At 47.8% G+C, this 144,179-nt stretch overlaps 1 protein-coding gene across 1 annotated transcript; it reads left to right on the plus strand.

Moving 5' to 3' along the window:
* Positions 1 to 32,474: 32,474 nt before the first annotated feature.
* On the plus strand, positions 32,475 to 80,216 carry LOC144823100 (dispanin subfamily A member 2b-like). The gene is made up of 2 exons (XM_078681278.1): positions 32,475 to 32,838; positions 78,655 to 80,216. The coding sequence occupies exons 1-2, from the start codon at positions 32,605 to 32,607 to the stop codon at positions 78,805 to 78,807; spliced, it is 387 nt and encodes a 128-aa protein (XP_078537404.1). The 5' UTR covers positions 32,475 to 32,604; the 3' UTR covers positions 78,808 to 80,216.
* The last annotated feature ends 63,963 nt before the right edge of the window (positions 80,217 to 144,179 follow it).

Consider the following 144,179-nt stretch of genomic DNA (forward strand, 5'->3'; position numbering starts at 1 on the left):
CCATGGGTGGCAGATCCTTCTCCTTCCTGGCTGCCAAGACCTGGAACTCACTCCCCACCCACCTCCGCCTTAATCAGAATCACATCTCCTTCAGAAAAGAACTGAAAACATGGCTATTCGACAAACAATGAACCCCTCCCTCTAGCGCCTTGAGACCCTCTGGGTGAGTAGTGCGCTTTATAAATGCCTGAACTTGAACTTGAACTATTTTATTCAGGAATCTATCTTGACAGGTATTTGTGTCTGTGGGCCAGATCAACCATTTTTTCCAATCAGGATGTGTTCTGTTTTGGTTTAAAATATGGGATACGTCTATCTCAACATCTGTAGTGCTATTACTGTCAGGTGTTGGTTTTGGAATAGACGGTTTGTTTTAGTCTTTAATTTTGGCTAGGCCAAGACAGGTAGTCTGTTGAATTGTGTCATTCAAGAATATAATTTGTTCCGGGATCATGCAGGCTCTAAATAAGGAATCTGTACCTTGCACTTGGCAATCTTTTGTACCCCAGATTGTTTTCGTTTCAATGTTATTGTTCCAGAAATCAAAACCGAATGTATTCATTTTGTCAAAAAATGATTCTGAATAGATTAATTTTGTATTTGTAAGCATGGTTTTCATTCCTGTCTTATTTAATAATTTGAAATAAAAAGTTTCTGCATTGCTTGTGTTAAACCCTGAGAAGTATGAAAATTTATCATAAAATATTTTTGAACTGCCTTTTGGTGGAGTTGCACAATGTTCCCATTGGTTATAATTAAAAACATTTCTAGGTTGAGCAGATTTATGCAGATAATGGTTTCCATAGTGGTTGTAACAGTACATCTGGTCATAATTAGATGAACCCTGTAAATAATCATGTTCTGTAAATTTAGCTGACATCACTAGATCTGACATCATATCATTAATACTTTCAAAGTCCCAAACATCAGTGAATGTGCTCGATTTTACAAAGTCACTTAATGAAACCATAAATTGATGAGGATACTTCAAGAGCTCGACCGGGCCATAGATTTCGTAATCAGTTCTGTCCCATGCTACCCCACCGGGTATAGGATTGGCTGTGAAGTTTACTGAAGAAAGTTCTCTTTTCTCGATGTGTGAAGACTTGTGTGGTTTTAGGACCAAGTTGATATTCTGACTTGCTGTGTTCATTGTAACATATTTTCCCTCAATGAAATGTCCCAAGCATAGTACCATGATGAGCCAAAGTATGAGGACAAATACACCTAGTGCCACCCAAAATTCAATCCATGGAGAAATCAGATAGGTTTCTTTTAGTTGATGAAAGAGTTCCTTCGCTTTGTCTTTAAAAGTCTTTGATTTTGTCGGCTGTTCCTCAGGTTCGCTCGGATCCTCGGAAAAATCATCGGAGTTGATGAAGTAGCCTGATGCTGTTCTGTCAATTGTTTCAATTGCTTCTGGATTCCTTTTTGTTTTTGGAATTCTCTTTGTTTCATTAGCGTAGTCTGTGGTTACATCGTGTAGACTGGTGTTTCTTGATGTAAGATTTTGATTTGGGTTTCAAGAGGTTTAAGTTCCATGGCTCTGTTGCATAGTCCTTGTTGATTCACTGTAGGTTTATCAAATGTGATTAGTCTCTCAGTTTGAACCTCTGTGTTTGTAGCAAACTTTGGTGTTCTGCTACTTCTTGGGAGTCCACTTGGCCTACTACTTGTTATCGGCCACATGATTGTGGTTTAACCAGGTCGATGGATACAACTCGGTTCTCCTTTTTACCAGCAAGGGGCGGTAGTACAACTGATCTTGTTCCGTTGATAGCTAAGACAGGTACTGCTTTTCTGTAAGAAGGCCCAAATTCCTTCTTCACCGCGATTTTCTCTCTGACCAGATCCCCGATTTTTGGAATCCAGACAGGCCTTGCTGGGACAGGTGGTTTCTCTTCAGTGGTTGTTGGCTGTTGTTTCAACTTTATGTTGCTCAGGTCTTTTCTTGTTTCATTTAAGTCCTGTAAAATAGCCAAACGATCTTTGATATCAAAGCATTTTTCTTTAACCACTGAAGTTTGACTATCGAGGTCCTGGATTAACATTCTAGTCCCAAACAATAGTTCCTACGGACTGAGACCTTCTAGAGAATTTCTTGGCAGATTATTCAGACTACGTTGGACACTTATTAAATGTTTGACCCACCCAGCCCCCGAACCTAATACCTTTGCCGTTATAGATTGCTCTATGCCTCGGTTTTTTCTTTCCACCATCCCGTTTCCCTCAGGAAGGAAGTGATAAGAGTCCCGCAATGCAATGCCCATGCTGGCCATTGCCTCCCCCCAAGCTCGAGCTTAGAAGCAGGACACTGGTCAGAATGTAGCATGCCAATTGTGTATATGCCGTTTTAGACTCGCGAATCTTTTTATAACAGTTCTGGCGTCAGCCGAGAGCTGGGGTCTATATTTTAAGTGAAGCTAGTCTCTATATGTTAATATGACGCATTTATTTATAGTGGGTATTTTTATATTTTATTGCTTAATTCCAATTTTGAGCGAAACGCCAGGGCAATACACCGTCTCGGTCGCCACTGCGATCTCTGTTGCAGTCTGGGCAGTTTTTTGCAAATATGTGATGTTGCAGGCTCATTCCTGGCCACCAGTATATTGATTGTAATTCTTCCAGAGAATCTTTAAGCTTGAGGTGTCTAAGACCCTCACCCATATGTGCGTCTGCTATTAACAAGACTCTCCTGTTCGTGTTTGGAATTACTCTATCCCCCACTCCAGGGATTTGAGCAAAAGGAACGGAGTTTGCATCGATTATGTATGTATAATTGAGTGGATAGGTGATGGGTAGCGCTGAGCAGTCGCCTTTTTATGACGTTTTCACCGCCAGCATTGTTTCCCCGTCAATGTATTTTTCCGAACGCTTTTTCGTAGCTACGGAAGCCGATTTAGTTGCTTCCGCTGTGGCTGTCTCAGCCAATGAATTCCCTGAAACGTGAACGCCATCACGTTCATGACTCAGTGAATGTATCACGTGAGTCTTTGGTAGCTCTTTCTGTAAAAGAACTACTTGTTCCCAAAGCGATTTTTGCTTAATTGTGGCACCTGTGTCATCTTTGTAACCGTTTTGAACCCATTTCTGCAAGTCGTTATTGTATGATTTGACGCAGTAATATGAATCGCACACTATTAGTGTCGGGAATTCGCGATCCGCATTATCCAGCGCCATTTTTAACGCTATTATTTCAGTTTGTTGTTCTGAATTATTTTCCACTGAATGTGTTTTAGTTACCAGAGGTCTCAATTTACCTCCGCGCCACACATATTTAACAATTTCGCATGTGGCATTATAGGGATGTTTTCCCCAAACTGAGGGTTGTGCATGTCCGTCTGTATATATTACACAGGCGTACTGTCGTATGGGCCGAATGTCGATTGGCAGAGGGTATTCTCTTTCATATTCTAGATTTTTTAATTTTTTCATTTCTGGGTCAAAATAGTATTTCACTTTGTCTGTAGCAAGAGAATTTTCCCATTGTATCCATTTTGGATTTAATGCCATAGTAGGTAAGTTACAATGGCTTGTTAATGCCTCAAAGGCTGATTCTGCTGTTCTGACTGTAATCCGTCTGCCGTCAGCTTGGTCTCTTTCTCTTGCTACAGCTTTTTGAACCGCATGAACAATGTTTTCCTTAATGCTGAATGTTTTTTCAGCTTCTGTGTACAAATGTGATTTGTATGCTATTGGTACAGTTTCTCCCTCATTAGAGGTCAGGTATGTGAATCCGCATCTCCCTGGGATGACTCGGATTACAAGGTTGCGTGTGTTATCGCGTGTTTGCAATTTTGTTTTAGTTAACATGTCTGTTTGCAATGATCTCAAAATTTCTGTGTGTTTTTGAGTCCAATTGATTGTTTTAAAATCTGGTTTTATTAGTTCATAGGGAGGTTTAACCCTCTCTCCATAATTTATAATGTAAGTTCTTCCGAAATTCAGGAAACCTAGAATTGATTGTAAGTTTTTCAGCGTTCTTGGTGCTTGGATTACAGCGCATTTCTCTAAGAAATTGTCAGCCAGGCTTTTTCCTTCACTTGATAATTCATATCCTAAAAACAGGACAGTTAGATGGGCAATTCTTGACTTTTTGAAGTTGAATTTGTAACCCTCTGCTGCGAACCCAAGTATTATGGTGTTAACTCTTTTCAAGTGAGTATCCAAGTCATCATCTGTTAGATAGATGTCATCGACATAAGATAATGTGTCATCATCATATATTTGAAGTAACTCTGTTACTCTCGCTGATAATAATCCTGGGCTGTTCTTGAACCCCTGTGGCAAATGACAGAAATTTTTCTGCGAGCCATTTATTGAGAAAGTGGCCAAATATCTGCTTTCAGGTACTATATTTTGACAAAAGAATCCATTAGAGATGTCTAATGTTGTTTTGTATTTTTTGCGCACTATGCTATTCATTAGTGCTGCACTGTGTGAGTTTTGTACTGCAAAAGTTTTGCAACATGAGTTAAGGTGTCTGTAGTCCAAAACTAGACGATATGAATCATCTGGCTTGGAGACAGGAAACAAAGGATTGTTCATTTGTGAGGTGCAAGTTTCAATCACCCCCTGGTATTCAAGTTGATCTAAGATCTCCCTGACCTGTTTTTTAGCTTCTTGCTTAATTGGGTACGGCCTCTGTGCAGTTGGTTGAGATTTTAACTGGATTTTGTGAGGAAAAGAGTCCTCATCCCATCCCACATGGTTTTTATATAATGCAGGAGCCTGGGCCACTGCCCACTTTCTTGCAAGTGTATATTTTTTATGAATTGGAATGTGATTTGAGAAGGCAGGCATAATCATTTCTTCGCCATATGGGCACTCCCTGACAAACTCCGGTGGCCAGTCTTTTTCAGCTAAAAGGATGTCATAGCCTTTGGAGAGATTATCCCAAAATAGACCCCTTATTTTCCTAGTCTTATCTCCCTCTATACGTAATGTTATTTCATATATTTTATGAGGTTTGCTAACTCTGGTATCTGCAGTTTCCACTTGAATGTATTCATTCGTGTCCACTGTCTCCAGATGATTCATCAGGATCTTGCGAGCTATGCTCACTTCTGCTGCGCTGTCTAGCATTGTCTGAGTCCACTCTCCGTTTTTCAGCTGTGTCCTCAGGATCCTCGGCATGTTTGATTACTTTAATACTGGCTACCTTCTTTTTTGGAAATTGTAACTTTTTACTTTGATGAGCAGGTTCCTTGTCTTTGGGCTTGAAGTGCTCTTCCCTGTGTTCTGACCGTCCTCTTCTTTCCGATTTCTGCGAGGAAGTCTGAAAAGATCGAGATGGACGTGTATCAATATCTTGATATCTATCAGGTTTCTTCAAATTATCCCTATTTCTAAGGTTGTATTTTTTCTCAGAGGGCTCCCTCTGGGGAGACTTGTGTCCTTGGTCTGGAGATCTTTCTCTCCGCCGAGGAGACCTTCCTCTGGACTGGAATCTTTTTTCTTTGGGAGTGGATTGTTTATTTCCATCCCAGCTCTTTTTAGGAGTGTTTAGATTATTCTTAATAAATACCTTTTCAGGATTTTCAGTTAGTTGGGGTTTCACTGGTTTCCCACCCAAACTATCTCTTCCTAATTCTTCATAGGATTTTTCTATGGTTCTGGCAAGTTCAAATGGTTGTTCTGCTATATCTGTTTCTTTCAACTTCTGGCGGATCGCTACAGATGCTGCTTCCCCTTTTATGTTGGCTAGTAATATAGCCGAGACCTGCTTGAAGTCTTTCAGTAATTTCATACCCAGAGTTAAAGCAGGTTCTGGACCGTATTCATTTTGAATCTGTCTTAATACATCTGGTATTACCACCATGGACGGAACACCATGTGTTTTTGTGTAAATGGAAGCAAAGACTGTGCCCCAAGTGTCACAGTCCTCCACATGTGGTGCGATCCCCATTGGAAGACAGATAGTAAGAATTCTGTGTTTCTCAGTAGGGGTAGTATCCGGAAATACTGCCTCTATTTGAGTGATTTTTTGTGCTAACCAGAATGGAATTTGTTCCCGTTTTGCGGGTACTTTACCTAGACAGGACTGTATGTTCTGTGGTGTGATTTTATTTGTGTTCCCCTGATGAGGGGTCAGCTGTGGAATTTTAATAGCTGGTTGGACTGTTGAAGTCCGCATTACATATTGGACTAATTGTCTGTGTATTTTAATCAGTTGTTTTAGCTGTGCTAAAAGTTCTGGTATTGACATTTTTTCAATGTCTGGATGTGGTGTGTATCCGGCTAGAACCGGCCACGTTGCTCCTGGTCTACCTAGTGGACCGAGCCTGGTGATGTGATCATTTTGTTTTAGGGCGCCTTTAAACGAGAGCAGGTGCTCTTGGTATTTTAATGGGATTTCCACCTCCTCGAAAGGAGTGTACGCATCCGGAGGTTACTCTATTTTATAATAGTGGAATTCTTTTGTGACAGCGTTTGCTGCTGGAAAGTTTATCCATGAATAGAATACCTCTGTCTGCCGATATTCATGTGCCTCAATTACGAATATGACTGTACCACCTCTCGATGTCAGTCCATTTTCTAAAGTTTAAGTGTTATAGTTTTCCTTATGTTGACCGGGATGAGTATTGCGTCCGGGTCTTGCTGTAGGAGACTTGTGTCATCCGCTAGGAGTTGAGCTGCTATTCTAGCCGCCTCCCTTTCTCCTTCGCTGTCTGACATTTTACTGACAGGAAGGTTTTAGCGTTACAGATCAGGTTTCCAAGGAAACAAAGATTAGGTGCACAATATTTTGGAACACTGTATCCTTCAACGTTGAATAAACCAAAAACTATACATAGAAATCTCTTTCTACTAAGTTCCGGCGGATTTTAACCTTTTACCCACTCCAGACGTCTTTGGAGTATTTACGGGAGAAAGGGTCTGTGTGAAAAAGCACGACTGAGTTACTCTAATGTCTTGCGTTAGATTTATCGCCTTACCAAACCGTTGGGCGCCATGTAGTGTAGTTCCTATATTCCCAATAGGCTCTGCGCATTGGAATAATATCTTCAATAGTATAGACGTAGGACAGAGGTTAACTAGGTCTTCTACTGTCGATATTAGACTTAAGTTTTGTGTGCCAGCTAGCTCAGAGTTCACTAGAAACTTTCTCGAATAGGCGAGGAGGGTTTTAACCTCCCTGGATAGACAAGAAGGGATTTAGTTTCTGACAACCATAGAACATGACAACTTTGCTCTCCCTGATCAAGAGTATATCTCTAGAGTCGTGTGAAAACAAAAGACAGCTATTTTACTCAGTCAATACGTGCATACTTAGTTTCACCAGATTGTAGAGAAAAGAAGAGACGGGCGTTTTCAATAAAAGGTGTTATTTATTGATCAGTCTCTTTTGTCATACAAGAGAAATGAATCGCCACGATTGCAATACTTATAGTTAAGTAAAGTGCATACAGTAAAAGCAGGATTATAAAATAATACTGTAAAAGCATTGATATGGTTTCTTAGCCATATGATACTTTAAAATGGATAAAAGATATACATACATATATACATTGACTAATCGTACTCAACTGGTGCTTCTAACTACGCCTACCCCGGTGTACCTGACCTAAGCCTAATACATGGGAGGGAGTAAATAAGTAGCAGTTTAAGTTAAGTTTGTTTTGCCAAGAATCTGACTCAAGAATTCTCTATAAGGGTTTAGTCAGTTCAGTACCTGGGATTTAGAAGGCTGGAGGGCTGGTATCTCTTTCTCAGGACTCGGTATCCCAGTCACCCGCGAAGGTGGGCTGGAAACGCTGGAGGCTGGATTTCTCGGCAAGAGAAAAGATAGCGTCTTCCTCAGCGCGTCAAAAAGGGGAGAGGCAGCGTCCGTGGGCTCTCGCATCAGCTGGGCTCTCCGGCAAGTAGTCACTGCTCCAGGTTCATCACCACCGTGTCTGTGCTTAGGGCAGCGTTGGTATACTTATACCTGAGAGGTGCCGGGTTTGACGTAAGGATGGACACAAGACGTCAATAAGGATGTCACTAGGAACTGATCGTTCCTGCAGTGCTTTACAGGAGTTCTTGGACTAAATCAAAACATAGCAGGCGGGGATTTCCCAGGTTTGCTCGAGGCTTGGATTTGTTTAAGAACTCGGTGTGCTTTCTAGGGGGCTGGAGGAATAGTGCTTGCTTAATGTGACAGCATGCACTATGACTTATTTATGAAACGTGTTTCTGTGCCGTTGTGTAGATATTAGTGAATTATAACCGGGCAAGGGTCAGAAATAGGAGTATCGATACAGGTCCCTAGATAAACATACTACAGTGGTGGTAGTGACACTGGTAATGGTGGTGGTGGTATTCATAGTGGTACTGGTGGTGGTGGGACTGGTAGTGGTGGTACTGGTGATACTGGTACTGGTGGTACTGGTGGTGGAGGTATTGGTGGTGGTAATGGAGGTATTGGTGGTGGTACTGGTGGCATTGGTGGTAATGGTACTTCTGGTTTTGATGGTCGTGGTATTGGTGGTGATACTGGTGGTACTGGTGATACTGGTGGTGGTGCTGGTGGTTCTGGTGGTGGTAATGGTGAAGGTAATGGCACTGGTGATGGTACTGGTAGTATTATTGGTACTGGTGGTGGTACTGGTCTTGATGGTGTTGGTGGTGTTATTGGTACTGGTGATACTGGTGGTGGTACTGGTTGTGGTACTGGTGGTTTTGGTACTGGTGGTGGAGGCAGTGGTACTGGTGATGGTGCTTGTGGTGGTGGTACTGGTGATAGTACTAGTGGTGGTACTGATGGCAGTACTGGTGGTGGTAGTACTGGTGTTGGTACTGGTGGTGGTACTGGTGATGGTGGTACTGGGGGTGGTATTGGTGGTGGCAGTATTGGTGGTGGTACTGGTGGTGAGACTGGTGGTGGGTCTGGTGGTGGTACTGGTGATACTAGTGGTGGTGGTGCTGGTGGTATTGGTGGTGGTACTGGCACTGGTGGTATTGGTGGTACTGTTACAGGTGGTATTGGTGATAGCGGTACTAGTCATTGTACTGGTGGTATTGGTGGTGGTACTGGTGGTACTGATACTGGTAGTACTGGTGGTGGTACTGGTGGTGGTGGTGGTGGTATTGGTGGTTGTACAGGTGGTGAAACTGGCGGTGGCGGTACTGGTGGTGGTGGCGGTACTGGTGGTACTCATGGTGGTAGTGGAGGTGGTACTGGTGGTGGGACTGGTGGGGGTACTGGTACTGGTGGTAGTTGTGGTGGTGGTGGTGGTACTGGTGGTAGTGGTGGTGTTACTAGTAGTGGTGGTGGTACTGTTCTCTGCAGAGTCATCAGAAAGTCACATGACCCTCACCCCGAGTAAATGAATCATTCTTCCTCTCCTGTTACCAGCCTGATAACACATCCTTGTCACCTTGATCAGGTTATCTGGACAATGGTCTGACTGCTGAACTTTCATCCAGACAATCGAAGAACTGCTCGTAAAGCCAGGGCTTTTGATCAAGACAGCTGGGCAAAGAAACCTGAGGAAACCAAGGCCCGATCAAAGCAAAACTAACATTTGGCTGTGAACCTTCCCTTGACCAGGTCACCAACTGCAAACACCACCTGGATCCGGCTAATCAACAATAAACACTGCTCTGATTGGACAATGGTCTTGCAGCCAAAAGGCTGGAGTATGAAACGTATAAAAGGCTTGTTAGCTACGGATTTAAGTAGCAGCCTCCTCTCTCTTGTCTTTGACTGGCTTTGGAGTCTGTTCCATAGCCCGGGCTACTGAAATAAATCTGGGTCCCTCCTGCAGACGAAAGCTCCTGTGTCTCCTTTTACTACGTATGAAGGGTATGGGAGATTTGATCGGTTCCCCCGCTGCCGAGACCCTGTAAGTGGGTTAATCTGGTTCTTCAAATGGCGCCCGAATAGGGACTCCACAAGTACGGAGGTCAGGCCCGGTGGACGTGAGGAGGTGCACGGAGAGACTCTGACGGAGGCGCCCTACTCAAGGATTCTTGTTATATTCCGGTAGACCGAACGACTCACCTGGTGTTCCTCCTCACCCGGTCTGGGCCACTTGAACGCCTTCTCGCTGGAGTCTCCTAGCAAATAATTTCTGGAGCAGGACACTGCCCTACGTCTACAGCTGAGAACTACCCCTCTAAGGTAAGGGTGGACTGATCATCCACCAAGTTTGTCTGTTATTGACTTTCGCAAAAGCCAATTTGTTATTGACTTTTGCCAAAGCCAAGCAAGCGAGGTAAATTTTTTAAAACCCGCTGGTGTCTGTTCTGTATGAAATATGTATGAATAATTGACTTTGCCAAAACCAAGCAAGCGAGGTGAACTTTTTACCCGCTGGTGTCTGTTCCGTATGATTCCGCTATTTAATTGTCCTTTACAAACGACAAGCAAGCGAGGTGAGTTTTAGTAACCCGCTGGTGTCCGTTATCTGTTTTTAAGCATGCCGGTCAGTAGTAAATTCAAGAGGTTATGTTGTTGTATGTGTACACAGGACTCCCAGCTGGAGGAGGCCTGCTCGCTTCCTCCAGAAGGAACTCCTGGCCATACTATGTATATTAAATATGGCCTTGCTGCCATAATGTTTTCCTCGTTGTGGGTGAAATACACCAAGAAAAGTAGCGCGGAGTTACAGTGGCCATTTTTTGGCTCCTTTGATTCCCAAGTCCTTGCAAACTTAGAGGAACAATTAATTAAAAGAAAAACGCGCCGTCCATGTTTGAGTCTGTTCGATTTTGGAGGAAAGAGGTAGAACAGAGAGCTAGGAATTAAAAGGCACAAGAAAGAAAACAAGAACGAATGTCTATGGCCGACCACGCCTGAGAAAATTTGCAAAATAGAATGACCAAATTGGTAGACATAGCCGATAGGGAGCATGGGGCCCGGGTACAGAAATGTTATCCAGTCCGTGAGGAAAAAGTAAAGGTCCATGTAGAGGGAGGAGAAGAAAGTGATTCCTTGCTTGATACCATGCTAGAAAGCCCTTCTGCATATGCCCCAATGTACCCTGCCCTGACGCCTCACACCCCGCATATCCCCCTACCACCACCCGCTCCAGCCCCCACTGCCCCTCCTACCGTTTTCCCTGTCACACCAGCCCTCCAGAGTTTCCCATGACTTCGACCACACCCATTAACTCTGTCCTCACCGAGGGAATGACAACAAGTCACCATCAGTCCAACCCTAGCGGCTTTACCCCTACCCGTCCTTCTCCTGCTTCCCTGTGGTCTACAGTCAAACAAGACTTATGTAAATTATTTAATTCCCCCCGATTAGCCTCCTTACGCTCAGCAGTCAGCTTTTTGTCCCTTCAAGAGAAAGACCTACAGAGGCAACAGTGTGAATGTTGGAAGAATAAAAAAAATATTTATTCTTTTAAAGAAATATGGTCCACCTTTTCACAATGGACAATTATGGAACAAACCACCTGGGCTGAATACATGTGTGTTTTGATCATGCAAAAATTTGAAAATGTGTCTGTTCAGATACCTACCGGATTGATGGACCTTAGGTCACAAGTAAAAAGGGGTGATGTTCAGGGAGAGGGGATGTTTAGTGCTATATCTGTTTTAGTAGCTTACCGTGACATGACTACCTTTTCAAATGCCCCTTTAGAAACAGCTATGCCAATAAGAGAGGCGGCCCCTGTCTTTGTTAATGCACTTACCGACGCCAAAAATAATGGCCGAGGGGCTGTCGAAGCACACTGGCGCAGGCTTTGGTTTCATGTCCCTTGGAAAAGGTCAGAAGTAATGCAATTAAAAGGTCAGTTACCAGATCCCCGGAAGAATCCGGCTGCCTTTTACCGAGAGTTAGGCCAGATTATATCCACAGGTACTCTTGTTCTGGAGGATATAGATTTACTTTTTGGTACGGTTGAACCCGCTGAAATTTGGGATAAGATTCGGCATACTGATCATGAAGTGGCATTGGGAGGTAAATGGGCTGACCTAGAGGCTATGGAAGTAGCAAGGGTAGGAGGGGCTAAACCAGAAGCTGCCATCCTGACTTTGCCCGGTAAAATAATGACATTTATGAAGACACTTTTACTGGAAACTGTCATCAATTGGGATAAAATAAACGCCTGTAGACAGCGAAAAGATGAAAATGTGGCTGATTTCTTCACCCATTTTGAGACTGAATACAAAGGGCATGGTGGTTTGGATCCCCGGACCCCAGGTTCTGGCCTAGTGTTTGTCGACAAATTTGTCAGCAACTTACCTCCTGAGCTCTCTGCCAGGCATAAGAAGGTTGAGAGTACATGGTCTGCCCAAACTATGACCGGTATCTTGGCTATGGCTCAATATCATGAGAATAGGGAGAATGAAAATAAAGATAAGGAAAGTAAGAAGGTTAGAGATCTTAAGACTAAGGCATTTTTACAGCAAGCTTATCCTCCCCGAGGTCCCGATGCCCGCGGAAATTTTAGACCGCAATCCCAACCCCCTCCAAGGGCTCGCCAGTCCACCCCCTCCAGTCCTCAAGGTACGGGAGCCCTCCAAACCGATCAGTGTGCTTATTGTAAGGGGTACGGCCATTGGATAGATAAGTGTCCTGTATTAATAGAAAACGTACAAACAGGGAGGACTCGGCCTCGCGCTCCCAGGGAAGCGAGGCCGACTCGGGATCATGGCCCGCCCCATCCACAGGATAAAGAACGTAGGCCCAGGGATGACGCCCCCATCCGGCAGCGCCCGACCAACAGGTTTGATGGGTACGAAGCAACACGCACTTATCACAATGATGATTATGATGAAGTTGATGAGACAGGATCCTACCAAGCATAGGACAGCCAGGAAAGGGGTATTACCAGAGTGCAAATTCCAGTGGATCAAAAGGGCCCGTATGTTAAAATGTCAGTTGTGGGGAATGATAAGAATTTTCTTTTGGATACTGAGGCCACCAGGTCTTCTATTGCACGTCTGTCAGACCCGGAGGCACCCCTTTCTGGCAATATGAATGTCTCCGTGGGTTTTGCAGGGACGCCCGTGACCAGTCCTGTCTCTGAACCCCTCCCTCTCGACATTGGCCCTGCACATGTTGACGCTCCCTTGGTCCTTATTATAGGTTGCAGTGAGAACTTGCTAGGTTTAGATTTACTAAAAGCCCTGTATGCGACCATATCATGTAGTCCCCAAGGTGTATCCCTAACAATCTCCCCGACTGCAGCTTCCTACATGTATCTGTCCGGTCCTCTCCCTCCAGAGTTGCAGTCTTTACCTTCCTCCCTCTGGGCATCATCAGACACTGATGTAGGGTGTCTCAACATCCCCCCTCATGTGGTACGCATCCAGCCAGGTACACTTCTTCCCCGCCTTCGACAGTATCGACTGCCCGTGGGAGGAGAAATGGCCCTGTTGATAATAATATCCGAAATGATGGACAAGGGCGTAGTAGAGGAGACACGTGGCAATTTCTGTAACAGTCACATTATTCCTGTTCTTAAAAAGACTAATGTAGATGCTCTCTCCCCTAAAATATGCAGATTTGTGATTGACCTGAGAGCCCTTCACAAAATAACAATATCCCAATATCCTGTTGTCCCCGACATCACTGCTCTCTTGACGATGGTTCCCTCTGACGCCACACACTTCTCTGTCATTGACCCGAAGAACGCCTTCTTCAGCATACCCATACATCCTGACAGCAGACAATTTTTTGGTTTCTCCCTTGGTGGGCGGAGTTTCAGATTCTGCCACGTCCCTCAAGGATTTACCGAGAGCCCTAATATCTACAGCCAAGCCCTAAAAAGCCAACTAGATTCCTTGGAACTTCCTGACAATTCAACACTATTGCAGTATATAGACGACTTCCTCATTGCTGCAAATTCTGCCCCAACATGTAAAGAAGCTACTCTCTGTCTGTTACGCCACCTTGCCCTCCACAACCACAAAGTCTCTTTAAAAAAGCTTCAGTTTTGTCAAGAGAAGGTGACCTATTTAGGTCATCTCCTCTCGAAGGAGGGAAGGCAGCTCACCGCTGATCGTGTAGCCATTATCAATGCTATGACGGCCCCACGAACACAAAAGCAGGTACGAGCTTTCATAGGCCTAACCTCATACTGTAGACAGTGGATTTCAAATTTATCAGCCATGGTCAAACCCCTTCTCGCCCTCACCACCAAGGATGTATCAGACAGTTCCTTTCCATGGACTACAGAGCATGCGCAGGCCTTCGAAGATTTGAAGAGGGCCCTGTGTACTGCTCCAGTCCTCGGTACCCCTGACTATAGCAAACAATTTTTTCTTTTTGTACATGAGACAGATGGCTGTGCATGCGCAGTCCTGACCCAGATGTTTGGAGGTCACCAACGGTCATGTGCCTATTTTTCAGCCACCTTAGATCCTGTTGCGAGAGCTCTCCCAGGATGACTACGGGAGACAGCTGCGGCCGCCCTTATGGTCCGTCAGCGTGCGGGAATCGTCATGAACTCCCCTCTGACCCTGATGGTCCCCCATTCTGTAGACACCCTCCTTAACAACACCAAGACACAGTACCTCACTAGCGCACGACTTACAGGGTACGAACTAACACTCTTTACCAGCCACATTAACATCAAAAGATGCACTGCACTAAACCCCGCTATATTACTCCCACTGGACACGCCAGGTGCCCGCTTAGACCCACATGACTGCATATTAAGGACAGAGGACGAGACAAAGGGATGGGTTGACTTACAGAATACCCCGATAGAGGACCCAGAAGGTACACTATATGTAGACGGATCATGTCTCAGGAGGCCAGATGGTAACACCTCAGCTGCCTACACACTCACAACATTAGAAAAGGTAGTCGAAACAGCTCAGATTCCGCAGTGCTCTGCCCAGGCAGCAGAACTAGTAGCCCTCACTAGAGCCTGCGAGTTAAGCAAGGGTATAACGGTAAATATCTACACCGACAGCCAGTATGCCTTCGGGGTGGCCCACAACTTCGGGAGGTTATGGAAAGAAAGGAATTTCCTTACTTCCCATGGCACCAAGATCCAACATGGCCTCCTAATACACCGGCTGTTAGACTCTCTGTCACTCCCCAAAAAGGCGGCCATTATGAAATGTCAAGCCCATAAGAAGGTGACAGACGATGTCGGGAAAGGCAATGCTCTGGCTGATCAGATGGCCAGACAAACAGCGCTGAGGAAGAGGGAAGGAATGTATGTAGGAGGTCCCGCTAGGTGGGTGACAGAAGGGGGCATGGTTGAAAATACAATACAAAGTGTGCTTGACATTCAGTTCCATACTACTCCTGAAGAACTAAGAGTGTGGGAAGATCACTTAGCAAAGGAGGGAAGTGATGGTTGCTGGGTCCGTACAACCACGGAGAGACAATGGATGTTGCCTGACAGTCACGTGCTGGCCGTAGTTACAATGGCCCATGGTCCCGCCCACATTAGCGTGAAAGGAATTTGCAAACTGTTGGAACCTACATGGTAACCCTCCAAAATACCAGCATATGCTGAAAAGCTGGGAAAAACATGTATGGTTTGCCTAATGTACAACCCGGAAAAGGCACCGTTACTCCTAAGGGAGGATTCTCTCCTCCTACCTTCCCGTTTGAAGTCCTCCAAATGGACTACATCCAGATGGACAGGTGCGTTAACTTAAATATGTCCTGGTGGTGGTCTGTGCATTCAGTCGATGGGTGGAAGCCTACCCCGTCAAAGACTGCACTGCTATCACTACCGCCAAAGTACTACCCAAGGAGTACTTCCCACGCTTTGGTTTGCCCCGCTTGGTCTGGAGCGACAATGGGACACACTTTACAGCTCAAATCATGGATCATGTCTGTACAGCACTAGGAATAAAGCAAAAATTTCATGCCGCTAACCACCCCCAGTCAGCAGGTCTAGTGGAGGTATACAATGGCATCCTAAAAACTAAAATGGCCAAAATAGTAGCTGAGACTGGTGTCACTTGGGTAGATGCTCTGCCCTTGGCCCTACTGTCCACAAGAACAACGACCCACTCCAGGATAGGGTTATCTCCACACAAAATTGTATTAGGGAGGCCTGCCAATGTCTGGGGTGTCCCTCGACCTAAGAAACTGTCAGATGTTGAATACCCTGTATTGACTGATTACCTGTACAATCTAACCCAGAACTTTTGTACTCTTTATCACCAGGTGCACGAGGCCGTACCGGACAAAAGCGAGGGCCCAGGACACGTCATCCAACCTGGAAACTGGGTCCTGATCCAAAATTTTCAATGGACTAAGAGCCTCAAGCCCCGCTGGACACAACCACGCCAAGTCCTATTGGCCACCCGCACCGCTGTGAAAGTGGATGGTCGAAAAAACTGGGTCCACTCTACCCACTGCTGGCGTGTCCCTCTGCCTCTCCCCTATGATCAGTGGGTGAGGGAAGGACTGGGAGACACGGAGACAGTTCCAACCTTTGTCCCATTCAGTGACGCCAGGCTACATTCCACATCCACTGAAGCGGAGAGTGACAACATTCTAAGAGGAAGGGTGGAACCCTCCCTCAACACTGCTCAACATCAAGAACAACTGTTTCCTGATCATACCGTCCCTGCTTCCGACAGGTATAATCTACGTTCCAGAGAGAAGGCTTGCCCTTGACTTCGCCAGGTGCCAAAGGCTGTAGGGCTGTGATCCTCCCAGGCTGAGAGTAGTGCCGTTTGTAAGACTGAGGTAAACCACAAGGGCCCTTGGCCCTCTGCATTCTGGTGAAGCAACCACCAATCACAGACAGCCACTAGGGGTCCCTGGCTTAGCACAATGGCCGCCTTCCCAAACACCCGTATCCAGAAACGAGATGCCAGTCTCCGACATAGCAGATGCTTCCTGGTCACCGTGGTGACGCTGTTTGTCTTCCTCCTCCTTTCTATCCTTGGTTGGCTCTTACTGATCTTCCATCCTACTGGATCACCGACTCCTATCCCGACTCCTGCAGAACATCAGTACTATTCCTTGCCAGCCCACGAATTACCCTGCCGTGCAGAATTTTTCAATAACATCTTCATCCAAATGCTGCATCACCACCAACTGATCATAAACACTTCCAACTGCTGGATGTGCGGACTGATGCCATATTCCATGCTACATCCCGTCCCTTTCTTTCCTTATCCATTTTCCATCTCTGGGTCTTGCCTTGGATGGTGGATGTTGATGCAGGAAGCCTTCACTGTCAATGGCACTGTCCATCCTGTCCTTGGAACATTCCGTGATGACTTCTGGCGGAACAGATCTGACAATACCAGTGCTCCTTTTTGCCCGACCAGCTCTTCCACATTGCTACTACCACCAGATGAACTCGGTGAGATGGTAGTATTCAATTCCACCACTCGACAAACATTTTCAAGGTTCCGCACAAGAAAGATACTGCCCAATGAAAGAGACACTTTGAACGTCATAAATGTACATCCATGGCCTAGGGACTAAGAAAGTTGGCACCAGTATATGTGACATCACTAAGACACTAAACTCCACATCTCCTCCGAAGTTTGTGGCATCCCCCAACACCTACTTTATCTGTGGAACTGCCGCCTAGACTTGGCTCCCCCGTAACTGGTCTAGTACCTGCTATCTGGCCTTCCTACTTCCACCAACATATTCCAAGCATGGAGGTTACCATCTGACAATGAAGGGCGACCTGCGCCGCTCACGTAGGGGTGTTATATCAGCAGAAGATACCGCAGGCCAGGAAGCTGGGGATTTCTTCAAAGGTATGCTTCCATTCTGGGGCCCCATGGCAAACAGTCGAGCTATCCGAGGACTGACCAGGGTCCTTGAGGCCACCATCACAGTAACAGCTGGTGCCCTCTCCAACATCAATGCGGAGCTGCCGGCAGACAGCCTCATAATGCTCCGAAATCACATGGTCCTGGACATCATCCTGGCTGATCGCGGTGGCCTATGTAAATTGATCGGCTCCAGCTGCTGCGTGTATGTCCCAGACAACGCACCTACAGTGTACGATGCCATCCGTCTGCATCGTCTCTCTTCCGAAGTGCATCTGGATAAAGGCAACTGGTCCCTCACAGGCTGGATCTGGGGCCTTCTTTCCCAGTGGGGTTGGAGGGTCTTCATCTTCCTTGCCCTAGGGGTAGCTGTCCTGGTCTCCTGCTGTCTGTGTTTTCAGTGCCTGCCAGTGCTCTGTACTATGTGTGCCCAGACCATCAAGCCTCCGCCATCAAGCATTCACAAAACCAATATTATGGTAATGGTCCAGCAAGAAACAGATGGGCTTATGAACATTGACATTTCATAAAGTTTTTGCCACTCAATGGCAAAAGGAGGGTCTGAGGAAATGTATTTTTTTAAACGGCGATCATTTTTTAGAGGACTCCAGTGATTTTTACATTGCCATCTTGTGGCAAACACTTTCCACACGACCCGCCTGGTGATTTCTCATGATGCTGGAGGAAAATCTGTCGACACGACAAAAAAACATTTTTGCAGGCCCACATCCCTGAACAGGAACCGTCACCCGCCCAAGCCCTCTGTTCTCTGCAGTGTCATCAGAAAGTCACATGACCCTCACCCCGAGTAAATGAATCATTCTTCCTCTCCTGTTCCCAGCCTGATAACACATCCTCGTCACCTTGATCAGGTTATCTGGACAATGGTCTGACTGCTGAACTTTCATCCAGACAATCGAAGAATGGCTCGTAAAGCCGGGGCTTTTGATCAAGACAGCTGGGTAAAGAAACCTGAGGAAACCAAGCTCCGATCAAAGCAAAACTAACATTTGGCTGTGTACCTTCCCTTGACCAGGTCACCAACTGCAAACACCACCTGGATCCGGCTAATCAATAATAAACACTGCTCTGATTGGACAATGGTCTTGCAGCCAAAAGGCTGGAGTATGAAACGTATAAAAGGCTTGTTAGCTACGGATTTAAGTAGCAGCCTCCTCTGTCTTGTCTTTGACTGGCTTTGGACTCTGTTCCATAGCCCGGGCTATTTAAATAAATCTGGGTTCCTCCTGCAGACAAAGGCTCCCGTGTCTCCTTTTACTACGTATGAAGGGTATGGGAGATTTGAGCGGTTCCCCCGCTGCCGAGACCCTGTAAGTGGGTTAATCCGGTTCTTCAGTACTGTTGGGCAAGGTGATGGTACTGGTGGTGGTACTGGTGGTTGTGGTACTGGTCGTGGTGGTAGTACTGGTGATGGTAGTATTGGTGGTGGTGGCACTGGTGGTGGTGATACTGGTGGTGGCACTGGTGTTGGTGGTACTGGTGGTGGCTGTACTGGTGGTGGCTGTACTGGTGGTAGTGGTACTGGTGGTGTTACTTGTAGTGGTACTGGTGGTACTGGTTCTGGTGGTAGTGGTGTTACTGGTACCAGTGGTATTGGTGGTGCAAATGGTACTGGTGGTATTGGTGGTGGTACTGTTGGTATTGGTGGTGGTACTGGTATTGGTGGTGGTACTGGTGGTATTGGTGGTGTTAATGGTACAAGTGGTACTGGTACTGGTTGTGCTGGTTGTGGTACTGGTGGTGGTGGTACTGGTGGTGGTAGTGATACTGGTAATCGTACTGGGGTGGTACTGGTTGTGGTGGTACTGATGGTGGTGGTACTTTTGGTAGTGGTACTGGTGGTGGTGGTGGTACTGGTGTTGATGGTGGTAGTGGCGATGGTGGTGGTGGTACTGGTGGTACTACTGGTGGTGGTGGTACTGGTGGTTGTGGTACTGGTGGTTGTTGTACTGGTGGTGGTGGTACTGTTTTTGGTTGTACTGGTGGTGCTGATGATGGTGGCACTGGTGGTGGTGGTACTTGTGGTGGTGGTATTTGTGGTGGTGGTAGTGTTTGTGATACTGTTGGTGGTGGTACTGATGGCAGTACTGGTGGTACTGTTGGTGGTGGTATGGGTGGTGGTACTGGTAGTGGTGGGGGTGGTACTGGTGGTGGTGGTACTGGTGCTAGTGGTACTGATGATAGTGGTACTGGTGGACATGGTAATGGTGGTACTGGTGATGTGGTGATGGTACTGGTGGTGGTGGTAGTGGTGGTGGTACTGTTAGTGGTGGTACTGGTTGTGGTGGTACTGGTTGTGGTGGTGGGGAGTTTTATAAAGCGCTAGCTGGACCCAAGAGTATCAGAGCGCTTTACAACAGGTAAATTAGGAGCAATTATGCAGTACAGATTAGAGTCAACCATGCGGATCAGGCTGAGAATAGGCAAACACAGGCACAGTTGCGCGGGCGGGCAAGGAGGATGAAGTTTACACATGGTGCCCCCCCAAAGGTTGCATTCATAACATCGGATGAGAGTCCCGAAAGTTTTTCTAGATCCGAGTCGGTGTCACTGGACAAAGTATAAGGTTAGAGAGTGCAGGCTTGAGTGCATCCATGGCTTCTATCGGTTGGTTCGAGAGCGGTCGAGGAATAGGGATTTGAGCAGATTTTTGAATTTGGGAAATGAGGGTATCGTTCTGATGTGAGGGAGGGATGGAGTTCCAGATTTTCGGGGGCATTTCCGGCAAACGATTTTGTCGCGGTTTTCTGCTTTCAGATTTCAGTGGGATGAGTAGCAGAGTGTTGGAGCTCCTGAGGTTTCTGGACTGGCCGGCCTTTTTGAGTTTGGCAGCCAGGTATTCCGGTTTGCCTGTGTGCAGGGCTTTATGGGTGAGGCAGGCAGTTCTGAAGCTGGATCTCAACTCAATTGGGGCCATTTGAGTTCTTTGAGTGCAGGGGAGATGTGATCAAATTTCTTGGTACCAGTGACCATTCTGGCTGCTACATTTAACGTTGTTTTCAGGGGAGCGAGGTGAGATTTTGATGTCCCAGTCAGGGATGCGATCCCGTAATCAATTCTGGAGAGCACTAGTGCTTGGGTGGCTTGTTGAAGGTCTTTGGGAGGGAGGAAGGGTTTGATTTTGTACAGTAATTTAAGATTGAGGAAGGCGCTTTTTGCGGATTTTGAGATGTGTTTTTTCATCTTTAGTTTGGGGTCTAAGGTGATACCTAGGGATTTTACCGAATCTGCCAGGATGAGGTTGCCATTGAGGGCATCGATAGCTTTGAGCCATCCTGCGATTTGTGGGTTCTCATCTCTATTGGAGATGAGGAGTATTTCCGTTTTCTCTTGGTTAAGTTTTAGGTGATTGTTTGAGAGCCAGACTTGTACCTCCCTGAGCGTGGCTTTTGAGTCTCTGGATGTCAGCAATGGAGGAGGTTTCCAGGTAGAGTTGTGTGTCATCCGCAAATAGGTGAAAAGGAATGTTAGATTTCCTGAGTAGGGAGGTAAGGGGTTCGATGTAGATGTTGAAAAGCTAAGGGGAGAGCACTGATCCTTGTGGAACACCCATGGTAACAGGGTGGAGGTCGTACTCGAAATTTTGAATTTGTTTTCTTTGTGAGCGGTTGTGGAAGAAGGATGAGAACCAGTGAAGTACTGTCTTTTCTAGGCTTGCCCTTTCTTGTAGAGTCTTGATGAGCAATTTGTGATCGACTGTATCGAATGCAGCCGATAGGTCAAGGAGGATGAGAAGGCAGCATTAGTCTGAGTCCAGTGATTTGTGAAGATCGTCAATGACATTAAGGATTGCAGTTTCGGTGTTGCAGCCCTTCCTGAAGCCAGATTGGTAGGGGTCTAGGAGATTGATGTTGCCCAGGGGTTTAGTTAGCTGAGGGAGTACACATCTTTCCAGGATCTTGGACAGAAGGGGTAAGTTTGATACCTGTCTGAAGTTATTGAGATCATAAGTGTCTAGCCTTGTCTTTTTCAGTAGTGGCGGGACTTGACCAACCTTGAGGCAATCTGGAACGACTCCTGAGCTCAGTGAGCTGTTGATGATCTTGCACCATAGCGGAGCTAGGGCGAGCTTCATGTCCTTGGCCAATTGAGGGGGGAAGTAGATCCAGGGCGTTAGAGGAGGGTTTAGCATTTGAGATTAGGTTGATTATCGCTGTTTCCTGGATGGGGGTGAAGGAGGACAATTGTTTAGGGGGTTTAACCCCTTCTCTGCGGGGGTAATTCCCCCGCTGTGCTGGGGGCGGAGGGAAGTGCACAGCGCCCCGGTGCTGATGACGAGCTCAGCCCGTCATCAGCCACAGTGCTCGTGTGCTGATGACGAGCTGAGCTCGTCACGGCCACGCACGTTTCTTAGAACGCTCAGCACAGCAGGGCAATTATCCCCGCGTGTGAGCGTTCTAAAGGCCATGACGAGCTCAGATCGTCATCAGCACATGAGCACCGTGGCTGATGACGAGCTGAGCTCGTCATCACCATGGGAGAGGTTAAGGAGTCGCAGTTTATAGACTCAGTCACCTGGGTCACGACAGAGGGGATAGGATTTGAGCCAAACGCGAGGTCTATCTTGGCAATTTTGTCGTTGAAAAAGATGGCGAAGTTTTCGCAATGTTCATTGGATGCCTTAATTGAGGATGTCGCTGTCTTAGAGGTTTGTTTCCTGATGATATTGAAGAGTTCTTTGGGTTGGTTTTTAGTGGTATCTAGTGCGGAGCAGAAGAAAGATGTCTTTTTGTTTTTAATGTGCTTTTTATAGTTCCTGCTGGTTGCTTGGAGTGGATCGCGATGAAAGGCGGTGGGCTTGTTCCTCCACATTCTTTCCGAGGCTCTTAGCTGTCGTCTTTCTTCATTGATGTCGGTGGAGAACCAAGATCTGGATGGAATGCTTCTGGAATTTTTTTTGTTTCAAAGGCGCAAGGCTGTCTCAGAGAAGTAAGTTTAGTAGTTGAGAGGTGATCAGTACAGTTGGGGAGGAGCAAGCTTATTTTTTCTTCTAGTGTCACTCGGAGGATCTGAGCTATGTCCCTAAACCATTTGGGGGGGTCCTGTACGGGGAGTTGAGTTGGGATCGTTTGGTTAATGACGAAAAGGATGAGGTGATGGTCGGACCAATCTACGGGGAGGATATGGTCAATGGTGACTGCGTTGCTTTCGGCAATGATTGCATCAAGTGTTGCTCCTCTGTGGTGAGTTTCTTCTGAGCAGTGTTGGGTCAAATTGTTTTCTAGTAGGAGGTTGTTTAGGGATTGAATGAGTGGGTTGTTAGATTCATTCCATCGTAGATTGAGGTCACCAAGAATTATATTATTTGAGTTGCCGAGAGCACAGTGTGCAATTAAGTCAGAGAGGTGTTCCTCGAATTCGGAGGAATTGACAGGGGGGTGGTAGAGGAGGTGGCAGATTGTTGGCCTGTTTTCAGAGGTCTTGATATTGACAGAGAGACACTCAAAGGTGCTTTATAGGCAGGATGAAATTTCCGTGATGGAGAGGATGTTCTTGTGAATGATAGCTATGGTTCTGGTGGTGATATTGGTAGTAGTGGTGGTACTAGTAGTGGTGGTACTGGTAGTGGTGGTACTGGTGGGGGTGGTGTTAATAAAACAGACTTTTGAAAACAACCTGTCAGGTGGCTTTAGTACAGATGACATGTAACACAGATGTGCTGTTGTCAGCTTCAGCCCATTAGCACAAGATTATGTGCTACCTGGAATTCAGATGACTTAATGTGCTAATCCTTTCTAATTCCATTTTACTTAGAGGGTAGGGGGGAAGTTGAAAAATACACGAGATAATGGCAGATTAAAGTGATTGAAAGCAGGTGGCTGTGTTACGGGGCGGTCGTGCTGCTTAAAAAAACACAGCGATACAAAAGGGGAGGATGGACGGAGCGTTTGAGCAAATCAAACACTCACCCCCAGTCAACTGATCTGGGTTTAATCCATCACCATTCTTTAGCCCACTCAGCCACCCCATTTCAGACATGGCCATATGCAAATCAGTCTGACCCTGTGCCTCATGGGAACAGTCCAGCCCGAACTGCCAAGCCATGTCTTCCATGGACCGGAAACAAGCATCCTGGGACCGGTTTCGGATTCATAATCCTCATCAGCCAGGCTATCTTGAATCCAGTGGCCAAGTGACGCGAACACAGATTACTGCCTAAGCACCGAGGAGCCTGACCGAGCGAGAGGTCAAATTTGAAAGGAGAGACCTTCTCCAAACCCCTGCTATCTGGCTGCAGTGTCCCCCTCCCGCCGCCGCATCTGACCACGAGGAGCGGCCGCCGAGCGGAGGGGGGCCCCTAAGCTACAAGCCCCAAGACCCTTTGCGGCGCTACACGCCGAAAACATCGCGCCAGGCGGCGCTTAAAGGCAGCGTCACCCCGGCAGAGCGGGTGACGCGAACACAGATTACTGCCTAAGCACCGAGGAGCCTGACCGAGCGAGAGGTCAAATTTGAAAGGAGAGACCTTCTCCAAACCCCTGCTATCTGGCTGCAGTGTCCCCCTCCCGCCGCCGCATCTGACCACGAGGAGCGGCCGCCGAGCGGAGGGGGGCCCCTAAACTACAAGCCCCAAGACCCTTTGCGGCGCTACACGCCGAAAACATCGCGCCAGGCGGCGCTTAAAGGCAGCGTCACCCCCGCGACGCGGGAGCGCGCGGGAGCGCCCGGGGCTAAGGGCGGGCCCTCTGTGGCCCTCAGTGGCCGAGGTAGGCCGGGCTGGGCCCCGGTATTTTTAATTTTAATTTTTGATGCTGACTAATCATATTATTTTTATTTGTACGTAAACAAGCAGATAGATCTACAGACACAAAGTACGTTATCTGCTTGTATGAGCCTTGCCCTCTCCCCCTGTGTGTTCATATTATATTAATTGTGCTATTTATTTGAGACTGTGAATTTTGCTGTAGGACTAGACTCTTTTCCGGTATTATGGAGGCAAAGAAATTACGTTCCGGGAAAGTTTTAACGGAGAAACCTGGTACAAATCCTGGATCTATTCACTTGAGGAAAAAGCCCGCAAATAGTGCTATTTTGAAAGGTCAGATGCAGCTGGTACAAATTTGGGAAAAAAGTATGAATAAATCCCTAGAAGTTTCCATAAAATCGGACATTGACCCATTACCAAAATTGGAATTACTATCTAATATGGAGAATGATTATCAGTTTGACCCTATGATGGAAACAAAAATGCCTCAGAGTCAGTCAAAGGAGGTAAACCTCCCCTCATGTTCAGTAAATGTAGTTGACTCTGATCCTTCGCTAATAAAATCGCAAACATTGTACCATAATCCTCTTAAGGGAAACGATAATATGGAAGAAGATATGGGTGATGCTTCTATAGCTACCAGCATCGATCTGGAACTTTGTGGTCGATATGTGGACAAGAGATCTTTGACTCATCTTGCGGATAGTAAAACACCAACTGGAGAAACGCCTTCAGGATTGCTACTATATAGCAGCACTCCTTCTATCAAATCTAATGATAACCTCTCCATGCAGAGTGATTTGAAATCTCCGCAATTTAATCTATCGGGGATTTGCGCTTTTACTTCATCTAGCTACCCAAAAAATGAGAAACCTATCTCTGAGTCACTCATAGCACTTGAGCAAATTCTGTCCTCCATATTACTTTTACTTGGTAAATTTGCTGTGAACTCTGACTGTATTTTGTCTTCGGTTACTGAGATATTGCAGGTATTGTTGGCTAAAAATGTTGAAAATGTGATTATTCCTCCTATTACTCCTATTGATCCTGTTGTCCAAAAAGTTGTTGATAACACTACCGTAGTGGGGGGAAATGCACCTTTGGGACTGTCTGTAGAGGTGGATATTCATAAGCCCCTTAACCAATCTACCTCATCTTCCTCGTTACAGAGAAAAGATTCAATGTTGACTGGGAAGGAAGATAGTGTGATAGAAGTATCACAAATGGGGGGTAATGAACTTTTTCCCATTTTTATCCAAGATAAAAAAGAACCAGAAGGTTCCTTGACGACTATTAGAGCCGCAAAAGTAAAAACTAGAGGTAAAAACAGGAAGCAGATACGTAAATATAAAAAGAAAAGACCCAGGCAAATCATTTTTCAAAAACATATAATATCCGAAGTGCCTGATTTTATTGAAAGTGGACATAATTCACTATCAGATACCCCCGTTAAAGAGGAAATTGTATGTATTACTAATGATGAATGTGGGAGTACCCCGGCTGAACCAACTATGAGGGGGATAGTTCCATGCCCTGTGGTAAATGCTCCTGATCCTCTACTCTTAATTGCCAAAGATACTACAAATACGCCGATAGTAGCAAGGGTATTTAATCCATCTGCTCCCATTTTTCGGCCACAGCCTGAAGTAGTCAGGAATACAATTATTCACCCAGTAAAAAGTCCTATTTCAAATGTGGATACTCTGTTATTGGATTTTCTCCCATTATTTGATTCAGATCTAAAAATGAATAGATCTTGGTTACTTAACTGCTTTAAAGAGATAGAAACCTTAAAATTAATCTTAACGAATGATATTGATTTAGTTCTCCCAATAAGATCCATAAATGGGCAACGAACAAGGGTAAAGTTTTACTCTAAAATAATTGCCAATCTTGTTCTTCAACAAGCGGAAGTTTTTCAATGTAGAGGAATTGACGTGTTACCTTATGTTGATAATAATTTGTGTATTTCCTCTAGCGAAAGAAATACAAAGTTGGCTTCTGGGCAGGATGAGTATCCTATCTGCAATAAAGATCTAAAAATCTGGGTCTCCAGAGGTAAACGAATGGTCTCTCAGGTACTTCCATTACCTGATAGCACAGATATTCCTTTAACGGAAGACAATTCGATGTGGAACTGGTTACCAGGAGTTCTTTCAAATACTACTTCGAAAAACCCACGACTATTTTTGCATCTTTAACACTTATTTAAAAATTGTCTCTTGGAATGCCGCTGGCTTGTCTAATTGCCCCGAGAAATTTGATTTCCTATTCTCTTTGAATGCAGATGTGTTATGTATCCAGGAAACATGGTGTAAAAATCTCCCATATGGAGGGAAAGATTACTTCGTCTTGCAGGCCCCTGCGACTCCCTCTAAAAAAGGCCACGCAAAAGGTGGAATTGCCTGTTTGTTATCAAATGCTTTACAATGGCAATTCTCCCATTATACAGACGAGAGTAATCTCTTCCAATCCATAACCATTTCTAATCTAGCCTCTGCTGCCCAACGGTCTTCGTTTATAATTTTAAATGCCTACATTCCTCCGGAAGATAAGTTTACTGCAGTTCTAAAGCGTATGTTTTCCTATGTTAAACAACTACTAGAGGTGGATCACCCCCCATATATATTATTGGTGGGGGACTTAAATAGTAAAGTGTCTAATTTCACTTTAGACATGTTTAGAAATAAAGCTAAGGAAGAAGCATATAACATACCTCAAGCACTCCTGCCTACCAAAATAAAAACTAATAAAAGAGGTAAGATTCTCCTCGAGGAACTTAGTTCCCTAGAGGGACTTATCATAAACGGCAGGATGCCCTCAGATACTCCCGCTAACTATACACATGGATCCATTAGGGGTGAATCTATTTTGGATTATGTAATAACGGACTTTGATACGTTCTCTTTTCTTAAAGATGTGGTGATCTCTCACTCCCCCTTGAGTGACCATAAAATTATTAATATAACTGTCTCATTAATTCCCCCTGAAACTAACTCTTGGTCCTTAAAGAATAGAGGTTTCTCTATTAAGTGTAACTCGGATAGATGTTATTGGGGATCTACCAATATCAAGGACGTACATAATATCCATGCCCAATTGCTATTAGAACGTGATCATTGGCAAGGTAGGGAATTCCTTTATCTTGAAAATCTCCTTAAAAAAGTCACCGCGACGGCTAGGACTATAGGAAATCCCAAAAAGATACATTTCTCTCCCAGTCCACTATTAATATTAAATAAGGAGATAAATAAACTTGTCAGGAAACAATACCTTAATAGATCTGGGGAAAATGAGTATCAGTTAGCTGTATTAAAAAGAAGGAGGGTAAGATTGAGATCCAAGATAAAAAGAGAAAAAGAAGATTCTCTATGGATCAAGCTAAGAGAGGCTTCAACCTGCAATAATTCTAGAGATTTCTGGTCCATAATAAGGCAAGGATGTGGTTCTATAACAACTCCCACTCCAATCGCTATTACAGAAGATGCCTGGACCCTATTTGTGTCTACCTTATATGCACCTAATGGTGCAGGGGGGATACATGGGACCCAGGCCCAAATAGTGATTATAAAATGGAACTTCCTACTGAGCAATCCATAGCTACCGTGATAAAGAGCATGCGCTCTTCCGGAGCTATGGGTCCTGACGAACTGCCCATGTCTATAATTAAGCAAGATGTTACCGTTTGGAGTAGGATTCTTCTTCCAGTATTTCTAGCATGCTTTAAATTACGAACAGTCCCCGACTCTTGGCGGGGAAGTATATTAATCCCTATTTTTAAAAAAGGAGATCGGGACAAACCCTCTAATTATCGTCTAATAGCTTTATTAGACTTAATAGGAAAAATTTTCGCTAAACTTTTATTATTGTTAATAATGGAATGGGCAGATTTAAACAGTATTTTACCTATGGAACAGACAGGATTTCGAAAAGAGCATGGAACCTTAGATAATTTAACACTATTACAGGTAATTATGGATAAATATGCTCGTGTCCGAAGTGGCGGCGTGTACGCAGCATTTATAGATTTCTCCACGGCGTTTGACAAGGTGGACCGTCCAACGCTGTGGAGAAAGCTGGCTGCACTGGGTATGCCAGGATACTTACTCGATCTAGTTAAGTCTTTACATTCGAATACATGGTGTAAGGTGTTACAAGGTGGTGAGAGGGGCCTTTCTCAATCTATCCCCTCTCTGAACGGATTAAAACAAGGGTGTATATTGGCACCCATATTGTTCTCCTTGTATACGGCCGATTTACCAACCTCCATTGCAGTTTGTGAGGGATTAGCCCCGTCAATCGGAGGGTCAGCCATATCGATTCTAATGTATGCGGACGATATACTTGTTTTAGATTTGACCCCGAAAGGTCTATCTAATCGTCTTCATGCATTGAATCAATTTGCTGAAGCACACTATATGAAAATTAATAGTTCTAAAAGTAAAATCATGTGCATCTTCGGTAAGAAGAAATGCAGGTCTAGTAGCTATAATTGGACTATTAGCGGACAAAAACTTGAGGTGGTCAAAACCTATACGTTTTTAGGTAAAATAATATCTGCTAATCTTAGTGAGAAGCCTCACATTGAACATAACTCTCGTAAAGCGTTGGCCCATGGTATGGGATTATGTTCTTTGTATAAAGCTACCGGGAAGAGGCATTTCTCCCTATGTATGGATGTATTTAGAGCGAAAATTCCTGCAACTCTTCTATATGGAATTGAACTAGTGGAGTTGAAACAATGGGGTTTCATGCAAAAAATGGAAGGAAAGGTACTAAGAAAAATTTCTTCATTTAACACAGCTTGTTCTACATCTTCATGCAGGCTGGAATTCGGACTCCGAAGTTGTTGGGCTCAGGGGTTGGTTGCCCTCGTAAGATGGGTAGCCTGTTTGGCCAGAGGTAAACCGGGTACCTTACGAGAAATCTTAAAAAAGGAACTCCTGGGCAACTTTAACGAGTTCTCGCAGCTGGTAAAAAACTTTAGAAAAGCGGTATCGCTGCTTGAACTGGATGAAAGTACGTTATTCTCACTTTCACCATCTGAGCTAAAGCTGAAACTAAAAAGTATGTCTTGGGAACTCTGTTTCAAGTCGGATATACTTGCCCAACCTAATCAAAAAGAAAGGGAAGCCCTGGTTAAAACATATACCCCAAAATTTGCCCAACAATATCTTAATTGGAATACTCCTTATGGTGTCCGTAGACTATGGTACCTTTTACGACATAATTTGCTTCCACTCAATTCGCTTTTAGCAAAATGGTATGGGGTATCTCCTCTATGCAATTTTTGTAATAATGCTGTACAGGATCGTAATCATGTTTTGTTTATTTGTCCTGTATTGCGCCCTTTGCGCCAAAAATGGTTAAAACCAATTTGTTTACAATTGGGAATTGTAAATGTAAAAATGCTTTTCCATGCACTTTATTGCCCCCCTAATGAAATGTTCTGTTCCAGAATTTTTAAATATTTTAAAGGGATTTTAGATATTTATTAATGAAGCTCAGGGAGATGTTGATGATTGCTTTACGCGCAGATAACTAGTGTCTATTCTTTTTGCTTTATGATGTCATTTATATATTTCTGTATGTTAATTATGCGTATAATTTTATGTGGCCCTCAATGAGAGCCAAAACATAATACATTTTGACTTGACTTGACAGTGGCCAAGTGAGCAAGGGACTCACGTCTGAGCATACCCTGCCACACTTAGGGCGAACAAAGCGATACAAAAGGGGAGGATGGACAGAGCGTTTGAGCAAATCAAACACTCACCCCCAGTCAACTGATCTGGGTTTAATCCATCACCATTCTTTAGCCCACTCAGCCACCCCATTTCAGACATGGCCATATGCAAATCAGTCTGACCCTGTGCCTCATGGGAACAGTCCAGCCCGAACTGCCAAGCCATGTCTTCCATGGACCGGAAACAAGCATCCTGGGACCGGTTTCGGATTCATAATCCTCATCAGCCAGGCTATCTTGAATCCAGTGGCCAAGTGAGCAAGGGACTCACGTCTGAGCATACCCTGCCACACTTAGGGCGAACAAAGCGATACAAAAGGGGAGGATGGACGGAGCGTTTGAGCAAATCAAACACTCACCCCCAGTCAACTGATCTGGGTTTAATCCATCACCATTCTTTAGCCCACTCAGCCACCCCATTTCAGACATGGCCCTATGCAAATCAGTCTGACCCTGTGCCTCATGGGAACAGTCCAGCCCGAACTGCCAAACTGGATGCTTGTTTCCAGTCCAGGGAGGACCTGGCTTGGCAGTTCGGGCTGGACTGTTCCCATGGGGCACAGGGTCAAGACTGATTTGCATATAGCTGGGTTCAAAGTGGAAAGGCATGGTGAGCAAAAAAACGATGGATTTAGGCCCAGATCACTGTACTGGGGTGAATGTATGACATTGTTCTGCATTCTGTCCATCACCTGTTGTTTTTGCTCAAAAAAACACAAGCAGTGGCAATGCAATAGGTCTCGCGTTTACGCCAGTTTAAGCTAGTGGCATTGTAAATGACAATGCCTTTTATTTCTTTTTTAAAAACAAAAATAAAAGGCATTATTTGCAATCTCAATAGCTCAAACTTGCGTAAATGCGAGACCTATTGCATTGCAAATGCTTGTTAGGTTAGAACGTAGAAACGCTCTATTTCGGCCCGCATGGCAAATTAATTAAATAAGCGTAGCCGCTAAAGTGAAAGCAGACTGTGCTGCAAATATTAAAAAAATAGTGCCTACCGACTTATGAAGGAGACCGTGTAACGCCACAAGTAAAAGGAGAAACAAATGGCGACAGGGCGGTAACAAGGAGGGACTAACATTCCTCATTATCAATGGGAAGCCAGCATTTACCAAGGACAATGACACCTGTCAATCCAAAATATGGGCGGAGAGAAGGCGAGGCTTCCACAGCATCCTCAACTACTGCATGCCTCGCAGAATGAGTAGCGAATGTGCGCTGCCACTAGGCTCGACCTAAAAAGGGGTACTTTGTCACATTGCTTTTGTATTCAATCCACAATAAAGTGTCACTCAGAGTGTCCCTCTTAATGCAGCGACGTATCACACATAAAACTGAGTAAAAACCTGGAAATCTCCCTCATATGCAAATTGAAAATTAGACAGCTGCGCATTCAACAGTGTGCAAACCTCTCAACCGTCTGAGGAGACTAGGTGGTTTGGAGGCTGAGCCCACTTAAGTCCTAGGCCCCAGAAAGCAATGGTGAAACAGGTGTAGTGGTTGTGGGGGGGGGGGGGGGCTAAATTCACCCCAAGACTGTTTCTTTCCGCCCTAACCAGGAGGAGTGAGGTCCATTTTCTAGGCTTGCATTTCAGCCCTTGGCAGCCTATCTGCACCACTGTTGAATAAAAGTGATTTTAAACATTTTTGGAGGGTGAGGATGTTTTTCTGGTCGAGAGATCCCATTGTAGTCTTGGAAGAGTTTTTTGCAGGTTAGGAGAGTGAAGATGAGACCACAGAAGGTGGTACCTCGAAATGAAGGTGAGCTCCCGTAGGAGACTAATAAGAGCGAGCAGGTGATGCCAGCCCAGCATTCTAGGAAAACAAATGTGAGTTGGAATTCATAGGCCATTTGAGGACAGAAAAGAAGGAACATTTAAAAAAAAATTAGACAATCTAATTTTGCCATTAACTTGTACTCAGTTGGAGGAGATAAAGCCGTTTTTTCTTGATTACAAAAATGGTACTCCCAAGTAAATAGGAAGTGCTGTAATATCTAAGCCCGTTCTTCACTTTAACGTCTAAAGTGCAACTATTTCTCCCCTTTCCACCCTATCCCCCATCGCAGATTCCCCATTAAGGGTCGGACTGGCCTAGGCTCCAGGGCGATCAGGCCGTGACAGATGGACTGGTGTGATAAATCAGTGTCTCGGCCGATTTTACTGCCCCTTTCGCTGCTCTCAGACACTCGCCCAACCTTCCCTCTCCCCCACCCTGCTGCTGGCACCCCCGACTCTCTTAGTGGCACCCGGGCCACGCCCTTTCCTCACTCGACCTGTCGTGCTGGGATTTCTCCTCCCTTGTCTGAGGAGGCGCCTCCCTGTCCTCTGACGTTGGATTTCACCTGTCGTGCGTGCACCGCGACTCCCCTTAACCCGAGCCTCAGCGCTGGGCACTCCGACCGACGCACAGGCAGCTTTTAGTAGGTTCACAAATTTCAGAGCCGCAGACCCCGTCCTCTAAGTCCATGCATAACGGCAACTTTCAGATGCCGGCCGGCACCTACCCCTACGAGCCCCTGGAGGAGGAGATGGAGGTGGGGATCCTCCCGCACCCCCAGGGGTCGTCCGTCAACTCCACCGTGGTGAACGTGACCACCTACCACAACCCGCCCAGGGACCACCTCATCTGGTCCATCTTCAACACCATCTACATGAACTTCTGCTGCCTGGGCTTCATGGCGCTAGTCTTCTCCGTCAAGGTGAGTCCGTGCCGCGTTTCGTAGCTCTGAAAGTGTCGCTTGAAATTTCAATTCGCGTCCGGGAGATTTACCCAATATATTTAACACCCCGTGCCTCGAACCTGCACCCCCTATCCGTTTAATTCTAGTGCCCGTTTGTGTTTACCTTATGTGTTTACCGTGAACGCTATCTCCGAGCCTCGGAGTCTGCTCCACTAGGGGCCGAGGGTCTGCACGAGACATCCAGGACTGAACGCGAGGCACCTGCCTTGGCCCACCTCCTAACAAGCCAGTCTCTGTAGGCGCCCATATAAGATACCTGTCAACTGCTGTTAACTTCTGTTCAGCCTGACTAACAAAATGTCTCCATAGGCGTTCATGTAGTCACCCACTTTTCAAACATTTATTGCCTCCCTAAAGCTTTAATTCCCCAATCCACCTGTCGCCGTTTTAAAGGATTTATTTCACCTGTGTTTTTGAGGCAAGAGTTTGACAGGCGTGACATGACCGGTTTTCAGCCCGAAGGTGACAAGATTGTTTTCCCTTTCAAGGTCATAAGTGGAGGCAGTCCAGACCGGCGACCATTTGTCTAAAATGGAAGTAAAATCTGGAGGAGAAAGTTAAAAAAAAAAATAATCTGACAAAACGACAGTGAAAAATATCAACTTTCCTGGCAAATAAAAAAAAAGTAGGTTCAACTGTACTGATTGAATGTAGTTTCAACATAAGTGGCACCCCAAAGCCCCTCTCTTCAGCTGTCCCTATGGAGTCCTGATGTCTAGGTCAGCTCAAAAACACGAGTCTGCAGCCTGTGATTCAAAAAATGAGTGTGTCCTTGTATAAGAGAACTGGTGCTCATGTAAAGCGCTCCTATACCTTCAGGTCGAGTTCGCGCCATATAAACCTGCAGAAAAAGAAAGGTTCTGAAATGACGAGCCTGTGAAAGAATTGTGACGAGTCTGTTTGGAGTTGCAAAATCAGTGAAGGGTGGCACTGCTGCAGAGGTGAGATTTTGTTTTTCACCCTGAGGGTGAGGGCAGCAGTGGAGTGCCCGATAGGGACCGTTCTTGGCACCTGATTTTTAGAGCTCTCGGGACGGAGTACCGCCAGGACCCGGTCCATTTAAAGCCTTGGCAAGGGTACCCGCACACCCACACGATTTTCATAACACTCCTTGCATGTTTGTGCACCACACGTGCTTGCTGCATTCAGTTCCGGGCGGCCTTCATGGGACACCATGAGGCTTGGGTTAGAGGGTTTCCATGCAGAGAATCCCTGCCTGCCGCTCGGCTCAGCCCAGCCCACAACTCAGCTGAGCTTAAAATGAATGATTTCCTCAGCCAGTGCCTGCAGTGTTGCTGCTCAGTGTTAACAGCAGCCTATGCTGCCGGGCTCCTTTCTCACTATCTTTGTTTTATCTCAGTGCTAGTAAGTCTCCTGGTAATTGCCAAAGTATCTGAGAAATGTTTCAATATCCCCCGTCTTTAGGAAGCCATACAATATGCGTCTTCTGCATTAAAATCTTCAGGACAGTGTCCTATTAGATCAGGCCGTTCTGATTCTGCAACAGTTCGTACCCGGAAACAGCCTTAAACCATGTATCTATTTACCCGGCTAAATGTTGCCACACTTATGCCTATACCATGCGTATGCATTTACAAGGAAAATGTAAGTATTTCGCAGGTAAGTTTGTTAAATATCTCTCGTATTTGTGTATTTATGTATGTGTGTGTATTTATGTATGTGTGTATTTGTATATATGAGTGTACGCCTATTGCTGCTGTTAGCGCTGTTCCAGGCGCTATTGTTGGGATCTGTGCAGCCTGTTGTTTCCTGCCGTCACTGCTCGCCCCATTTGGCTGGGGGCAGGTCCGTGACTGTGGAGAGGAGCTTGGAGCAGGGCGTGGGAGCGAGGCACAGCGGGGCTGCGAGTGTGTGCAGGGACTCCATTGCCCAGGAGTCCCTGCGTGACCTGTAAGACCTTCCGTTCAGCTCTCCCCGTGGCCCGCCCACTGCCCTTAACGGTCCCTATATCCAGGTACGGGACTCCCGCAGCGCGGGACGCAGCTCGGGGCGAAGACCGGGCTAAGAGCGGGCCGTTCGAGGTCTGAGCGGTCTGGTCTGGGCTCCTTCTCTTTCGCCCCAGCCTTACCCCCCTTCTAACTACCATTGGTTACCATTTTAGTTTAGGCTGGTAGTTTGTTGAAGTCCCTATGTGTACTCGTGTGACTCGCAATAGGGCGGCCAAGGGGGGTCTGGTCCACAATGGCCCTATGGACGATTTTATTACACGCACAAATATCGCCATAGACCAGGAAATTACTAAACTCCAAACTAGAGTGTCCCTCGATTTGGAAGCTGCAAGGAAGTTGTCACTCGAATTTGCTAACTCCAAGAAATCCTCCTTAGGGCACATAGCATCAGCCATCACCCCAAAGCGCGCACACAGTCCACACTGCGCATCTACGATGGCTGTCGTGCATGACATTCCTGCTTTCCCTACCCCCTCGCCACCCCCGTGTCTATCACCTTTGCCTGGAAGTTTATCTTTCCCCGAGGGTAGCCCCCAACATCCCCCCACTTCTACTTCCTTTTCCCCAGACATTTCTGTTGCATCCACTTCCTATGGTAGACTCGATAGTATTCCGGCCAATCCGCACAAAAGAAAACGCTCCCCCAGCTCAACTTCCCCACAGGAACAGACCAAAAATCAGGGGGTCTCTAACGCCGGTAATACCCTATCCGACGGTAGTCTGGGAATGCTCTATAATGCGGGGTTAGCTTCTGCTGTCCCTAATGGCCTTTTACTATCTGATAGAGCTAACCTTGCCCTAAATGACCAGGAAGGGAGGGATAGGGAATTCATAGGAGTGGTTTGGGATACCCTGAAAAGCCTCTTATCTCCCCTGGACCTAAGACTTTCTGGAATCGAGAACCATCTCTTAGAGATGGAGAAAAGCATCATAGCCTTGGCTACTCTTGGGCTGAGAGGTCTTGAACACCAGGGTTTGATAGAGAACAATATTGTTCCCCAGGCTCCTACCCCTCTTTCTCCAGTGCCGCATGGCCCGACCCTCATCCCTATTGTGCCTTGTCCCACCCAGCCTATCCCCAAACCACGCACTAAGAGAGCCGTTACCTCTAATCCGGCACCCCTGCCTAGGCTTAACACCCCAAATGTTCCCACCCCACAACCACTCATTCGCACTAATATGGCTGGCCAGGGGAGACAGAATCCTAATGGCTCTAATTTCCGTTCTACCCAGGGCTTCCAAAACAGACCCCCCACTCGTCCTACTAGGGGCCCTCAAATTAAGAGCAACTTTCGAGGGGGATATATTGATCTCCCTCCCGAAGCCAATGATTATGTGGTGGTTTTGACGGGTGTGCCGCAGGCAGAGAATGGCCATCATGAATACCAGCATTCCCTTCACAATAAGGTCATGCACAGGCTTAACACGTACAGACCGATCACCAATGGCAGGAGGAGTAGAGTCAGTATGGTACGAAGAGTACCGTGGGTGGGTTCAACAAGAAAATCTATTCCTGGCGACTGTATAGTCGTGACGTTTGACGACCCTCTCACGGCAAATCACATCTGCGCCTGGGCGACCCAAGTTGGGGGCTCCTCTATTGTGCCGAGGCCTCTGTCATTTTTCTATCCACCACGTGCTGTATTTCCACATGGGGGCAATTGGGCCATGGTGCCCCAACAGCATAGCTGGGGGTACTCCTCCAGGGAGCAAATTCCAACTAGAGGCTGGTTCGGGATTTCAACCTCAAATAGGTTTGGTAGTCTCGAGGATGTTGACTGACTGCCAACGTCTCCTGCCCTGGCACCGCCAGTCCGACCTAAAACCCCTGTGGTGGTAGCTGATACCTGTCCTTTGCTGTCTGCCCTGGTTGTGACTAGCACTGCCCTCCCAGTCCGACTTAGGACCCAGGCTCCCCCTGTTCAGGGCCCACTTAATTCTGACCACATTTCCAGCACCCCTGTTATGGGGAGCGAGACAGACGCTGCATTGCCATCACCTTTAGCTCCTCCCCAGTCTACATGGCCTGTCGGTTTCGATGCTATTCCACCTGCCCTTGCCCCCCCGTCCTGCAATAGATCCGCAGGTAACTCCCAGCTTAAGATTTTAAGCTGGAATGTGGCAGGGCTTGCACGAAATTTCGATAAGCCAGACTGGAATTCTTTTGTGGAGCCATTTGAGATTTGCCTCCTCCAAGAAACTTGGTGCGTGGAGCCCATGCACATGGTGGGTTTTACGACATACTCAGTACCAGCATCTAAACCTAAGGGCAGTAAAGGCCGCCCCTCTGGTGGCCTTCTTATCTGGGTCAGTATCACACTGGGGCTTACTATAAGACACATAAACATCCAATCTCCAGACCTCATGAGACTCACCATACAGTGCCCGGGGGGTAGGAACCTTGAAGTGTTCAACTTGTATCTCAGGGGGGCCAGGGGGGGAAATTCTCTTTTATCCTCAACTGGAGTTGAAGAGGAGCTCAGTGGTTGCAACACTGACTCCTTGATTGTCCTGGCCGGGGATTTTAATTGTTGTTTTGAACCGCTGGCCAGTGAAGACATTTTGGACACCTGGGAAGACGATTCTAAAAGAGGCATCCCCTTGCTTGCCTTGGACCCAATTAAAAAATGGACTCAGAATGTCATCGATATTAATTCTCTCTGCTTAGAATATAACCTAAGGGCCACTAATGGCCGTTCTAAATCAGATACCAGGGGTGCGCACACCTTTAACAGGGTCGGCTACACCTCGAGAATAGATTATATACTGCTAAATCATAACTCTTGGCAGTATTTCCAAGACATGGAAGTCCAGCAAACAATGGATAGTGACCACAACCCTTTGGTCCTATCACTTGCCCTTCCGTGGGAAGTAGGGCTTTCATTATTGCCCAGCTCTCATTGGAAATCTTCCCATGAAGTTGTTCCAAGCAATTGCGGCAGGCGATTAAAATGGGCAAAGGTCGCCGCGGACGAAACGAGAATGGCCCAAGCTGGGACGATAATGACAAAAGCTGAGTATCTCTTGGGTGCGCTGGATTCCGATACTGCCGTTCTTATGACATTTACGGAGACCATCGCATCGCTCAGCGACCTGTTTATGGTTCCTCAGGGTAGGACTAGGGCTACTCGGAAGGCTGTACTTAGGGGTAGAGACCAATGGTACTCCCCCGCCTGTCGTGCAGCCAAAAGCGCACTTATCCGAGCGGTTGGTAGGAAAGACGCCGCTCAGATCTCACTTACTAGGAAAAACTATAAAAAAGCCCTAGCAGCGGCAAAGGATACACACGATACAAACTTCTGGAGAGACCTAATGGCCACCTGCGCCAGTAAGGACTCAAGGGGCTTCTGGGCTTTGCTTAGAGGAAGGGACAGGCCGGTCGACTCATTGCTGACATGTAGCATCACAGGAGAGGCCTGGTTGGCTCACTTTTCCAAACTCTATTCTAACCCTATAGGGGCCATGGCCCCGATCAGGGGTCCCAGATGCAGCATGCCGGGAGCTAGCATAGAGCTAGTCCCCTCCTTTACACCCAAGGAGGTTGAAGTAGCAATCAGGTGTCTTGTGCCCAACAAGGCGGCAGGCCCAGATGGCGTCCCGGGCGACCTGCTCCGGACCAACCTGGAGGTGTGGAGCTTACTTATTGCCCAACTCTTGAATGAGGCTGTGAAGGGCGGGGGACTCCCAGACTCTTGGAGGGGTGCGGAAGTCGTCCCTATTTTTAAAAAGGGCTGCAGAGATGACCCTGCCAACTACCGTCCCATAAGCCTGCTTGATTCCACCCAGAAAGTAGCAGGGAAGGTAGTCTTAGGGAGGATTTTGCAGTGGGCCGAGGAAAACCAGGTCTTGTCGGACTTTCAGGCCGGTTTCAGAACAGGTACTGGCACGATTGAGCAAACATTTCGTTTCCTAATGCTTTATTGGAAAGTGGTCAAACTGGGCAAAGGCAGTCTGTATCTCGCCTTCATAGATTTGCAGACTGCCTTTGACCTAGTCCCACGTAACCAATTGTGGGCCGTTCTTGAGGGCTTGGGCATGCCCTCATACCTGCTAGCATTGATCATTAAGTTCCACGAAAGCAATTTTGCTCAAGTTAGGTGGGGCACGCAGGGCCAAAAACCACCTCCTATCGCTGTTGACAGGGGCGTCCGCCAGGGGTGTGTGCTAGCCCCCACTCTATTTTCATTATATCTAAATGGAGTGGTGGAGCACCTTCTCAAATTACCAGCAGATGCACCTTCCCTGGCGGGCAGGAAGATACCAACTCTCCTGTTCGCAGATGATACCCTGTTGATCTCGAAATCCCCGATAGGCCTCCAAACGTTGCTATCAAGGTTCCAGGGCTTTTGTGACGCCAGGGGCTTGGCTATTAACATCAGCAAAACCAAGTTCCTGGTGTTGAATCCCCCTAGGAAGTCTGTACATCCCCCAACCCTTGATTCAGTACCATTAGAAAGGGTAAGGGAATTCGATTACTTAGGCATACGACTCTGTGACTCTATGAGTTGGAAGGCACACCATCAAAAAACTATTCTGACGCACAGGAGGGTCACAGGTGCGCTATTAAAAGAACATCGTGCCTCTCCCCTTAAACCTATTGGGGTGATACTAGATATCTACAGGGCAAAAGCTGTGAGTGCGGCGTTGTATGGGGCAGAGCTGTGGGGCACGCAGAAAATTGATACCCTGTCCCAGCTCGAGAACAAATTCCTCAAAGACCTAATGAGGCTCCCTCATAGCTTTCCCACTCTCCCTCTTCTACTTGACACAGGCACACGCTCCATAGCTGAGCAGTCAAAGTTACGCCCCTTATTATTATGGGCCCGCATTTGGAATGTCCCTGAACTCTCAAGCTATGCAGAAGCATTATGTGAACTCCTCGCAACCCCGGGGTGGTCCAAGATCGGTTGGCTCATGGAAGTAAAGCGCCTCCTTTTCGAATTGGGCCTGGGAGACGCTTGGGTCAATAGATCTTCACCACCTAAACAACAGCTTAAGAAATTATTTTGGTCATGGGTGGAAAATGAGAGAGCGAGCCACTCAAATCTGTGTAGATCTGCTGCTGAGTTCTTGGTTATTAAAGATTCTTTTTTAGAGAACCCTGTTTGGATGTGATCTCCAACCCTTTGGAAAGGGCACTGTATTTTAAATTCAGGGTTGGAGTTTTGCCTCTTTGCACACGGACAGCGAATTGGAAACCACCTTGGCAAACCATAGCAACCTGCCCTTTCTGTGCTAACAGGGATGAATCCATTGCCCACTTAATGTTTGAGTGCTCAGCGTACGCGGCTCCTCGCCGCAGATGGCTGAAACCTCTTTGCCTGAAGCTGGGTACTCGGTCACATGTGGAGGCCTTACAGATGCTAAGATCTGACACTCACCCCTTTATTGCTTGTGGCCTGGCAAAATTCTTGGGATGGGCTTGGAGGATAAGATCTGAGAGGAAAATGATCCTCCAGTAAGGCTATCCATCCTGATTCCTTTGGTTTTAGCCATTTGATGCTGTCCTTTTGCCTCCCCTCAAGGAAGGTTATTATTGTATGCTGTATAAATGCATTTTTAGCTGTCTAATCTGCACAAATGTTGTATACATTTTACTGTGTTTTCGAGTTGTATCTTATGTATTAATGGCCGAACTGCATAATTGATTTATATTTTAAAATTGTTTTTTCACTGTAATGCTTTTAAGAAATGAGAAATATTTCGAAATAAAGCTATACAAAAAAAAAAAAAATATATATATATATATATATATATATATATATATGAGTGTATATGTATAATGTGTGTATATGTATATAGAGAAATAGATACATATCTATTTTAGGGTTTGGAGTGGGTGAGGTTATTGGGTGGCAAGGGTCTGTTTAGGTGGGGAAGAATTTAGGGGTTGGGTTGATAATGTAAAATATGTGGGTGTGTGTGTGTATATATATATATATGTATATATATATGAATGAATGAATGAATGGCATTTTTATACCGTGCAAACTTAGCCCCAAGGGGCATCAAGGCGCAGTACAAACAAACATAAAAGTCCAAACTACCAGATAACTAGACCAAGAGGCCACTGGGAGAGCAAACCCTAATATACTTGAGAGAAAAGCCAGGTTTTCAGAAGTTTTTTAAAAATTGCTAAGGAAGATTGACTGGTGAGCTCCAGGGGGAGGGAGTTCCAAAGTTTGGGAGCCAAGGTGGAAAAGGCTCTACCTCCCCATCTTACCTTTGCAAACCTAGGAACCACAAGCCTATTCTTCGATGATGATCGAAGAGTTATAATGGGGGTGTATGCACACAAAAGAGATCTAATACCTTCTGATCCTGAGCCATGAATAGCACCATGGGCCAGACAAAGAATTTTGAAGGAGATCCTAGATGGAATCGGAAGCCAGTGAAGGTCCCTTCTGGCCATTGTTGCAGAAGCTCGCCTAGGAAGGCTTAAGACCAACCTGGCTGCCGCATTCTGTACCATTTGGAGGCGGTAGATGGAGCCTTTATTAATGCCGCCATAAAGGGCATTACAGTAATCTAGCCTCGATAGTACTAAGCCAGCTGTTGCTTGTTTCCGGGCTGCCAAGGACAGGTAGGGGGCAATTTTCTTTAAAATTCTAATAATGCCACAACAGGTTGACACTGTCCTATTTATCTGAGAATCGAAAGATAAGGCAGGGTCAATTTGTACGCCAAGGTTCTTAGCAATAGAAGTAGGGGTCGGACAGTCTTCCAGGGACGGTGGCCACCAGTCCTTCGACCAAAGATCTTGGCTCCCTCCAAAGACCATAATTTCGGTCTTTTCGCCATTTAGTTTTAAGAAATTACACACGCCATCCATTGGGAGACTGCCTCCATACAAGCTCTAAACTTTGAGGCAGTCTCACAGGCTGGCTGGGGGATGGATACCAAGATCTGAGTGTCATCGGAATAAGATAGCACCTCCAGGCCAAAGGATCTTACCACCTTTGCAAGTGGGGTAACATAGATGTTAAATAATAGAGGGCTCAATGAGGAGCCCTGAGGAACCCCACATTGCACCTTTTGGAGGTCGGAGAGGAAGTTGCCCATTTTAACTCTCTCCTCCCTGTGATGGAGAAAGGAGGAGAGTAAACTAAGGGCAGAGCCTCCTAATCCGATGTCCTTGAGCCTGGAGATCAATATTGACGGGGACAAGGTGTCAAATGCTGCTGTGAGATCTAATAACACAAGCAGCGAGGGGTGTCCCCTGTCAACCTCAGATCGGATTTTGTTAGTCACAACAGTGAGAGCAGACTCAGTGCTGTGAGCTGATCGAAAGCCGTGCTGGGAGCTATCTAGCATGTTGGAGTTTTCAATGAAAGCAGACAGATTTTGGTTTATATAAGATTCCAGAATCTTGGCTGGGGCTGGGAGCAAGGAGATGGGACAGTAATTCTTCAGGATTCCTGGATCTAGGGAGGGTTTTTTAAGCAAAGGCCTAACAATGGCGGTCTTCCAGGGGGAGGGAAAGATACCCTCTCGAATTGCCAGGTTCATAACCTCCAATAGAGGGGAAAGCACAGACCCTCTGCAAGTTTTCAAGATTTTTAATGGGCATGGGTCCAGAGGCGAGCAGGACTTGTTAGCATCAAGTAAAAGATTGAGATCTTCTAGAGACAACAGGGGGAAGCATGTGAGCGACGGTTTAAACAGAGCATCAGTCTTTTCATTAATAGCAGGGGTTGAAAAGGAAAGTCCTACTGCCTTAGCATTTAGCTCTTGATTGCTGATTTCAAGAGCACTGTAGTTCTCAGCAATCTTATCGTGGAAGAAGCTCGCTATGTTGTCACAAAGTTCCTGGGTTTCGATGGTAGGGTCAGCAGGTCTAGGTGCCGAAAGAGAATCGATAATGTTGAAAAGGTCTCTAGGAGATTTTAAAGAGGTCGTCAGATTAGTAAAATAGTGCCTTTTTTCTTCCATTATCGCCTTCTTATTATCTCTAAGAAGAGATTTATGCAGAGCTTTCCCCCGCGAGTCAGGATGAGCAGTCCAGGACCTTTCTTGTTTCCGGCATTTCTGACGCATAGCTTTTAAGCGGTCTGAAAACCAGGGTTGACAAGGGCTCTTTCGGGCTGAGTGATATCGTTTAAACGAAGCAAGAGAATCTATAGCACTGGCTAAGGCATTTAAGAGGTCCGAGGCAGCCCTATTTGGATCCCCCGAGGAAGGGCACCTAAGATCATTCATAAAAGGTGACAGGGTGTTATCATTAATTGCTTTGTAGATCCTTCTGGTGGACCATACGCTCCTCTTCGGTTTATTACCTAGGTTGAAATTTACCTTAAAGTTAAAGGGAACTGCCAGATGGTCGGACCAAGAGAGGGGAATAGGGGTGCCAGTCATAAGTCTAGCGTCATTTGAGAAAATGCCATCCAACGTATGTGAGGCCAGATGTGTGGGGCCGTTGACCAATTGGTCTAGTCCACATGCAGCTAGGCAATCTACAAGTGCTAGCGTATCCTTAGTATCTGTGGCCTCTGAATGAAAACTAAAATCGCCCAGAATAGTAAATTGGGGCCTGTCAACATAGGGCTCAATAAGTTTAAGAATTTCGTAAGGAAAGGTCGTTTTAGGGCCTGGGGGTCTATAACAGAGGATACCAGAAAAAGAATCAGAGGGAAGAAAGTTAATAGACAAGTACAGTGACTCAAATGTATCTGAGGGCAGAGAGAGAGGCTTGGTACAACAAGTGAAGGTATCTCTAAAAAAAATTCCCAGCCCACCACCCCTGCGCCCTGTCCTATCCAATCCTGACAGGGAATAACCTTCAGGAACTGTCTCCACAAGATCTGGGCTGGAGGTTTCAGAGCCCCATGTTTCAGTAATAAAGACCCAAGGGGGTTTATTTTGGGAGACAAAATCATTAAATGCAACATTGTTTCGTACCAGGGACCTAGCATTTAAAAGCAGGCCCGCCTCACTAAAGAAATTTAAAAACGGGCGACTGGTTTCCAAGTATGACAGGGTTTTTGTGACGAGGGTAACAAGGGCGTCTAGATCTTAGAGCCCCCTTACAGCAGTGGATATTAACCAGATCATCAGGAAGTGAACTAAAATGCCACGGTTTGGGCACAGGTCTGAGTGCCAGAAGAGTGGAGTAGGAGTACAACTCACAATTTCCATGGAGGGGGAAACGAGGTCCAGCCCGTCTGGCCCCTGGCGCGTCCTCGGCGCGGACGGGCGCAGACGGGCTTAACTTAGGTGCAACTTCGGCGCACATTCGCTGGGCGCGTCCGCTGGGCGCATCCGCTGGGCGCGGAGAAAGTTGTCCCTCTTAAGTATGGCCGCTTCATGAGCCTGGCGTCCCTCCTGACCAGGATTCGACCAATGAGCTCCGGGAGCAGCTGTTCGCCTACGCGCCCTCCACACAAGCGGGAACACCCGTGGTGGACCGGGGCACACGGCAAATAAAGTAACAGATGGCTAGGTAAGAAGCCTAATGTGCATAGAGTGCAGAAACACGATATTTTAAAATGCGGCGATAAAGTATTGAATGAAATTTCTAAAATTACACAAAATCATGGGCAGTCATAAGCACGATTAGCACTACACATGCAATCCCAAGCGCATATTAATCATGCACTGGGAGTAAGGACCATCAGAACTATTCCAATTGCCCCTCTTAAGTATGGCCGCTTCACAAGCCTGGCGTCCCACCTGACCAGGATTCGACCAATGAGCTCGGGGAGCAGCTGTTCGCCTACGCGCCCTCCACACAAGCGGGAACACCCATGGTGGACCGGGGCACACGGCAAATAAAGTAACAGAAGGCTAGGTAAGAAGCCTAATGTGCATAGAGTGCAGAAACACGATATTTTAAAATGCGGCGAAAAAGTATTAAATGAAATTATATATATATATATAAAAATTATCTCGACACACAAAAAGGCTTTATACTTGCCACAGAAATACTTATGTTTTTCATTGTAAAGGCATATTCGCGCAATAAACAGGCCACACTGATGTCTTTAATGCGTAAATGGTCATTTATTAGGACCAGGCTGCACAACATAAACAATCAACCAAATAACATTAACCACAACAAAACCCCTGAAGAACCGGGCCTAGAAGGGCCTGGCGGCGCAGGGCACGCCTGAAATCCCTGAGTTCACCTGCCATGTAGTACAGAGACACGGAATACTCTGTTAGCGTAGAAAACCAAATTTATTAGCTGCAGCTATGCACAGTTGTCCCAGAAGTACACCAATAGTAGGTTCTCAGGAGACTTCCACTTCACTCCGTGGCTCACAGTCTTTTATAACCATATACACCCACAAAAGAAAAGCACTCCCCATGCACCAAATATTAGCCAAAAGGAAAATATTCAAAACAAGACATCATGTAACCAGAACGTCCCCCTTGAGTCGTATTTTTGCCCAACCCCATAAGTCAGTGGTTCCCAAACTTTTTTGAACCGTGGCTCCCTTGACCTAATTGGCAGTTGGCCGTGGCTCCCCACCATTTTTTTACCCGCGCACCGGGGTGCCGCGGCGCACCCTTTGGGAGCCACTGGTCTACATGAAGAAACAAGCCTAGACGTGATGAAGGATTCAGAGAGTCGCCATCACTGTCATAAATCTTTATTTGCAATCACAAAGATCTTATAAAGTTCATTTCGATGCATACATAGAGTAGTATAAAGCACTCCCACTAAATGTAACCAGGCTAGAGAAAGGCTCAAGGAGCTCTGTGGCGTTACAAGAAGTTTACGTGAGGTGGGCTCTGATCATGGGTATCCTCAGAAATGTTTTCGGTGGAGGGGGGGCAAATGTTTAACTTCATCACCATCCCCCTTGGACCCTTTCCCCCTCCGCCTTACACCCTTCTCCCCCTCCACCTTGCACCCTTCTCCCCCTTCCCCTTGTACCCTACTTCACCTCTGCCTTGCACCCTTTTCTACCTTGCACCCTTCTCCCCTCTGCCTTGCACCCTTCTCCCCTCTGCCTTGCACCCTTCTCCCCTCTGCCTTGCACCCTTCTCCCCTCTCCCTTGCACCCTTCTCCCCTCTGCCTTGCACCCTTCTCCCCTCTGCCTTGCACCCTTCTCCCCTCTGCCTTGTACCCTTCTCCTCTCTGCCTTGCACCCTTCTTTTCTCTGCCTTGCACCCTTCTCCTCTCTGGCTGGCACCCTTCTCCCCTCTGCCGTGCACCCTTCTCCCCTCTGCCGTGCACCCTTCTCCCCTCTGCCGTGCACCCTTCTCCCCTCTGCCGTGCACCCTTCTCCCCTCTGCCGTGCACCCTTCTCCCCTCTGCCATGCACCCTTCTCCCCTCCTCCTTGCACCCTTCTCCCCTCCTCCTTGCACCTTTCTCCCCTCTGCCTTGCACCCTTCTTCCATCACACTCTCCAAAATGCAGCAGTCACAAGTGATGACCCCTCAACGAGAAGTGAGGCAAAGACAGAAGCTGGCAGAGTGCGGCTGCATCAGGGCATAAGGTGCCCACCAAACGCTCTCCACCAGGCCCCTGACCCCGCACCCTGCACCCACCCAACGCTCTCCACCAGGCCCCCCACCCTGCACCCACCCACCCAACGCTCTCCACCAGGCCCCTGACCCTGCACCCACCCACCCTCCCAACGCTCTCCACCAGGCCCCTGAGCCTGCACCCACCCAATGCTCTCCACCAGGCCCCCCACCCTGCATCCACCCACCCAACGCTCTCCACCAGGCCCTTGAGCCTGCACCCACCCAAAGCTCTCGAGCAGGCCCCTGATCCCGCACCCACCCACCCAACGCTCTCCACCAGGCCCCAGACCCCGCACCCACCCACCCAACGCTCTCCACCAGGCCCCTGAGACTGCACCTACCCTACGCTCTCCACCAGGCCCCTAACCCTCCACTCACCCACCCAACGTTCTCCACCAGGACCCTGACCCTGCACCCACCCACCCAACGCTCCCCACCAGGCCTCTCACCCTGCACCCACCCACCCAACGCTCTCCACCAGGCCCCTGACCCACCCACCCACCCAATGCTCTCCGCAAGGACCTGACCGTGCACCCACCCACTTACCCAACGCTCTCCACCAGGCCACTGACCCTGCACCCACCCACCCAATGCTCTCCACCAGGCCCCAGACCCCGCACCCACCCACCCAACGCTCTCCACCAGGCCCCTGAGACTGCACCTACCCTACGCTCTCCACCAGGCCCCTAACCCTCCACTCACCCACCCAACGCTCTCCACCAGGACCCTGACCCTGCACCCACCCACCCAACGCTCCCCACCAGGCCTCTCACCCTGCACCCACCCACCCAACGCTCTCCACCAGGCCCCTGACCCACCCACCCACCCAATGCTCTCCGCAAGGACCTGACCGTGCACCCACCCACTTACCCAACGCTCTCCACCAGGCCACTGACCCTGCACCCACCCACCCAATGCTCTCCACCAGGACCCTGACCCTGCACCCACCCACACAATGGAGGTTAAAGACAGTCATTTTATGCGTATCTGTGCTCCCAGAGAGAACACTGGGATACCGCCACAGGTTTATTAAGCAGCGCACAAACACCCTCTCTCTCTGCCAATCATTAAATGATTCCACCATTTAAAGAGTCCAAAATATATCTCATCAATAATGTGATTTTTCTGCCTGATAATGGACTTGGTACAACGTTGCACATGAATTTGAAAAAGCCGTCATAATAGGAACGTTCGTGAATGTCATTTGACATTTGAAAAGTTTTATCCTTTTTCTGTGTTTTGGTTGGCTGGATTTATTTATTTATTTTTTGGTGTTGATTTATATAGCGCAAACTCGACTCAAAGAGCACCAGTCACGTTACACAAGGATACATTCATGTATTCTGTTTTTGTAGGCGCTGGGAGATTAAGTGATTTGCCCAGAATGACACAGGATTCTGAGCTGACACTGAGGGTCGAACCGGTTCCCCAGCTCCAAAATTGGCAGCTCGCAGTTTCACTACATTTTGAGGATAATTATATATTTTTTTCAGACCCACATCCTGCACAGCGGCGCGGCGCCCCTGGCTTCCCTTCACGGCGCACCAGGGTGCTGCGGCGCAAATTTGGGAACCACAGATGTATGACATAGATATTAAGAGTGTTCTCACTGGACAGGTCCTGAGCATGGGTAGAGGAGGGGAGAAGATGGAGCTTGAAGTCAGAGCTACCCACTTTGGAACTGAGGAATCAGGTTTGATTCTGGTTTTGGCTCAACATCCTGTGATCCTGGGCAAATAACAATCTCTCCGTATCTAAAAAAGGAACATGTCCTTATGAAATGTCATTGGTGCGCATGTAAAGCACTCCAATATGTTTGGGTTGGGTTTGCTCTATATAAAAATTGAGGGGGAAAAAATGAAAAAAATAGTTTCATTTACTCTTTCAATGCTATTTGCATCTAAATCACCGCCGGTGCTCATGACTTCACAAAGAGCATGACCCCCTCCTGTGCTGCCACTCCTTCCCTTCTGCCACTGACCAGCATCTCTTTCACAGCTCATCAGCAGCTGAAAGAGTTGATTGTCTTTTTTAATGGTTAGAACTGCCAGGCGCCAAAATGCGGGATTATGGGCATCATCTTTTGCCTTTAAGTAAGAAGTGCCTGGATCTTCATTGGCAGGTGGGCCTCACAGCTATGTCTGTAGCCGAGTCCTGTGTGCGCTGTTTGTGCACCCCCTGCCGCCGTGATGCTCTGCTTCAGAAAGGCCGAGACTAGGGGCAGAGCAACCTATTCATCACGGAGGAGGGGGCCGAAAGTGACACATTTAGTGCAACTTAAACACTTCCTTTCCCACATCGTGCGCGGCGCCCCTGGCTTCCCTTCACGGCGCACCAGGGCGCCGCGGCGCACAGTTTGGGAACCACGGCCATAAGTCAATCAATGACAGCACCTATAGGTCAATCAGTAATGGCAGGACGTGTTTGTGTGCTTCAAAGGACAACTTGAGAAATAGGATAATGCAGGGAAAGAATACCGAAGGCCAACAGATAAGATAGGGCAGGGAAAGAATACTGAAGGCCAACAGATAGTTGGGACAAGGATTAGTCAGTCTAGACAAGGATTAGTTAGTTTGGCTAGTTCCTGAAATTGACTTCACAACAAGGAAGGGGGGTTATTTGACACGTAGCAGTACAAAGGGCAAAAACACTTGGTTTGCCAAGCTGCCTGAGTGAGGGCAACACAAAATGGCGACGGAATACAAAATGGAGTAAAAACTGAATTACCTCAGACCCTCCTTTTGCCATTACGCAGGCAAAACACAGACTCACTTTAATCTGAGTCAATGTCAATAGCCATGAGGTCGGCAAGCTGTGGCTGCAACATCATTTTCATATTTTCTGCTTTCTGTGAGACAGGTCTTGGGACACACATGGTGGCACAAAGGCCGCAGATAGCGGGACCACATTGTAGACAGAGGCAACATGAAAAGATAATGGCCAAAGTCACTCCAATGAAAGTCAGTATCTTCCATCCCCATGTGGACAGTAATCCCCAGAACCATCCTGTCAAAGACCAGTTTCCTTCGTCCTGGTGGATGGACTCAGCGATCAGGTGCAATTTAGAGATGGCCTGGTATACTGTAGGGGCGTTGTCAGGTATGTAAATGCAACAGCTGGATCCAATCAATTTACATACTCCACCACGGTCCGCAAGAATGATATCTAAAACCATTCTGTTCTGTAATGTCATAAGGCGGTCCGCCTGAAGCTCGGCTGTGAGGTTACTCAGTACCCCCACAGTTTCATCTATCGTTGCCTCAACAACTCAAACAAGATGTTTCTGCTATTGGCCATAGGGCCCCAGAATGGGAGGAATCCTTTGAAAAAGTTGCTTCCCTCTTGTCCTGCTGTATCTTCTGAATCAATGGCGCATGTACTGTACCTATTTCTGTGATGTCCTGAAGGGTATATGTCGGAGGAAGGAGAAAAGCCACGTAACAGGACCCTGAGAAATTAGTTGGTAACCATGTATAGGCCCTGTCATGGCAAACGAAATACGTTCCCTGATATGGCACAAACGGTGGAGAAGTCTGAGATGCATAGGTATATGTATGTGCACAAGAGCTCGTTCCCAATTGGGCCTTAGCATTCTGACCGTTTCCTTGGAGACACAGGTGGCCTCAGTGGAGTACAGTCCATATGGGCGGGGATCTCTTTCGTCTGGCCCTATCTGTAAGGCTAGTAACATAGCGGGTCACGTTCCAGCCAATGTATGCCCGTCGTTCGTCGGCGGGGAACTCATTAATTTTACTATAATGCTTAGACATAGCCATCATTCCCTTCACCAGAGGGTCATGACTAACAACAACCCCACCCCCATATGGACCAACAGGGTGCCGGGGTTGGTTCTCGTAAGCATTAGAGAACATAGATATATAAGCCCAAGCGGACCCCTTCAGGGAAAAAGGGAAAACTAAATATGGCATCCCTTTATCCGTAGTATGGGGCAAGAGTCCACAAACCCAACAATCGGTGATGTTAACCACCAATTGATGTTGGTGCAACAATTGAATGAATTAATTATTGAAATATTCCATTCTCCTACTTTGCTCATGGTCTGTTAATGTATGTAACTGGTGCGGGGAGGCAGTGGTGCGAAAAGGCACGGGATGGGAGGTAGGTGTAGGTGTCTGCTGCATAGTATAAGTAACCCAACCCACACAAGCTAATATAATACATAAAAAGATTAAAATACACAATGTTATACCACATCTATTGTATAATAATTTTCAATATTTCTTCTTCATTTTATCCTTCTTATCATTTTCCTTTAGTATAGCAGAATCCATCCTCTAAATGTTGCTCGTGGCAGTCTTCCTTCTTCACTCAGCTGTGATTATCAGCCGTCCTATGACACTGCAAGTCCCGCAGGCCTATTGCCACGACTCGGGTCACAAACTAAGGCTCTTACCACGACCCTGCAACCTAATTGGATGATCAGTGTCACTGAAAAACGCAACCAAAAGAAAAAGAAAAACTTCTCAATTGTCTTTAGCTACTCTAGGCCTCAAGTTGTATCTAGTTTTATTCGGCACAGTCTGATCCTGAAAAAGTGTCTCTGGATTGGTCGTGTTCAACCTGAGATGTGGTGGTACAGCTTCCTGTAAAACGTCATCATCCTCTTTCTCAGATCGAGTCCAATTTAGGTGTGCATCACTGAAAGGTACAAATCGGGGGACCCTTTCACCTTCAAAATCGCCAATACCTTCACGGACCCACTGGTCGTAAGGCAAAGGCAAGGGTACCTTCTTACAATGAACACCGTGGATCCAATTTTTCTTTCCGCCCACCTTCACAGATGTGCGTGTTGTCAACAACACTTGATGGGGATCTCTCCAGCGAGGTTCCAAATTCTTTGATCTCTGGAAATTCTTGATGCAAACCCAATCACCGGGTTGTATGGTATGGCCAGGATCAGTGGACGCCTGAGGCAAGGCGTCTTGTACCTGTTGGTGAAGGACACGCAATTTAGTGTCGAGGTCATGCAAATAATCAATCAACAATGGATGCTCTATCTCAGAATACTTCTTTGGCCTTGGGACTCCCCAGACATTTGCTGGGCGTCCAAACACAACCTCGTAGGGACTGAGTCCTATACGGGAATGGACAGTTGTTCGAGTAGACATAAGAGCCAAGGGTGAAGCATCAGGCCAGGCAAGACCTGTGCTGGCCTGTATCTTCGCGAGCTTGAGCTTAAGAGTACCATTATAGCATTTCACCAAACCTGCTGACTGAGGGTGGTTTGCCACATGGAATTTCTGTCTGATACCAAGACCTGCACACACTTTCTGCATTATCAGACCCACGAATTCACTTCCATTATCACTCCAGAGAATTTGAGGCAATACAAACCTCAGAAAAACTCCTTCAGAAGTATTTTAGACGTAGATAGAGCAGTATTGTCCTTTAGGGGGTAGGCCTCAATCCATCTAGAAAAGGCACACACCACCACAAGGACATACTTTAGATTGTTACATCGCTCAATGTGAATGTAATCAGTTTGCAACACCTCAAAAGGGTACGTTGGAGGAGCAAAATGGCCTGCTGGGGTTGGTGTTCCCTTCCCTGGATTGTGCATCAAGTAAACAATACAGTGATTAACCAAATTATCTGCGCATTTAGGGATTCCTGCATTCTGCCATACAGGGGCCAAAAGTTTACATATTTCTTTAGCACTGATGTGGGCTGGACCATGTGCATGGTAACTACTGGAAGCACATAGGCGTCTGGTAAAGCGAGCGCTGATGTTCCGACAATTCTGTCCAACACCCTGTCGCGTCCAACATTCCTGTACCCTCTCTCCACTTACTCAGTTCTTTCTCTGTAGCCTCTCCCTGGATCATTTTTACACTTTCTATTGTGTCCTCACACATCCCTCCTTGTCTGACCCATCTAGCAGGACCCGCAACATGCGGCTTGTAACATCTCTGGCTGTCTCTTTCGCTATCTGATCCGCAAAAGCATTTCCTCGACCCACATCATCAGTGATCCTCTTATGCGCACTACATTTAACAATTGCTATCTGAGTGGGCAGAGTAAGTGATTCGAGAAGGTCATTTACCAACTGGCCGTGCTGTATCTTAGTGCCGTGGGAGGTGAAAAACCCTCTTTCCCTCCACAGACGGCCAAAACTGTGGGTCACTCCAAACGCATACTGGCTATCAGTGTACACATTCACTCTTTTTCCTTCAGCCAATACACAAGCTCTAGTCAGAGCTATCAATTCATCTGCCTGGGCTGAATTGTGCCTAATGCTTGCTGCATAGGCCGAAGTCGTCTCACCATTGGGGAGTTTGAAACAAGAACCATCCACCCATAGGATCCCATCCGGGTCCAGGAGTGGAGTGTCCTTTAGATCGACTCTACCTTTTGTCTCCTCCTCTGTACGGAGGAAACAATCATGCTGTTCCTGAGTACCTGTTTCTACTGGGATCGGTAACAGCGTGGCTGGGTTTAGGGTATTGCATCGTTTGATATGTACGTGGCTGGCCAAGAGCGCCAGCTCGTACCCTGACAAGCGGGCACTCATAAGGTGCTGAGTCTTTGTTCTATTTAAGAGGGTATCTACTGCATGTGGTACCATGACAATAAGAGTATTATCCAAAACCAATCCAGCAGACTGGCGAATGGAAACTGCTGCTGCTGTGGCTTTCAGAGAACTAGGTAACGCCTTGGCCACTGGGTCTAATGTGGCCGAAAAATAGGAACATGGGCGCTGCTTGTCTCCAAATTGTTGCGATAAAACTGACAATGCGCAACCTTCTCTCTCGTGAACGTAGAGTGTGAAAGGCTTACTGTAAACAGGAGTACCTAACACAGGAGCAGAGCATAAAGAAGTACGTAAGTATGTGAAACTTTTCTGACATTCCGCAGTCCAAGGGAGAGGTTGGGGTGTATCTTTGAGAGTGAGTGCCAACAGAGGTTTTGCTAGCAAAGAAAAATTTGGAATCCACTGAAGAGGTAATACCCAAAAAGGAACGCACCTCCCTTTGTGTACATGGTACAGACATTTCAGCAATTGCTTGGATATGTTCTGGGGTCAATCGCCGTCCCTCCTTCGAAAAGAGATGACCTAAGTAGGTAACCTCTTGGCGACAATATTGCAATTTAGAGGGTGAAATCTTGTGATGAAGGTCAGACAAGTGACGTAACAATGAAATAGTGACCTGTTTACAAATATCCTCAGAATCAGCAGCAACCAACAGATCATCTACGTAGTGAATAAGGGTGGCACCTGGAGGCAAAGTTAAAGCATCGAGCTAAGTTTTCAAAGCTTGACTATAATTGGTGGGACTCTCACAATAGCCTTGAGGAGCACGCTTGAACCGGAAGCTTCGGCCTCCTAAAGAGTGCTATGTAAAGCGCTCTGATACCTGATTCGGTTTGGGTCTAGTTCGTGCTATATAAAACTCTGCAAAAAAAAAAAAAGCCGAAAATATCCCTACTTTCCTCCGCAATGGGAATGCTGAAGAAAGCATTCTTGAGGTCAATAACAGAAAACCAAGCAGCCGAAGCAGGTATCATTGTCAATAGGGCAGTGATATCTGGGACAACAGGGAATTGGGGTACAACAATCTTGTTGACCTCCCGGAGGTCAATCACAAAACGATAAACGGGTGGCTGAGAAGAGTCAGTACGTTTAAGAACAGGTAAAACAGGACTATTGCATACATTTTCCCTTGTCTCCTCAACCACGTCTTTCTGAACCAAATCATAAATAATAGCCAAGAGAGCTCTTTCACCATCACTGGAAATCTTATACTGGGGAATGCGGGGTAACTTAACATTAGATTTGAGGGTGACGATGTAGGGCAGGATCTGCAGAAAACCAACATCATTGGGGCCTGTAGCCCAGAGGGTGGCAGGAAGAGAGCTCAATTCAGGGGGAAGTTGGTCTTTAGACAAATACGCCGGGGAAATCAATTTATTACCTAAAGTGAGGTGTACACCAGAAGGGGAACAATGCAATGTTGGGTACAGTCTTTTTAATAGGTCCAAACCTAACACATTTTCACCACAACCAGTTGTTAAAATAAGCGGAGCCTCTAAATCATAAGGACCTATTGAGAAGGGCAGAGGACAAGGAACTGGGTTATGAACTGGGGGCGCCAGAAAATCCTACAGAAACATTTGTTAAGCCAGACAAAGGTGCCCCAGGGAGTTTAGAGAGGATGATAGAACTCTTTGTTGCACCAGTGTCCAATAGAAATGGCTCTGAAACACCTAGTGCAATGACTTCAATATAAGGCCCATTTTGGTCCACTGGAACTGATATGACTCCCTCACTTTGTCTATGGCTGTCCTAGCTAGTATGAAAACCTTGACTCTCCTTGGTATAATAATCATCATTGTAATAATGGGCAGACTGAGCATTCTGCTGATCAAAATAATTTATGGAGTTTTGAGGGGGAAAGGAACGCTGGTCTTGAGATGATGTACCTCGCCCCTACCCCTAGGTGTTGACTGGTAGCTACTCGGCCTCGCGGCCCAGGCATACCACCAGCACGCTTCAACAAAACCGGACAACTATTCTTGAAGTGACCTTCCTCCTTACAATAAGCGCATTGATTTCGACCCAGTGGGGGCCGGGGAACAAAGGGCTCAGGTTTTTGTAACCGCTTCTGGAATTGGGGAAGCGGCTGGAACTGTTGCAAAAGAACTTTCGTTTTTAATTCCTTAGTTTTTTTATCAAGTTTGTCCTTTTCCTCTTTAACCCTATTTTCATAATACTGAGCAGTAGTCAATATCTGAGCAGAAGAAGAAACTGCCCATTAACTTTCAGAATCCTTCAGTTTCTTGGAAAGTTCGGGGAGCAAATTAAACACAAATTTATCTACAAATAATCGTTGGTCACCTTCCGTGCTCATATCCTGACCATTGTGATCAAGAAACGTCTCCTCAAATCGAGTAAAGAAGTCGGAAACGCTTTCATCTTTCTTTTGCTTACAGGCAGCTAACTTATCCCAATTAACTCGCATAGGGGGCATCATAGTTTTCATCAAAGCAATGATCCTCGCGGGAAGGTCTGCAATTAAAGCATCAGGTTTAGCACCACCCACTTGGAGTCCATCTGCGGCAAGGATAGCAGCCCAATCACCCCCCAATTCTTGAGCATGGAATTCTTTCCGAATCCTAGCCCATAATGGTTGTGGGACCACATTTCCCATCAACATGTCTATATCGGCTAAATTCATAATGCATGCATCAACAGTCTGGGACAGCTCTTTGTAATAACCAGCAGGATTTTTACGGGGGTCTGCTAAGGATTGTTTGAGGGCCAGAACCTCAGATCTTTTCCAAGGAACGTGTACCCATACACGTTGGAAGTGAGCGGGTATAGGGGGATTAGCGCCCTGGGCTGCAACCGCATCTCTCCACACCGGGGGAACCTCTCTCATAGGATAGTGTTTTAGTTTCCTTCGGACAGAAGAATCGGGTTCAGGCAAAGACCGGTAAGTGAACATTGTTCTAAAGGTGACAAGCGTCCTTATAGCATCCTCAACCTCCGCGCCAACAATTATCACTTTGTTAAAGTCAGCCTGAACATCTAGCAGAGCCTGGGGAGCTAATCCTAATCCCATGTCCTCCCACTCTTTTCCAAGAATGACACACATGGTATCAAAAACATGTCTTTGCGTTGGCGCATCCCACTGCTGGAAAGTGTCCATGATATCTTGTATACCATACTGGGGACCATTCATGATCCACTTGCAGGCAAGAAGATCTAACGCATCTCGCTCTTCGGGACCTGGGAGCTGACTACGGGTCTGCCTACGAGGAAGAACAGGAGTCATGTTTAACGACCAAAGAAAGGGGACAAAAGGCCAGAAACAGTGTCAACCATCCGCTTATGAACTGAGGGGGAATTTGACATAACGACAGGGGACAAGGTATTAGGCGGGGCAGAAGTGGGGGTAGAAGAGGGGGTGACAGGAATAAAGGGAGTCTGAGGCAAAGGAGGTGGCGGTATTGGCATTACCGGAAGGGGCTGTGGCAGAGGTGCAGGGACCGGCTGGGGAACAACAAGTGGCTGAGCGAGTGGCAATAGTAGGGGTGCATTAGCACCCTGTGCATAAGGCGGGGTATCTCAACAGGTGGGACATTAAAGGATCTTTTTTGGGGTCAACATCCTTGTTTGCAGGGTAAGTTGGCAGCACCGGATAACACTTATCTACTGCCATACAATGTTGTCTATCTGAAACCTCAATCGCATAATCAGTTTCATTATCTTTAAACTGCTGGGCAGCCCGTATAACAGTCATGTCCTTTTCCTTCCTATCTCTTTTCATTTGTTTAATTTCTTTCTGTTTGGCTTCCTTGCGCCAAAGACGAAAGGAGTCAAACATAGCCGGCGGGCTTTTCTCTTAAACAATGTAGTTTCCAAATTATCTATTATATCAGGCTCAAAACTACCATTCTGTGGCCACTGCAAAACACCATCTTTTCTCGTATAACGGACCCACACTTCATTAAAGGTGATGGGGCCTACACCAAGCTCATAGGTGGGAGTTCCAGCCAGAGGAATTGGACAAGAGTCCTCCAGTTGGGAATCCCTATCACAACAACAACAACACCATCTTCTAAACTTACTGAAACCAGGCATCGTTATTTCACTGGCCTCTTTACAAACATCAAGGGGTTAATCAATCAACACAGCACCAATGTACTCACCCCTCGGCTTCGGCTTTTGCAAGAGCCTAATCAAAAACAAAGAAGTGGGAGCTACCCACTATTACTTAACCAAATGTTCTCTTACGCCAACAGAGGTCCGTCTAACGTCTCACAATACCAGTCATCACCAAAGGGACCAAGGCAGGGCGGCAGTCAGGGCAGCAGTCACCAGCAGCCGTTGGAAAGGAGAAGCCGCGCTGCAAAGGCCTTCGGTCCACTTTCGACATGCAGGGGTCAATCATGTGGTGTGCTTCCTCCAGAATTTCCTTGCGGGGCTCCTCACGACCCTCGGGCTCGACCGCTACCTCTGAAGCCGCCCCACGCTGGGCTGCCAGTTGAAGAACCGGGCCTAGAAGGGCCTGGCGGCGCAGGGCACGCCTGAAATCTCCGAGTTCACCTGCCTTGTAGTACAGAGACACGGAATACTCTGTTAGCGTAGAAAACCAAATTTATTAGCTGCAGCTATGAACAGTTGTCCCAGAAGTACACCAATAGTAGGTTCTCAGGAGACTGCCACTTCACTCCGTCGCTCACAGTCTTTTATAACCATATACACCCACAAAAGAAAAACACTCCCCATGCACCAAATATTAGCCAATAGGAAAATATTCAAAACAAGGCATCATGTAACCAGAACGTCCCCCTTGAGTCGTGTTTTTGCCCAACCCCATAAGTCAATCAATGACAGCACCTATAGGTCAATCAGTAATGGCAGGACGTGTTTGTGTGCTTCAAAGGACAACTTGAGAAATAGGATAATGCAGGGAAAGAATACAGAAGGCCAACAGATAAGATAGGGCAGGGAAAGAATACTGAAGGCCAACAGATAGTTGGGACAAGGATTAGTCAGTCTAGACAAGGATTAGTTAGTTTGGCTAGTTCCTGAAATTGACTTCACAACAAGGAAGGGGGGTTATTTGACACGTAGCAGTACAAAGGGCAAAAACACTTGGTTTGCCAAGCTGCCTGAGTGAGGGCAACACATAATGGCGACGGAATACAAAATGGAGTAAAAACTGAATTACCTCACCCCCAACATCAACTCCACCTCCATACACTCCAGACTAATTTTCCACTCCATGACCCATTCCGTTCTTCATCCATTACTTCAGATCTCTCTTAGCATCCTCCACGGTGGCACCTGGCATTACACTCATGCCTCCATTCCCCCTTCATCATTCATTCTTCCTCCCCACGAGGGAAGGTTGCGCCCGCTAGTGACCCTCCCACCCCTCCCAAGTACCGCCAACCCTGCAGCCCGTCCTAAACTGGCACGCTCTGCCAACCCTAGCCCAGAACCCTAATAGCTGTGGGGTGGGTGGGTGGACTTTGTAAACTGTCCACCCCCCCGACGATGAAAGAATGCAGGAAGAGGAAGTAACCTTCCTCCCCTGCATTCTTATACCCTGACCCCCAGCCTGGCCCTCCCAGTGCGAAAGACCCCGGGGGAAGACTAGTCTGCGAGTTTCACTCCCCCTGGGGCCCAGCATTGCGCAATAAACAGGCCACACTGATGTCTTTAATGCGTAAAAGGCCATTTATTAGGACCAGGCTGCACAACATAAACAATCAACCAAATAACATTAACCACAACGAAACCCCAATATCTACTCCACCTCCATACACTCCAGACTCATTTCCCATTCCACTGCATGACCCTTTGCGTTCTTCATCCATTTCTTCAGATCTCTCTTAGTATCCTCCCTGGTAGTACCTGGCATTACACCCATGCCTCCAGTCCCCCTTCATCAATCACTCTCCCCCTCCCCCCAACGAGGGATGGGTGCGCCCGCTAGTGACTCCCCCACCCCTCCCAAGTACCGCCAACCAGGGAACCCCCTTTAGGGCGGTTACCTGCCTCCCGTCCCAAAACCACAATGCATCTTTCACCCCCACTTCACTCAAGCATTCCTGTGACACCATATCGCCTCGTTCCACAACTTGCTGACCACATCTCTCATCTCCATCATGTAATAAGCGTTCCCCATAGTCGAAAGATGTACACCGTCAGCCCTAAAGAGTAGTGGTTCTTCCAGTCATAGTCCAGGGTGAGCTATCACTTTAATGTCCTTCTCTGCACACAAAAAACCCTCATAGCTCTGTTCAGTTTCTGTCAAGCCTTTTCAACTGCCCCATGTTTGATTGCCCCTTTCCAAACGCGCCTAGGGACAAATTGCGTCCATGCAATACAAGACCCAGCCAGTCTTTGTTTCATCACCTCCAAGTCTCTTTGCATCAGCTGTAAGACCACCAAACCCAACAGCCAAATTAAATCGTTCTCACCCAAATGGATGATCAACAGATCAGGCCAACTTTTCTGAGGGACCATCTTCGCGAGCCAGGGCAATAATGCCCCCCATCGCACCCTCACCTTTTTCCCCACCAATGTACCTCATGTTGTTGTCCTCTGAGTCCCAGGTTACGGCCGTACACCTGCTGTTCTGCATACTTGGAGGCCGAGTGCACAAACAAATGCCCCACAATCCATGTGACTGTCTAGGCCCCTGGGCCACCCACGCAACCTATGAGAAGAAAAAGGAATTCGTAAAACATCCTGAAACACATCGCCCCGATCTGCCCCACCCCACTGCAACACACTCCAGCTCCAAGTCCCTATTTCTGGACATAACACTTACAATATCGAGATCTCCACCTGCCAATCCGCTGATTCCTTTCCCAGGAACAACCCAGCCGTCCTGCTGCCGTCGTCGCACCAATACGGAAGGAATGTGTCCCAAAGCCCGCTGGACTCACCCCCAGTCGGGCCAATCCCATGCGCAAAACCACCAACCGCTGTGCCGCCGTGACCTTCGCCCCGGACGCATGAAAAAAATTTCTCCAGTGGCCCTCGTGGTCCGCAGAAAGTCCCTCCATTCAGCTCCAGGGGAAACCCCCCCCCCCACAACCATTCTCACACAACCGTACCCACTTTCCCCTCCCCAACTGATCAGTTTTAGACTGCCCCAACCAAATCCCCAGGCGACCCGCATCCAATCTGACCTCCTCGCACTTTCTGCCACACCTCAACTTAGTCCCCAGCAACTTGGAGACTCGAAATGCACCAAAAAACTTCCATATCATACATAAACGGAAAATTTGAACCTCAAAAACGTCATAACAAGACTCCGGCACAACCTCAATCAAACTGACCAACAAATCAAAAGAAATAGTCTCCCTGAACGCCTCTTCTCCATACCCCAACCTCTGAGTACCCTACCTATAATCACATCTTTTGTAGGGTCAACCCCAGAAAACAAGCTACAGTAAAAAGACAGCCCTGCCAACTTTCCCACAATGGTCGTGGAAGACAGCCCTTTGTCAATGCAATGCAATACAAACTGCAAAACCCCTTGTTCCACCGACGAACGATCTCCAAAGTCTGCATCCCTTCGCCATCCCATAAAGGCTCCAAACTCTGCCTACGCCAGCCTGTAGGTCTGTCTTGTGGAATCGGCTATAGATTTTTCCACCAGGCCTAACACCCTCACTCCCCCAAGGCCCAGAGACCGGCCGGCAGCCTGGTTTTGAACTGATCCGCTCCAGGTGCCAGTCTCCGGAACCGCTGCCACTGCGAAGGAGACAAAGCATCCGCAATGTCATTATTCGCCCCAGGGACATGCTTGGCTCGAAAAACCCCATTCAAACTCAGACATTTCAGCATAAACTCCTCAACAATCGCAGCACTCTCAGATCTCTTGCCCTCTGCTGGTTGACCAACTCGACCACAGTCATATTGTCCACATGGAACAACACTGACCTGTTCTGAAATTCCGACCCCCACACCTCCAGCGCCACCAACTAGGGGAAAAAACTCTTGAAACGCGATGCTCCTCCCCCTGTTTCACCCAATGGGCCAGCCATTCCTCAGCGCACTTTCTGCCATCCCAAAAGATGCCAAAACCTGGGTCAGAGTAAATTTGAATTTGCCAAACCATCCTTTTGTCCGCAAAGTCCAGTGACACCCCGTTGAAATCAGTTAAGAACGTCAGCCATGTCCTCAAGTCAGCCTGAACCCCCATGGAAATCCGGACCCTGTGATGCTGTAAGACTGCCCATGACATGACCATGTCAAGCCGTGTGCAGAATGTCCGTCCAGCTCTCACCACCCGGCATGCAAAGTTCAGAAAACCCAACAGTTGTTGCACAGCCCTCAACGCTAACCTCTTCTCTCCAATTGCCCACAAGAGGCATGCTTGTATTTCTGCTACCTTCGCCCCAGGGAGCAGAGCTATCCATTGAATGGAGTCCAGTTCAATTCACAGGAACATCAAACAGCTGGGTCCAGCTGTTTTCTCAGGCGCCAAGGGTACACCGAACTGCCTGTGCCATCTCCTGAAACAGCGACAGGGCCCGGCCGCAGTCCCCAGATTGAGCCTTCCCCAGAAAGAGGAAGTCGTCCAGATAGTGAGTCACATCTCGATGCCCACTGATCTGTCTAAAATCCCACGGCAAGAATGTGCTAAACATCTCAAACAGCGTGCAGGAAATAGCACACCCCATGGGCAAAACCATGTCCACATAAATGGCCCCTGCAGACTGCATCCCCAGCAGAGAGAAATCCGCAGGGTGTATCGGCAGGAGGCGGAACGCAGATTTAACATCACACTTTGCCAGTTTTGCCCCCGGCCCATACAGCCGCACTAAGCAGATCGCATCATCTACAGACGCGTAGAGCACCCTCGAGTCTGCTTCTGCGATGAAATTGTTTCAACTGTCCCTCCCACCACGAGAGGTGATGTATCATGCAAAACTCACCCTCCTCCTTCTCTGGCATGACTCCCAATGGGGAGATGATCAAATCGTCAAGGGGCCAGTCCGCAAACAGACCTGATATCCTTCCTTCATCTCCTTCTGTAGTTTGGCCACCACCACCCTGGCAATTCTTTGGCTGATTTCAGATTGTCCGCCCAGCTCCACACCCTCGGTCCCTGATAGCCCACTCGAAAACCCTTTGTGAAACCCCACTGCAACTTCAAAGTCGCCTCCCTGTCCGGGTAACACAAGAGCCACAGGGCCATCGCCTCCACTCTAACCGGTGAAGGTGCCCTTCTGTCTAGTCTGTCCCCTTCCCCTCGCTATTCGCCACTGCTCTGAAGGCATGACCAAGGTAAAGCATTGTGTGAGCGAATGTCGCCCTCCATACTTGGAGCACGCATGTTTGAACTTGCAGAGGTACCGAGTGCAATATCCCTGTTGTAGCTCCAGCACGTATATGTTGTGCTGGTGCCTGGCTTAGCTTGCTGACTGGCGCTTCCTGCAGGTGCGACAGACCCTCCCGCCCCAAACTGGGTGGGCCGTGGCGGAAAGGACCGGTAAGTAACCAGCAAACCGATGGCCGTGTGTGTGGACGCCGACGAGAGCGTCTAAGCCATCCACTGCATCCACAGCTCCTGATCGATTTCCCCCCACCGCTTGTCAGGGTTCATGCTAACCTGGGCCCGGAACTCCTCATTGTAACTCAACCGGGCAAACCCCCTAAATTGCAACTGAGCTTTCCTTATAATATCCTACTTCAAGAGGGGTATGGCCCTGTCCAAGTTCTTTTTGCAATAAATACTTTCGTAAATGAGAGGCCGACGTCCAATTCTCCATATTCACCGGCACCCTGGGTCTCCTCGTTAGTTCCCATTCCTCCTCCTTACAGCATTCTTTCGCCTGCACCTCCCTATGCAACAGCTTGAACACGTCTACGTATTCATGCTTCCAAATCCTGTTCTTAATCTTGTCCGTTAAATGGGAGCCCAGCGGCATAGCCGAACCCATGTACGGCAGCTTTTTCTGGTGTTTGTCCTCCCCTTTGTCCTCCTTCCCCTCTGTTTTGTCAGTCTAGTCCCCGCTGTCGATACAACTTTACCTGCCTCTTCTTTAGCCATCCCCACCCCCAACACACTTTGTGCTGGCCTCCCGCATCCCTCACTGACCCATCGCCAACACTCACCGACCTACAGGCCTTCTTTCTTCCTCCTTTTGGCCCCTCGTCCCAAGCTGACCACCAAACCCCCTCACCTGTCAAGGGTGTCTGCGTCTCTCCCAACCGTCCTCTCGAAGTGCCGGCCTTGGTGATGTCCACTCTCGCCTTGCCCTTCTCCTTCTGTGTGGCCTGTAAAACACCAAGACCGCTTTTGCTCCGCACCCCCCTGTCCTGTCATCGTCATCCCTTACTTACCTATCCTCCAACTCATCACTCTCCGTACCGTAATCCAACTCCAACAGAGGTTCATCCTCCACAGGCTTCCACATAACCTCTCGCACCGCTCTCTTCACACCCTTCTTCAACTTCACTCCATCACCGCTCCCCCGCACCACACATGATGCTGTCGCCCGCTCCCGCACTAGAGGTAAGGCAGCCGCCAGCCCCCTTGCTGCTCCAAGGCGGCGTCCAGAGGCAGTCTTGCGTCCGCCGTACCTACCACCCCTCTGCTGACCTCCGCCAGCTGAGATCCCCTCTACCCCCTAGGTCGCTCTAACCTGGGCGGCTCCGGCATCGTCTGCCTTGCCGCTGTCCCTGACTTCCCTTGCCGCCCCCTCGCTGCCACCTGCCCGCTCCCACTTGTCCCTGTCCGCCCTATTCCTGCCCTCCTGATCCGCCCACCGTGGGCATAGGGGGCCCAACCGCCTCCTCGTCCCAGACCGCCCCTGCCCTGGCCGCCTCCAAATCAGCCCAGCGCGCCTCTGATTCTTGCACCAAAAGGCGCTGTTCCCTGATCCTGTCCTCAAGTTCCATGGCCTCCCACCTGGGGAGCAAGGGGGGGGCAATTCCCCCAGGCCCCACACGCTGCATATGCCCCCACGGCGCTCAAACATTTAAATGAGGTGTCCCCCTTTCCCCTAGCCTCCAAAACTGCCTTGTGGCCCCTCCCCACACTCCCCACCTGAGCAGGGGTGAGATCCCTGGAAAGATCTATTGGTGCATCCTCCCACTGTCCTACATCCTCCTCGCAGGCCGCCTCCCCCATCACTGGCTTCCCCCTGCACATCTCCCCCAGACACCAACCGGCCCAGCACCACATCACCCTTGCCCCCAGCCTGCTGACTCATATGGCCCGCCGGCACCAAAATCTCCCCAGGGCCCCCCGCATCTCCCGCTGCATTATCCCGTCAGTTTCCCCTCTGCAAAGGAGCTCTGCGCCCCGCCAGCGCAAGCCCTCCTGCCACTTTCTCACTCTCTTCCAGGCACGGAGGCAGGCTCTTCCATCGGCCTCCGTTCCCCACTCCTTGCTGTGTCGCGCCCCTCCCCCTTCCCGCCGCACTTCTACCCGGCAGAGGTGGCTCCTCCATACATGCCACCACTGCTGCTGAAACGCCCGCAGAGGCCGCCCGCAGAGTGCGGGCGAGCCCCACCCACGCCTCACCTAGAACACCAGGCCGGAGGAGATACTCCCTCCGGCCCGCCCCAACACCCTCAGGGCCTCTCTCACCTGGTCCGCAGTTACGTTGGACATGACTGCAGGCTCCTCTACAGCCGATGATACGCAATAGCCCGACACCGCACAACCGACTAGTGGCCCCCGCCGCAAACCGACTACGAAGTCTCCTAAACCTAAAGGACTACAGCAACTCCCTTTTTAGGTTTTGCCTAGCGAAAGCTGCGCTCTGCGCAGCTTTTTCGCGCAGGCGAAATCCTGTTGAGAACTGTAGGGTGCTTTGGGTCGGCCCTCGTCATTGATTGGCTGGCTCCGTAAACGGAGCCTTGCCATTGGACGAGGGGCCTGTCCGTCAATGCCGGACCAGACACGGGGGCGTTCCTGACATTCTTTCCCTTTTGCCGACGTCACGCGACGCCGGGAACGCCCCCGAGTCTGGTCCGGCATTGCCGGCACTACTGCGTCTCTTCTCCCCCGTTTCCCGCCCCGTGACTGGCCGGCCGGCCGGCCAATCCTAGCGCGGCCGGCCGGAAGTGCCCGCCCCCCGCAGCCCGGGGGAAGAAGGAAGACGGCAAGCAGTATGGCGGCGCCCGCGGGGCTCCCGTGGCCTGGAGGGAACCGCCGCCGTCGACGTTGCCGGTCTCCCATGCCGAAGAGGGAGACCGGAGAAGTGCCAGAGAGATTTTCGACGTTGCCGGTCTCCCATGCCGAAGAGGGAGACCGGAGAAGTGCCGCCGTCGCAAGGTGCAGGTGAGTCGATTTGTTTTTTTGTTTTTTTTTTCCCCTCCTCTCTTCCCCTGCCTTCCTGCCCCAACCTCTCTCCCCCTGTCTCCTACCTTCACTCGTCATGTCCTCCCCGCCTTCCTCGTCTCCGGCCGGGCTCCCGGCTGCTGCTCTGGAGGCCTGAGAGGTGGAGCCCTGTCCGGGGAGTTCCCTGCACCGGCATGTACGTGCAGACACGAGCCGGGCCTCGGGGGTCTGCTGGTCTCCGTTTCCGAAAGGGCTCGTGCTGACGAGAAGAGCACGTGGCTTCCTTGAAGCATATTGCATGTTTCACTATTGCTTCATTCAAGACATTCCAAACCCAGTTCTGACACAGTCCGTTGTCTTTGATTTTTGCCTGGTGAACAAGAAGGTTTCTGACAGGAAACGGCAGATGTGCAAGGTGCCGCGTGTACACTGAACACTTACAACACAGATGCGTACATCAGGGGGCGAGTCGTGCTGCCGGGGTCGAGGGGCACAGAGGAGTCGACTCAAACAGTACCCGACCTCGAGCGGAAGATAACTCGGGAAAGCCGACTGACCACAACAGGCTCCGAGTGCTGCGAGGGTGAAGCCGACGAGAAGGGGGTTGAGTGCTAGGCAGAGGCAGTGCTGCATGCACCGGGGGCTTGGCTTGTAGGGCAACATCAACCTACGCCCCCAGATGAAGGGACCGGTGAATTGCAGGGGGTTGCCCCTCCACCCCCCCTCCTCATAAATGATGTTGGGTTTGAACTAACAACTTTATTCGTACCAATCCAATGCAACATTAAGAATTCAGGTGATTAAAAAAACTCTCATTGTTATCCCGTTGCCATTATGCAGTGCAAAAGTCAGCAACACAGGCCAGGCATTCGTTCGGGCCTCTAAGCCCGTATGTGCATCCACCTGTGTTAGTGAGGGTTGGATGTATTCCAGGTATCCATCCACTAGCTCCAGACTATTAGTCAGATTTGTCATACATTTATTTATTTATCTCATTCTTCCATTGTGTACCGAAAGTAATCCTTTTCATTGTTTTGCGCTGCAGCAGGCTTTTCTTTTATTGCTTCGGCCAGTACTCAAGTGCTGCTGGTGTCAAGCCTGTGGCACTGCCTGTGCTTGTTTACGTTCTGTGAGTTTTCCAATTATTTCATGTCTCAGAAAGTGCCCTTATTTTCTCTGTAAATGTTGTGTGCAAATCTCTCTAGCCTATGCAGATAGCAGGTCTGACTTCCAAGTGCGGAAGCTGGTTTGATATTGTTTATTACCCCGATTAGTCCTCTTCCCTCCCTCCTTCCCTGGTTGCACAATTTAGCCACCAGCTTGGTAACAACACAGGAGCCGGCGAGGGGAGAAGAGTTTTTTTTTTAACTATAAAAAACAGTAAAAATAAAAGAAATACGTGCATGCTACGCCTGTTGGAGCGGGACATAGGCACATTATCTTTATTGCATATTATGTCCATGCTTGTAGCTCCTCCGCTTTTCTTTTTCTTCCTGACCCATCGATCTGTACTCCAGCGTTTCCCTCTTCTTTTCCCCTTTACTCCTTCCGCTGCTGTACCATTGTTCCATGCCTTCCCCTCTTTCCCCCGCCCCACTTCCTTCTTCTGCATTCACCACCCCTTGTTCTGTTGCCCTCCCTTCCTTCATTATCTCTCTACTCTATCCTCCCATCACCCCCACTTCTGGTCCCACTCACTCCTCTCACGCCCTCATACTCTTCTGCATCTCCCACCTTCTCCCTTACCTCCCTACTCTACCCACCTGCAGCTCTCGCTTCTACTGTCACCCACTTACCCTCCCACCTCTTATTCACTGCAGCTTCCAATGTCCTGATCCCCAGTCGCTCCTTTCTCTCTCGCACTCCACCCCTTCCTGCCCCTCTTTAGGCCTTTGCAGATGTATTCCCCCCCCCCCCTTAGCTCCTCCTGCATTCCTTTTCCCTCATCCCCTCTGTTCACCCGTTCTCTACTCTCTCCTTTCGTGCCTCCCTGTTCTGTCACTCACGTTCCCTCCCTCTGCTGCTACCACACTTTCTCCTCTCCAAACACTTTACTCAGACTCTCACTGCCCGCAACACTCCGGGTGTTCTGCCCTCCTCTTTTGTTCCCTCTCTCCGCAATCTTGTTTTTAATGATCAGTTCTGTGGTTCGCTCTGTTTCTGACCGCCGGGTCCGTGTTAACTGTGCCATCCCCTTTTATGTTCGGTGTAAAGTGCTCCCATGCCGCGAGATCAGAGCTGCGAGTGGGAGGTTGCCTGACAGGTGGCAGAGAGGGGACAGACCAAATGTAGTGCTCTAGGGCAGAGTCGGGTAGTTAAACCTGTACTTAGTGCCCAGGGTCATGATTGACCAGGAACACCTGTTGAGTGCCTAGACAAGGTCCCAGGAAGATTCATCTACACTAGCGTTCTCCAAAGTCGGTCCTGGAGGCCCAGATCAATGGCAGATTTTTTTCATATCCCCATTCAGAAAAAATGTAGTTATCTTAAAAATCTGGCATGGATCCGGCCCTCCAGGACCGACTTTGTTAGAACCCTGATCTACATCATTCAGTAACCGTAAATCAGGTATGATGTTTACGATTGACTGTGACATACATTATTAACATACGCAGTTGTTTATAATTATATCATTAACACAAGTTTAGATAATCAATACTATTTGTACTATGCCTGGCTAGAATCCACGTTTGTTTGAATGATTAATGCTGGTTTTCTTACACAGTAATAATAAGCTTAGGTCCCATATTGTCCCTACGATGTGTACAATTCTCACACTAGTTTCTCGTTACCTATTCTTTCCCAAGCACAACCTTGGAAATGTGAGAGAGTCTGATCACACTTTGTACTCTGGCCTGGATATGTGAGACAGTGAACTCATTCCTTTCCTCCCACTACCACCATCTATAAAAGCTGTGGGTTTTAGCAGATCGGAAGCCAGGGAGCACAGTGGCAGATCAGTGAGTGTCCTGTCCATGAACTGGAAAACAATTACTAACACTTGAGCTTTGTTCTCTACAGCTAGGTTGAGAAAATGTGTGAGGGTTTGAACTCAAACTGTGAGTTAGTATGCAGAGGCTCGGTGAGACCCATGTCTGCTTGTGCCTCCGTTTTCGTGCCCCTGTTGCCTGCTTGTGCCTCTGTGTGCCCCTGTTGCCTGCTTGTGCCTCTGTGTGCCCCTGTTGCCTGCTTGTGCCTCCGTGTCCCCCTGTTGCCTGCTTGTGCTGTGTGGGTGTGTGTGGAGGGCTCTGTGTGGCTGTGTGTGTAGGAAGCTTTGTGCGGCTGTGTGTGTGGGGGGCTCTGTGTAGCTGTGTGTGTGGGGGGCTCTGTGTGTGTGGGGGGCTCTAAGTGGCTGTGTGTGAGGGGCTCTGTGTGGGGGTGTGTGTGGGGGGGCTCTGTGTGTGTTTGTGTGTCATTTGCGATAGATAAAGCTAGTGGCATTGTAAATGACAATGCCATTTATTTATGTTAAAAAAAACATAAATAAAAATAATGTCAAGAGCAATGCCAATAGCTCTAACTTTAACAAAGGCAAAACCATTGCATTGTAAATGCTTGTTAAACTCTCCCACCAGACTTTCACTTCCCCCGGGGCCCAGCAGTGTGGTAACATTTTGCATGGTTAAGGCACATGTGTTGTAATGAAAGCATGGTAATGGCATGCGTGGTTCCGTATACAACCGTTCATATCCTGCGCACGGGATAGCTGAAAAACAGCAAGAAAATGCACTTATATCATAGTTGTACCCGAAACATTGTACCATTTTATCTGGCATCTTTAGTTACATTGGGCATGGGCTGGAAACAAATGATAGTAAAACTGACACAGAAAGGGTTCTCCTCAAACATTTGTCTCGGTGTGTCTGTTTTTTGTTTTTGAGAACTGAAAACTCTACTTCTAGGGCGAAATAGTTTAAATACACTGGTTAATCAAATTCTAGAGCATTACTACTTGAGCTGTATAACACTGTTAGGCTTAAAAGACATCCGATGTGTAGAACTTGGTGGCTCATCCAGCACAGGCAACAAGCTTCCAAAGCTTTGCTCAACTCCTCCCTACCAATCCTGGCGCCACTCTCATGCTGCTCAGGCAGCACGAGAGCGGTGCCAGGATTCGGTAGGGCACCCTGGTATGACACTCCTTCAGGCCCTGGAGGCCCGTGCTTGTTCTCCACCCAGCTGATTAAGACAGCACAGGTTGAAGTGTTTAAAGTGCGCATGCCAGGCTGGCTTTCACAAGACATCCGTCTAAAGAGACATGTGCACTTTAAACTGAAGTGCACTGTGCCAACTGTTCCTCCCTGTTCTCTCAGACTCTGCTACTTGCCTGAATGAAAAATAAAATGGTAATAAAATATGTTTACCTTTTCACTTTTCCCTTCACTTTCAGTGGCGGGGCAGCGCTCATTTGCCCTCATGGAGGCACCACCACTGCCACAGAGTGCTGAGATAGGAAAGTAAATCTTTTATTTCTTTATTTTAATTAAAATTAACTCACTGACAGGCACTGTGAGAAACTCACAGTGCCTTCAGCCTTAACTGGCCTGTTATAAACACTGTTTAAAACTGACCATGATTGAGGGCTTTGGCACTGAGCCTAGGGCACTGCTGTTGTTGTGTTTTTTATTTTTTTTATAAATCTTTTTATTGGCAACACAATTAAATTGGGTGGTCATCACATACAGGAATCACAGAATACACAAAGAGATCATCATATATACATTATAAGTACATCATGGCTGGAAGATAGTGTCATTGGATACTATCATTGCAGAGTTCTTTACATTGTGATTAGAACAATGGGTGCAATAAGGGGGGTTCACACAAATGACCAAGATAATCATTCCAGTTGGACCATATGCCTACCCATTTCCGGGGGCAGCCCCGTGCTACATAAACAGTCTTTTCTTGGATCAGGCACCAGTCCATATCCCTCTTCCAGGAGCAGAGCTTCAGAGGTGTTATCGCTCCCCACAACCGTGCTATGTTCCTTTTAGCGATTGCCAATCCTAGTGTTACCCATGCTTTGCCTTTGGACAAGAGATATGTGGGCTCCCAGATATTCAGTAGGTACCTCTTATCCTCTGGGCGCAGTTCCACCCCCCATACCTCCTGCATACAGTTGTGTACCTGCCTCCAGTAAGTTTGCAGCACAGGGCACTCTTATATTATGTTTAAAAAGGATCCCCTAACCCCACATCTCCTCCTACAGAGCCCATTCTCACTGCGGCCCATCAGCATCAGCCTGGTGCCAGAGATATATACTCGATACAGTATTTTCAACTAAATCAATCTCAGTTTAGCCGAGATTGCTATTTCTTTGGGGGATGCAAGTGCCTATCTCCATCCTTCATCGTCGATTGCAAGCCCATCTGCCTCCCACTTCCCCCTAAGAGCCATCAGGGGGTTCAGGGTATGGTTAATCAGATTTTTGTATGTGAGGGAAATAGCCCTTTCTGGGAGGTGGCCATCCAACAGCCTGTCCTCGAGGGGGGAGGATTCCGGGAGCTGTGTCCCCGGTGGGATGTTCGCCTGGAGGGAATGCCTCACCTGCAGATAGCGAAAGTGCTCAGTGTGTGCCAATTCATAAGTGTGCTGGAGTGAAGCGAAGGGAACCACCCCTTCAGGGTCCCACAGGTCTTATGTGTGATATCCCTATCAGGTCCCAGCTGTGAAAACCTTTGGTGCTGCTCAGTGTACCCAATTTTTCAGAAGCCCATAGCGGGGTAGCCAGTGTAAGTTTGTTGGCCCATCCTAATTTTTGGTTGACAATATGCCAGAGTTGGACCGAGTGTTTCGTTGGTCCTGTGAGAGGGTATCTGTTGGGCCCAGAATAGAGTGCAGCCTCGAAGTTTACGCCCGGGAGGAGCCATTTGTCCATCCCATAGCCGGGGTCATTTCCGTCACAGTAAGTGCCCTGGTTTATGGCAGAAAGATGCACCGCCCAATAGTATTTCCGGATGTCTGGGAGGGCTATCCCTCCATCATACCACCCCAGCGTTAGTTTCTGCAAGGATATCCGGGGAGTTCCAGTCCACAGAAGGTCCCGTTGGGTGGCCTCGATGGAAGCAAAATATTAATGCGGACCTAGATCCAGGTAATTTTGGAGGGCGTAGAGAAACCGTGGCAGCACCGTCATTTTGAATAGCGCAGCCTGACCCAATAGGGACAGCTGAAGTGTCTTTCAGGTAATGGTGTCTCTCTTCAGCCGTCTCAGAGGTGGCAGGAGATTCTTTTCATATCTGATAGCCTTCTCCTTCAATATAAAAATAAGTACATGAATCCTTCCGTGGCCACCTCGATTGGGCAGCTGCGTGGGATTATTGGGGGGGGTCCATGGAGAACATAAAGGAGTGACTTTCCCCAATTAATACTGTACCCTGAGTTCTTCCCAAAGTTGGTAAAAATGTCCAAGGCCACGTTAAGGGACTTACGAGGATTCGCGAGGTACAAGTGGATGTCATCTGCATACAGCGAAATCCTGTCTTCCCACCCGTCAGCCCATCGAAGCCCCTTTAGAGGGAGATCCTGTCATATCCAGGCAGCCAGTGGTTCTAGGGAGAGGGCAAAAAGTAACGGTGAAAGAGGACACCTCTGACGCGTGCCTCTACCCAGCGTAAAAACCTCTGACATTTTATTGTTCACTACCACCTGGGCGAGAGGCTCGGTGTAGAGGAGGCGCACCCAGCCAATGAAGTTTGGACCAAAACCCAGTTTTTGAAGAACCGCCATCATATATAGCTATTCAAGCGTGTTGAATGCCATTGCGGCGTCTGAGACCACCACCGCATCTTCCTGAAACGTATGGCAACGCCCTATTACTCCATGGAGATGGCGCAGATTAAGCGTCGTGTTGCGGTGGGGGATAAATCACGATTGGTCCGGGTGCACCAGCTTGCTGAGTACCGCCTTGAGTCTATTAGCAAGTACTTTCACCAGGATTTTAGGCTCGGTGTTTAGCAATGATATTGGTCTATAAGAGGTACATAATTCTTTGTTTCCCCTCCTTTGGAATGGTCACAATTGTGTCTATGCATTGGTCTCTCTGCAACAGACCTCGCTCCCTACTTTCTTCGATCAGGTGTATTAGGTGCTGGCTCAGGCAGTCAGGCTTTAGCTTGTAGAGCTCGATGGGAAGACCATTAAGCCCGAGGGCTTTTCCAGACCGGAGGTCATGGATGGCCCTAGTGAGTTCCTCCGAGTTTAGTGATGCCTCCAACTGCTCTCGTTCATCATCGGAGAGGGTGGGCATTTTGATATCGGTCAGCAGATCGATTGAGTCCTCCTCTGAACGATCGTACCCCCTGCTATACACTTTTTGGAAATGTCCTGCGAACTCCCCGACAATCTCACGGGGCTCGGTAAGGAGGGCCCCAAGTCAGTTCTAAGCTCAGCCACCACCCTCTGTGCCGGTTTTCTTTTGTCCAGCCAGGCTATTAACTTGCCCGCTTTGTCCCCTTAGTCATACAGCCGGCCCTCCCTATCTCTTGCAATGGTCTTAAAGGCGTCAGTAGCCAAAGCCTTGTATTCTGCTGCTTTAAGTTGCATCTGGTGCTGGATTGCCGAGCTACCGTCCCTCTAAGGTGAGGAGATCGCTTTCCATGGTTACCATCTGCGCTTCTCGCTCCTTGCGGCGTCCCTCTATCATGGAGAGGGCTTCCCCCCCATTTTAAAGGCTTCCAGAAGAACTACCGGCGATTCCACAGTCCCAGCATTTTCTTGAAAGTATTGGTCTATTGAGAGAATGAGTTTCTTTTTGGTCTCCTCATTCCGAAGAACCCAGGCATTGATCGGCGCCACACATCCCACTCTCTGGTTGCCAACTGTAAGGTGTGCCCAAATCGGGGAGTGGTCCGAGATCCCTCCCGCTAGGTGCCTTATCTCTTGAATGGTGATGTTCTGGTGAATGTAGTCTATCCGCGTAAATGTGTGATGTGGACCTGAAAAAAAGGTATATTGTTTTAGGTTTGGATGTCGAAGGCGCCAGAGGTCGATTAACCCGAACGCCTCTAGGAGATTGGATAGCCACATGTGTCCCACTACTATGTCTCGGGGAGGGAGTCTGTCTAAGTCCCCCGACACCTCTGCGTTAAAATCCCCGCCCATTAGGAGGTGCTCTTCTGGGAGGGAAAGGAGGAGCCTACCCAAGTCCTGATACGACTGAGTCTGGAGACCTGGCGGAATATTGACTGTTACCAGGTTGAGCCTATGCCCCTCCCACTTCACCGAGAGCGCCGCAAAGCGGCCAAGATGGTCTATCTCAGTGTGATCAATGGCAAGTGGGAAGTTATGGCATTGCAGGATCCACACCCCTCGTGACCCTGAAGTAAATCTGATACAAAAGGGGATGATGGACGGAGCATTTGAACAATTCAAACACTCACCCCCAGTCAACGGATCTGGGTTTAATCCATCACCACAGCCAGTGTCTAACCCAGGGTGGTGTGGAGTGCAAAAAAGCGATGGATTTAGGCCCAGATCTTTGTACTGGGGTGAATGTATGACATTGTTCTACATTCTGTCCATCAACTGTGTTTTTTGCAATTTTCACCCCGAGTGTGCTGGGTATGCTCAGACGTGAGTCTCAGGCTCTCCACACCACTGGAGTCAAGCTATCCAGGCTGATGAAGGCTGATAGCCAGAAACCGGTCCTCGGATGCTTGATTCCGGTCTGGGAAAGACATGGCTTGGTAGTTCGGACTGGACTGTTCCCATGAGGCACAGGGTCAGAGCTGATTTGCATATAGCCAGTGTCTAACCCAGGGTGGTGTGGAGTGCAAAAAAGCGATGGATTTAGGCCCAGATCTTTGTACTGGGGTGAATGTATGACATTGTTCTACATTCTGTCCATCAACTGTGTTTTTTGCAATTTTCACCCCGAGTGTGCTGGGTATGCTCAGACGTGAGTCCCAGGCTCTCCACAGCACTGGAGTCAAGCTATCCAGGCTGATGAAGGCTGATAGCCAGAAACCGGTCCTCGGTTGCTTGATTCCGGTCTGGGAAAGACATGGCTTGGTAGTTCGGACTGGACTGTTCCCATGAGGCACAGGGTCAGAGCTGATTTGCATATAGCCAGTGTCTAACCCAGGGTGGTGTGGAGTGCAATAAAGCGATGGATTTAGGCCCAGATCTTTGTACTGGGGTGAATGTATGACCTTGTTCTACATTCTGTCCATCAACTGTGTTTTTTGCAATTTTCACCTGAAGTAAATCCGGCATGAATCACTAGTGAGTACCCGTATCTGTTTAGAGCGGGGCAAGTGTTCCCTATAAGATGGGTTTCCTGCAGGAGGATCACATCCGGGAGGTGTCTTTTAATAAATTGAAGCACTATTCCCCTTTTAAGTTTGTCCCCTAACCCATTGACATTCCAGCTAATCACCGTGAGGCTTTTATCCCACTTCATAGCCATCAGCGTGTATCATTGTGTCGTTCTCCCTGTGATGTCCAATATTGCCGACCATGTGAACAATCCCTGTGTGACCATTCCAAAACGTCCCCCCCAACTGCAGCCCGATGTGACCAACCCATTCCCTCCACCTCCCCTCAGAAATGCGATAACCAACAAAACCAAATAAGAGCCTCCCCTCCCTGCTACCCACATCCCCCAACTAGCAGAGTATGACTGTGCCATATGTGCCGTATCTCAATGCGTTATAGTTCACTGGCGGTTCTGGGCTTCTCCCATCGTGTGACTAGCGGATTTTGATCGCCACGGGCGCTGACTCAGCTTATCCGATTCTGATCTACCATCCTTGGAGCCCGGCGACTTTTCTTGAGTATCCCTCCATCTGGTTCCAGCTGTCGATGCGGATGACCGTGCCACTCCTCTGTCCAACCAGTCCTGTACCTCCGTGGGCGTCGTGAAGAAGAGAGCCTTGTCCCCGGATATGACTTTGAGCTTGACCGGAAAGAACATCATATACTTGAGCCCCTTGTCCCGGAGCGCTGCCTTCACCCCATCAAAGGAGCGTCTGTGCCGTTGCACTTTAAGTGTAAAGTCTGGGAAAAACCGGATGAAAGCGTTCTCGTATGGCAGGTCACCCATTTGTCTGGCGGTTTGCAGGATTGCGTCTCGGTCTCTATAGTTGAGAATTCTCGCAATGATTGTCCGTGGTGGCGCTCCCGGCTTGGGCTTGGGGATCGGCGAGCGGTGCGCCCTTTCGATGGTGAACATTTTGGAGAGGCGTTTGGGCTTCAGGTGGTTAAGGATTAAGTCCTCCAGGAAAAGGTCCATACTAGGTCCCTCCAAACCCTCCGGAACGCCCACCAGACGGATGATGTTGTGGCGGGCCCTTCCTTCCTGGTCCTCCAGCCGTAGGGCTGCCTGACGATGTTGGTGCACCAGCTCATTGACTCTCTTCTCAAGCTGTTTGGAGGATGCCTGGAGTTCCCGGATATCAGTCTCATTGGCCCTAGCCTTGTCCGAGGTCTTGTGAAGGTCCGTGCGGATGAAATTAATCTCAATGGACATCTTGTCGATTTTGGACTCCATGGTGGTCCCAAATGTTTGAATTGCTGTCATGATGGAAGTTAGGGAGGGCTCCGTGGGAGCGGACGTTCCTCCCGATGCACCCCGGTCTGGGAGGCCACCAACCGGACCGGGTACTTGTCTAGCTTGTTCGTCTGTGCCGCTGTAGTGTTTTTGGGCTTCATTGTGCCGGTCCCACTTCCGGGTGCCGCCCTCCCGGACGTCAATGGGTTGGCAGCATATCTGGACCACTTGGCACCGCTCGGGAGCTGGCCACTAGGATGCCTCAACGTCTCGGTTACCTCCACGCCACCACTTCAAACCTCGACTTCCCACCCCCGTGGGTTGTCTGGCTGTCCCTCCTCTGTGTGCAAGGAGCTTCACTCCCCCGCTTCTGGCATCAAGTATTTGCCCGCTGGGTCACTTGCCCTTTGTAAATCCTGTTATCCTCAGACTCGATGATTGTGCGTGACCAGCACCGTTCACTTCATTCACTTCAGCATTAGAACGGAAGCTGGTACACAAATCTGCCGCCAGGCCCCGCAGGCTATTCCTTCCACGCTTCGTGGGCCCCACAGTCTGCCAATCAAATGTATCCCCAGCGCCGTCCACAGTAGTGAAGGCCGCAGCGGTCCGCGGGGTACTCAGCAGACTGCGCAGCAGTGTTTTAAGGGCACTTCCCACTCGTCTAGCGCTGCCCCATCGAGCATGGACCCCGCCAGGCCTGCGCTGCCCTAAGCTTTCCCACCTTCAGTTGTCCTCCATGCACATCTTGGCGCTCCTGGTCTCATCGCTGTCAGGCTGATGGAGGCCCTGGAATGTGGTTTGCTCTCACCTCTGCTGGGCAGGCGCCCCTTCTGACAGCCCTGCCGCCACGTCTACAGCCAGAGGGGAAGCAGTTCCTCTGTCGGCTGCCCCACCACGCTGCGCCTTCAAGTTAGGGGAGGTCGACCTTCGGGCCTGGCCCAGGGCCCCGCGGCGTTTTTCACCCTCACCAGGAGACTCCCGGACCAGTGCGCTCCCCGTGCTGTCTGCCGCCTCATCGTAGGACCCCCGGTGTATCCGCCGTCTGGCCGCAAGTCTGTTCCTCTGCTCCGTCGAGGACCTCGAAGCCGGAACCTCAAGTTAGGTGTTGAGGCCGGCGAACGCAGCCCCGCCCCCTGGTTCTCACAGGTCCCACCGTGTGGCACCGCAACACAATGGCGTCGGAAGGAGTCGTAATGCCAGGGGACCACCCAACGGTGCCGCGGGGGCTCACGAAGCCGTCCCCGCCTCGTTAGTGTACACAATGCCGGATTTGAAGCAGATTTATTGAGGTTTCAGGCTACGCTTCGGCGGAGCTCCGATCTAAGCGGCCATTTTCGCTGGCACCTGGCCACGCCCCCGTTTTTTTTTGTTTTAACCAATGCCTGTCAGTGGGTTACATTTTCTCCGCACCAGTTTTATTTGCTGCTGGCCGCCGCTGTGTGTAATTAAAGACTGTTAATTTAAAAGTAATATCTTCGGTACGAGTGAAGTTTGTGTGGGATTTCTGTTCACTGTGTCTGTTCCAAAACAACTTATATCTGCTAGAGTAAACATTGGGTATTGAAACCAGGGGGCGTATGTACAAGCCCCTATCGCCACGGGAACGTCACTTTTTTGTAACGTTTCCTTGGCAATAGGAGTCATGTCTTATGTACAAGGCAGATTTAAGCCACCTAACGTCTTGTACATAAGGCCTCCTTTCAGTCTATGCTTGGTGTGAAAGGGGCATGCAGTGGGTGTTGTTGAGGGCGTTCCACTGCAATTTGATGCTGCCCCCTCTGTACAAGGGTCGCGTATGAAGACCAGGAAAATCCGGTTCTTAAGTTGGCGAAGTGAGAAGAAATGCATTATTTCTCCTCCTTTCTGCTTTTTCCATGTGTGTTGCCTTATGCTTTTTCCATGTGTGCTGCCTTATGCAGCACACATTGAAAAAGCAAAGTGCCATAGTTTGTGTATGTACAGGAAGGTGTCCCTTCCTGTACATAAACAAACCTTTTTAAAAAATGCCTATTTGTAACTTTCATATGTGCTGCATGAAGCAGCACATATGAAAGTTACAAAATGGCATTTTAGGATTGTTTATGTGCAGGACGGGACATCTTCCTACACATAACCAATCCTCCCCTGCACACAGACACACTTGCACTCTGGTGCAAGGGTGCCTGCGTTGGTGCTAAGTTGTTAAACTTCGCACAATCGCAGGGGGAAACGCAAGGCTGCACCACATTCTTGTCAATCTGGTGCAGCCTTGCGTTTCCGAAGTGGCGGAGCATGTCGTTAAGCCAAGGAGGCTAACAACATGTTCCGTCACTTCATTGTACATATCCCCTTGGTGTCTTTAGAGAATAAAGTTATCCACCTATGTGGCAGTAATTTCTGAGACTTTTGAAAACCAGAGGTGTACAACACAGATGCTTCCCAGTAGTCATCGAGTGCCCTGGGACTCAGAGAAAAAGACAGGTTTGAATAAACTGACAATCCAGTTCGGTGAACCCGTACTGCATTTTTTCAAGTTCTGCTTTCACTCTTTGCTTGAGTGCTTAGATGATCTGTGGTAAAAAAAAATAGATGTGATTAAAGTGCTTCGGAAGCAAAGTTCCAAATGTGTAAGAAATTGCATTATTAATTGGGGTGAGTGACTACACACAAAGAATAGTTACAGTCCTTGTCAGGGTTAATATGAACCCTTGGAGTCCCGTTGAAAAGGGAATTTTGCTTGTTACTTAAATCACTGAGTGGTTCTGCGGAACACAAGTCCTGGATTCCACCACTGAACACCAATTTTATCATGTTGAAAGGGGCACACCAGCACTTTACTACTGGTTAGCTGGGGTAAAGCCGTGGCGGTTCCTCCGATCAACTCAACACCATTCAAAGAGCTAGTATCCTCTTCCCGAGCAGCACTGCTGGGATACCCATCCTGTTAATGTAAACTTCAGTGCACTAATGCCTGGCTGAGCATCCACCGGCCTGTTCATTGCCAGTGTTCTTGATTTACTTTGTTTGTATTTGCGGCTCTAACTGCTTTCCTCTTTTCCCAGACACGGGACCGAAAGGTTGTGGGGGACATGAATGGTGCCCGGAGTTACAGCTCGACTGCGAAGGGCTTGAACATTGCAGCCCTTGTGCTTACCCCGCTCCTCATCATCGTTCTCATCATCGCTCTCGTCGCCACTGGTGTGATTCTTTCTTAAATGAATGGTCCCTCAAAAAATGGAACAATCGGATTGAAACCCCTTCTAAGGACATGGGAAATAATGTGACATGAAGTAATGGTGTCCAGCACTGTGAATCCACTACTTGGGTGTCTACACCTTCTCTAGTCTTCTGATTTTAGTTGCAGCTGGATATCATGTCTGCAATGTCTGTCCCACATTTTTCAGCAGAAGACACTGATTTCCTCTGCCTGTTCTGTTTGTGACTTCCCCAATGCACTGCTCATGTGGTTGCTGAGTGTAGCTTTTCTTGTATTCTTTGCTGGGGCCGTTTGATTTGTCCCACATGTGGCCCAAGTGTTCTGGGGCCCTGTGATTTCTCCCAAACATATCTTGAGTGATCTGTGATTTCGCCCCCCCCCCCTCTTTTCTATTCTTGGCACAGTACATCTTCACCTCCAACCCCCTTAAGTGCTCTTATTTGTGTTTTTTTTCTTATTTCACCAAAGTTTTAATTTTTGCTCAGATCTCCAGATTACTGTAATTTTCCCTCGCTTTTCTCTAATGCAATGATATGCCTTAACATCTGTTCTACTCAGGCCTGATCGCACTCCTCTTTTCAGGTAGAAACACATTGCAGGATTTGTTCTCTGTCCCAGATTGCTTGCGTACACTTCCATGAGTATGGAACCCCAGGTCTTGAGTGCTGAAGTGAAGTGTGCACCAAGTGAGAGCTGTCTCTGCGTTATGCACTCTGGGTGTAGAGTGGAGAGTGGGGAAAACCAGGATTGAGGATTTTCTCATTAAAGCTTTAATAAAATGTGGTGTGATGGAATCTAGCAATGAACCCTTGCAGAGACATCCAGACTATAGGGCGTAACTCATTCAAGTGCTGGTGCAGACCGGCAGGCCCTCTATTGCGCTGTGATTCGGTAGCTGTTATCTCCCTAGTAGGGTATGAGGCAACCAACTCTTTTGTATGCACAGTTCAACACACCATGGAAGGGAAGGAGTCTGCACAGGTATTGGAGGATGTTGATGTCAAGGGGCGAGGTTAAAACCTGCCTTAACAAATCCATAGTCTGCTGGAAGTTATGCCAAAGTACTATTGGACCAGGCCTTCTATCCATATGTTAGTTCCTATTTGTCGTTCTGTTAGTTCTTGTTTGTCATTCCATCGAAGCAGTAATTGAGGGCGCTTGGAGCGGTGTTTAGGGGACATCTGAGATGGGCATGTTCTATCTGTCCTGTCCCGAGTTTGCTGGACCCAGAATATGTCATGTTAATTGCAGTTATTCTCATAGCTTTGTTGTCACTTTTGGCTGTCCTGAGCATTGGAGAGAAATCACTCCATGTTCAGACTATAATCTTGTTCTTAAGATTAAAACGTTAAAGGAAGATTTTGCTGTGTAAGGTGTTTTTGGTACAAATAAATATATCTACATTTCTATCATGTGTTCCTATTATGTTTGTGGCCGTCCTTGCTTGTGACTGTCTGATCCACATTCTGTGACCCGAGCAGTTTTGTTTTTGTCCGTCTTTCTACAGCAAGGCAGTTCAAGCTCTAGTTATCCCGCGGGTTGATTATGGAAGTGTCTCTCTTTGTGGCCTCCCCAAAGCTACCACAGCTCCCCTAAGAGCTTCTATTAATGCTGCAGTGAGACTCATCACTTGCTTGAAACGAAGGTCCCACATCTCCCCAGACCTCAAAGCCTTGAACTAGCTACCATTTGAAGCCAGAATTCATCTGAAAATACCATGCATGACACATAAGGCCTTACATTACAATACACCCAGCCATCTCACACAGAAACTGACAATATCTGGTGGCATGAGATCCACTCGTAGTGCAGATAACCTAATGCTGAAGCCACAAAGATTCAGCAAGCAGGAATGGCGCCTAGGATATGGAATGCCCTCTCCCCTGAAACAAGACTGAATCCCTCCACTGCATCCTTCAAAAAGGAAGTAAAAGCGATTCTTATGACTAAATTCATCTGAACACAGACTACGGATTTTTTGTGATCGATCGTACCCACTCCTTATGCCTGATTCGGACAAGGGTCCAACTTGTCAACCCAACCATGGTGTTTGACAGTGGCATGTCGCACCCGGACTCAAATGTTTTCGAACCTTATTGCTTTGCTTTATGTCGCTCAATTGGTTAGGTATTTGTTATGTAACCTGTTATGGTATTTGTTCTACTAGCTTTCTTGTCCTATACAATTTTCTTCATCTAATGTAAAGCTCTCTGATATCCGCAAGGATCTTGTTCGCGCTCTATAAAACTTTTCAAATAAATAAATAAAGATGTCCCTATCATCCCAGCAAGGGGCTTTATTGCTGAATGTTCTGTAGCGAAATGGCAGTACATTTGTCAAATAGAACAATATGATGGCTGAACTTCTGCATTTGCGTATACACCTGTTTATTTGGGGGTCAATTGTGCTTGTGCGGGAGCACACATTTTGATGCAAAGCTTAATTTTAATGTTAGTTTTAACTAAAGTCTTACTGGAAGTGTAATCTGCACTACAATTCTACATGACGGTTAATGCACCTCCTTAATCTCGGAATACATTAGTCTACAGTGCCAACCGTTGAGGCGCCTCCCACCCGTGCCATACATAATAGCTGAAGCTTCATGTGTCTTGTAGTCCGTGGACGTTGCCAGGTTCCTCAGTAGGATGCCCACTGCCTAGCCACCGCTAAGCTCTATCAAACAAGACCATGGCTAGCTCCCTTCATCTGAGCCTTGAAAGCGGACCCCTGGCTGTATGCTCCCCTTCAAATGCACCCAAAGTTGCTGTCCAATTGTCTAAGTCGTCTGCCAGGTTTTCGTCTGTACAGGTTCATTTAATGTGCTTTTTCAGCCAGTGCCCTGTAAGTAGTGTCCTTGACCCAAAGAACCAACCAACCCATCTCTTTCCAACTTTTTGCTAATAGGAGTGCTTATTGTTGGAAATTGAACTGCAGACCCTGTTTTTTTGTCTTCGTCTATACTCCTAGCACACAGTGACAAATCAACCCACAGGCCCATTGCTTTCCACACTTGCCATCACCTCCCACCAATATGCCAATATTCCTGGGCAGAGGCACACTAGGTGCATTAAAGTGTCGCACCCCTATCCACATCTCTGACAGGTGGGCAAGATAGATTCTGCTCTTCATAATAGATTTGAGATATGTGCAGTGAAGCTAGTTGAAGTGAATCAATTTGTACCTTGCGTTTATAGATACCCCCTTTACCAGGGCACTGGTCTTATTTAAATTCTCATCGGTGATTGGTTCCTCTATTTCGTCCTGTCCAGACCGCTCTGGTTGCAAGCCATTTGTACCCTGTCTGCTTTTAAGGCTTTATAGAGCTGAAACGCTAAGTGTCTTCTTGTTCCTAGATCAAGGATAGTCTGAAGGGTGTCTGTCTGTGGAGGAGTATTGGGAAGTCAGTCAAGATCTCTCTGGCAGTCTATACAAGCCTAGCATACTGCAAAAACATACGTATTCCACTCATAACGTCTCCTGTGCCTCATGGAAGTTGATAAATCTTTCCTCAGGATATAGATCATCTAACCTGAGGCAAAAATCCTGTGTGCCTCCACCATGCAAGTGACATGCCTGTTCGTATGCCCGTAAAGGGTTGTAACACCTTCCATGCTACAATGACCAGAAAATGGTGGCCACCTCTTTTGACAAGTCTATCGCAGATATACAGCTGTGTTCCTTACTATGTGTGGATACTGCCCAGCTATCCTTGACATGCTCATCAGTAATTCCATTAAAGAGGTGCCTCAGCAGATTCCACGTAGTAGACACTTCTCCCAGCTGTTCACCTCCATGGCTCATTTTGCCAAATGTATGTGTGCTGCTTACCATGTCCAATAGACTCAGCCCACCCTCCTCTTGGTCCAGTTTGAGTGTGGCTAAGGCAACTCTGGTTCATTTCCCCACCCATACCAATGATATCAGAAGTTTGTGTAGTGTTTTATGTTTCAAGGGGCAGTGGGGATAGAGAATTCTTCACTACATCAGGGCATTGAGGTAGAAAACCGTCTTGGCCACCGTTACTCTTCCCAGAAATGATAAAAGTGGTGTGTTGCAAAACCGTACTGAGTAGTGTAATCCCTCCAGGACCGTCCCCATATCGTACTTAAGACTGGTTTCTACTGTCAGGATCGCCATAATCCCAAGGTACCTGAACGGGTCTACGTCCCAACAGAGCCAAAAATCAGGCAGTTGGGTCATAGGGCACCATGTCAGATTCCCCAGCAGAAACAAGAGGATTTTTGTGTTTAACTCTCAAGCCTGAGAGGTTATCAAACCTATCCAGGTAGCTCAGTAGCCTCTGGACCAATTTCTTCTGATGCATCATGTAAAATGGAGCATCATCAGCATAACTTGAAATCAAATGCGTGGAATCTCTGATCTTGATACCTCAGTTATCCAAATCCCGCCGGAGTTGAATTGCCAATGGCTCAAGGGCCAAAATGACGAGCAGCCAGAGCGGGCACCCCCCGACGCATGCAGAGAGTGCTACACACCCCATTCTCCAGAAACATTCACCTACTCCTGGCTAGCCGGGGGTCCATGTACAATAATTGCACCCAGCCACGGAAGGCGACCTCCAGATATATCCAGTCCAGCGTGTCAAATGCCTTGGTAATGTCTACTGACACGAGGGCAAGCCAGTCTTCTTTATTTTTCACTGAATGTAGGATATGGAACAGTCTGTGTAGGTTCATGGCTATGGATGAATCCACATTGATCTTCATGTACTATTTTCCCCACCACTGATCTCCGCCGTCTTGCTATTATTTTGGAGATCACCTTAGTGTCTGAATTAAGCATTGTCAGGGGTCTGTAGGAAGTGGGATCTGCCAGGCCCCTGCCTCACTTTAGCACCTGCATGATCACACCCATCCTCATCATGGGGGTAGGGACCAGCACTCTTTTTAGCTTACTTGCAGACTTCTAATAACCTTTCAGTGAGTATGTGGGAGCAAGTTTGATAAAGTTCTTCTTGTTACCCATTCCCACCTGGGTTTTTTTTACTTGACATCTTTACCAATGCCTCTTGCAATTATTCCACATAATTTCTGTTTCTAGTTTCTCCCTAGTGATCTCGGGACCTGTGAAAGTTCCAGTCGTAGGAAAGAGGTTCCTAGCTTCAACCAATGCATTGTCCGTGGACTGGTACATCTGTTGCAGATTTTCATGGAATTTGGAATTGATATCCTCCTGTGATGCCGCCAGCGACCAGTCTGGGGGACGTAAAGCAAGCACCAGAGTTATGATTGTCTCCCTCTTCAATACCCAAGCTAACAGTTTACTGGGCTTGTTCACTTACCCGTGGTGACGTTTGACAATCTCTTAATGTCAGGCCATTCAGTCTATTGCATAGAGAGGTCCGATCACCTTCTGGCTTCCAGCACACTCAGGCGGGCCTCTTGAAAGGGAATGAATGAATGAAGGAATACATTTATTTGTGTGGTTACTCAAAACCATTACAATAAGACAAAGTAAACAAGCATTGGAAATGCAATAGGTCTCGGATTTATTTGAGTTAGAGCTAATGGCATTGTAAATTGCAATGTCTTTCATCCATGTGTTATGGAGTGTTTGCATGTGGTGTGTAGTGGAATTATGTGGGTTAGATTGGAATTGTAGCAATGGTGGCATGCTGCGCTTTAGATGAATATGTGTAAAAGTAAAGTGCACCATATTGCGATTGCTACAATAGTTAATTGTGGATGCGTTAACAATTGATGTGTGCACTGATGGCTGGTGGTGTGTGTGCCTGTAGAAATTGTGCACTGATGGCTGGTGGTGTGTGTGCGCCTGGTGGAAGCGTGCACTGCCGGCTGGTGGTGTGTGTGCCTGGTGAAAGCGTGCACTGACGGCTGGTGTTGTGTGTGCATGGTGAAAGTGTGCGCTGGTGGTGTGTGTGTGTTTGGTGAAACCGTGCACTGATGTCTGGTGGTGTGTGCCCGGTGGAAGCCTGCACTGACGGCTGGTGGTGTTTGTGCCCGGTGAAAGCGTGCACTGACGGCTGGTGGTGTTTGTGCCCGGTGAAAGCGTGTACTGATGGCTGGTGGTGTGTGTGTGGTTGTGTGTGTGGTTGTGTGTGGTGGTGAGTGTGTGTTGTGGTGAGTGTGTTTAGTGGTGACTGTGTGTAGTGGTGAGTGTGTGTAGTGTTGAGTGTGTGTGTGGTGGTGAGTGTGTGTGGTGGTGGTGAGTGTGTGTGGTGGTGGTGAGTGTGTATGGTGGTGAGTGTGTGGTGGTGCGTGTGTGGTGGTGTGTGTGTGTGTGGTCTTATGTGTGTGGTCTTGTGTGGGTGGTGGACTTAGTTCGAGCTTTCATACCCTGCACACTCACACACTGCCCCTACACACACACACACACACTGCTCACCCTGCACACTCACACACTGCTCACCCTGCACACTCACACACTGTTCACCCTGCACACTCACACAATGTTCACCCTGCACACTCACACAATGTTCACCCTGCACACTCACACAATGTTCACCCTGAACACTCACACAATGTTCACCCTGCACACTCACACAATGTTGACTCTGCACACTCACACAATGCTCACCCTGCACACTCACACAATGCTCACCCTGCACACTCACACAATGCTCACCCTGCACACTCTCACACTGCTCATCCTACACACTCTCACACTACTCACCCTACACACCTCACACTGCTCACCCTACACACTCTCACACTGCTCACCCTACACACTCTCACACTGCTCACCCTACACACTCTCACACTGCTCACCCTACACACTCGCACACTGCTCACCCTACACACTCACACAATGTTTACCCTGCACACTCACACACTGCTCAACCTGCACACTCACACAATGTTCACCCTGCACGCTCACTCTGCTGTCACTCATGCTGTCACTCTCACTCTGCAGTCACTCTCACTCACAGATGGCTGGTGGTGTGTGTGCCTGGTGAAAGCGTGCACTGACAGCTGGTGGTGTGTGTGTGTGTTCCTGGTGAAAGCGTGCAGGGACGGCTGGTGTTGTGTGTGCCTGTTGAAAGTGTGCACCGAAGGCTGGTGGTGTGTGTGTGGTGTGTGTGTGTGGTGTGTGTGCGTTGTGTGTGTGAGTGGTGTTGAGTGCGTGGTGTTGTGTGTGTAGAGTGGTGGGTGTGTGTGTGTGTGGTGCTGTGTGTGGTGTTGTGTAGTGTTGTGTGTGTGTGAGGTGTTGTGTGAGGTGTTGTGTGCTGTGTGTGGTGTGTGTGTTGTGTGGGGTGTGTGTGGTGTGGTGTGCGGTGTGTGTGTGTGTGTTGTGTGGTGTGTGGTCTTATGTGTGTGGTGGTGTGTGTCTGTGTGGTGGTGTGTGTCTGTGTGGTGTGTGTCTGTGTGGTGTGTGTCTGTTTGGTGTTGTGTGATCCTCTGTGAGACACTGGGGTCTGTCGTCTGGAATGGAAGCTTTGGTCAGATGGGAGAGCATGGAAATGTTGCACTCCTGTGAAAGAGCTGGCATGTGATTGGGGTCCCCCTTAGGAGGCAAAGACTCTGAAAGCAGTGCCTCTGTCTTTAACACCACCACACTAGTGTGCCTCAAGTAACATGTGCCAGGTCTTCTACAACGCAGGGGCAGAGAGGAGAGGAGAGGCAGGACAACGCAGGGGCAGAGAGAAGAGGCAGGACACAACGCAGGGGCAGAGAGGAGAGGCAGGTGACCACGCAGGGGCAGAGAGGAGAGGCAGGTGACAACGCAGGGGCAGAGAGGAGAGGCAGGACACAGCGCAGCGGCAGAGAGGAGAGGCAGGTGACCACGCAGGGGCAGAGAGGAGAGGCAGGTGACAACGCAGGGGCAGAGAGGAGAGGCAGGACACAGCGCAGCGGCAGAGAGGAGAGGCAGGACACAACGCAGGGGCAGAGAGGAGAGACAGGTGACAACGCAGGGGCAGGGAGGAGAGGCAGGACACAACGCAGGGGCAGAGAGGCAGGACACAACGCAGGGGCAGAGAGGCAGGACACCACGCAGGGGCGGAGAGGCAGGACACAACGCAGGGGCGGAGAGGCAGGATACAAGGCAGGGGCAGAGAGGCAGGATACAACGCAGGGGCAGAGAGGCAGGATACAACGCAGGGGCAGAGAGGAGAGGCAGGGGACAACGCAGGGGCAGAGAGGAGAGGCAGGGCACAACGCAGTGGCAGAGAGGAGAGACAGGACACAATGCAGGGGCAGTGAGGAGAGGCAGGACACAACACAGGGCCAGAGAGGAGAGGCAGGACAACGCAAGGCCAGAGAGGAGATGCAGGACAACGCAGGGGCAGAGAGGAGAGGCAGGACAACGCAGGGGCAGAGAGGAGAGGCAGGGCAACTCAGGGCCTTAGAGGAGAGGCAAGACACAACGCAGGGGCAGAGAGGAGAGGCAAGACAACGCAGAGGCAGAGAGGAGAGGCAAGACAACGCAGGGGCAGAGAGGAGAGGCAGGACACAACGCAAGGGGGGACAGGTGAGGCAGGACACCACGCAAGGGGGGAAGAGGTGAGGCAGGAAAACGCAGGGGCAGAGAGGAGAGGCAGGACAACGCAGGGGCAGAGAGGTAAGGCAGGACAACGCAGGGGCAGAGAGGAGAGGCAGGACAACGCAGAGGCAGAGGGGAGAGGCAAGACACAACGCAGGGGCAGAGAGGAGAGGCAGGACATAACGCAAGGGGGGGACAGGTGAGGCAGGACGCAACGCAAGGGACGAAGAGGAGAGGCAGGACAACGCAGGGGCAGAGAGGAGAGGCAAGACACAATGCAGAGGCAGAGAGGAGAGGCAAGACACAATGCAGAGGCAGAGAGGAGGGGCAAGACAATGCAGGGGCAGAGAGGAGCGGCAAGACACAATGCAGGGGCGGAGAGGAGAGGCAGGACACAATTCAAGGGGGGAGAGGTGAGGCAGGACAACGCAGGGACTGAGAGGAGAGGCAGGTGACCACCCAGGGGCATAGAGGAGAGGCATGACACAACGCAGGGGCAGAGAGGAGAGGCATCTGGAGGGGAGAGTTAACTAGGGGAAAGGGCAGGGACACGAGCGGCTTTGAAATGGGGCGGGGGCTAATGGGGACATTAGCAACATAAAAGGGAATTAAGAAGGTAGAATAAAAAAAAATGAAGTGAAATTAGAGAAAAGGTGGAGAGAGGAAACATACGGGAAAGATAGAGGTGTGCTATCGGAATGAGAGGGGGTGCTTAAGGCGTGGAAAGGGAAGGAAGAACACGGAAACTGGAAAACGAGAAGAAGCGCATTGGCAGGTGGAGAGGCTGTGTCTCAGAAAGGTGGGTGCCTTTTACAGAGCGGGAGAGGGCAAGGACAACTAGAAGGGAGAGCGGCACGCGGGGAAAGAACCCGATAGGGCTGAAATTGTGCATCCAGGAGAGCAGAGAAGGCCAAATAGGGAAGTGAGGGGAGGGGACAGGGAGGAACAGGACGGGAATGGGCAGAGCAGGCCTATAATAGGGAGAAAAACATGCGCAGAAATATAAACGGGCGGGGGAGGGACAGACAGGCAGAATAAAAAAAGAAAAGGTGGTGTGAGGCGGAAAATGTGCAATAGGGTAGATGGTCTCTTCTATCCTGGAGAAGATAGGGGTAGAAAAAGAGGAATAAGATACGGCTTGTGGTGAAGAGCAGGGCAGGCGGGAGACAGGGACATGGAACTGGTGAGTGGAAAGGGGCAGTGTAGATCGCACAAAGGGCGGGGGGAGGGAGGATAAGTGAAATCAGTGGTGAGGGAACGGGTTGCAGAGAAGGTGCTGAAGAGAGATAGAGGGAGAAGGGTGGTGGTGACCGGTGCGGGGGCTGGGGTGGGACAGGCGGTTAGGGAGGGGTAGGATTGAGGCAAGAGAAGCAGAGGGGTAGAAGGCGCGAGAGGGAAGGAGGGCTGCAGCCCTGGAAGATAGCGCTTTTTGTTTTATACTTAACATGTTCATTGATAGAAATGTCAAGTATAGAACTCTCAAAAGGTAAACTTGGATTTGAGGTTATACACTAGGGCTTCATGAAAAGAAATACTCACAGGTAGACAAAAACAACACAGATACTTTGGGTGGCAAGCACTTTTCAAAACGGTAGGCTGAGCTCCGTGCACATGCTTTCGCTTTCAGAGATGCCCTGCATTTTGCTAGAGGAGCTTTCAGCTGCTCTCAATCAAAAGATACCCTACAGGAAAAAAATTGGTCGCTGTTGAATATCATAGATTGACTAGAAACCATACAACATGCATAGACCTTCGTGTTGAATGCAAATTAAAGAAAAATGGTCAGGTCATAGACTACCAGAAACAGGAGGTGTCGTTTCTCAAAGGAAAAACCAACTCCAAGTCACCTAAAAACATAACTCACAGGTAGACAAAAACAATACAGATACTTTGGGTGGCGAGCACTTTTCAAAACGGTAGGCTGAGTTCCTTGTATATGCTCGCGCTTTCAGAGATGCCCTGCATTTTGCTAGAGGAGCTTTCAGCTGGTCTCAATCAAAAGGTACCCTACAGGAAAAAAAGGAGTATGTATATTCCCAACAGAGACATGTACGTATATGGCCATAGGGCTCTGTACTCGAGGTGGAAGGCGGGAGGCTGGCAGCATTTTGCCTGTGATGGGACCCGAAGTTGGCGCTATAGATATTGAAACCTCCCTGCCCCCCTCCCCTACACAGACCTCTTTTCCTGGGGTTTATTCCCCCCACCCTCGCCTCATTGCATCCAACCGTCCCCGACAGCCCCTGAAGGATCGAACGATCACTTCATTAGATGCCAATACCACCCGGATCGCCTCTCGCGGATCGATCCCGGAATGAGTGAGTGGTGAACCTGGTGGGATCAAGCAAACTTCACGGGGGGGAGTGGGTGCTGCAATACGGCTCTGATCACATCTCAGACGGTCACGCGTGGGGGTGGAGTTTACAGGTCACCAGCCGGTGATATCACCACAAACATCACAAGGGAGACGATCCCGGCTGCGCGGGGGGGGGCAGCAGCTTTGTTCGTATCTCGCAGGGTCGCCCCCTCCCATCCAGATCGGAGCTCACTGTTAACCAGTGAGTGTGTGATGGGTGGGGTTTGAGCACTGGTGAGGTCACAAGTACATCACAAGAGGGGACACGGCCTGGCTGCAGGGGGAGTGTGAGGGGCAGCAGCTCTGTTCGTATCTCACAGGGTCGCCCCCTCCCGTCCAGATCGGAGCTCACTGTTCACCAGCGAGTGTGTGACAGGTGGGCTTCCAGCACTAGTGAGGGGACACAGCCCGTGTGATGCACACAAACATCACAAGAGGGGACACAGCCCGTCTGGGGGCAGAGCAGCTCTGTTCGTATTTCACAGGGTCTCCCCCTCCTGTCCAGATCGGAGCTCACTGTTCACCAGCGACTGTGTGACGGGTGGGGTCCCAGCACAGGTGTGGTCACACGTACATCACAAGAGGGGAGACGGCCCGGCTGCAGGGGGAATGTGGGGGGCAGCAGCTTTGTTCGAATATCACAGGGTCGCCCCCCTCCCGTCCAGATCGGAGCTCACTGTTCACCAGCGAGTGTGTAACCGGGGGTGTTCGAGCACTGGTGACAAGTACATCACTAGAGGGGACAAGGCCCGGCTGCGCCGGCGGCAGGTGGGCCCTGCCAAAGCGGCAGGGGAAGCAAAGACCCCCGGGACTGCCGCGTTTTAAGTCTCCCATAAACCCTCGAGCCTCCGATCCTGGGCTTTGTACAGGGAAGCGTGTGGTTAGAATGTCAACAAAAAATGTGAGGCCTGGAAGTGTGACAAAAAACAGAGATGCCAGGAGTTCATGCCTAATGCGAGATAATGTCAGACTCAGATGGGCACTACACATGGCTCCCCCTCACCAAAAAACAAGCGGCACTTCAACCGATCGCGAAAGCGATCGTATTGTAAAAAAAAAAATGCCCGCTTGTGGTGCACGCGTGCCACTGCGAGCATATATTTTGAATTATCACGGCTGTCAAGGCGCGATAATTCAAAACATATGGCCTCTGGTGCGCGTAACAGACACCAATAGGCCATGGGCGGAGCTATGCGACCGCATATGGCCTATTGGGTGTTCTGTTTAAAAACAGCACGCACCCAAAGGCCAATGAAATTGGACTTTGGATTCCACAGCGGCACGAGCGTTGTGGAATGCAAGGTCCATTTTCAAATCGCCCAGAAAAGGCTTGCGCTGCGCGACACTGCGTGCGCAGTGTACGCTAGGCCCGAGACCAAAAAAGGACACTAAATTTTTAAAAAGTAAACTATTTAAAAAAAAAAAGAAATAGACATTGTGATTAAAATGTAAGAGTCTAACGGGCACATGCATCATTGTCAATTGCATTCGCAAACGGTGCGAATCGCAATTTTCGGCCATTTGCGAACGCAATTGACAAAATTGGGATGCATCACGTTATTCGCAATTTTAGAAATCGCATTCATGTTGCGATTTCTAAAATTGCGATTGCATTTAAGAAATCGCAATTTGAGATTTCTTAAATGCAATGCATGAACATTTTCAATTTGCGAATTCGCAAATAGGGAGAGGTAAATTACCATGAAGTTGACCTTCATGGTAATTTGCGAAAACTTTCAAAAATGTACAAAAGTGCATTTTTGAAAGTTTCATTTTACACACACACATGCCCTTAGGGCATGTGTGTGTGAAAAATGCACTTAAAGTTATATTTCAGGGGGGCAGGGGGGGTCCTTCGGACCCACCCTGCACCCTTGAAAATGCATTTTCAAAATGCGATTCGCAAATTGCTAATCGCAAATTGAAATTGACTTCCCATTCATTCCTATGGGCCTCTAGGCCCATAGCAATCAATGGCAAGGGATTCCTTAATTGCGATTCGCAAATTGTGAATCGCAATTAAGGAAATTTAAGAAATCGCAAATAAAATTGCGATTCCTAATGCAAAGCCTTTTGCGATTTCTTAATTGCGATTCCTTAATTTTCGCAATTAAGAAATCGCAAACGGCAACAATGATGCATGTGGCCGTTAGTTAATATAGCTAAAAACGTCAGCTCAAGTCACGGGACAGACTCCCTCACAAACACACACACACACACACTTACTAGTATTCTGGAGTTGTCCCTCTCCTGACCTGCATTACGATCGTCCGCGGCCCGAATGCTGCCGTGCTAATCCCAAACATGCTAGAAATGCCGGCCGGGGGTCATGTGGTTACTACGCATAAGTGTGAGAACGTGACGCGTCATCGGGATGAATTTCAAACACTAGACTGCGTTAATAGAGTGGTGCAGCTCTGAAATAACTTTGAGACATGATGGGCGAACAAAGTGTGTAGAAGGTAGCGCAAAACGCGTGTAGTCTGGAAGGGGTCCAACAAGAACTTTACTGAGACCTTGTGTATGGACTATGTACTGAACAGATAGTGCACAAAGTGTGTGCTATATTTGGGTGAAGTGCAATGAAAACTAATGGGAATCCAAATTTAAAATTCCGGGTGGGTAGCGGATCTGAAATAACTTTCTTGAGACCTAATGGGTGAACAAAGTATTGTGAAGGGTAGCGCAAAAAACGTGTAGTCTGGAAAAGGTCCAACAATAACTTTACTGAGACCTTGTGTATGGACATTGTACGGAACAGATAGTGCACAAAGTGTGTTCTATTTTTGGGTCAAGTGCAATGGATACTGATGGGAATCCAAATTTAAAATTCCGAGTGGGTAGAGGTGTGGACCTACAAAGCGTCACAGTTCATTGCCCAGACTATTTTGGCCCCTCACTCAATAGTCTTACAGTACGGATCATAAAGTGGACATGTGTCCAAAGGTCCATCTAATGCACTGTTCAGAAACAATGTATTATAAAAGTAGTTAGTGCCTCATCACTGAGCCCCATGGTGTGTTATCATTTAGCCCTGTGTGGTGAGTGGATAACCGATAAATCCATCGTTGCTCTTTCTCAAAGAGCACATGTTGTGCTCCAGGGCTAAGTTGGGGTTGTTCAATAATGGTCCACCTTAGATAATTAGGGGTGTGATTCAGTTGCAGAAAATGTTCTGTCAGTTTGGTGGTATTTTTGCGGCACCTGATGTTGCTGCGGTGCTCGCAAATTCGCTGTTTTATCTTTTGTGATGTCATGCCCACATACCTGAGACCGCACGGACAGTTTCAGGTATACAACGTTGATCGAATTACAATTAGTGTGGGTACGTTGCAGCCATTGTTTACCAGGTTCTAATGTCAGAAATTTGGTAGCGGTAGTCAAATGGCACACGCTACATCCACCACAGGGGAAGTGACCTGTAACAGGGGGAAGCCCCCAGGCGTTGAGAACAGTTTGGTCCTCATCTCTCGTGTTGTTTTTTGGGCATGTATGAACTATGGAGTCCTTTAAACTCCTTGCACGTTTGTAAGAGAACAATGTTTTTTCCCAGTCATGATTGTTGCTTTCCAAAATTCTCCAATGTTTCTTAATAGATCGACTTTCAGCATTGGATGCTGTGTTATACGTAGTTACGCATGTAAGTGGTACGTTTTCCATAACAGTTTTGTGGGTATCTTCCAGAAGGGTGTCTCTGTGCTGGTTCCTAAAAACATAGCCATGGGCTCAAATCCAACCAAACAAAGACTCCAGGATCTGTTGGCTGAGTATGCCAAGGCCCACCCGTCTGCGAATGGTGATGACCAACCAGAAGAGGAAGGAGGTGAGGAGGATGGAGATAGTGTCATGCCTCGGTTCTCCCCTACGCTATCCCTTTAAGACATGGGATATTTAAAGAACCAGGAAACAGAGAACGACGCTTCACGTTCTCGCGTCAAGCTTCCCTAGTTTCCGGTTCCGTCTACTCCTTGTTGCCTGACCTAGCAGTTCCTGTTTCGCTTCCCTGTTCCGTTGCCGGTTAAACGTATTGCGTCCCCTGCCTTCTCCTAACTCGGGAGACGCCTACGCAGCATTGGTTTGGCAGTGTTCAGCTGCCTTCGGCGTTCCTCGAGACGCCTATCTCCCTCTTCCCCTTTCCGTGTGCCTCGCCCGGCGGCCGGGCTTAGCTCCGCCATCCGGCCGGGCACAGCATTCTCCGGTGTTGAATAAGAGCCTGTACTCAGCGCCGGAGTATACTTCCTTGCCATCTACTAGTTGTGTTCTCCACCCGGCGGCCGGGCCTTGCTCCGCCGTCCGGTGGAATCCATTTCAGAGGGTTCGTCCCTAATTGTCCTCAGGCTGCATTCTCCACCCGGCGGCCGGGCTTTGCTCCGCCATCCGGTGGGGATTGTTTTCCCTATTTTGTTTTCATCTACTTGTGTACTGCACCCGGCGGCCGGGCTTAGCTCCGCTGTCCGGTGTCAGTATATTCCCCAAATTATTATTTTCTTTACTTAGCTAGTTAGTTAGCTGCTCCCTCTCTATTTACCTGTTCCTATCCTATTTCCACCTAGTCCCTATTATCCCCCATTTCCAGAACATCAGCCATATTCGCTGAGATATTACTGGAACCCCCCCTTCCTTGATATTTGGTGGCACTCTTGCGTGGATCAGGGTGGGTGCATATTCCTCACTACCAAGAATCGCGGTAAGAGCGCACATGCGCTACCAATCTTTTACTAGTACTATATATACATATGTATGACTTATATGTCCTGCTTTGGTTCTTCTAGATGGTGATACACTGTGTAAGATATCTCCAGAAGTGTTGGGTGAAAGTGTCTTCGAAGACTGGTCTATTATAGTTGATGTAAGAAGGGAGTTATATGGGCAGTTATTGTACCTAACACCATCTCTCATGCAGGTGCTCAACAGCCTATTGTGTCATCCCTGTTATAGCTCCAGACGCTGTGCTATTGTCTTCACCGTCACATGTTACCTCTGCTACATACTAAGAACCTGGGGTATGTGATATGGTTGTATTTGTACATTGGTATATTCTAGTTACTGGATTGGAGCTAGAATTGTTGACTTCCTCTTGTTATTACAGCCTACCTGTTTGTTCCGGTTCCTTACGTAGAGACACCATCGTATTCACTACTGGAGAGTACCATCACTCATCGTTGTCTTCCCCCATCTTTCCTTGTTTTGTCTCCCTGTTTTCCCCTGGCGTGTCTCTCGTACTCTAGTGCTTGATAGAGTCGGAAGACCGTAGGGGAAGGCTGCGGATTACTCTTCGGATTCCTGACGCTCCTGTGGAACCAGCCTGCAATCCTTACAGATAGGTCACTTCATAGGGAGGATAGGGTCCCTGTACCCTTGACCCCAAGAGTTAACCCTTGGGGACCTAGAGGCCACCCAGGTGGTTCAGGTTCCAGTGAGGGCATTGAGGACAACCTCAATGAGGAGGACAGCGTTTTAGCAAGGCTGGCCAAAAGATTGGATCTAGAGTCCTGACTCCTGGCTCTAAAGAAAGAAAGGAGATGGGTTTAGCGCCCATCAATGGTGGCAGAAATGCAAATCACGATAACGATCAATCTTATGATCCTAAAATTCCCAAAGGGATTGCCCCTAAATTTGAGGAGGGTGATGACATCACCAAATGGTTCACAGCCTTTGAGAGGGCTTGCGACATGAGAAAGGTGACGAAACCTCTCTGGGGGGCGCTCCAGTGGGAACTGTTCTCTGGTAACTGCAAAGACCGGCTTCTGACCTTCTCTGGGCCAGATGCAGGGTCCTATGATCTCATGAAGAAAACTCTGATCGAGGGATTTGAACTCACCACTGAGGAGTACAGAATTATATTCAAGGGGGCTCACAAAACCCAGAACCAGTACTGGATTGATATTGTAGACTAATCAGTAAAGACACTGGATGGTTGGTTAACTGGATACAATGTGCATGACTTTACTGGACTTTACAATTTATCTATGAAGGAATATATATTAAGTAATTGCATGAATGAAAAGTTACATCAGCATTTGGTAGACCTCGGTCTAATTTCTCCCCAAGAATTGGGAAAGAAGGCAGACCACTGGGTCAAGACTAGGGTGACTAGGACAATCACTGGGGGTGACCAGAATAAAGTGGATACAAAACCTCCCCAGGGGAAAGGTGGTGAAAATCCCCAATATAAAAAGTCTGAGTCTTCCAAAGAGCCCCAAGAACCTGCAGAGGGGGGTGGGTCCCAAACTACTCCCTATACTCCATAACCCCATGGGGGAAGAACTTTGATCCTTCAAATGCCTGGTATAACAACCGTAGGAAGTTGGGACACTTAACTGTAGACAAGTCTTGCCCTAGCAATAGGCCCCCGGTTCTACAAATACAGCTACTTCTAGCAAGTCTACAGATGGGATCAGTAGTGTGCCCAGAGCAAATCAGGTTGCAAACTGAAGCAGTTCTAGTTTCAGAGGGGGAAGTTGAGTTTGCCACTGTAGCTGGGTGGCCACCCAACTTAAAGAAATACTTACAGTACCCTTGGATTAATGGAACTAGTATAGAGGCTCTGAGGGATACAGGTGCCAGTGTCACTATGGTGAGAGAGACACTGGTTTCCCCTGAGCAATATTTGATTGGGCGTACTTACCCAGTCACAAATGCTGACAGTGTTACCACTAATCATGCAATGGCTATGGTGACCATAGACCTGGGGGGGGAGGGGGTTACAGGTAGTGGTCTCTCCAAAGCTACCAGCTGCATGTCTGCTTGGCAATGACCTGGAAACCTCAGCCTGGGCTGAGGTTGAACTAAAACCCCACGCAGCAATGCTGGATATCGCAATGCTGAATATCCCTGAGTTGGTGTGTGTAAAAACAAGAGCATAGAGCTAAAGGCAGGGTGAAAAAATAGTGTTGGAGCCTGAAAGTATGGCCAGACTACCAAGAAAAAAAGTAAGAAGACTAGGGATTCAGCTTTTGTACAACAAACAGATCAGGACCCCTCTCCTCAGGGAGAGGACTTAGACACCCCAGAGGGAACTGAGTCTATGGAGCTTAACCCTTACCAGGTTAAACTCTTGGGCCCAGGGGGGCCCTCTAGGGAAGAGCTGTGCAATGATCAACAGGACTGTCACACTCTTGAAAGCCTGAGGCAGCAAGCTGTTCCAGAAGCAAAGGGAGATGTCAGTGGTATGCACATAGTTTATTTAAGAGGGATTACTGTACACTGAGGCAAGAGACCCCAATCCTGGAGCCACCAGCAGAGTGGTAGTGCCACAGAAGTACAGGGATTTCTTCCTAACTTTAGCTCATGACATCCCCATAGCTGGACATCTGGCCCAAACCAAGACTTGGGAAAGTGTAGTTAGCCTCTTTTATTGGCCCCAGATACACCAAAAGGTAAAGGAGTTTGTCAGCTTCTGTGATACCTGTCAAGACAGGTGGCCACCCAAATCCCCCCCCCCCCGATACCACTACCTGTGTTGGGGGTCCCCTTTGAAAGGGTAGGTGTGGCCATAGTGGGTCCACTTGATCCGCCCACAGCCCCAGGGAACAAATCCATTCTAGTGATAGTGGATCATGCCACTAAGTACACTGAGCAATTTCCCTTAGGACTACTACAGCTCCAGCAGTAGCCAAGACCCTCATTGGTGTCTTCACCAGGGTAGGGTTTCCTAAGGAGGTGGTTTCAGACAGAGATTCCAACTTCATTTCTGCTTACCAGAAACACATGTGGAAAGAGTGTGGAGTGCAGCACAAGTTTACTACACCATATCACCCACAAACCAAGGGCATTGAAAGGCATTATTATGGGGCTCCCTGAAAAGCTCAAAAGGAGATGGGATGTCCACTTACCATGCCAGCTTTTTGCTTACAGAGAAGTGCCACACAAGGGAGTAGGGGTTTCTTCCTTTAAACTTCTGTTTGGCCATCCTATAAGGGGATCACTCGGTCTTGTAAAAGAGGGCTGGGAGATGCATCTCCAAGAACCCAAACAAGATATTGTGGACTATGTGCTTGGCCTTAGGTCCAGAATGGCTGAGTACATGGAAAAGGCATCCAATAATCTTGAGGCCAGCCAGGAGCTTCAGAAGCGTGGGTAGCACCAAAAAGATGCACTTGTTGAATTTCAAACTGGGCAACAGGTGTGGGGTTTGGAGTCAGTGGCACCAAGGGCACGCCAAGATAGATGAAGTGGTCCTTACCCTATCCTATAGAAAAAGAGTGAGGTCACCTACTTAGTTGATCTGGGCACAAGCAGGTCACTCAAAAGGGTTATCCACGTGAATCGCCTCAAACTCTACAATGACAGGGCTGACATCACCATGCTGATGGTGACTGATGAGGAACAGGAAGCAGAGAGTGAGCCTCTCCCTGACCTCCTCTCCTACAGCCCAAAAGATGGGTCAGTAGATGGAGTAGTCTTTTCAGACACCCTCTCTGCCCAACAGCAGACTGACTGCAAGCAAGTCTTGCAACAGTATGCTAAGCTCTTTTCCCTGACCCCTGGTCTGACAAACGGTGTACCCATGATGTGGACACTGGCAACAGTGCCCCTGTCAAAAACAAAATCTATCGACAGTCAGACCAAGTCAAGTAAAGCATCAAAGCTGAAGTCAGTAAGATGCTGGAGTTAGAGGTTATTGAACCCTCCGATATCCCCATGGCCAGCCCAGTGGTTCTAGTCCCCAAACCTCAACCAGAGGGTAAAAAGAGAGAAATTCGGTGTTGTGTGGCCTACAGAGGGCACAACTCTGTCACCAAGACAGTTGCTCACCCTATCCCAAGAACAGATGAGTTGATATACAAATTGGGAGCAGCCAAATTTCTCATTACCTTTGACTTAACTGCAGGGTAGTGGCAGATTGGCATGACCCCAGGAGAAAAAGAGAAAACAGCATTCTCCACACCTGATGGGCACTATCAGTTCACTGTTATGCCCTTTGGTTTAAAGAATGCCCCTGCCAACTTCCAGAGGTTAATGAATCAAGTCGTTGCTGGGTTTGAATCCTTTAGTGCAGCTTATCTTGATGATATTGCTGTCTCTTGTTCCACCTGGCAGGATCACCTGATCTACCTTGGGAAGGTTTAGAAAGCCCTGCAAACTGCAGGCCTAACTATCAAGGCATCCAAATGCCAGATAGGGCAGGGCACTTTTGTACTTGGGCCACCTTATTGGTGGAGGCCAGGTACAACCCTTACAGCCCAAGATACAGGCCATCCTGGACTGGGCAGCTCCAACAACCCAGACCCAAGTCAGGGCATTCCTTAGCTTGACTGGGTGCTACAGGAGGTTTGTGAAGGGGTAGGGGTCCATTGTGACTCCCCTCACAGAGCTCACCTCCAAGAAAATGCCCAAAAAGGTTAACTGGACAGTTAGTTGCCAAAAGGCTTTTGACACCCTGAAAGAAGCAATGTGCTCAGCACCCATTCTGAAGGCTCCAGATTATGCCAAGCAGTTCATAGTGCAGACTGATACCTCTGAGCTAGGGATAGGAGCGGCCCTATCCCAGACCAATGATGAAGGCCAGGGCCAACCTGTTGCTTTTATAAGCAGAACTAGGAAACAACTACGGGTGGGCTCTGATCAGCAAGGCTGAGCCAAATTATCGAAAAACAAAAATAGAATGCCAGTGCTGATACAAGCAATTTAGACAAACAATGTGCTAACCTGAACCTGAAAAGAAAATTCAAGGACGGGAATTGCTAGTTAATAGCTTTTTATTTGCAATATTTTTTAGAAAGATAAATTTATATTTTTTCAAATGATATAAGAAAGGCTTATTTACAAAGAAAGGACAAGTACAATTTGGAAAAAACAAAATATTTGTCTTCAATCATTCACTATTACACCCATATCACAGGCATTCAACACACTTTCACACCATTCAGGAGAAAGACTATAGAAACATACAAGATATTTTAAAAAAATATATATACATTTACAAATTTGCTTCACAAAAGAACAAAATGCCACAACCTGCGGGCAAAATACTGCATCGATAAACAGGACGTTTTTTTTATCAAAAGTACATTCGTCTCAAATGATTATGTGAGTAAACTTTTAAAGGTTCTTAGTAATGTACAGACGGGATGGAAAAATAAATTAAATAACCAAGCCGTTCTTCGCAGGTATAGTGTGGCCAGGAGCCTACGCGTTTCGAATCCCAATTGTTTTCATAGGATTCTCTTCAGGGCCTCAAGCAGTATCTAAACAGGGCACAATCGGGGGTTTAAACACAAAACAAATATAAATTAATGACTCAAACATACTGTGTGACAACAAAGAACAAAAAGGCAAATTAGACAGATCAGGGTTTGGCTTTTAGTCTTATTTTAATTTAGACCACTTCTCAAGAAACCCAACCAGGCTAACCATCCCACCAAGTTATGCCTTTAAAGTTCGGCCCTTAAATTTATTTTGCCGTGAGATAAACGGAATACAAACGCGAGCGCAACTAGTAGAGTTTTACTCCCCTGCCGGAGGTCGTTAATGACAGCCCGGTTGTAAACCCCATTTAAACTGCAGTCACACTGTTTAGTTACGTCGCGTAAAGGCATGTTTAAACTAAAATGCTCACTCTCAGTTCTTTACATTAACAGAGAGCTGCACCTTGACTGCACTTATCACGCCGCTCTTGTCCAACTTTGGAAACTAATAAACACCACTACAACCGACTTAAGGCAAGTATTACCCACGCCGCAGAGGTCGCCTGTTAAAATAAGTTCCCACGAATACATCCAATTAAAACATGTTTATTTAATCCTGTAGAAACGAACTCTCCGCTTCCCACTCTTGACCCTCCTCCACCATCTTGGAGCATTTCACCAACTGGTAAGCCCCGGAGTGTGTGTGGGATGGTTAGCCTGGTTGGGTTTCTTGAGAAGTGGTCTAAATTAAAATAAGACTAAAAGCCAAACCCTGATCTGTCTAATTTGCCTTTTTGTTCTTTGTTGTCACACAGTATGTTTGAGTCATTAATTTATATTTGTTTTGTGTTTAAACCCCCGATTGTGCCCTGTTTAGATACTGCTTGAGGCCCTGAAGAGAATCCTATGAAAACAATTGGGATTCGAAACGCGTAGGCTCCTGGCCACACTATACCTGCGAAGAACGGCTTGGTTATTTAATTTATTTTTCCATCCCGTCTGTACATTACTAAGAACCTTTAAAAGTTTACTCACATAATCATTTGAGACGAATGTACTTTTGATAAAAAAAACGTCCTGTTTATCGATGCAGTATTTTGCCCGCAGGTTGTGGCATTTTGTTCTTTTGTGAAGCAAATTTGTAAATGTATATATATTTTTTTAAAATATCTTGTATGTTTCTATAGTCTTTCTCCTGAATGGTGTGAAAGTGTGTTGAATGCCTGTGATATGGGTGTAATAGTGAATGATTGAAGACAAATATTTTGTTTTTTCCAAATTGTACTTGTCCTTTCTTTGTAAATAAGCCTTTCTTATATCATTTGAAAAAATATAAATTTATCTTTCTAAAAAATATTGCAAATAAAAAGCTATTAACTAGCAATTCCCGTCCTTGAATTTTCTTTTCAGGTTCAGGTTAGCACATTGTTTATAAGCAGAAGGCTTCTCCCCAGGGAGCAGCGTTGGAGTGCCATTGAGAGGGAGGCCTTTGATGTGGTTTGGTCCCTGAAGAAGTTGAGGCCATACTTGTTTGGTACTCACTTCCTAGTTCAAACTGATCACAGACTGTGAGAAGTTGGGCTGGTATATGATGTTCACTATTCTAGTGAACACCTTGCACCAGTCCAAACAACCCTTATGGTGATGGTTGTAAGTCAACCTTATAGACCAGCTATCCTAGTGGTAGCGTGGACAGAACAGTCTTAGGCTGAAAGACTCTTGAGGGAGTGTAAAGCCAGCTGTTTTACCATATGCAACCCCTTGAATATCAAATGAAAGGACACCACACAGGATATATATATAAAATATATATGTATTTATTTACTAACACACTCCTCTGAACTCTTTATGAGATCAGAGGCCAAAGCACATAACAAGTTACTTAATCAGGATACGTTAAGTTGCACAACTTACAGTTAGGCCCTAGGGCCGAAGCAAACCATATATTAAGAAAGTGGTATAAGTACCACGTCACGAGAAAAGGAAAGGCCTAGGGCCTAGGGAATCGCTGGGGCTACACTATCTGAACCTTAGTTTAGAAGTAGGAGGCCCACAGACAGCGCGTGCAGTGTCTTTCCACACACGCGGGAGTCAATGTAAAGTCAATAGGAACTTAGACGTTAGATAAAGAAGGATTTAGGAGACTTCCGGTTTAGCTAGGAGGAAACAACTAAAAACCTAGACACTTGGATAGTCAATTCCCTTGAGAGCACCGAAGTACTCGAGTTACCTCACCCAGGGACGGCGGGTACATAGGTGTGAAGATGTGTCGGGTTTCGCCGTTGAGTCCTATGGAGCCTTTGAAGAAAGATGCTGCAGGCGACCAGGAGGAAAAGGTCCGGGTGGATCCAAGGGTGGATCGAGGATGAAGAGGACCTGAAAACAGAGGGGACAGAGTTTGAGTCACTAGCCAGTGACCGGGTGGAACCAGGATGGAACCAGACGACGTCGAGGAGCAATCCGGTGCTATCTTGAAGCTTGTCTCTTCAGCCACGCGGACCAGGAGGCGTCGAGGACGACCAGGTGCTGGAGGCGAGCTGTCCCACAAAGGTTTTCACAGATGGAGGGGTCGACTGCCGGATTGGAGTCAACAAGCCTTGGCAAAGGCAACCCATGCAGGATTCAAAGAAGGCTTCTGGTGCAGACCAGCAAGGTCTGAGGTGCCTCACCTTTGCAGGGAGGCAAGGGCCAGTCTGGAGCAATCAGACCAGCGAGTTGATTCAAAAGGATTGTCGTCACAGAGGCTACTAGCTAACGGGCCAGCAACCGGACAACGCGTCGAGCAGAACACAAGCAGAAGGGCCCCACGCAGAACTCGTGGAGTGTGGAGGGCTGATCTTTGGTGCAGGTGGAGCTCAGATTCGGGGCTTCACAATCCCCAGTGCACAGCTTCAAGGATACCTCAGGAGCTGCACAGTTAGCAAGTTGCAGGCTTTTCAAGATGTCCGGTCCCACGTGTCTCGTCGCCTCCACGGATCTCAGCTATGCTGCAGATGTGAAGAGAGGGTCAGAGAGGTCTGGAAGTTTAGTTCTTGTCAGGCTCTTTGCTCGGGTCCCGGCGGGAGCGTCGACAAAGCAAGCCGTTGATTTGCTGGATGGTGCCTGGTTGCCCAGGGTGGTCACTCCTTGGCCACAAGGTCGATTCTTCAGTCTTCAGCTTCAGCAGAATGTCGAAGGTCCGGAGTTTCGTGTCAAGTTTTGATTCAGGATTAATCTAAAGTCCTAGGACTCAGCTCCTACCTTTATACAACTAAAAGGGGCTGGATTACTTTCTAGGTCCCTCCTATGGGTGGGACCAGGAAGGGGGGTGGTTACGCCCCCTTTCCTTTTTCCAGTTTTGCACCAGAGCTGGGGTTGGAGTGCCCCAGCAACTGATTTGAACTGGGGTATGCATGGAGCACCTAGTGTGCCCCAGGCAGTGCCTCAATCTATTCAGCCCTCCCTGTCCCAATACACAAAGTCCTGTCTGGGGTGGTGCTCTCCGTGACTGGAAGTACTCCCAGCAGCAGGAGGTCAGACTTGTGTCTGTGGCAGCAGCGTCCATTTTGTGACGCTGGGGCTCTGGTTAACTTTAACCGGGATAGTCAGCAACAACATGTCTTCTCCCTCTAGAAGGGACGGAATGCTACCCCCGTCGCCAGATTTGGCGAGGGGGTAGTATTCCAAAGCGTATGACACCTTACACGACATGTTTAGATAAAGCCAAACCAAAGTTAGCATTCAACCGCGAGGATTATAATGCACTTAAGAGTATATGGTATGGCGATATCATAGAACAGCTATAAGGACATGGTTCCGAAAGCTGCAGACAGGCTCAGCTCATGCTAGAGCACCATATCACACATAACCAAGCACTCTGCCTACAGGATTGTTAAGGCCTGCCATAGGAGTGACTTATAGGTTACTATGTGCCTATATAAAAGGTAGGTATAGGGATACTATACCTAAGCAAGGGGTGATTACACGACCTTGCCCCAGCTGAGTGACCAGCCAGTTGTGTCAATTTAGGTGGCCAGCCAGGGGTGGCATAATATATGCTGCAGCCCCTGGTAGGCCTTGGGTGCACCTATACCCTGGGTACCTATGGTACACTTATACAGGGACTCACAAGGGTGACCCAATATCCAATTTGGTATGTACCTACAGTACATGGAGTCCATTTTACAGAGAGAGCAGATAGCCTGGGGTCCTGAATAGCAGGATCCCAGGCCAACTAAGTCGAAAACCAGCTAAACACTAGGCAAAAAGTTGGGGGCAACCATAGTCAGGTATCCACCTTCCTACACAGACTTCTCAGATGGCTCATGCAAATGAAAGGAGATAATCCAAAACTGTTGAGGTGGTCCATCTCCCTACAGGGAATAGACTTTGAAGTGGAACACAGACCTGGGACAGCCCATGCCAATGCAGATGGACTTTCCAGGTTCTTCTACTAAGACCATGAAGACTCCATAGGGAAAGGTTAGTCTCATCATCTTTCATTTGGGGGGGAGGGGGGAGGTTGTATGAGAAAGTGTCCTCTTTATTGCATGGTATGCCCCCACTTTTTGCTGAATTGCTGATGTTCTTTGACTGAGTGTGCCCTGGGCTCCTGCCAATCAGGTATCCAGGGCCTATGTTCCTTCCCCAAAACTGCATTGAATCCTAAACCCAATTGGCATCTCTGGCCTCAGGTCAGCCCCTGGTAAATGGTACCACATGTACCCAGGGCACTCTGACCAGGGAAGGCCTCTAAGGGCTGCAGCACTTATTGTGCCACCCTTAGAGGCCCTGTACCCTGACACTCGCACACTGCCATTGCAGGCTGTGTGTCTTGGTGCAGAACAAAACAAAGAGTCAACATGGTACACATCCCTTTGTGCCATGCCCACAAATCACTGCCCTGGCATAAATCAGTGACCCCTCTAGCTGGGTGGCCTATGCCAGTGGTGAGGGTACAGGTGCATGAGCCCTAAACCCCTACAGTACCCAGGTCCATTCCTGGGCCCTGTAAGTGCAGTGCTGCCATTAAGAGTATATGGTGCTGGGAGTTTCTCATTACAAACTCCACTGCACCATAATGGCTACACTGAAGACTGGGAAGTTTGGTATCAAACTTCTCAGCACATTAAAACCACACTGATGCCAGTGTGGGATTTAATTTAAAATGCACCAGAGAGGGCATCTTAGAGATGCACCCTGAAACTCGACCAACCTCTAGTGACTTGGCTGAGTGGCTGCCTAGGCTGCCACCACGAGACATGTTTCTGGACCCCTGGATCAAGAGCATGCTGTTCTCGGGGGCCTGAAACAATGCGCATCCTGGGAGTAGGTGCCAAGCCTCCTCCCCCAGGATAGGCATGGTTCATGAAGGAGAAGCTTCAAAGGCATTCTGCTTTTGTGAGCCTCTCCAGAGCGTTCGCTACTTTCAGCAACTGATCCCCTATTGGTTCCACCCCCCACTTTGGGCGGGAGAACTGGCGGGAAAAACAAGTGAGGAAGAGAGGTGTGCCCACCTCTGCCAACTCCACTCCTAATGTGGGGGAGGAGAGGTGAAGCACAACCTTGAGTCCCCACCATCTTGAGGATGGGGAGACCCAGCCAACCACGGACAGGCTCCTGCCCCCTCCCACTGGAGAGTGGCAGAATAGGGGGTGTACCAACCCCAGGGAAGGGACCCATTGGTCCCTGCCCTTTACCTACTTGTAACACCCCTAAATGTAGTATTTAGGGGCACCCTGAACCTTCCTTCCTTAGATCCAGCAACCACAAGAGAAGAAGAAGGATGAGAAGAGGTGCAGAGCTAACAAGAGGACGACTCCCACTGACTTGGCCCCATCCCTACAAGCCTGTCTCCCCCTCGAACCAGGTCCTGCGAAAACCCTGGCGTGTCCACCAGCCAGCAACCTCACAAACCCTGGAGGACCTGCCTGCCTTCCTTCACTTTCAAGACTGTTTCTCCCATGAACACCGGACGTGTTTAAATTGCAGCTTCTGGTGCCAGCCAGAAAACGCGAACCCAGCCCACTCTGCACCTGCCAAACCCGGCCCGAGCGGAAAAACACCACAAGGAGGTCCCCCCGTTGATCCTGACCTGTCATCCGGGGACCCCTGACCTGCCTCAAGCCTCCTGAAGATGCCTGCAGCCTCAATCCAGAAGACCCCCCCTACCGCGACCAGAGCGGGGGGAAAAATCCGATGCCCAAAGGCATCCCTACACCCGACGCCCCATGGCCTTGTGTGCTCAACCCAGCGGTGCCTACCCAACCCTCAACATCCCAACTTACCCCTCAAAGTGGTGTGTCGCTCCTGGAAGATCCTCGTCCCCGAGCCTGCAGTGTTTCTTTGTCCCAGAGAATCTCCAATGAAATCAACAGGGCACCCGACCTCAAAACAGGCCCCTGCACTCGCCTGCCTTAGTGCCGCTGAGGGTGCACTTTGGTGCTACTTTGGTCGCCAACTTGCCCGGAGCAAAACCCTAGGAGCTTTGGTCCCGCAACCCCGTGGCCTGCTTGTCAGCAGCCAACAACCGGAGGCCCCCTATCCTCCATAGGATAACAATGGGCCTCTAACACTCTGCAACCGGCCGCCCTAGTGCCGCTGAGAGTGTAACAACAGTGCATCACTGACCCTGGGAGGCCCCTGAGTCTAACCCCAGAACCCTAACTTCAAACCGAGTACTTCCCTCGAAACAGATAACCTGTTTTTCCTCATAGGATAACATTGACACTTTCTCCCAAAAAGTTTCTGTCAACTTTTGAAAACTAAGAATATTCTTTAAAAATCGCACAAATAACCTAAACAAATGTTCTCAACTGTTTGCAGGAAAGGTCCCAGTGCTGAATCTAGATATCTTGTGAAAAAGAGAGAAGACAACCTGGCTGTCGATTTATGCGCCGCTATTTATTTAACGACGGTCAAAAAACAAAGACTGTTAAGTTCATATGCTTTGAGTGTTTAAATCCCAGTTCTTAGCATGTTCCACACATTGTTTGTAGACATTTCTCTCATGTCCCAGTTGAATACATTACAGATACAAAACATGTGAAATACGTAAAAAGATACAAAGTGGTAAGGGAAGAAATAAATTAATATCAGATTTCAAATGTGCTATCAAATGTCATCAAAAATGTGAATAAACACAATACAAAAGATTCAATAGAATTACAACAGCATAAAATTGGTTCAACTCGTAATACAAAGCAATTCCAAAGAAGCCCTTTGACTTGGCGTATTTATGGGAACTGCAGCCACACGGGTGAGACACTACTCTGGATTTTCTGAATACCCTTTGTGGCAAGGAAAAGGAAAGCCGACGCGTTTCCAAACCCGTCAGTGTTTACGGGATTTTCATCAGGGCTAGGCACGGTGTAACCTATGGATTAAAATTAAAATGAAAAACAAATTATCTAAAACTTAGCATCCCTCTTATTGTTTAAGTTTAATTTCGCCGTGTTTAGTAGTTCTCATAATACCTGAGGCTAAGGTTGTTACACATGTCATGCTTTGGACGTTATTCCTTCGTCTCAGTTTTCAGGACCTAAAAATAAGAGGGCACTTTCAATCAGTAAGCCTGCTGCTGTTGCTGCTTGGCTCATTAAATCAAATTTAGGCTAACATTTCACTTACGGTTGTATTAGCCATGGAATGCAGACGGGTTAATTCTTCTCGTTATTTACGTTGCTCTAATAATCCGTGGGCAACGTAGGATATCGACGGTTTGCCTCACTAACTGAAATAGAAGAATGATTAGGCCCTTTTTACTGTCAAAAAGCCATGTTTACTCGTAAATAAATAGCCATGAAACGAGGAATGCACTTACTGACTTGTGAAGTCTGAAACTCATTTGGATTCTAGTTAACGACTTTCAACCAGACGCGCCGAGTTTCTGAAAAAATAACATGTTTCAGTTGCTACGTGCGCTTTGAAAACAACAACCTTTAATTATTAGTGGTTCGTATGACAAGGCAATTTACTTACTTTGAAGCTATCTTATGAGGCCGAAGTGTGTTCCAATCTTCTCACCGAGAGACTGAGCATGAAGCGGTCACGATCATCAGTTCGTTCTATATCCTGTTACACAAGAAATACATTACGTTTCTTTTTAGGTGGATTCTGTGATTTGTGGTTTCTGACTACTTTGAGAACATGGCTGTGCATGGTGGAATACTCGGAGGCTCAATCAATGACCAAAGTCTACAATGTTGACAATTTAGTGCGTTTTTGTGAACATTTCCTTTTTTTTTATTTCAAAAGATTTTATTAGAGATTTTTTTTATATACAGTACAGATATAGTGAAGGCAATACTGGTGTCGTTATACGCCGTTGGGGTTACAGTAGGCATATCTTTAGCAAGGTTGGTCACGCGTACATTTGAGTAGGTAATCACGATCTTGGCATATGTTGCCATTGGTGGTCTTATGTATTACCCTCAAAGGGAGGAAACGGAAGTGGGAAATGAGAGAAAGGAAAAGAGGACAGGTTGGTTAGCGCGTTAGTTAGCCGCCATATTTCCAGAGTTTGCGGTGTGAGGAGGTTGGGAGTGAGGCACCGAGCCCCGTAGCCTGGCTATGGAGGTTTGTGCGAGCTCAGGTAGTTGTCCAGGGAGTGCCACATCTCGCCCTTTGGGGTGGGGTTGGCTGAGTGTTTTGCTGTTATGTTGTCCGCCCCTCTTAGGAAGGTGATGCAATTGAGCCAGCTTTTGAAGGATGCCTTCCGTGTGTCTTTCCAGTTCGCTAGGTAGTTTTAACAGCCGCTGTTAGTAGGAGGTCGATCAGCTCACTATCATTTTTGGACTTAATTTCTGGAGCCATGAAGGCGGCGACTACCCCTAGGAAGTCTGGTGGTAGTGAGTACCCCATTATGCTGTTTATGAATTCCCTTATTTTACCCCAGAATGTCTTGACCTTGGTGCAGTAGAAGGTGTGCTAGGTCTCCTTTTTGTTTATTGCAGTTCCAGCATAGGTCGCTATCGCGGAGCTCAACAGCTGCCAGGCGGCCTGGGGTCCAGTACGCCTTATGGAGGAGCCAGTATTTAGTTTGTGCTAAGGTTGGGGTGACTTTATTTTTGGTTGCTGAGGTCCAAAGACGAAGCTTTTCCTTCTCACTGAAGTGCCTATTGTGTTGGGCTTGGGATTCCCAGAACTCTAATGTTTTGTCGTTTATTCTTGTCTCTACCGGGCACAGGAGTTTGTATAGGTGCGACGTTTGGTGGCCAATTTTGTTTAGGTTCTCCGTGTATTGCACAATTGATGGGGTCTCCTTGTTTAGATCTGCTCTCGTGAGCACCGCTCTTATTCTTAGAAAGCTATAGACTTCGATATCTGGTAGGTTGTGCAAGTCTTTTAGGTTGTCGAATGTGAGAGGGGTACTGAGCCTTTCTAGCTGGTTGGGAGTGGATATCCTCCGTTCGTACCAGGATTTAATGTTAAGTATTTTGTCTGTGTACTTTATTTTAGTGTTGAACCAAATAGATTCCCATTTTGTATTTTTAATGCTCCTCTCCATTCTTTTGTCGACTTTAAGGAGGGCGTTCTTGGCGTTCTTGAGTATGGTGTTGTTGGCCTCGGGATGTTTATTAGCTGTGAGTAGGGCTACGGGGTCGAGACCTTTAAGGATTACTCTCTCTAGCTCTAACCATACTGGTGTGTACTTCTGCTCTGGCGGGAGCCAGTGTATCCCTTGTTTGGCTAGGCAAGCTGTCTGGAATGTTTTGAAGTTGGTTAGGTTGAAGCCTCCTACGGTTTTGCTTAGTTTTAATTTCTGAAGGCTTATCCTGGGTTTCTTGTCCCTCCAGAGGAATTAATTTGTCAGGATATCCAGCTTTATGTGGAAGTCCTCGGTGGTTATGAGTGGGAGCATACTGAGCAGGTAGTTAACCATGGGAGTTAGCATCATTTTAATTGTTTTCACCCTGCCCCACCAGCTGATAAACTTTGGCGACCACAAGTGTAGTTTCTCTTTCAGCTTGTTTAGTATTGTTTTTCGTTGTGGTTGAGTGTTGATTTGAGGTCTCTACCGAAGTAGAGACCAAGATATTTCAAGAAATTCTTCTGCCAAGTTAACCGTGAGTCTCCTAATACTGCCCTAGTTGTGTGGACATTAAGATGTTTGCATTCAGACTTGTCCCGGTTGAGTTTGTAGCCCGACACCTGCGCATATTCCTCAATGGTAGACATTAGGGCTGATATCGAGGGGCCCGGGTTCTCTGTTGCAATGAGTACGTCATCTGCATATGCCGCTAGCTTAACCGTATTCACCATGATTGGAATTTCTTTTATTTCAGTGTTATTCCTGATCATGGACGGTAGTGGTTCCAGGCATAGTAGGAAAAGCGCTGGTGAGAGCGGGCAGCCCTGTCTCGTACCTCTTCCCAGGGTTAGCGGCTCGGAAGAGCCCCCGTTGACTACAACACGGGCCTTCGGCTCGTTATAGAGCGCAATCACCATTTTCCTATAGTTTTTTCCTAGGCCGAACTTTTGAATGCATTGGTCAAGGAAGGGCCATGACACTCAGTCAGTCAGTCAGTAATTCTTTATTCGGTGATTAAAAAAACACCATAAAAGCACAATTATATACAAGTTAAAATACAATTAAATCATTATCTGAAACTTGACTGGATTTTACACATGGATTAAAAAAAGTCATACGCTTTTTCGGCGTCGAGTGCGATTATGACTGCTGGTTCATTGTTGGTGGAGACGTGGTTTATTAAGTGACATAGGAGTCTCGTATTGTCTTGGGACATCCTGTTTTTGAGGAATCCCACCTGGGAGTTGTGGATTAGGTTTGGGAGCTGCGTTTTTAATCTTGCCGCTAAGACCTTTGCATAGATCTTGCAGTCTACGTTAATTAGGGAGATGGGACGGTAGTTTTGTGGGTGTTGTGGATCTTTGCACTCTTTGGGGATGACTATTATGTTGGCCTCTGCCATTGAACTCGTCATTTTCCCCCTTTTAATACAGTGCGTGAAGACCTCTTCAATTGTGGGCTTGATTAGGCGGAGGAAGTGCTTATAGAACCCTGCTGTGTACCCGTCCGGCCCAGGAGCTTTGTTATCCTTGAGGGCAGCTACTGCTTTCTCCATCTCTGCCCCAGTTATGTCTTGTTCTAGAGATAATCTTTATACGTCCGTCAGGTTGGGTAGGTTTAGCTTGTCTAGGAGGCTGGCTCCCCCGTCTGGTTTAAGGTTTTGTCCTCTCTGTATAGGCCCTCATAGAAGTCTTTGAAGACCTTGAGGATTTCTTTGTTTGACGTTTGCGAGTTCTTATTAGCTTCTGTTATTGCTGCAATTGTGTGTTGTCTCTGTTTGCTCTTAAGATATGAGGGTAGTGCTTTACCTGCTTTGTTCGCTGTACATAGGTTTATAGCTTTGTATTTATTTATCCACGTACCCCCCCTCTCACTAAATAATCTTGTTGAATTCATATTTCTTCTTAGTTAGGTCTGTGAGGGTGTTTTTGTCTGTTAGGTTGGTACTATGGCACCTTTCTAGGTCTTTAATCTGCACTTCGAGCTCTAGTACTTTTTTATTTCTTTCTTTGTTCATTCTGGATTTGATGCTTAGTACTTTACCCCTGACTGTGGCCTTCATGGCGTCCCAAAGGGTGCCTCTGTCTGGATTATCATTGAACTCTAGGTATTCTTTTATTGTCTCTTCTATTTCAGCTACATTAGTAGGGTTTTTGAGGATGTCGCAGTTGAATCTCCACCTGCGGGTAACGCGCTCGTTGCGCCACCCACTAAGTGTTAGACTAATATGTGAGTGGTTTGATATTGTTCTTGGTGCGATTTCTGTGTGATCTATCAGGTGTGTGTGTCAGGCTGAAATGAGGATGTAATCGATCCTGCTATAGGAGTTGTGAGGGTGAGAGTAGAAGGTGTAGTCCCTGGCATCTGGGTGTTGGAGTCTCCATGGGTCCCTGAGTTGGAGCTTGGCACACAGATACCCATGACGGACAGGGGCAAGGATGTCCAAAATCCCACACTGCTACAGAGACTATTAATGGCCCTGCGTACATTGCCCTCAATCTGGTCCTCAGGCAGTCTATAAACATTAATGCCTAGGTACTTGAATGTGGTCTGCGCTATTGGAATCTGGTACCCACCAAATTGAATGTGGGGAGGGTGTTGTATTTTTCCTAAAATAAAAGCCTATAGATTTTGTAGGGTTAACGGCCAGGCCAGACACGGCTTCAAAACGATCAAAGATGTTCACTGTGGGCGAGTGGTCTCCGTCCAGGTCCCAGAAGTACAATAATATATCGTCAGCATATATCGATATCAGGTTATGTGTACCCCTAATGGAGATACCTACCCTATACGCACGAGCTCGGAGGGCTATAGCTAAGGGTTCCAGCGTCAGGACAAATAAGAGGGGCGATAGCGGACAGCCCTGTTGGGTACCTCTGTGAACGGAGTAACTGTCCGAGATATATCTGCCAGTACGTGCCCTGGCCGAAGGGTCCGTGTATAATAGCCGTACCCATTTTAGCAGTGACTCTGGGAAGCCAAAACGCCGCAACACTTCGAACATGAACGTCCACGACAGGGAGTTGAACGCCTGCCGGAGGTCCAGCGCGATACAGCCTGCCCGGGGGAGGTCCTGCGGTGTGGCAGACATGAGGGCATGGAGTCTTTGCGTGTTTTGGAAAGTACTCCTACCCGGGAGGAATCCGCATTGATCCGGGTGTATCAGGGCAGGGAGCTGGGTCTGTATGCTCAGAGCAATGGCTTTGCTGAGTAAGGGGAGAGGTGTGGCTCCGCGGCCAGGGCGACTGACGCTGGAATCTGGGGATCAGGGTTCGATCCCCGGCTCCGGCAGCAGGTTAGCCCAGCACCATGTGACTCTGGGCAATAGCTTGCTTAATCTTCCCGACGGCCCCCAGCGCCTAGAGACCCTTACGGGTGATTGTGCGCTTTACAAAATGTGAGTATCTTGTACTTTGTGGATAGCATCGAGAGGGGTCTATAGTTAGTCAGCTCAAGGGTATCCCTGCCAGGTTTGGGTATAGATGTAACATAACATAACATAACATAACTAGGGCCTGCATCGTCGAAACAGGTAAATGACCCGACTCATATGATGTCTTGTAGATTTTCTCTAAAATAGGCACCAGGGTTGCAGAGTAGGTCTGGTAAAACTCCACTGGTAGCCCGTCCATGCCTGGCGTCTTACCGCGGTTAAGGGATCGGATAGCCATCCGGATTTCCTGCTGCGTGATGGGCCCATCCATCCCAGCCTGCTCGTCTCGAGTCAGGACTGGGAAAGGTAAGTCCTGTAAGAAGTCTAGTATCCCGCTCGTGTCGTCCGTGGGAAAAGGGGCGTATAATGTTCTCAGGTGATCTCGGAATGCACTGTTAATTTCAGACTGCGTATGCACGATTCTCCCGGACCCATCTCGGATACGTGTAATTACCAGGGATTTAGGGCTATCCCATACTAGGCGGGCCAGTAGGGCTCCCGACCTGTCTGTTTCGGCTTGCTGATGTTGCAAATACTCTTTATGATCTATGACCCGTAGTGTTTCCAACAGCTGCGTGTGTTCTTTATTACCGGTCTGCAGCTCCCCCTTCCGCCCGGGGTCCGCGCTCGCCTCCCTCTCCAAGATTTTCAGAGGGTCCTCGACCTCGCAAAGCTTCATGTGAATTTCCTGCCGGGCCCCCACTAACTGTCCTATGGCAGCCCTCCGTATTACAACCTTCATGGCGTCCCACACCATCAAATTGGATGTTGCCGTGTCCCAATTCTCCCGAAAGTAGTTGTCTAAGGCATCCGACAGTGACGTGCGAAAGGGACCATCCTCTAGTAGCAATGGGTTAAGTCTCCAAGTGGGCACCGGGGACGGCACCCTACCCCATTGCAGGTCGAGTATCAGTGGCCTATGGTCGGAGAAAGTTTTAGCTAAATATTGTGATAAATTACACTTGGACAATAGAGAACTAGTGCACAAAAACCTGTCAAGTTGTGTATGTAGGTTGTGTACCGGGGAGTAATAAGAGTATTCCTTGTGGGTCGGGTCTAATGCACGCCATACGTCCACCAGCTCCCATCCCGCAAGCCAGGTCTGGAAGATTCTGCCAGTCTATGCACTCCGGTCCCCAGGAGGGGAGGGTGCGACCTATCTAGGTCTACATCTAATACCATATTCCAGTCCCCTCCCAGGATCCAGGGGATATCTACCCAGTCAGCCAAGGCCCGTCCTACTTTGGCAAGGAATGCATCTTGTTCAAAATTCGGGGCATAAATACTGCCAAGAACAAGCAGTGTACCATCTAGTGTGCCTTTCACCAGGACATATCTCCCCTGGTCGTCCACCCTCGTCTCCAGTTCTACAAAGGGAGTACCATGCCACACCCAAATGGTAGCCACTCTGGAGAAGGCGGAATAAGAAATAGAGAATATGGTTCCCCTCCATCTCTTCCGCAAAGTGTGTACTTCGGACACTGTTAAATGGGATTCCTGTATGAACGTTATTTGGGCATGATGGCGTAGTAAGAATGCGTGGATCCTGTGCCTCTTCTGTATGGCCCCAAGCCCCTGCACATTTCAGGTAGCCAGCCTATACTTCCCTATAGTGTCAGCCATAATCGGACCCAGGTGGAGCAACAGAATAGTGCCATGTTCTTCGCAGCATATAGTGTCAATAACAGCCAGAAGACGTACTTCTTCCCACCCAAAAACAAAACTATTTTGGCGCAGCTTGAGAACATTGCTGTGCCGAACAAGAAGACCTTAAACATAACAAACCAAGTACTGGTGCATGAGCCATTGGGGGGGTGGCCAAGCACTGTTCTAGTCAGCTTAACCATTCGTTTCTGCGCTGCCGGCTCAACGGTGCTGCCAGGGATGTCATTATCAGGAGATTAATTCCATGTAGCTTCTGGGGAATCCCAATCGAGGGATGTCAGAATCCATTGGGATCCTGTATTCATATTAGGTCTACCCTCCGTAGTTACTCTTTAGGGAAGTGCGTGAGGTCTGTTCCTGGGCCCATCACATACATTACAGTGTAAAGATAGCCTCCCGGCCACCCTATTGCCCTCCCATACTGTGTAGGTACTAGCAGCAATCAAGTAACAGAAAAAGAATATCAGTGGTCCTTAGGATATGCAGTTCACAACCCAGTGGAAGGTTACTCCTGTCCATTGTCCAGTATTTCATCTACTGCTCTGGGTGTTACAGTCGGGAATAAGACCATGCTGTGTTCCGAGTCCGAGTGTATCATGCTGTCTTCCGTGTCCGTATTGATCGTTTCCCGATCCTCTCTGAAGTTCCCACCAAGGCGACGGCTCCTAGCTGATCATCCTTCTGTTGTTCCCGGGAATGTCTTCGCCGACCCGGCCCTGTCGCCGAGGTGAGAGATGTTCCATCAGTACGTTCCGAGCCTTTCCCGGGAACTACTGGCCGATGCACCTTGGGTCGTTACTTGGCTACCTTCGATGTCCATCACCTCTAGCCATTCCTCCACGTCAGTAGGGCTTTCAAAGAAGTGTGTTATTTTGTCGTACACTATCTTGAGGCGGGCTGGGAATAGTAAAGCGTAACGTAGCTTGGCCTTCTGGAGTCTCTTCTTGACCTCAAAATAAGAGGATCATTGTTTTTGTACCACATTGGTGTAGTCCAGGTACAGAGAGATGCGCCGGTTTTCGTATTCTATGAGGGATTTTTCCCGGGCCTTTTGTAGTAGGATATCTCTATCCCGGTAGTTAAGTATCCGGACGATCAATGGGCGCGGTGGTTGGCCAGGTCTAGGCCGTCCAGTGGGGATGCTGTGTGCCCTTTCCACACAGAAGAGTGGTGCCAGGCCCTCTGTGGTCACATGGTCTCAGAACCACTGTTCCATGAAGTCTGTCACGTGGGTCCCCTCACTGCACTCCGGAAGGCCAATAACGCAGCCTTCTGCATCCTCCACGCGGTCCATCAGAGATGCCACCTGCTGCTGTAGTTGTTCAACGGAGGTAGTATGATCCGTCACCGTCGGGGTCAAATCCGCTATCACAAAGCCCTGGTCTTTAACTTTGTCTGCCAGTTTATTATGGTCTGCTTTTAGAAAGGAGGGGTTGGTAGTGAGGGCCCTCAACTGTGATTCCATTGCTGATCTGGACTCTCTAATTTCTTTAAAGATCAGGTCCAATTTGTCCATGTGTTGGCCCCCAGTAGGATTCAGTTCGGTCGTCTTTGGTAGGGTCTCCTCCGGTGCATTCTCTTGTGCGGGCACCGTAGCAGCGGGGCCATCCCGGCCATCTAGTGGTTTGGCCCCCTTCCGGACCATGGCTATCGCAAACCGGGTGTGCCCAGCACTCTGTGAGGAAGCACTGTCTAGAAAATGTCCTGTGGCCCAGGGCGGTCCTTGTTGGCTGTGTCCTCTACGTCGCGGCGCCAATCACTTTAGTTTGGGCCCCACTAGGCTATGCAGGGGTCGTCGGGGCACCCCCACAACATGGTTTTTTGGTCGGGGGTCTTACACCCTCTCATCTACTGGCATCTCCGGGTCATCATCCGTGGCCAGGAAGGATTATCATTCAGGGCGTCAGGCTAGCCGGGCGTGTCTCTTCCGGGTGTGATGTACGGGAGTGCCAGGGGGCCCCAATTCATTTTGGGGCGTTAGCGGTGTCTCCGTAGTGTCTCGGGTCCCGCTATGTAGCCATCCAATGGCAGTGGTGGCGGCTGGTATCGGTGCTCCTCATCGGTTACGGCCTTCCAGGCAGGGGAGGAAGGAGGGGGGGAAGGCGAGGGTTAAGGCCACTGAATAGCCCCCCAGGTGTCACCAGCCTTGCCCCCCTACCTTCTGGTCTGCGTCACAGAATCTGCGCTACAGCGTGTAGGGCCACCGGACCTCTTCACTCCTCAGGGCCTGTCGGCATTGTCTCTCGCCGGCTATTGGGCTTGTTTCCCCTGGACTCCCACTGCGTGTGGGCTGGCCAGTCTGCAGGGCATTTCCGTCGTCTCTCTACCCCAGAAAGCAATCTAGGAATCAGGGTTTCTCCGACGACGCTCCAAAGTCAGGCTCCGGCGCTTCCGGTGCCAGCCGCCCGGGGCCTCCCGGACACACTCCTAACTTTAGTCCCCGGCTGCCATCGGGGGAGAAGGCCGCATCCGCATCGGGCCCGTCCGCTGTCAGTCACTGCCCGCCGAGACATCAAAAATGTCTTGGAGCCTCCGGAGGGCGTAGCGGCTAGGGAACCGCTCGTTACAGCTGGTGCTGGGCCTGCCAGAAGCACTCGACAGGATTTCAACTCCCCGGCGGCTCCGGAGCTCTAGCAGACTCCGTCCGCCATCATGGCTCGCTAGCCACGCCCCCGTGGTTGAGGTAGTTGTCGTGTCTTGAGGTAGGTCAGTTCATTGAACAGCACATATACATGCGTTCGGAAGCCTTATAGCTGTCATTTAGCGGTGCATCAAACGCCAGGTTTGGTGGTCTTGTTGTGGGCCTATGCCTACGGTTTATCCGTGGATTGGGTGGTTGATCCTAAGGTTGATCTGTTAGGTGTGTTGCCCCCAACAGTCATCTCTCCTGACTCAGTTGCTTTAGTCTTCAACACCTCCAGCCTCTGGGTTGTCTGACGATGCTCTCCTCTTTGCCGCCCCTGGGCTTTGGGCTTCCATATCCTCTGGTGCAGGGCCTTGGAGGTACCTTCTCAATTCGCTAGGATCGTCAAAAACCAGTGTACACCATTTGTCTGTGATTCTCAGTCTTGCTGGTCCCGCAAAGCTGAAGGTAACGTTATCTCTCCGCATTCTTTCTCTTAGTGCTAGGAATCCCTTCCTAGTCTCTACCGTTTGCCTTGAGAAGTCTTGCGTAATTATTATTTTAGTTCCGTTCCATCTTAGGTTCGGGTTTTTCCGTGCTACTGCGAAGATCGCCTCAGTTTGATTTGCTCTTAGGGGCTTGCAGATGATTAGCCGTGGGCTGCGGCCTTGTGGCGGTTTAACTGCTGGCACTCTGTACGCCTTGTCCACTTCAAATTGCCTGTCAACCTTGATACCGGTTAGCAGCGGTATTAGCTCTCCTATGAGGGCTGAGCAGGAGCCAGGTTTGTCTTCTTCCCCCTCGGGAATCCCAAGTAGTCTTATGTTCCCTCTTCTGCTGCGATCGTCCTGATCCGCTAGCTGTTTCTGGAGGGTGCTGGAGACCTTAGCGATAGATTGCAGAGATTTATTTGATTGGGCATTTTCATCCTCGATGTCACTAATGCGCTTCTCCGCGACGTCTATCCTGCTGTTCGTTTTGTGCTGATCCGCCCTTATGGCTGCCAGCTCCAGTTCCATATTGTCTATTGTCTGTTTTGTTGATTTGGCCAGGTCGTTACCTTTGTTAATTTTTTTTAAGATCATGTCCAGAGTTATCTCCTTACTTTGCTTTAGTGGCGAGTCTGGTGGGTCCTTTCTGTATTTCTTACTCTCATTAGATATTTTGCCCTCATGTCCTGCCATCGTTGCGAAGCCTCTTCTGGCTAGGTAGCTATCTAGCCTGCCGACTTTCTGCTGTGTGGCTAAGGGCTTGGTTGTTTCTCCTCTCAGTTCTGGCTGTCCTCTCCCTGTGACTTGGCGGTCTAGCCTGTCCCTGCTTGGCTCCCGGATGGACCATGTCCTTGTCTTTGCTCCTGCCAGCTCCGTACTTGTGTCGCCACTCTCCGCAGTGAGGCCCCTCTTCCGTGGTTAGTACTTGGTTGTTACGTCGGAGCTATGGTCACTGCCTGCAGTTGACTGGGATGTGGATCGCTTTGTTTGGCAGGGGGCGGCCTCCCCTGGTCTGCTGGCCAGCCTGCAGTGATCGTTTTGCTTGCTCGACCACTTCCGTCGGCCCCGCTTCACTTGCTTGTGATCCTCGCTTTTTAGGCAAACAGGCGGTGCTTGTGGGCTTCCCCGTGCGGCTTGTGTCTGCGCTCGGGACTGGGTTCTTGCCGCAGTTGGGACTCAGTTGCCTGTGGTGGTTTGGCCGCTGGAGGAGGCTGGGGCCCTAGTGTTGCTTGGCTCTGGCCTGATTGATTTGTGCCTCCTTTTGGTGCTGCCTTTATCGGGCTGTGTTCGCTATGCTCTGGAGTCTTCCCCTCAGGAGTAGCGCTTCGGCGCTAACTGGCATTAGTGGCTCCCGGCATGGCAATGCTTGGGTGGGTTTTCTTGACTCTAATCGTTGTCGCCGCCGTCTGCCGTGGTCTGGCCCTGGGGCAAGATTGCAGCCCCCCTCTGGCACCTTTAGTTTCGTTTTCGTTTTTAGCGGTGTTGCGCATGGGGTCTTCCGCTGGTGAGGCCTCCCCTTCGTTCGCCCTGCGCTCCCTGTTAGCGCTTCTTGCGCACCTTCTTTGCCTCTAGTCCGTCTCCTCTGCGGCACCGGTATATGCTCGGCGGTGTTTGAATGAGGGAGCGGGGTGTGGCTATGACAAAATGGCGGCCCCCTCTGCGCGCTTTCAGTTTCTGTTCGGTTTCGTTCTTGCTTGCCACGTTACTGCAGTGCCGCCACCTCCCCTTTCAGTTTTTTGGCACTCACTTGGGGTTACTTGGGTTTTTGTCACGTCCGGTGGTTCCGTGGCTACGCTCGGTGTTCCTGCCAGTGTCCCCCGTGCCTACAGCCACTTCGTTCTGTCATCTCATTTAAACCATTTGCCACACAGTTATATTTCATAATTAAGTATGCTTCTCTTTTTTGCAATAATGTCTCAACATCGTCACCTCTAGGTGGTGCTTTGATTCCTGACAAGACTGTCCAAATTAATTCTTTTTTAGAGTGATGTTTCTCAACAAAATGTGGTACCGTTGGTGCTGATATAACGTTTTGCTTGATCCGTGATCTATGTTGGACGATCCTCTGGTTGTTTTGTTGTGTGGTTTTACCGATGTACAGCTTCAGGCTAGGACATTTAATGGCGTATACGATGTTTTTAGTTTTGCAGTTTGTAAATTCTTTGTGTACCCATTAGATGGAGTTGTGTGTGAATCCACTACCCTCTGCAGTGTTGTTGCATGCTGAGCAGGTGCCACATTTGTGGTGTCCCTCTACTGGAGTCAAATTCCAAAAAGATCTTAAATCTGTCATGGTTTTACTGTTCCTGAGGTCTGCACGTATGATCTGTTGGCCAATGCTTTTGTTCTTTTCATAGCGAAAAGTGGTCTTTCCATGGTGCATACAAGGTTAGTTAGCAGATGCCAATTATTTAAGATTATCTTCCGGAATTTGTGAGTATGTGGGCCAAACGTGGATACACATACCAATCTTTCCAGTGGTTTTTTATTTTTCTTAGTCAGTAGCTCTTCTCGTGGTGTGTACCACGCTCTCTTCGTTGCCTGTTTTAGCATTTTCCTCGGGTACCCTCTTTCTTTTAGCTGTTCGCGTAAGATATCTGCCTGAACAATGAAGTCTTCTTTGTGAGCGCAATTGCATCTGATTCTTAACAGTTGGCTGTAGGGTAGATTATCTTTGAGGCTTCTGGGGTGAAAGCTGTGGTAATGCAGAATAGTGGTTTTGTCTGTAGACTTGCGATGTAAGGTATTAATTCGTTTTTTTGATCTTGTGCAAACACCTCCACGTCGAGAAAGGTTAGACGGGTCTGGTTCTTTGTCATACTGAATTTAATGTCTGCATGTCTACTGTTGAGTTATTCAAAGAAGGACTGCAATAGGTCATCTGTGCCTTGCCACAGACACCACACGTCGTCAATGTAGTGGTACCATGATTGCATGTTACTGCTATATGGATTATTGTTGAAAATTAATCGTTCCTCATATAGGGCCATTAAAAGTACCGCCATTTCTGGGTCGTAAGGACACCCCATAGCAGTAACTTTGACCTGCATGTAGAACATGTCTTTGAACCTGAAATAGTTCTTTTTTAAGGCTATTCTTGCTAGGTAAAAATAGACACACTCAATGGTGGGCCAAGTGGGGCGAAAAAGAGGACGGGGGAAATAAGAAAAACGATTATGGATGAGCCCAAAGGGGAAGGTGAGGACAGATTAGAATGTGGCGAACACGTGAAAAGGGTAAGAAGATTACCGCATGACTAGGTTCAAGGAAAGGACAGGGAGGCAAGCTATTAGTCCCTGCCTGTGATCATGGCAATGTGGTGGCACAGTGGCAGCCAAGCAGAATCACTGTGACTTATGCGTAGATCACAACAGGAGTCCCAATTGTAATGGTGCGGGGTCCCTTAATATTTCAGGCTAAATCAGGACCCATATATCTGAAGTAAGAGAGGGAAAAGTGAGTAAGCCGTTCAAGGTTGGCAGAGAGAACTAAGGGGTAAGAGGGGGGTGGACTCACTGGTCTGGTGCGGTCAGACGTGGAAACAATGGGAGGTCCCTGGAGGCGGTCCAGAGATGGTCCAAAGGTTACTGCATGGATCCGCAGTAAGGAGACAGCTGCTGGAAGTGGTCGTCTGGGAAAGAAGGGAGGTGCATAGGTCAATAAGAACCAATGCGTGCAATGGTCAGTAATGCTGGATAGGGGAGGGCCAGACAGACGCACCAATACTTGTGGGCAGATTTACAAGAAGGTGCCGCAGCGTGGCACGGCAAGCCCTTTGGCTGCGCCACACAGAGGCTCTTTCAGAGTACAGAAATGCGACATAATTACAATGATATGTGGCATTTCTTTGCTCTCCCCTGCGCTGGTGCACAAACAGCTGCCATGCACCGGTGCAGGCACCCTTGCACCTTGGTGCCAGGATGCCTGCTTCATGGGGAGATTGTTTTTGTGCAGGAAGGGTTCCTTCCTGCACAAATACAATCACTACAGACATTTTCCCCTTTCAATGAGTGCTGTTGAATGCAGCACGCAATGAAAGAGGAAAATAATTAGGAGAAATGAAAACATTTCTCCTCGTTGTGCCTCGCTACGCCACCCCTAGGGTGGCGTAGCATACTGACACATTTCCTAGTTTGCGAATCCTTGGAAATCTGGAAATGTGTCTGGCTCCATGGGTGTTGTGTGGTAACACCCACAGCAACACCCATGCAACGCCCCTTTCACGCAAAGTGCTGCGTGTAAAGGGGCCATATTTACAAGGACATATGGTGCTGTGTAATGTTCTGCCAGTGTGTCACAAAAAGTGACGTACTGGCAACGCAAGGGGCTTGTAAATCTGCCCCTTAGTGTGATGAGTGACCCTGGAAACCAATAGCAAGAGTGGGGTCCAGCATGGCGAGACCGCAGGGGACAAGGGGTGAAGAAAACTGGAATGAAATGTAAAAGTGGTTAGAGTAATCTCAGTCACTTAATGAAACGGGAGGAGGCCGGTCTCCTAAGTGAAGGAGCGAAGCGCGCTCTCACTCAGGTTGAAAGCCTGAAAGAGAGGTGAGGCATCACCTTTGGGGTGGGATGGTTGAAAAAGTGTTATCGTGCCAGGGGGTGAGGGGAGATCGTGTAAAAGAAAGTAGAGTAAGCTGGGCGGGAAAGAAAGAAAGGAAAGAAAGACCATAGACCTCGTGAGCATTTTTTAAAAAGCAGGAACGTCGACTATCAAATGGAATTTCATATTGACAATATGCATTAAATTGTGAAATTAAAAACAATGGAAGGTATAACAAGTGGGCACTGGGTCCATTCAATTACAATTACTAGTGATATCATGACCAATCCATGCAGTATTTTGGAAGGAAATTCCCAATATTGCGAGAACATAAAAAAATAGCAGGATATTGCGTGGCACATGCATAGAATTTTACATTTGATTGGTCACAGTAATACAGTTGTACTTCCATAAATTAGGTTAGAAAGTGGGTAAGTGCAGTTTGTCAAGAGACAGAAGATTGAAGGCATGATAGTGCACCTGTGTGCTCAGACGGGTAATGGCATTAAGACTGCTGTCAATGTATAGCATGATGGGTATAACAATGGACAGACAGAATGCACACAAACCAAAATTGTGGAAAAGCAGGCATATCGTGGGAATACATTGAGCGTGCACACATATGAGGTCAATTATGTTTGGGACATAAAGGATCGTGTCAGTGCACTGTTCCACTCATCTAGGGTGTTTAGGCCGTGCTCAATTGTGTTGCAACGTGCTATCCAGCGGCATTTGCATCTGTTTAGAACTCTCTATATATCCCCAACCCTTTCTTGGTAGGGTAGGTTGATCGATGACCATCCAAGTGAAGTCAGTCTCCTTTTGGTTATGTCCTTAGAACTGCGGCACCAGTGGTGCGTTTAATACGCCACATCTTATGCGGCTGCGACAGGGGCGTAACACAGGCCCCCGCAGCCCACGCGGTGCGGGGGGGGGGCTCTAGCTCCAAGGGGCCCCCTCGGCACTGCACTGTGGCCGGAGAGCTCCTGATTGAGCCCAGAGGGGGCCCCTCTAAGTACCGTGCAGGGAGGCCCCCTCACTTTACGCCAGTGGGCTGCGATGTTGGATGAGCCTGTCCTTGATCATTTGGGTCGTCTGTCCGATGTAGAAGAGGTCACAGGGGCAACGTATAGCGTATATAACGTTGTGTGATCTGCAGTTGGTAAAAGTTTTTAGCCGGTAATTTTGTCCATAGAATTCAAATCGTTTGGCGTTCAGTGTGGTTGAACACCAAACGCATCTTTGGCACTTGTAGTGGCCCACTATGGGTGCTATGCCCCAGGCACTCGGGATTGATTCTTCTCTGGCATTGACCTTGGTACAAGGTGCTCTGACAGGTTTTTACCCCTGCGATAGGAGAACAGTGGTGGCTCACTGAAGATTCCTAGAGGAGCAAGAGTGTTCCAATTCCTTTTTATAATTTTGGTGATCTTTTTGCTGGTGGGGGAAAGTGGAGACAAAATGGATGCATGCGTTTCTTCCCTTTTCCCCTTCTGCTCCCAGCCATTTATTGTGCTGCTTAAAATTGACCATTAACCAACACCCTTAGAGACATTGTTGTATGTTCCAATAAACCATCAGCAAGTGCGCCAGCCCCAGCTTAATATGGATCCCAAGCCTTGTTGTTTTTCTGTCTCCAGCCTTCACTTGCCACTGTTCAGGATCAAACTTTCTCACATGCCTGCTTGCTGCTCATGGACACTATGAGGAGGGAGCCTTTTGGTCCAGCGCCAAGAATCCCATGTTTCTCCCACCAGTTCTGTTGACTCCAGCTGCTTGATCGGTCTAAAAACATGCACTGAGCAGCTGCAGGGCACCTGCAGACACTGCTGCCCGAGGAAGAGTGCCTCTGCTTCTTCTACATTGAAATGTGTGTAAATACAAGTACTTAGTTGTGCAGAAAATACTTAATTGGCGCTGTGAATCAGAGCTGCAGCATGTTCACAGCTGAAGAGAAGGTAATCACACGCTCCCTGCATTTATCAGCTTCTGCCTCTGGCCGCCTGCTCTTTAATAGCCTAATTCAGTGACGCGTGCACAGCATTTCGGGCTTCCTACATGCTCGTAAGTCGACTCAGCCTAAGTCACAGCTCAAACTTGAGAGAGCTTTTGTGCGTTTAAATCAAAATGTGCATTTTTAACAGTGTACAGAGCATTTAATCTATATTTGAATTCACATGTGTATAATGACATGGAGCCACTATAATTAAACTTGCTATGACATGTTTTAAGTGTGTTTTTCTGACTTTAACTAGGCCTCAGTTAGGCCTCAACGCCAGCATGTTCAAAATGGATGCTGTATCATAATATTCCCTTTTTTTTTTGGTTATATATGTTGCCTGACAGTACATGCAAATGTTCATTTCTGAATGACACCGGCTCTTTGCTTGCGGTATAACAATGTTGAATATGCAACTACCCTGTTCTAACATCACCAGATGACACGCTCCCTTTCTGGCGAAACAATATTCATGTAGTGGATGAGTGCTAACGAGATAGGGCTATGTGATGTTTTAAATTTAAAAAAAATGTAACTTGTTGGAGCAATTATCATACCATGCTGAATTTGCAGATTTTGCACATACCCATGCAAGAAAACTGTATATAAACTCTTGTATTTGTGGGTGAGACAGAGGTCTTCCCTCTGATCCCTAGGGATGCTGTCGGATTTTTCACTGCTTTGGCTGCATAGTGATTTATTTCAGATTTTGCCTATTATGCTGTAATGTTTCTATTATTGAGAGCCTTCATGATAATGACTTAATACATTGAAATGAGACTATCACTGCATCTTCATTTTACTATTTCAGTATTGTAGTTTCAGATTTTCATAATAAATCTTTATGGTTTTCTAAATTCCGCTCTAAAACTCACTTTTTGAGTCAGGAATTTCCTTGTTGACTGTATTTTGAAATACTGTTTTGAACCATGTCTTTGCGACACATTGCCTCATGATTTAAGATGACACCATCCCCAATCTGCCCAACACCTGAAAGTGTCACTGAAATACAGTTTTGGTAGGGTTACATCGGGCCCACAGTATGATTGCATGCTAGTAGTAAACTACTTTAAGTAAAATTATTACAATATTTAACTAAAGCACAACTAGCATGTTTTAGATGTTTCCATACACAATTTGATTATGTATTGCTGTTTGCTCACCAGGCCAGTTATATTTGTGTATAAAGCATTGAAATGGCTCATTACGCTAAATGACGTTTTATAGTGTGGTGCCCACAGCTGTAGTTCTTTCTCCATTAATGCTGGCTTTTAACTTAAAAAAAGATGTATTTTACCTCGAGTTGCACATTCAGATAGTCTTGTTTTTCTGACATCAGCACACATTCTTGCAATGTTATAAAGTGACACTAGAAGTCCCACAATGCAATGTGCTATGCTAGTTCTTGAAAGCCTTGTACTGGTTAAAAGTAGCACACATTATAGGGCCAATTGGCCACTATTCGGGACAGCTCACCAACCAAGTCGTACTATAATGCTGCTGCATAAATTATGGAACTGGAATGGCAAGGGGAACAAAAAAGATGGATTTACGCCCAGATCTCTATACTGGGGTGAATGTTAGACATTGCGCAGCATTCTTTCCATCAATTGTTCGTTTTTCATAAACTACACAGACAGTCATCACTGGGGTTTTACCTTCCTGCAGTGCAGGGTCCCATTTATCAGTGTGCTTAACTGAGTGTGGTGGAGTGGTTTTAGAAGTGGTAGCTGCCAACTGAAAGTGTCTTGTGCAACTGCCCCCTCTGCCAGTCTTGAATTGTTGGGCAACACCACTTTGGTTTTTCAGGGAAATAGTTAACTTGCATCAATATTTGAGGGTTGTTGCAACTGTTGTAAGGCCATTTGTAAACATTTACTCTACAAAACAAGCATTTGCAATGCAATAGGTGGTGCATTCATGCGAGTTTGAGCTATTGCCATTGTAAATGACAATGCCTTTTATTTATGTTTTAGGTTTTAAAACATAAATAAAAGGCATTGTAACATAAATAAAAGTCATTGTCATTTACAATAGTATTAGCATAAACTCTCGCAAATGCGAGACCTATTGCATTGCAATAAAGTGCCTTCTCGACCGCATGTTAGATTGTAAATATCAGAGAAAGAGACCGGCCTGCGATGTCTTCAAAGTAGCGATAATTAGTGCAGTGAAGAAGATGTGTAAGTGTTGTGAATTACTCAGACACAAAGTGTGAAGTGAGAGTTACATATGACCTGAGCTATAAACATTAACAAAGCGCTCCAACACATTTTGCACTGTGATCACCCTGTTGCGGCTCAGGAGAAAGAGCGGGAGGGGGAGGTTATTCCTTGCCCTCTCCGTGATTGAGGGTGCAGTGTGGCATTGTCTAATGTCATTGCTATCTTTGGCCTAATAACCACTCCAGCTATAGTAGGGCCCTGGCTTCACCTCCTAGTGCAGGGCAGGCTGTACTTTATGGCACGCATGGAGGGAGGGACGGCGTCGGCTGCTCCTCCGGCCTCGTACAATACCCCTGCTATTACTAGTGAGCGAGAGGTGCTGAGGCGGTGGTATTCGTGCTGGTGGTGGTATTGGTTGTGATGGTACTGGTGGTGGTATTGATGATGGTATTTGTAGTAGTGGTACTGGTATTGGTGGTGGTATGGGTAGTGGTACTAGTGGTGGTGGTACTGGTACTGGTGGTAGTGGGACTGGTGGTAGTGGTACTGGTGGTAGTGGTACTGGTGGTGGTGGTTGTATTGGTGGTGGTAGTGGTGGTATTGGTGGTGGTACTGGTGGTATTGGTGGTGGTATTGGTGGCGGTACTGGTGGTACTGATACTGGTGGTATTGGTTGTGGTACCAGTGGTGGTAATACTGGTGGTGTTGGTACTGGTGGTACTGGTACTGGTGGTGGTACTGGTACTGGTGGTGATACTGATGGTGGTTGTACTGATGGTGGTACTAGTGGTGGTGGTGGTACTGTTGGTGGTGGCAGTACTGGTGGTGGTGGTGGTGGTACTTTTGATAGTGGTACTGGTGGTGGTACTGGTGGTGGTACTGGTGGTGGTGGTAGTGGTGGTGCTGGTAGTGGTACTGGTGGGGGTGATGGTACCGGTACTGGTAGTGGTGGTACTGGTGGTCTGGTGGTGGCGGTACTGGTAGTTGTGGTACTGGTGGTAGTGGTACTGGTGGTACTCATACTGGTGGTGGTGGTACTGGTGGTAGTGGTACTGGTGGTAGTGGTACTGGTGGTAGTAGTGCTGGCGGTAGTGGTTCTGGTGGTACTGGTACTGGTGGTGGTGGTATTGGTAGTGGTGATATTAGTGGTGGTATTGGTGGTGGTATTGGTGGTGGTACTGGCACTGGTAGTTTTGGTGGCAGTACTGGTGGTATTGGTGATGGTACTGTTACTGGTGGTATTGGTGATACTGGGACTAGTGGTGGTACTGGTGGTGGTGGTACTGATACTGATAGTACTGGTGTTGGTTGTACTGGTAGTGGTGGTACTGGTGGTGGTGGTGGTACTGGTGGTGGTGGCAGTACTGGTGGTGGCGGTACTGGTGGTGGTGGTACTGGTGGTGGTGGTGGTACTGGTTGTACTGGTCTTGGTGGTGGCGGTGGTAGTGGAGGTGGTACTGGTGGTGGTGGTAGTGGTGGTGGTACTGGTGGTGGTGGTGGTACTGGTGGTGGTGGTACTGGTGGTGGGACTGGTGAAGGTGGTGTGAAAATCGACAATAATTGGCATTAGCATGAGCTGACGCCATCTTGTTTGTGGCATCCATTTTGTCAGCTATGTAATTCTTCCATCTTCACTGTTGCTTGCCTTTCTATTCTGCTTGTGTAATCAGCGTTAGTTAACTCCTTCTGTACTGAGCCAAAGCAATGTATGAGAAAAGGCCTGTAGCTGCTAGAATGCACCTGGCTAAAGATGTAACTGTCAATTACTCTTTGCCACTGTAAGCAGTTCTGTTCCCCCTCCCACTTTGCTGACTAAGTGATCTCCATCTGCCCATGTTTGTCTGTAGTTATTCCTGTGTATGCTTGTACCTTCTATTTGTAACTACATACTTATCAGTGCAGAAAATTCAGTATATAAGCACCATGGCTTGTGTATTCAAGCCACTACCGACTGGAACACTTGAGGGTGTTGTATGGACATGGTCTCACTCATGAGTGAATAAACTTGTTATTTTGAATTTCAGCTTCACCGTCAATCTCTATTTTGTTAGTCTAAGGTCCCGTGGACAGAGAAGGGTGACCCCTGCACCGGTGTGCTCATTAAAAAGCACATTTCCACAGATTGACACCCGACGTGGGTCCTCATTGGAGACGCAGCCGCCCGAAGGAGTGGTCTTGACAGAAGATTGGAATTCTACTGAGGAGACGTCCTACATGAGGAGGGCCTTGTCTTTGCAGCCCAAGTGATTTTTCCGGTTTTCTTGATCTGACCCTCCAGGTGGTGGCCGGTCCCGACTGAGTTTTCCTTTGGTGCAAGTATTTGCAGTGACCATTAGTTCGACCAAGAGATTGGCAGTTGGAGGTTGGAGACTTTTGTTTCGTAAGGTCGCTGAAGCGGCACTCTTGATTTGCTTGGCCAAGATTCTGGTTTTGTTTTTTTGATTTATCCTTTGCAAATGATAAATGCAGGTAATGTGGAGATTTTTCTCTACTGTTGAGTTTATTTGGTAGGTAATATTTTACACAAAATTGGTAGCATGCCTGTTCCCATCACACTCCATAAACTGTGTTGCTGTCTTGGAGGAACCAAAATGGATTTAGAATGAAGTCAGCCGGCTCCCCCAGAGGGGACACCTAATAGACATATGTACATTAAATACAGTATTTCTTCCATAATGTATAGTACACTGTGGAACAAATATACGAAAAAGGATCCTGATTTACGATGGCCTGTGAATGGGTCATTTGACTTTAAAAAGATTCAGTATGTAGAGCAGTGTTTGTTTAAACATAAGAGTTGACAAGATATGTTTGATCGTGTACGAATGAGGGAGAAAGAAGTGCAAGAGAGAGTGAGGAAAGAAGAAGCTATAGCAGAAAAAGGACAGTGTAAAACATATGGAATTAAACAATAAAGAGATGAAGGCAATAAAAGAAAAATAGGAAAGGGAGCGTCATTTAGAGGTAGCTGGCCAGTGCCCTTTTAGGCGCCCTATTTGTCCCATACTTAATACACCTCAAGATGATTCCATCTTGTTAGATAGACCTCTACCCCAGTATACATTTTCTAGTGCCTGTGAGAATGAGGTTTCTGACAAGCGTTTGTCTTCAGATAAAAAAAGATAAAGATAAGCAAGGTGGGCGGCAAACTCGCTCTACTTTGACCAAGGAAGAGAAAGATAAATTATGGGACATTGCCAGAGAGGAAGCGCATCGGACTACTACAGCGAAGGTCCTCACAGTTACAGTTCAGACTTGGGAAAACGCCAAACAGTTATATTTTTTAGAAAACTTCTCTTGGGAGGTGATATATGGTTGGCAGCATAATTCTAAAGCAACAGAGCCAGATGATATAAGTATTGATTATAAACAGTTAGTAGATGGGACTTTCCCTTTTTCAAACTTACCGGATATGATTATGCGAGTGGTCAAATTACGAGATTAAACATTGCGTTTACGAAAAGAGAAAGAGTTAGCTAGAAAAAATAACATTGTAAAAATAGCTTAATCTCAGACATAGGAAGTAGATGTTTCAGTAGATGTGAATAAACCTAGTAGTAGTGAAGCTGTTATGAAACGAAAGCGTGAAGCAGCACCTCTGTATGTTCCCCCAAACGGAGCGGGAACGAATGAGAATAAAACCTCAGATGATGCAAAGGGATTTTATATTTATAATTAGGTCTATACCCCTTGGAGTAGAGCAGATGTTATGGCTCTTAAAGCTGCTTTGCCTGATCCACGAAAAAATCTGACAGCTTTTTATGAAGAAGTGGAAGAAGCTATTAGCTTCCGCACTATGACCCTGCCAGATATTGATATGCTTTTGGGACAACTTTAGCATCTTGTAAACAGAATGCGGAAGAGTCAGTTTCTGATTTCTTTACACGATTTGAGGAGACATTCCATGACTTTCGTGGGATATCATTGACAGATGACACAGGTAAGAATCTGTTCGTTGACAAATTTGTCGCTAACATGTTGCCAGAAATAGCTAGTCGCCTAAAGGCCAGCGAGAATTCATGGGCTACGTCTTCCCCAGTTTTCCTTTGACTATGGCCCAGTATTATGAGCCCCAGGAATTAGAAGCAAAAAGCAGAGAGGATAAGAGGTTAAGGATTTAAAGACGAAAGTTATGTTGGCTCAAGCATCTTGTCCACCATTCAGAGGTAGTGGTAGAGGCGGACGTGCAGTATATACCCTTGGTGTACCCCCTTTCTCTCGAGCAACTTTGTCTCCTGATCAGTGTACTTATGGTAAAGAGATTGGACAATGGCATTCTGAGTGTCCCCTTTTGCGAGGTCGGCAGTTTCAGCGGGGTAGAGGAAGCATGAGAGGATGCCCAGGGAATTCAGGACATAGGGGAGGAATAGGAAATCATCCCAGGTTTGAGGCAGTTGAACATGGACCAAATTATTCTAATGCTTTTGACAGACAGAATCAATATCAAATGCCAGATTATTTGGCTGATGGTCTTGGGGATTCTGATTATGCATAGGAATGCCTAGGACGGGGTAAGGAATCGGTTGAGGTCCCAGTAGATCAGAAGGGTCCCTCTGTTGATGCAAACATCTTGATCAGACAGTAACGTGGGGGTGGATATTCGATATGCGGTAGTAAAGATGGCAAGGGGAGCATCGGGAAGAGGTGTATTTCTTAAGGAGGGTTTGAATGTTTTGATCTGTCTGAGAATTGTTTGTTTGTGATGTGAATCGGCATACTGATTAGGCTAGTAACCAACACAGAGCCTTACAGCAATGCTAAGAGTTAAGGTCCGTTTTTCTTACACAATCTATCTGAGAATTGTTTGTTTGTGATGTGAATCGGCATACTGATTAGGCTAGTAACCAATACAGAGCCTTGCAGCACTACTAAGAGTTAAGGTCCGCTTTTTACACGTTGCTAAATAAACTACACGTCTATGACCATGTCAGCTACCTCATGTCTGCAGGTTGTTTAAATAGCTTATTTTAATTGATTGGATTCCAGTACCTGTTTTTATAGATGGACAGTCTTTCTGCATATTTCAGAGATCTTTCAGGTAGTAATTACCGTTAGTAGGAGACCATATAAGACGTAAATGGTCTCTAAAGAATAGACTCTGGTCTCCATATGGTTTGGCAGCATTCGAATATCGTGGGTCACCAATATGTAGATGAGGCAGTAAATATAGCTCGGTAACATAAGAAAATATAGATGATGTGTTGTAGGATAGAGGAAAGCTTTGTCTTATATATATAGGGGACTTTATATACCTCTACTACAATCACCTATATTACCGAACTAAAGTTAAGGTGTGTCCTTTTTAAAATTTGCAGGCTGTAGGAGTGATCTGAATAAAAAGAGATGTTACCGGCCAGTCAATAAACAAAATTACCTAACAGTTGTGAAGGAAGATTTAAGGTCAGTGCCTAATAACAAGGGACATTGATAGTCTTGACTTTTACAACAGTAAACGTATGGTTGCTTTTGTTCTCTTTATATATCGTTCTGTCCCGGAATTGCTATAGTGAGACACCACTCCACTATTTTTTATTGTTAAGAGACTTACCCATTAAGAATGTAAGGACACTAATACTAAGGACACCTCTGTGTGGCAATAATTAAGAAAAGAAAAGGTAGGTTTCTTAGAAATGTAAATAATATAAAGCAGTATGCAATAGTAGAGTTTTTTGTGACCCCCTTGATCTCACATTTCTTAGGAATTTAAACTCTTTGACGGACACTGAGATCATTGTAACTCTCAACACGGTCTACTGAATTTCCAAAGAAATCTGTAAGGCACACGCCTTAAGAAAGAATAGTAAGTTGTACTGTCTGGTATTTTGATACTGAGGCATGCCACTTTGGCTGTTACCTTTGGGGCATTAGGTTCTTCCCTTGCATAGTAAATCCCCTCCTTGCAATCGTTCAAAATAATAGCTGCTGGTAACTCCTTCTGACACTTCTGGTGTGTATATCTCTTCTATTGTTGTAGATTCGTTTTCCTTAGTCGCTGGTTGTTGGCTTTTCTCTGAACCTTAACCTTCTTCGAACCTTTGAGTGTATTGATCAAATGTAGTTTCTTGTAACTTGGAGACCCATGCATAGCTGTGAGGCCATTAGTAAACTCAAACGTTAATGAATGTTTAATGTTCCTTGTAAATAATGTCGTTTTTTCATACATGCACACCCCAAAAAAAATGTTGTTTCTGATTTCAGATTCCCTGGTTTCTGTTGTGTAAGGAATGTTTGTATCTGCATAGGTCCTGAGGAAGGTGGTATAGAACCCACCGAAACGCGCGTCGACCTTGCGTGGAATCCATATTTTACACCTTATGGTCATAATTTTAGGCAGAAATATTTCCAATTCTGCCTATTTATGTTTAGATTTGTTCAGATACTGCATTGTGTATTGAATGTGTGTATAGTAATAGGATTGGAATGTATGTGAGTGTATGAATGGTGTTCTATTTATTGTGGTTGCATAACCCAGGGTTTTTCTCTTGTGTTCTTTTTTTGTAATTATCATGTTGAGATTTGATATAATATGTATTTTTTTATGAAATGATATACACTTTAAAAAAAAGATAAAAAATACTTTTAAGAAATGAAAATGAATAAACAAAGAATGATGAATTCACAAGAAAAATAAATGAATGATAAAATAAAAAACTAAAATGAAACTCATCAGTTCTTCTTTTTGTTGCTGTTGTGCATGAACAAAGTACCTTTATGTAAACTATGTTTATAATGAAAAGTATATAGGTCTTGAGGGAATTCTTTCAATATTGTATAACATCTTGGGTTCTAACGATCAGTTTCTGGTTGATACAGGGGCTACTCGTGGTGCTCTCTCTAAAAATTTGGTTCCTAGGGCTCCCCTGTCTGGCGCAATGATAACATCGATAGGATTTGATGGGACACCTACATCTAGCCCACTGTCACAGCCACTTCCATTTAGTCTTGATAAATTCACTGCAGAATGTCCATTTTGCTTTCCCCTACCACGCTGGATAATATCATAGTCATTGATATGTTTAAATATTTTCGAGCTACAATACCTTGTTCCCCAGAAGGTGTGCGTGTTTTTTTTTAAATGATAACGGTCCAATGGTTGAGAGGTCTTGTCCCATTAAAGAGGATATCGGTCTGGCATCCTTACCTAGTACTTTATGGGCTACATCAGATACTGATGTGGGACAAATGGTTATTCCACTAGTACATATTCAAGTGAAGGAAGGTGCTTCGTTGCCTCAACTGCCCCAATATAAAATATCTCGGGAATGCAAAGAAGCATTAATACACATTGTTCAGGATTTGATCAGAGTGGGGTTTGTGGTAGAAGTCCCTTATAACCTTTGTAATAGTCCTATTCTTCCTATTTTGAAAAAAGACGCAGATACTTAAATGTACAGATTCATTATTGATTTATGAGATGTTAACAAAATCGTAGTGCCCCAATACCTGGTAGTCTCTGACATCACAACACTTCTTACTATGGTTCCTCCTACTGCCACTACATTTAGTGCCAGTGATTTGAAGAATGCATTTTTCTCGATATCTATTCACCCTGACAGCCGCTATTTGTTTGGCTTTACTTTGAATAATTGATTCTACAGAGAGTCCTAGCATTTATAGCCAGGCATTGAAAAGGCAGCTGGATTATTTTTCTGTACCGCAAGGGGTGGCTCTTATACAATATGTCAATGACATCTTGTTGGCTGCCGATACCCCTGAACAGTGTGAAGAAGAAACACTGTCCCTATTATCATTCCTTGCCTCTCATCATCACAAAGTCTCTCAGAAGAAAATACAATATTGTAGACAGCAGGTTACCTACTTAGGTCACCTCCTGTCTAAGGAGGGACGTGCACTCACACCAGATCGCATTTAGACTATTTTACATACTCCTGTGCCCCATACTCAGAAGGATGTTCGTGCATTGATTGGCCTTACTTCTTTCTGTAGGCAGTAGATCCCTAGTTTTTCTTACATTATTAAACCCTTGTTGGCCCTTTAGACTAAAGACACTCCGATGCCTCTCCCACGGATCACTGAATGTCAGAATGCCTTTCAACAGTTATATCACGCTCTTTGTTCTGCACCAGTATTAGGAACTCTAGACTATACTAAGGCCTTCACACTCTATGTACACGAGAGGGACAGTTGCGCTCTCTCAGTTTTAACACAGACACAAAGTGATAAGCAACGTGCTTGTGCATATTTCTCAGCTGTCCTTGATTCAGTTGCTCGTGCGTTGCCTGGGTGTTTTCGAGCAGTGGCAGCGACGGCTGTGTCCATACATCAGAGTGAGGGAATAGTCTTGTCACATAGATTGCTTGTGCTAGTACCCCATTCAGTTGATGCTTTGTTAAACCAAATGAAAACACAACATTTGGCTAGTGCCCGTTTGACAGGCTTTTTTTTTTTTGCAGAGTTTTATATAGCGCGAACTAGACCCGAACCGAATCAGGTATCAGAGTGCTTTACATAGCACCAGTAACGTTACATGAGGACACACTTTCATTTTAGGCATGGGGAGATTAAGTGATTTGCCCAGAATCACAGGAGGTTTTTGGCATCGTTACCGAGACTCGAACCCAGACCCCCAGGTCCGAGGTCGAGCACCTTAGCCGTTAGGCCAACCCCTCTCCCCTATGAATTGACACTTTTGGTTCCTCATATCACACTGAAAAGATGTTTGACTCTGAATCCTGCTACATTATTGCCATTCCCAGCTACTCAGTCTCAGTCACAAGAGCTACATTACTGTATATCCCTTACCGAAGAACAAACAAAGGGTTGTTTTGACCTACAAGATATACCTCTTTCTAGTGTTGATGGGGAATTGTGGGTTGATACTACATCTGCTGCTTATGCAATTACAACACTTCAGACAGTAGTTGAGACAGCTCGTATCCCACAGAAGTCAGCTCAAGCTGCCGAATTGATAGCACTGACAAGAGCATGTGAGCTAAGTACAGATTTGCTTGTTAATATTTACACTGATAGCCAATAAGCCTTTGGTGTGGTACATAACTTTGCCCAACTCTGGAAAGAAAGAGGCTTTATCACTTCACATGGGACACAAATAGTGCATGGGTAATTAGTACATAATCTCCTTACTGCCCTAACGTATCCTAAGAAAGTGACAATTGTTAAGTGTAGCGCACACAAGAAAGTGACTGATAAAATAGGAGCAGACAATGCCTTTGCAGACTACACAGCTCGTGAGACTGCAATGCAATGAAGTACTACATCTATGTATGTTGTTAAATCACAGTCTGAACGATGGCGTGATGCCAGGCAAGAAGTGCTGAATATGCCACAATCTACCTCTGTCGATGAATTAGACCAATGGTCCAAGGAGAAAGCTTTGGACGATGAGGGCTGTTGGAGGAATAAAGAAATGACAATGTGAAAGTTACCCGCAGCCTAATTACATCCTATAATTCACATGGCACGTGGTGCTGGTGCTAGTGGTGGTGGTGGCAGTACTAGTGGTGGTGGTGCTGGTGGTAGTGGTATTGGTGGTGGTGGTAGTGGTGGTGGTACTGGTGGTACTGGTGGTACTGGTAGTGGTGCTGGTGGTGGTACTGGTGGTGGTGGTACTGGTGGTTGCGGTATTGGTGGGGTGGTGGTACTGGTGGTGGTACTGGTGTGGTGGTACTGGTGGTGGTACTGTTACTGATGGTGGTAGTGGTGGTAGTGGAGGTGGTGATGGTGGTAGTGGTGGTACTGGTAGTGGTGGTGGTACTGGTAGTGTTGGTGGTACTGGTGGTGTTGGTACTGGTAGTGGTGGTGGTGGTACTGGTAGTGGTGGTACTGGTGGTACTAGTACTGGTGGTACTGGTGGAGGTATTGGTGGTGGTGGTATTGGTGGTAATTCTGATGGTATTTGTACTGGTGGTATTGGTGGTACTGGTGGTGGTATGGCTGGTATTGGTCATCATGGTATTGGTGGTGGTACAGGTGTTACTGGGACTGATGATACTGGTGGTGGTACTGGTGGTGGGGGTACTCCTGGTAGTTGTATTGGTGGTGGTACTGGTGGTGGTGGTATTGACACTGGTGGTACTGGTGGTGGTACTGCTGGTAGCGGTACTGGTGGTGATACTGATGGTGGTGGTTCTGGTGGTGGTGCTGGTACTGATGGTGAAGGTACTGGTGGTGGTAGTACTTGTGGTGGTACTGGTGGTGGGGTACTGGTGGTAGTGGTAGTAGTGGTGGTGGTACTGGTGGTGGTACTGGTGGTGGTGGTACTGGTGGTACTGGTGCTTGTGGTACTGGTGCAGGTGGTGGTACTGGTGGTAGTACTAGTGGTGGTACTGGTGATACTGGTGGTGGTGTTACTGGTGGTGGTGGTGGGACTTGTGTGGTGATACTGGTGGTGGCACTGGTGGTGTTGCTGGTGGTGGTAGTGGTGGTGGTACTGATAGTGGTACTGGTATTGGTAGTGGTGGCGGTGAAACTGGTAGTTGTGGTAGTGGTACTGGTCCTAGTAGTGGTACTGGTGGTAGTTGTTCTGGCCATAGTGGTGGTGGCACTGGTGGTACTGGTACTGGTACTGGTGGTATTGGTGGTGGTACTGATGGTACTGATGGTATTGGTGGTGGTACTGGTGGTAGTATTGGTAGTGGTGAGGGTACTGGCAGTGGTGGTACTGGTGGTGGTGGTGGAACTGGTAGTGGTGGTAGTAGTACTGGTGGTGGTACTGGTAGTGGCACTGGTGGTAGTGGTACTGGTAATAGTGGTTCTGGCGGTAGTGGTGGTGGTACTGCTGGTACTGGTGGTGGAGGTATTGGTGGTGGTACTGTGGGTATTGGTGGTGGTACTGGTGGTATTGGTGGTGGTACTGGTGGTATTGGTGGTGGTACTGGCACCGGTGGCATTGGTGGTATTGGTGGTGGTACTGGTGGTGGTGGTAGTAGTGGTGGTACAGGTGGTGGTACTGGTTGTATTGGTGGCAGTACTGGTACTGGTGGTATTGGTGATACTGGTGGTAGTACAGGTACTGGTGGTGGTACTGGCAGTGATACTGGTGGTGGTGGTACTGATGGTGGTACTAATGGCGATGGTGGCAGTACTGGTGGTGGTGGTGCTGGTGGTAGTGGTACTGGTGGTGGTACTGGTAGTGGTGGTGCTGGTGGGGGTACTGGTGGTTGTAGTATTGGTGGGAGTGGGGGTACTAGTACTGGTGGTGCTGGTGGTGGTATTAGTGGTGGTGGTACTGGTGGTCTGTAGTGGTGTTACTGGTACTGATGATACTGGTGGTGGTACTGGTGGTGGGGGTACTGCTAGTAGTGGTATTGGTGGTGGTACTGGTGCTACTGGTGGTGGTACTGACACTGGTGGTATTGGTGGTAGTGGTGGTGGTGCGGCTGATATTGGTGGTCGTGGTATTGGTGGTGATACTGCTGTTACTGGTACAGATGATACTGGTGGTGGTACTGGTGGTGGGGGTACTGATGGTAGTGGTATTGGTGGTAGTACTGGTGGTACTGGTGGTGGTGGTGGTACTGACACTTGTGGTACTGGTACTGGTGGTGGTACTAGTGGTGGTGATTCTGGTGGTGGTGCTGGTACTGATGGTACTGGTGGTGGTGGTACTTGTGGTGGTACTGGTGGTGGTGGTACTGGTGGTGGGGTACTGATGGTAGTGGTACTGGCGGTGGTGGTGGTACTGGTGGTGGTGGTGGTACAGGTGGTACTACTGGTACTGGTGGTGGTGGTATTGGTGGTGGTGTACTGGCAGTGGTGGTACTGGTGGTGGTACTGGTGGTAGTGCGTTTGGGCAAAGTGGTGGTACTGGTGGTGGTGGTGGTACTGACACTGGTGGTACTGGTACTGGTGGTGGTACTAGTGGTGGTGGTTCTGGTGGTGGTGCTGGTACTGATGGTGATGGTACTGGTGGTGGTGGTACTTGTGGTGGTACTGGTGGTGGTGGTACTGGTGGTGGGGTACTGATGGTAGTGGTACTGGTGGTGGTGGTGGTACTGGTGGTACTACTTGTACTGGTGATGGTGGTACTGGTGGTGGTGGTATTGGTGGGGGTGGTAGTATTGGTGGTGGTGGTGATACTGGTGGTGGTGGTACTGGTGATGGTGGAAGTGGTGTTGGTGGTACTGGTGGTGGTGGTACTGGTGATGGTGGTGCTATTGGTGGCAGTGGTACTGGTGGTGGTGGTGATACTGGTGGTGGTGGTGATACTGTTGGTGGTGGTGATACTGGTGGTGGTGGTACTGTGGTGATGGTGGTACTGGTGGTGGTGGTAGTGGTGATGATACTGGTGGTGGTGGTACTGTGGTGGTGGTACTGGTGGTGGTATGGGTGGCGGTACTAGTGGTGGTGGAGGTAGTGCTGGTGGTGGTGGTACTGGTGGTGGTTCTGGTTGTGCTGGTGGTACTGGTTGTGGTACTTGTGGTGGTGGTATTGGTGGTGGTGGTACTGGTACTACTGGTACTGGTGGTTGTACTGGTGGTGGCACTGGTTGTGATGGCGGATCTGGTGGTGGTGGTGGTACTTGGGTGGTTCTGGTGGTGGTGGTACTGGTGGTACTACTGGTGGTGGTGGTACTGGTGGTAGTGGTACTGGTGGTTGTGGTACTAGTGGTGGTGGTACTGTTGTTGGTACTGGTACTGGTGTACTGGTGGTGGTGGTACTGGTGGTGATAGTGGTACTGGTGGTGGTGGTATTGGTGGTGGTAGAACTGGTGGTGGTACTGGTGGTAGTGGTGGTGGTGCTGGTACTAGTGGTGGTGCTGGTCGTATGGTTGGGCATGGTGGTGGTACTGGTGGTGGTGGTTCTGGTGGTGGTACTGGTGGTGGTGGTACTGGTAGTGGAACTTGTGGTGGTGGTAGTGGTACTGGTGGTGGAACTGGTGGCGGTATTGGTGGTGGTACTGGTGTACTGGTGGTGATGGTTGTTCTGGTGGTGGTGGTACTGGTGGTGGTGGTACTGATTGTGGTGGTGGTGGTACTGGTGGTGGTGGTATTGGTGGTGGTGGTACTAATGGTGGTGGTGGTACTGATGGTGGTGGTGGTACTGCTGGTAGTGGTTGTGGTGGTGATGGTGGTGATGGTGGTGATGGTGGTACTGGTGGTGGTGGTATGGGTGGCAGTACTGATAGTGTTGGTGGTGATACTGGTGGTGCTGGTGGTAGTGCTGGTGGTGGTGGTACTGGTGGTTATGATGGTAGTGTACTGGTGGTCGTGGTAATGGTGGTATTGGTGATGTTGTGGTACGGGTGGTGGTGCAGTGGTACTGGTGGTGGTAGTGGTGGTGGTACTGGTGATGGTGGTACTGGTGGTGGTACTGGTGGCGGTGGTACTGGTGGTCAAGGTAATGGTGGTACTGATGATGTGGTTGTACGGGTGGTGGTGGCAGTGGTACTGGTGGTGGTGGTAGTGGTGGTGGTACTGGTGATGATGGTACTGGTAATGGTACTGGTGGTGGTGGTATTACTGGTGGTGGTACTGGTGTTTCTGGTACTGGTGGTGGTACTGTTGGTGATGGTTGTACTGTTGGGCGTGGTGGTGGTACTGGCGGTGGTGGTGGTGGTGGTACTGGTGTTGGTGGTACTGGTGGTGGTGGTACTGTTACTGCTGGTGGTGGTGGTACTGGTGGGGGTGGTACTGGTAGTGGAACTTGTGGCGGTGGTAGTGGTACTGGTGAAGGTATTGGTTGTGGTACTGGGTTACTGGTGGTGGTGGTGGTACTTGTTGTGGTACTGGTGGTGGTGGTACTGGTGGTTGTGGTGATATTGGTGGTGGTGGTACTGGTGGTGGAGGTACTGGCAGTGATACTGGTGGTGGTGGTACTGTGGTGGTGGTGTTACTGGTGGTGGTGGTAGTGGTGATGATACTGGTGGTGGTGGTACTGTGGTGATGATACTGGTGGTGGTGGTACTGTGGTGGTGGTATGGTGGTGGTTGTATGGGTGGCGGTACTGGTAGTGGTGGTGGGGGTACTGGTGCTGGTGGTAATGGTGTTGGTGGTACTGGTGGTGGTACTGGTGGTGGTACTGGTGGTGGTGGTACTGGTGGTACTGATGGTAATGGTTGTACTGGTGATGTGGTGGTACTGGTAGTGGTGGTACTGATAGTGGTGGTACTGGTTGTGGTGTTACTGGTTGTGGTGGTAGTGGTAGTGCTGGTGCTGGTACTGGTAGTAGTGGTGGTACTGGTGTTGGTGGTACTGGTGGTAGTGGTGGTGGTGGTGGTGGTGGTGTTAATAAAACAGGCTTTTGAAAACAACCTGTCAGGTGGCTTTAGTACAGATGACATGTAACACAGATGTGCTGTTGTCCGCTTCAGCCCATTAGCACAGGATTATGTGCTTCCTGGAATTCACATGACTTAATATGCTAATCCATTCTAATTCCATTGTACTTGGGGGGGAAGGGGAGAAGTTGAAAAAGACACGACATAACGCCAGGTTAAAGTGATAGAAAGCAGGTGGCCGTGTGTTACGGGCGGCTGTGCTGCTTAAAAAACACACAAGCAGTTGTAATGAAATAGGTCTCGCGTTTACGCGAGTTTAAGCTATTGGCATTGTAAATGACAATGCCTTTTATTTATGTTTTAAAAACAAAAACAAAAATAAAAGGCATTATTTGCAATCTCAATAGCTCAAACTTGCGTAAATGCGAGACCTATTACATTGCAAATGCTTGGCACAAATGTTTCTGAAAATGCCCCCAGCCGAACAACGACTGGCGGGTATGTATATGATTCAGCACCTCATTACATTGTATGAGGGTCAGCACTCTGATCCAGGCCCGTTACATGATGTCCTGAACGAGTTACTCCAGTATAGATGGAAAGGTCTAGGTACCGATTTAATTAGTGTCATTCTAGAACAGCGCCACAAATATAGAACGTTTCTGAACCCGCATTTTGTTCATGTCTCACCCCCAGAAAGTGAACCATTTTACATGGAGAGACAGAATCCGTTACGAGAAGTCCACCCAGTTAAAGGAACGGGTGGCGAACTAGAACGAGTGTTTGTATACACTCCAATAACAAAGATGGAACTCCTCGAGATGAAGAAATTAATTCCCTGTCATGACAAAGATCCAGCAGGGTTCCATAGAGAATTAAAAGACATGCTCCGTATGGGAGAATACACGTATCCAGATATAATTAAAAATGTTAAAGGTTCTGCTGCCCGCAGGGGTGTATGAAAAGCTCAAGGAAAAAGAATGGGAGGTGGGAGAGAAAAAGATCGATTGGGCAGTTCTAGAAGCTGAAGATAAGGCACGAGTACCAGGTACCGGTCTTGGAGATAAATGTAAAGAATTACCAGAATTATTGATACAAGTTTTACCCAGATTATTGACAACTAGAAAAGAAGACTGGGATGCAATCTCAGCCTGTAAACAAAAGCTAGATGAGGATATTAGTGATTTTTATTCTAGATTTGAATAATGTTTCAGCATCAACAGTGGCCTCAAGACAAGTAGTGAGTCATACCCTCACCTTTTTGTTACTAAATTAGTCGAGAATTCAAGCCCACAAATTAAGAATCGAGTTTTGAAAGTCGAAAGTACCTGGCAAGCTAATACCCCGTCCCAGATGTTGCAAATGCTCCAATACCACCAGAATAGAATCAGAGAAGAGCAAGAACACGAAAGAAAACGTATGAAAGATACGAAAATGAAAGTACTAGTTGCACAATCTGTTCCTCAAGACAGTCAGAAGAGGGGTCCGAATCAAGCCAGTCATCCTGCAGCTCCCGTTAAAGGGAATTGCAATTATTGTAAACAGCCAGGTCATTTCATAAATGAGTGTGCAGTTCTGAAACACAACATAGCTACTGGTAAGACTAAAGAAAGACCACGTCCGCCTAGACAAGAACAAGTTTCACAGATTCCTCAGCCACAGAATGCACAACAGACAGTTCCAGCACCGCAGCCTATTGCTGCAACACAGCACGTTACACAGCAGATGTACCAGTATGCACAGTCTGAGTATCCAGAGTACCAGCAGTATTCATGAAACAGCCTAGAGAGGGAGGTAGGCTTGCCTCTCATCGAGATACCTGTAGATCAAGAAGGTCCCTATGTTCATAGTCAAGTATTAGGGAAAGACAGAAAGTTTTTGATTGATACAGGGGCAAGTAGGACCACAATTAGTCACGCCGAAGTTCCAGGGGCTCCGCTCTCAGGCTCAAGAAATGTTTCCCTTGGATTTTCAGGAAAACCTATCGTAAATGAGATTTCAAAGCCAGTTACTCTAGAAGTGGGTCCATTGTCCCGCACTACTGATCTGTTACTTACTAAGTCATGTCCAGAAAACCTATTAGGCATTAAGACACTGAAAGAGTTAGGTGCAGTTATATGCTGTTCCCCAGAGGGAATACGATTGTTCCTACGTGACTTTAAGGGTCACTATGTATTACGAGATTTTGATTCAAGACTGTCTAATGTTCCGCAGCACTTATGGGCGCAAGGTCCAACTGATGTAGGTTACATGCAAATCACACCCTATCGTGTGACTCTCAAGCCAGGTGTAGTGTTACCACGAATCAGACAGTACAGATTGCCACCAGAGGCTGTAGCAGCCTTATCCAAAATTATTGACGAGCTTATTGCTCAAGGAGTGGTTGTAGAAACTGACTCCAATGTATGTAATTCTCCGATCATTCCAGTCATGAAACGTACTGATCCAAATGCACCCCCAGTATATCGATTAGTGATTGACCTACGAGAACTTAATAAATGTATTATTCCTCAGTACCCAGTTGTCCCAGACATCTCTTCCCTATTAACGGCCATTGATTCCGAAGCCACGTTCTTCACTGTAATCGACCTCAAGAACGCATTTTTCAGTGTTCCTATTCCTACAGACAGCCAGTTCCTTTTCGGATTTTGTTTAAATGGAAGGAGCTATATGTTTACACGAGCTCCTCAAGGTTTCACAGAAAGTCCTAGTATTTTCAGTCAAGCACTTAAGAGACAACTAGACAACATTCACATGCCAACTGACACTGCCCTGCTCCAGTATGTCGATGATCTACTGATCACAGCCCGTTCTGAACGTGCTTGCGAGCGAGCATCCCTTACAGTCTTGTATTTCCTAGCCGAGATGGGGCACAAGGTGTCCCCTTCTAAGCTTCAATTCTGTGTCCAGCAAGTGGTCTACTTAGGACACTTACTGTCCAAGAGGGGTAGGCAGTTGACACCAGACCGTATCCAGTTGATAGCGAGTCTTCCTCAGCCCAAGACCCAGAAGGAGGTACGTGCTTTTATCGGCCTCACTTCTTACTGCAGACAATGGATTCCCCAGTATGCATTTCTAGCCAAGCCACTGATACAGTTAACGACACAGGAGGCAGCCGTATCGACTGTCCTCCCTTGGACATCTGAACATACACTTAGTTTCAATGAGTTAAAGAAAGCCCTATGCCAAGCTCCAGTTCTAGCTACACCGAACTACAGTAAGCCTTTTACACTTTTCGTTACTGAACGTGAAGGTACAGCATTATCTGTTCTCACACAAGATCAAGCAGGACAATACAAGCCCTGTGCTTATTTTTCGAGCACATTAGATCCTGTAGCCCAGGCTCTGCCTGCGTGCCTCAAGTCAGTTGCAGCCACAGCACTAGCTATCAGACAAAGTGATTCCATAGTCTTAGGACATACCTTGACAGTACAAGTTCCACATTCTGTGGAAGTTCTTTTAAACCGAACACAAACTCAGCACTTGACAATTGCACGTTTAACAGGTTATGAATTGACACTGTTCCAGCCACACATAGAAATCAGACGCTGCAACATTTTAAATCCTGCTACATTGTTACCATCAGTTACTTCAAATCCAGCCACACATGATTGCGTGGAAGTAGTTAACATTACGACAAAGCCAAGACAAGATCTGACAGATATTCCGTTATTAGACCCCGACCTGACACTTTATGTGGATGGTTCATGCCTGAGAACTAGTACAGGAGAACTAGTCGCCGCGTATGCAGTGACTACTGACACCGAAGTTATTGAAACACACCGTATTGA

The sequence above is a fragment of the Lissotriton helveticus genome, chromosome 3_1 (genome assembly GCF_964261635.1).
Source record: "Lissotriton helveticus chromosome 3_1, aLisHel1.1, whole genome shotgun sequence".
NCBI lineage: Eukaryota > Metazoa > Chordata > Amphibia > Caudata > Salamandridae > Lissotriton > Lissotriton helveticus.

Excerpts from the sequence above, each read along its gene's own strand:
- LOC144823100 (XM_078681278.1), top strand. The coding sequence starts at position 32,605 with ATGCATAACGGCAACTTTCAGATGCCGGCCGGCACCTACCCCTACGAG. Across the intron at positions 32,839-78,654 it reads CGCTAGTCTTCTCCGTCAAG|ACACGGGACCGAAAGGTTGT; the intron begins GTGAGTCCGTGC and ends CTCTTTTCCCAG.